Genomic DNA, 101,598 nt, shown 5'->3' on the forward strand with positions numbered 1-101,598 from the left:
GTAAACTCTCTGGGCAGGTAGAAGGGTCTACAGTTAACAGTCAAAAGCTCGATGTCCGAAGAGCAGAAGCTGGCGACAGATCTAGCATTTTTGCACCAGTTGTTGTTGATGTAGACACACAGCCCACCTCCTCGGGATTTACCGCTTAGCTCGCTGTTTCTGTCGGCGCGGAATGTAGCGAGCCCCTCCAGGCTAACGGCGTTGTCCGGCATTGATGAGTTCAGCCATGTCTCCGTCAGGATGAGAGCGCAGCAGTTCCTAACTTCCCTCTTTGAAGAGAGTTCCAGTTTTAGATGGTCCATTTTATTATCCAGTGAGCGGACGTTGGAGAGGAAGATGGATGGAAGCGGCGGTTTGTAGGGGTTAGCTCTCAGCTTAGCCGTTAGCCCACCTCGACAGCCGCGCTTTCGCCGCCGGTCACACCGCCTACGCTTACTCCTCCTCCGGCGTGTGCTGCCCGGCGAGCCCGCTGCGTCGTGAGCTCCTGGGGCTAGCGCCCTAAGCACTCCGAGGCTACGCAAACAGACCAGGGTAGTTGTGGCTACGAGTCCGAAAACACTCGATGACCGTACCTCCAGCAGGCGCTGGCGATCGTACACTACTCTACTGGATGGATGAACTAAACTTTGTGTTGTTTGTAGTGTCCTAGGCGACATATTTTGTGAATATCCCCGTAGATTGCTGAGACGCGTAGCGGCCGCGGCCGACTGGGGCGCCGCCATCTTGGATCTCTTCCGGGGGGGGGTAATCGGACGTCAAGCGTTTTGTGTGGCGGGCTCCATCTAGTGTGGAAACTGAGAAGTGCTCAAGCTGTTGTGCGGGCCACATTCAATTATGTTTTCAGAATTTGCTGCGGGCCAAAAAAAACTGGACCGCGGGCCGCAGTTGGCCCGCGGGCCGTAGTTTGGACACCCCTACTGTAGACTAATCAAACTATATATAAGTGCTGTCGTAATTATGTCTCTGCTGATCAGTTATTATTTTCATTTTCTTTTTTCAGAATGGAAAACCTCTGGACGCTCCATCAACTGCCAGCGGCGGTCACGGCCAAAGTGGTGGCCTTAAAAACCACAACAAAATATTCAAGATGGGCCCTAAAAGAGGATGGCACGGTGGAGGCTGGGGCCTCCCACTGTAATACAGTGGTGGCCCTCTGTGATGGCCACCATTTGTGCAAATATTCTTTTTGAATATTTTGCCTCCGATGTCTCTGTTGGAGGCACTTTTCCATTTATTAATTTTGGCCGGGGAAAAGAAAAAGGGGTCCTCCTCTCCCGGCACAACACTACCATTTATGTGGCTGGGGGATAGAGGTGATGCCAGATTTGGAGGTGAAGGGGACAGCTCTGCTTTACCCTTCAAGCATTGGCAGAGCCTTGAAGGACATCCGCCACGAGGAGGGTGTCCTTTTCACGACAGACGGCATTGTCTCTGCTGTAAGATCAATCTCTCTCTTTTCGCTCCCTCTCTTTCATGAAGTAGTGATGTTTAATCTGTCTTTCTTTTTTAGATCCGCCCCATCAGGATGGTGCTGTCACGTGGGTCGACGGTCCCATTAGGCATCTTTTATTTCAAAAAGTAAACTGACTGTTCTCTCTCTCTCTGTCACACTATGTGTGTGTGTGTGTGTGTGTACGTGTGTGTGTGTGTGTGTGCGTGCGTGCATGAGTGTGCGTGTGTGTGCATGTGCGTGTGTGGGCGTGTGTCTCTAAATATAGATATATCACACACACTCACATTTCACCTGAGTAAGGTGCCTTAGGGCATCAAGGCCTGATCCCTTCCAAGCTTTTGATAGCTCCCTTAATATCACCTGTGCAGAGTTTGCTGACGATCATGTATATTAGAGGAGGGAGATGTCTAAACATGCAAGACACTGGTTTTGTAGGACAGGAATTTGACACCAGTTTCTTGAGTATTTCTCTAGCTTTATTGCCTTAGTAATTGTAGCCTAGATCTATATTTCAACAGCTAGTACTAATTTGACATTTTCATTATAGGATCAAAGGGAAATTTAGGTGGTCAGGTGGCGAGAGACCAACATTTTTCATCTAACAGTTGGACAGCGGGTGTCCCTGACGCACCTGAAAACATCGTGTTCCGGTGGCCTGGAGCTCCACTCCACGGAAAATACTGTGATAAAGGTACCTAAAGCAAGCAGTTTTTTCCCATGTGTATAAACAAAGGTATTCTAAATTGAATCAATACTGTTATTTACTTGGGATGCACTGCTATCAGTGGCTCATCATCATTAAGGTTGAAGTCAGATTCATGCTTTAGGAGTTTTCTCAAAATCTGGATCACCAACTTTATAAGATTTTGTCTCAGATACAGCCCTATCAGGAAGACATACAATTTCACTTGCTTCCTTGACTGTATAAAATCATAGTGGTTGTGATTATGGTCATGAAATTAATCAAATTGTTTTAGGTTTTAAGTTTTCTATCTATCTATCTATCTATCTATCTATCTATCTATCTATCTATCTATCTATCTATCTATCTATCTATCTATCTATCTATCTATCTATCTATCTATCTATCTATCTATCTATCTATCTATCTATCTATCTATCTAGGTGGACTCTTGTGACAGACCCCAGCACAGTAATATCAGTGTGATAGAGGACAACTTACCAACAACGTTGACAGCCGGAGTGCCTGAGAGAGCGGAGGCTTCGTGGCCGTTTGTCTACCGTCGATCATCGGACACAAAGTATGGCTGCGGATCAAGAGGTTTGTACGGCTTCGTGCACCAACTGCACCCTTCTCTTAGAGAGGTTGTCCCTGCTAGAGGGACGTGTCCGCCAGTTAGAGCAGAATTGCGCGATAACAGTAGATGTGGCGGACACAGACGCGGACTGTAGTCAGCCCGCTAACCCAGTTAGCATTAGCCCCAAGCAGCTTGCTAATCACGATGAGCCAGGTAAGACGCATAGCCGCCCAAAGTCATCTCGGTCTACTGGCCCTCGCACTTTGGTCATAGGTGACTCCATTACCCGAAATATTACGCTTAAAAATCCAGCCACGGTAATGTGTATTCCTGGGGGCAGAGCACCCGACATAGAAGCTAATCTTAGGGAGCTGACTCGCAATAGGTCTAGTCAACAGCGTAGTTCCAACAACACTAGCTACTCGGATATAGTGATACACGTCGGCTCCAATGATGTTAGGATGAGACAATCAGAGATCACAAAGAAAAACATAGCGAGGACTTGTGATCTCGCCAGAAAGATGAGTCGGCATCGAGTATTTGTCTCTGGCCCCCTGCCTGGGAGAGGCACTGATGAGAGGTTTAGTAGATTAGTCTCCCTTAATCGATGGATGGCTGGGTTCTGTAAAAAGCAGGGACTGTATTTTATAGATAACTGGCCCTCCTTCTGCTGAGGAAGGACGGCCTTCACCCTAACCGTGAAGGCGCCTTCACTCTTTCTAGGAATATAGATTACTGTTTGAGCCACTCATGACAGGTCACTTTAGAGCAGGCCGGGGCACAGGTGATTAGACCACCTGTCAGGATGGGTTTGGAGTCTGTTAAGTTAAAGTTAACTAGCGCTAGGCTAGACTTCCAGCATGCACATAGCTCCTCGTGTAGACTAGAGTGTGACAGTTTGAATAGTGCGACAGTACACATAAACACACTTTCTACTGGGGTAGTAGACAAATCCAATCACTCCACCCCGACCGGTTTTGCTGATGAAACGGTGCCTGTTTCAGATAATTTTACATGTGTAACAAATATTTACTATCAAATTCCCACGGTCGTATCGTCCCACCGCGCTAACAAACATTTGAGAGGAGATGTCAGGCCTAGAGAACACAATCTTACTCGCATCTCGTTTAAAAATCCTTCGATAGATACGCACCCTGATCGACCGATTACACTTAAACTCGGTTTTATGAATATTAGATCGCTTCATACGAAAGCAGTTCTCGTTAATGACCTCATCACGGAACATAATCTAAACGTTTTTGGTCTCTGCAAGACCTGGTTAAAACCTAATGAACTGCTGCCGCTTAACGAGGCCTCGCCTCCAAATTTTGTGAGCTCGCATGTGGCGCGTCCTCGAAAAAAGGGTGGGGGTGTCGCCCTCATCTCAAATTCCGAGCTTAGATTTAGGCCTCGTTCGATCAACGTATTTAAAACATTTGAAGTTCTCACTGTCCGATCCACCGCTTTACCGTCATTTTATCTTGCTGTTATTTACCGTCCACCCGGGGCTTACTCTGGCTTCCTGGATGAATTTTCAGAATTCGTGGCTGATCTAATGACCAATGCGGATAATATAATTATCATGGGCGATTTCAACATCCACATGAATTTACCGTCAGAGCCACTTACTTCGGCGTTTCACTTTAACTGATACGTTTGGTTTTACGCAAGCCGTACAGGCAGCAACGCATAAGAATGGAAATACCTTAGATCTGGTATTATCCCGAGGACTTGCAACCTCAAATATAGCAGTACTGCCGTACACTACTGTTCTGTCTGATCATTACTTAATAAAATTTGAAATTTTAGTTCCTTGTCAAAGACAAGAGAGCAATCAGAATTATAGGAGCCGTAATGTTAACTCCATGACTGCAACTGCGCTATCTGAGTTACTGTCGCCGGCAACCGCCATATTTCCCGCATACATCGGCTCTATTGATAATCTTACAAATGAATTCAATGCGACTTTGTTAAATGCCATCGACTCTGTGGCGCCGCTACGTCTGAAAACCCGCCGTAGATTGCCTACTCCGTGGTTCACAGATGAAACACGTATGCTTAAGCAATTATGTAGAAAGCATGAGCGCAGATGGCGTTTAACCAAACTTGAGGTTTTCCATCAGGCATGGCAGGACAGCCTCCTGAAATATAAAGATGCGCTTATCTTAGCAAAAACTCATTATTTTTCACAAGTTATTAATCTCAATAAAAACAATCCTAAACACCTATTTGATACAGTGGCAAAGCTGACACTACGCCAGCCGACCCCCGATAGTTCCTTCCACTCAGCTGACGAGTTCATGAAATCTTTTGCTCAAAAGATTGAATCCATTAGGGACGACATCAAGAATACCATTCCAATCGCTCAGTCGAGACCGCCGTCTACCAGCGCTGATGATCATGTAATAACCCTCTCAAATTTTAAAAGCGTGTCCCTTGAAAGGCTTACACAATTGTTTAGTGCGGCTAAACAAACAACATGTTTACTCGACCCTCTTCCAGCCAAACTACTTAAAGAATTATTTCAAATTTTAGGACCGTCCGTCTTAAATATAATCAATCTGTCTGTCTCCTCTGGGATAGTGCCAACAGCCTTTAAAACCGCTATCATTAAACCGTTACTTAAGTGACCAAATCTTGACCCGGACTGTCTCAGTAATTATAGGCCAGTTTCAAACCTCCCATTCATAGTAAAACTTCTTGAAAAAGTAGTAGCGCAGCAGCTTATCGATTACATGGTTTCCTCCCCCACCGTCTGTTGTCTTCCGGGTTAGAGCACGCTGGCGTCAGATTTGTTGACTGCCGCTTCTGTCCCGGACCGTGTCCGTTACTTGTTTTTCGTTTTCCCGTTTTCAGTGCACCCGTCTCTTTTATTTTTCTCGTGTTGTCTTTCGTCCACCTCGCATCCCCGCAGCTCCGCTCTCACCTATCTGTTTCCTCTCCCTCGGACTACCAACTACGTTAGCCAGCTGGCTAACAGCCAACTGGCCAAAACCACCACCGGACCCTCCTGCCTCCCGACTCGGAGCCTGTGGCCGCCTGCTGTGGACTCGACGGCAGCTCTGGCCCGGCTCTCTGGCCTTCCGTCCGGCGTCCTTGGGGGACGGGCTCCACTCCCTGCGGGCTCGCCAACTGTGGCTCTGCTATGTGCCGCCGTGGTGCGTTGGGGCCTGCCGTTCGAGCGGGTGCAGTCGAGGTCGACCGGCATCACCACCTGGTCCACTGCTGCTTCCACACGAGGCTGGGATCCTTCGCCGTCGCCGCTACATCTGACCAGCATTTCCCCGATGGCTCACCCATCTCCTCTTTTTGGACTACCAACCCCCCGTCACCCCCACCTCCCGTACTGGCAACCTCAACAACCTCCGCTCCCGCCCCTCCTGCTCCTCCATCCATCTCCTTCGCACTGCTGACCGATGTCTTGTTAACTATAACCTACTGTCTCTCCCCCCCCCCACTCTTTTTTATTCCATGTAAAAGCGACTTTGGGTTATTGAAAAGCTCTATATAAATTGAATGAATTATTATTATTATTATTATGGTCGCCAATAATCGATATGACTCTTTTCAGTCTTGTTTTAGAGCTAATCATTCCACTGAGACAGCACTTGCTAAAGTGACTAACGATCTCCTCATAGCTATGGATTCAAACACTTCATCTGTATTGTTACTACTCGATCTTAGTGCTGCCTTCGACACTGTAGACTTCGATATTTTATTCGGGCGTCTTAAAAGTTGTGTTGGTATTTCAGGGTCAGCACTAGGCTGGTTCTATTCCTATCTATCAGACAGGACGCACCGAGTGGTCCATGGCAATACGTCCTCTGAGCTCTATAATGATACGTGTGGTGTCCCACAGGGATCGGTACTCGGACCAATTCTATTCAATATTTATATGATTCCGCTTGGGGACATAATACGTAAATATAATATTAGTTTTCAATGTTACGCGGATGACACCCAATTATATATGCCGTTATCGATGACAGGGCCGCGGGACTGTTGTAATCTTGAGGCGTGCCTTGCGGAGATCAAGCAATGGATGTCTCTCAACTTCCTTCGTCTTAACCCAGATAGACTTAGACTTAGACTTAGACAAACTTTATTGTCATTTTGTCAACACTAGGTGTGCACAAAACGAAATTTCGTTGCATACGGCTTTCAACAATGTGGTGATATTTCGGCTGGTTAAAAAGGGACATTCTATATAAAAATATGAAATAAGATAATTATAAAGTACAAAGTGCAGCAGTGATAAAGTATGTAAACAGTGCAGGAGACAAAAGCAGTATTTACAAGTGTGCAGAGGAATGCTACGTTTGAATGTTCAACAGTCTGACGACAGCAGGGAAAAAACTATTGCAGAACCTGGTGGACCTGCAGCGGATGCTGCGAAACCTCTTCCCAGAGGGCAGCAGGGAGAACAGTACATGGTGGGGGTGTGATGGGTCACTGATAATATTACGGGCTCGGGACACGCAGCGCTGGGATGACAAGTCCTGAATGGAGGGAAGAGGAGCCCCGATGATCCTCTCTGCTGTCCTCACCACTCTCCTCAGATTCTTCCAATCGGAGGCGCTGCAACCTCCACACCACACCGAGACAGCTTGTCAGAATGCTCTCTATGGTGCTTCGGTAGAACGTCCTCATGATGGGTGGGGGCAGGTGGGCTCTCCTCATCCTCCGCAGGAAGTACAAGCGCTTCTGTGCCCTCTTGACCAGTGTTGTGGTGTTCACAGTCCAGGTGAGGTCGTCTGTGATGTGGACTCCCAGGAATTTAGTGCTGCTGACCACCTCCACAGCTGAGCTGTTGATGATCAGTGGAGCGTGGTGAGGCTGGTTCTTCCTGAAGTCGACGATGATCTCCTTCGTCTTCTCCACATTCAGGATCAGGCTATTTTCTCTGCACCAGCCCACCAACTGCTCCACCTCCTCTCTGTAGTCCAGGTCGTTGTTGTCCCTGATGAGGCCCACCACCGTTGTGTCGTCTGCAAACTTCACGATGTGATTGGTGGTGAACCTGGGGGCGCAGTCGTGTGTCATCAGGGTGAACAGCAGGGGGCTCAGGACGCAGCCCTGAGGGGAGCCTGTGCTGAGGGTGATGACATCTGAGGTGTTCTGTCCGACCCGGACTGACTGAGGTCTGTTGGTGAGGAAGTCTAGCAGCCAGTTCCGAAGGGGGGTGCTGAAGCCCAGGTGTTCCAGTTTTTCCACCAGATGTTGTGGAATGATGGTGTTAAACGCTGAGCTGAAGTCCAGGAACAGCAACCGCACGTGGGTGTTCCTCTCCTCCAGGTGAGCCAGGCTCAGGTGAAGAACGGAGGAGATGGCATCCTCAGTAGAGCGGTTCTGCCGGTAGGCAAACTGGAACGGATCGAATGTTGGGGGGAGTCTGGAGACGATGTGATCTTTGAGCAGCCTTTCGAAGCACTTCATCATGATGGGAGTCAGTGCCACAGGTCTGTAGTCATTCAATGAGGTGATTTGAGGTTTCTTCGGCACCGGAATGATGGAGGCAGCCTTGAAGCATACTGGCACTTTGGCTTGGTCCAGCGAGATGTTAAAAATGTCTGTGATGACATCAGCCAGCTGGCCTGCACATTCCTTGAACACCCGCCCAGGTATGTTGTCGGGGCCTGGGGCCTTACGTGGGTTGACTCTTCTAAGAGTCTTCCACACGTCGGCTGAGTCAAGGCAGAGGGCCTCCTCTTCCTGGTGGGGAACAGTTTTAACTGCAGGAGTGCTGTTTAGTGCCTCAAAACGCCCAAAGAAGTTATTTAGACCATTTAGGAAGTCAGCATCAACCTCACCCACCGGGGGGGAGGGTAAGTTGTAGTCCGTGATCGCCCGTATGCCTTGCCACATACTCCTGGTGTTATTGGCGTCGTGGAAAAAATCCTGAATTTTTCGACTGTGGCTTCGCTTCGCTAGCCTGATGGCACGGTTCAAGTTGGCTCTCGCTGTCCTCAGTGCCTCCTTGTCGCCAGACTTGAAGGCTGAGTTCCGTGCTCGTAGCGTATGACGTACATCCTCAGTCATCCAGGGTCGTTGGTTGGCTCGGGTGATGATGTTCTTAGTGGTGCTGACGTCCTCGGAGCATTTGTTGATGTAGGCTGACACAGTCATGGCGTACTCATCAATGTCGATCTGATTGTCATATGTTGCTGCTGATTTGAACATGTCCCAGTCAGAGCACTCAAAGCAGTCCTGGAGTGCCTCCATGGCCCCCTCAGACCACACCCTCACCTGCTTCACTGTGGGTTTTGCTCTGATCAGCAGGGGCCTGTATGCAGGGATTAGCATAACAGATAGGTGGTCTGAAGAGCCGAGGTGGGGGCGGGGGGCTGCTCTGAATGCATCCTTTATATTGGTGTAAACCAAGTCCAGAGTGTTCTCTCCCCGAGTTGGAAAATCCACGTGTTGGTAAAAATGAGGGAGAATAGTCTTCATGCTAGCCTGGTTGAAGTCCCCAGCAATGATGAAAAACCCCTCTGTGTGCGTGGATTGCAGCTCACTGATTGTCCGATAGAGAACACTCATGGCCTCTTTAGTATTAGCGCTAGGAGGCACATACACAGCCGTGATGCTAACAACAGTAAACTCTCTGGGCAGGTAGAAGGGTCTGCAGTTAACAGTCAAAAGCTCGATGTCCGAAGAGCAGAAGCTGGCGACAGATCTAGCATTTTTGCACCAGTTGTTGTTGATGTAGACACACAGCCCACCTCCTCGGGATTTACCGCTTAGCTCGCTGTTTCTGTCGGCGCGGAATATAGCGAGCCCCTCCAGGCTAACGGCGTTGTCCGGTATTGATGAGTTCAGCCATGTCTCCGTCAGGATGAGAGCGCAGCAGTTTCTAACTTCCCTCTTTGAAGAGAGTTCCAGTTGTAGATGGTCCATTTTATTATCCAGTGAGCGGACGTTGGAGAGGAAGATGGATGGAAGCGGCGGTTTGTAGGGGTTAGCTTTAAGCTTAGCCGTTAGCCCACCTCGAAAGCCGCGCTTTCGCCCCCGGTCACACCGCCTACGCTTACTCCTCCTCCGGCGTGTGCTGCCCGGCGAGCCCGCTGCATCGTGAGCTTCTGGGGCTAATCTACTGGATGGATAAACTAAACTTTGTGTTGTTTGTAGTGTCCTAGGCGACATATTTTGTGAAAATACTCGTCGGTTGTTGAGACCCGTAGCGGCCGCGGCCAACTGGGGCGCCGCCATCTTGGATAAAACTGAGATGTTGATAATTGGTCCAACTCGTTATCAACACTTATTTAAGGAAACCACTATAACTATAGATAACCGTACTATCACTCAGGAGCGATACTGTAACTAATCTCGGGGTAATATTTGACCAAACGCTCTCCTTTCAAAAGCACATTAAGAATATAACCAGAATTGCGTTTTTTCACTTTCGTAATATTGCAAAGATTCGTCCGATCCTCTCGACCGGTGATGCGGAAACTATTATACATGCGTTCGTCACGTCGCGCCTGGACTACTGTAATGTATTATTCTCTGGTCTTCCTAAATCCCGCATCAAAAGTCTACAGTTAGTACAAAATACTGCTGCAAGGCTGCTCTCACGGTCAAGAAAATTTGATCACATTACCCCAATATTAGCCAACTTACATTGGCTCCCGGTCCATTTAAGATGTGACTTCAAGGTTCTTCTATTAACCGATAAATCACTGCATGGCTTAGCGCCTTCATATCTCGTCGACCTAGTTGTTCCTTATGTTCCGTCTCGTAACCTTCGTTCGCAAAACGCGAGTCTTTTAGCGACACCGAGGGCCAAGAAAATGTCTGCAGGGTCTAGAGCATTTTCTATTCGGGCTCCAGAGCTTTGGAATGCCCTACCAATGGATATTAGAACTGCTACCTCAGTAGAAACATTTAAGACACGTTTAAAGACACATTTCTATGATATGGCCTTTAATTAACCTGTAGTGGCCGATTCGGCTTGAGTTTGTTTTCTCTCCCTCTCCCCCCACCCCCCTCCCCCCACCCCTCCCCGGCCGGGGAGGTGGTTAGGTGGCACCCAAGCTGACAGCGGCTATCTGGATTCTCGTGGGCCAATTCAGGATGGGGGAACTGCAGCTCAACCTCCTCGAAGACACTGCCAGGACAATTGAGTGCTCCTCCGGCAGCCCTTCGCTCTGACTTGGACATCCACTTTTTTCATTGATTTTCATATTATGTATTATTTGTGCCCTCTCTGCATCCATTGCAGCCTGGTGATCCTGAAAGGGGGATCCTTCCATCTGTGGTCCCTGCTCAAGGTTTCTCATTTTCCCCAGGCAGGGATTTTTTGAGTTTTTCTTTGCCCTTTTGGGAGCTTAAGATCAGGGGATGCTTTGAGAATAATTGTCAATTTTTGTCTATGTGAAGCCCTTTGAGACTGCTTGTGATTTAGGGCTATACAAATAAACTTGACTTGACTTGACTAACTTCCCACTTACCAAAATTTCAAAATTTCCTAATTTGAAATTCAACCAAATTCTCCAAAATTTCGTTTTTCTACTCTAATTTCTACATTTTTCAGCCGATTCAACCCATTCCAACTTTATTCACTTTGTTCACCTTATGCTTACCATAATCACCCCCTTCACCCCCACTTCCACTATGCTTACCAAATTCACCCCCACTTCAACAGTGTGGCGGCCATGTTGGATTGACCCAGAAGTGCCCCCAAATTAACACAAAATGAACTGAAAGTGCCCCAAAACAAAAGATTAGGTTGTCAAAAAAATTGCGCTCAGAAAACCCTAATAATAATCGAAAATCTTCTTTACAGAAGACTCTTGTAAGTTCAGCCTTGAGTCGCCAGAATCAGAATCAGCTTTATTGGCCAAGTGTGTGCATGCCAAACAAGGACTTTGACTCCGGTTGATCAGGCAGCAATGATACAACTATGCCGATTTTCAAAAAGAAAATGTAAACATTCAATCTGAATCATATCAACTATGGAGGACCAAAAGATACAAATAAAAAAATACACCTTGAAATGTTTCATAAAAAAATAATTGTTTAATTAAATATGGAATTAAATCAAGTCAACAAATAAATAAACGTGCCACTAAATTATTAAACGCACCATTAAGTAATTAAATAGATTCTTATATTTGTACAGACTTCCAACTAGGAAAAGTGCACGAGAACACCCCTTTAAACTGGGAGGTCAGAGTTGCGAAGTCGGAAAAATAGGACCCCGAGTTCAGCGAAGAGGGTTTGTTGGAGGTCAAATTGTGTGATAAACGCAAACAAAAATCCCTTTGAATCAGGCGACTTTGTTTGTTGTTGACATTCGCCTCGAACACTTTGAGGTCGAAATTTGGAAAATCCCGACTTCCGACTTTCTTCCTCGAATGCGGCAATCGTCCTCCCTTCGAGAATGAAGAACCACACGTGTTTATGACCCAGCCAATCAGTGACGATAACCCTACGTCATGGCAACGTTGTAAAATTTGACCAATCCGTGGGGTTTTAAATACGTGCCGCACTTCCTTGTTTGTTCAACACCGAAAACACGACGTTACACTGGAATGTCTAAAATTTGCGTAATATTTTAATCAGCCATGGTAAGTGGACAACTCTCACATATTTTATGTCTGAATACTTAGATTAAGTTGTAATTGAAGTGTTGCTGGATTTCTTATACGTTTTTATTTCTTTTTCTGGGAGCAAGTTCCCTGCCTTTACATACAGTTTGTGTCTGTGTGCCAATACCAATACCCAGTGGAACCTCATGTTACAAATCTGTTTCAGTGACCCCGTTTATAATCTGAAACGAGGTAATGTTTCCATTTAAATGAATGGAAATGCAATTAAAACGTTCCAGACCCCAAATAAGGTTATACTTACAAAAAAACACTTAAACACGTGGTGAATAAATTCAGTATCAGTGTAATGCAAATTAGAAACGAAAGAAAACACACATGAAGAAAATTAAATACTTAAATTAACTGCTTATTGTTCCTTAACTTCAATCTCATTATTCTGGTCATTTCTACCCTAAAACGCCTAAAAGAAAGCACACCCTCAAAGTAAATTTGAACCTGCTCTTTTTTATATTTTATATTTTCTTTTATGTATATAGCTTTAATAATGCTCTAATAATTTCATGTAAAATATTTGAATTATACTTTTGTTTTTATTTAGCATAAAAATGGTAATATTGTCCACAGATGGTATAAAAAAATAATCAAATAATTCAAAAACTGTACGTATATGAATAGGTCTGATAGCACTGATCTCCAATTGTCATATGAAATATTCAAATTATTTACTTTTTAAATAAATGTAAATTTTAGTATGTAAATTAAAAGTAATTAAGTATAAATAAATAATATACATGTATGGATAGGTCTGATGCCACTGAATATTTTGAGTGGTTGAAAGTAAAAAGATATTGAGAAATTACAAAGTTATCACACTTCAAAGGCACTGCCCAACTCGGGACACGTTTTGCGCTTAAGTATTACTTTAATTGTATTTCACGAGATGAAGAAAATAGGGGTCCTTGACCAAACCGCATTAGGCAGAAAGTTGCATAGAATCGAAGCGTCTAAAATCGAGGCTTAGCTGTAGTTACTAATCCAAATGCTATTATTTTCCTTCTGCAACTTTTGATTATACTTATACTAATTTATTCAATTATTAATTTCATATGCATACTCCAGCAGGTTTGGCTACAGGAGTATGCTACCCCTTTGAGCCCAAATTAAATTTAATTCTCATTTAATTCTCATTTACTCTGATGATTATTTTCATGCCATTTGGTAATTTGGTTTCATTCTAAATGGAAAACAAGGCTCCATGTAAACCTAATATTCAATCCATATCGGACATTTGCAAAGACTTGCTTTTACTGGGGAAAAATAACAAGCCACATTTCCCTCTATTTTCTCACATACATGAATTGGGGTTGTCAGTCGCAACTACGGATTTCCGTCAATGAGAAAAATGAGAGAGGGGGGTTAATTTAAAAAAGGCAACACATGTATTTGTTATGGTCTCGTTGAGGTTATCCAATTAAATCATCAGGTATTAAACTCTCAACCAATAAAGCTAGCCAGAGTCATGGTGCTAGCCAATCAGAAGTAAATCAGGGTGGGTCAGAAATATTGCCGACAATGGTTCTGTCACCTGTATGACTGACGCCTGATCAAGTTTTTGCCTGGATGGTCTGACACAAAGGTCGGCAACCCAAAATGTTCAAAAAGCCATATTGGCCCAAAAAACCAAAAATCATACCCGTCTGGAGCCGCAAAAATCCAAAAGCCTTTTATAAGGCAACATAGACTGTCAATACATAAGCTGTATGCCTACTATTAAAATAACGAAGTAGGCTACAAATACGAAATGCAAATACATTCATGATTAAATGTTTATTTTCCCTGCAGCGCATCCTAGAGAGAATTACGCACCACGTGACTACTGATTTACGATAGGCCTGTTACGGCTTCAAGTTTAGCCGAACTTCCATTACAATATTAATGTGTTATGTTTTGTTGCGGCCCATTAGAGTTCACTAACCTGCATAACAGAGCTGTCTGTTCGATATCGGTCACGTCACACGACTCATTAGAGGCCATTGAGAAAGCTAGAGCTGAATTGATGTCCTCGATTTGCTGATCGGTGATATTGTTTGCCATTTTAATTACCCTTTCCTTCACTGTTTTTGCGGAGAGAGGCATGTCTTAAATTTTCTGAATGATCTCGGTTTTGGTTTTGAAGTCCGAAAATAGGCACTCTGATATTTTAATGAATTAATCCTTCATGTACTCACCATCGGTGAATGGTTTTCCGCGCTTTATCTCCCGGGCTGCAACAGAACTTGCAGTAGTAGAGTTTGGAGAGGCAATCCACTTCTTAAAACAGTTTTTTCGGTCCTCAAATTTCTCCACCAGCACTGCAATTGCACCTTTCCTCTCAGTTCCAACTGGGTGATCGGCAGCAAATTTAGCATGCTTTAGCTGAAAATGTCGCTCCAAATTGCTCTTCTTGTTATTTGACAATTTCTCATTGCAAATCAAACATGCAGGCAATCCTTCAGCATTGGCTATGAAAGCAAATAGTTCAGTCCATTCTTTCTTAAACCCTCTGTTCTCATCAGCAATCTTTCTCTTTTTGCCTTTTGAATCCATGGCCCATCACTCACACACCTGTTTGTTTACAACTCGCCTGTGCTGTGTCGCAGACAATGACGTAATTTTGCTATTTGGCGCCATTCTGAAATTCGGTATTTTTGATATATTTAAACCATATTTGAAATAACAAAAAAACATCTTTTTCCATTTACACGCATTATTGCAAAAACTCCAGGGAGGCGCTAGGGGGGTGCTAAAGATCCGCATGTGGCTCTGGACCCGCGGGTTGCCGACCCCTTGGCTAAGGGCATGTACCGTAATTTTCGGACTATAAGTCGCGTTTTTTTTCATAGTTTGGGTGGGGGGGCGACTTATACTCAGGAGCGACTTATATTGATTGATTGATTGATTGATTGAATATTTATTGATCCCCAGGGGTGGGGAAATTCAGGCCCCAGCAGTATCCATACCACAGAGTGGGTACACAAAAGACACACAGATGGCATGAGCGCAACTCAATAGGCTCTCATAAGGCTGCCACACAACGGCGCCACAAAGAAAGTCAGAAAGTGCACAAGATAAAAGCCATCAAAGCAAAAACAAAGCTAAAAGACAAAGGAAAAAAAGCAACAGCGGCCAACCAGCACCCTCAATACAAGAGAACACCCAAAACACACAAAATAGCCTCCACGGGGTCCATAGACAGGTGTAAGGGCAGTCCAGTTCAACGGCGCCCAATGGACCGTGGTCGTGAATCGGTGAAAAACATCACAAAGCAGGCAAGCGTGTGAGCAGCGTCCTGGGCACCCAGTCGGGTGCACGTGCAGATGGTCACCACGGGGCTAGCATGGCGAAAGTCGTTGGTTCCGACGAGCACGAGGGAGCGGACTCCCCACAGGGGTCGCGGCTGCAAGGCGAGGGACCCGGTCATCACTGACCGGATAAGCAGGAAGCCGTCGTAGAGTTACGCCGGCCTCGACCGATGATCCCGGTCCCACGAAGAAAAAAATAAATGAAAAACATCCGATCCGAAGAGATACCGAGGTGCGGTAGAAGGCACCAGCATCGCCAAATGGACAAAAAGACAGAAAGAAAAAGGAGAAAAGAAGGAAATAGAGAGGAAAAGAGAGAACACTGCTGGGAGGCAGCCACTTACGGCGCCATACCGGACGTACATATGTGTTTTTTTTCAAAAATTTAAAAAAAAACAAAAAAAAGAAAGAAAATGAAACCGCGATAAACGAATCGCAATGTAGCAAGGGATTACTGTAATTTGAATTTCAACTGACGTCAGCAGCGCGACGTCAGCAGCGCGACGTCAGCAGCGCGACGCGGCGTTGTTTACAAAAAGGACAAAGATTGACTCGACGGAGCTCTCTTTCACTTCCGTGGATTGAAGTCGGGGGCCGGCGCTCGGCCGGATGGCTGTCCAGGGACGGTGGATGGGGCTAGAGATGCACCGATCCGACTTTTTCAGTTTCGATACCGATACCGATGCCGTGTCTTTGCGTATCGGTCGATACCGATCCGATATTATGGTTGACTTAAAGATTAAAGATTAAAGTCCCAATGATCGTCACACACACACACCTGGGTGTGGTGAAATTTGTCCTCTGCATTTAACCCATCCCCGTGTGATTTTAATCCATCCCCTGGGGGAGAGGGGAGCAGTGAGCAGCAGCGGCGCCGCGCTTGGGAATCAGTTGGTGATCTAACCCCCCAATTCCAACCCTTAATGCTGAGTGCCAAGCAGGGAGGCAATGGGTCCCATTTTTATAGTCTTTGGTATGACCCGGCCGGGGTTTGAACCCACAACCTTCCAGTCTCAGGGCGGACACTCTACTACTAGGCCACTGAGCTGGTAACAAGCTACATACCTCTACATGTGGAACAGAAAAGACTAAAGGCAATGGCATCAGGCATGACTACACAGTTCTTTGCTCTAAATGCTCATTTAAGCAGCAATGAGAAGTGCTCCCTGAAAACAAGCTCTGCTTAGTCGAACACAAAAAAAAACATTCAAAATTATTTCTAAGTACTGAAAGTGCAGAGTGGAATTAAAAATAAAATATAGCATTGGGACAAGAGAATAAACAAGTGACTTGGTCAAATACAATAATCAAGCAATGTAAACATGTCTCTACATAGTTGTGAAGCTCATGGCATCTACATCTCTTAATTCTTGTGACAAGTGTTCGCACACTTTCTCATACATTTCTGACAGTGCAGTCTCAGAAAAATACTTGCGCGAATTGTACCGTGGCTCCAGGTGCTCAAGTAAACGTCGGAAGCCCTCGTTTTCAACAACACTCATCGGTTGTCCATCCAAAACCATGAATTCCAGCACTTTCTCAGTAATTCTCATAGCTTTTGCGCTATTGCCTGGGAATTTCTCCCGTCTTTGCAGTGCATCTGCTAACGTTAACTGCTGTGTTGGTCCACCTCCCGCTCCCTTTGATCTGCTCAACTGCTGGAACTCCTGGTGCTCCGTTGCGTGGTGTTTCTGGAGATGCTTAATTAAATTGGTAGTACTATAACTGGCAGTACTACCACCACCCCTGGCAACATTAGCTTTGCAGACATTACAAACTGCCGTCGAGCTAGTTGGCATGTTCAGTTTAAAGTACCTCCACACAGCTGACTCTTTCGTTCGCTCCATGTTTGCGTTTGTTTAGAAAACTCTCGTGGCATGCGGCACACGTGCTGCTGACGTATGACGTAGCCCGCGTCCCGCGGCACACGTGCTGCTGACGTATGACGTAGCCCGCGTCCCAATAGATTAAGGAAAGGATCGGCTCACAGATCGGCTGCATTTTCCGAAACCCGATCCATCTATTTGGTTGATATCGGGGCCGATATCCGATCCAGATATCGGATCGGTGCATCTCTAGATGGGGCTCGGACAATGCTTTTACGCACGCCCGGTCCTACTCTACCGAGCTGTCTTCCAGCTCCGTGGATGGAAGTCGAGGGCCGGCGCTCAGCCGGGTGGCTGTCCGGGGACGGTGGATGGGGCTCGGTCATGGCTTTCACGCACGCCCGGTCCTATGGAGCTCTCTTCCACTTCCGTGGCTGGAAGTCCACGCCACCACACGCCTGGAAGTTTGTTTTGTTAAATAAAGAGCCGTTTACCAAACCCACGTCTTTCCTTGAACTTTGTTAACGCTACAATATAGTTATATAGTAGATCTGTGGAATAACGACGAGGCTGACGTCAGGGCGCACGCACGCGCGGCGTTGTTGACAAAGGACGAGGAATTTGATCGATGGATTTAATGATTTAGAGTGCACAGATGGTTTGATAACATTATTGCTTATATAATAGTTATTTGATATATAATTTATATATCGTTATATGGGCCTGTGGAATATTTTTAAGTGCAAGAGCCGTCAGCGGCGCGCACGCATTGTTGACAAAGGACGATTGATGGATTTAATGAATTGGAGTGACACAGATGGTTTTATTAACGTGTTATTTATGTAATAGTTTTTTTAATAACTCTGAATTTTACGTCAGGGCCGTTCTCAGCTCTTAGTTTGTGTTTATGTCACGTTAGCATACCTATCGTCTAAGGAGCTCTCTTCCATTTCCGTGGCTGGAAGTCCACGCCGCCACACGCCTGTAAGTTTGTTTTGTTAAATAAAGAGCCGTTTACCAAACCCACGTCTTTCCTTGAACTTTGTTAACGCTACAATATACCGTTTCTTTCCGTGTATAATGCGCCCCCATGTATAATACGCACCCTAAAAATGGCATGTTGATGCTGGAAAAAAGCCTGTACCCATGTATAATACGCACCCAATTTTTTTTTTTTTTTCTTTTTTTTTTTTTTCTTTTTTTTTTTTTTTTAAGTCCCAATGATCGTCACACACGCAGGGAGGCAATGAGTCCCATTTTTATAGTCTTTGGTATGGTCTTAACTAGGCTGGATGTATTTTTTTTTGTTGGCGTTGATTTCTCCGACTGCCCGTAAAGGCACCACCGCGATCAGATGAAAAGAGAGGAAAGTGACGTGCGGACATGTGAAAAAGGCGGCTCTGTATGGGAGAGACGTTGAAGAGGAATAAAAACACCCTTGGAAACCAAAACTTGCCCCTCGTCGTGACTCGGAGCCGCAACAAATGTTTCGGATTTGTGTAGGGTACATTGTGACAGCAAACGAGCAGGTGATCGAGCAAGCGTCTGATACGAGAGCATTGCGTTCGTATGGAGCGTGTTTGAAGTGAACAGCAGAGACGAAAGGAACAAGGCAAAGTGTTGTGAAAGAAAATATTACCTGTAATACGCATTTTGTTATTTGCTGATTGTATTAAACTATCACATTCATTGTCAGTCAAGAAGAGAAGAGGACTATTATCCCTTCTTTGACGAAATGACCAGAGCACAGTACAAACACACTATTGTTCTTGTAACGTGTTTTGTATTTAAGTCCTGTCTGCCCCTCGCTCACCGTCGGATCATTGCATGTGTTACTGTCATGATGTCTGTTTGGTTTCTGTTCCTGTCTTTGGTAATGTCACCCTGTCTTTTTGTTCCACGTCTTTGTCGGTCAGTCCTGTTGTTGGTTTTGTTGTACCATGATTTGTTTAAAAAAAGAAAAAAAAATAAAATTAAAAAAAAAAAAATAAAATAAAATAATTGTGCCCATGTATAATGCGCACCCCAGATTTTAGGACAATAAATTAGTTAAATTTTGCGTATTATACACGGAAAAAAACGGTAGTTATATAGTAGATCTGTGGAGTAACGACGAGGCAGACGTCAGGGCGCACGCACGCGCGGCGTTGTTGACAAAGGACGAGGAATTTGATCGATGGATTTAATGATTTAGAGTGCACAGATGGTTTGATAACATTATTGCTTATATAATAGTTATTTGATATATAATTTATATATCGTTATATGGGCCTGTGGAATATTTTGAAGTGCAAGAGCCGTCAGAGGCGCGCACGCATTGTTGACAAAGGACGATTGATGGATTTAATGAATTGGAGTGACACAGATGGTTTTATTAACGTGTTATTTATGTAATAGTTTTTTTAATAACTCTGAATTTTACGTCAGGGCCGTTCTCAGCTCTTAGTTTGTGTTTATGTCACGTTAGCATACCTATCGTTTAGCCTGTTGTTGCTCGTTCATGACTGTTCTTGGTGTTGGATTTTGTCGAATAAATTGCCCCCCAAAATGCGACTTATACTCCGGAGCGACTTATATATGTTTTTTTTTCCACTTTTTTGGGCATTTTATGGCTGGTGCGACTTATACTCCGGTGCGACTTATAGTCCGAAAATTACGGTACACATTACAGCGATCCCTCGTTTTTCGCGGAAGATGTTCCAAAACCACCCGCGAAAAATGAAAATCCACAAAGTAGAAAAGATATGTATTATTTAGGAATTTAAACACCATTGTATTGAAATTTCCAACACGTGGTGTTTCTTGTTGGCCACTAGAGGGCCTGGATGTATTGCGAGTCAATTAGTAGAGTGTTTTTTTTTCCCTTGCCAAGCCATGCAACGTGTCCACCTTCAGAATTACCACACTTCACTGAACCAGCGGAATCATGCATAGCGAAACCAAAGTGAGTCACGGTGTCTTATGAATCTCCTCTTGCATTGTGGTCTAGTACACAATATTAAAGCTTTTTAAACCCTCCCCAATACTTTCATGCGACATAAACCTTTCCCATTCCCTTAATAACCATTTCCACACTGTTCTGTGCATGTATTGTACCTTTACAGTAAATAGAAAAACTAACACGTGTCTCGACTGCTTCTGGACCGGTTGGTGCATCTTCCCTCGTGTGTGGCCGGCTGCCGCCTCCTGCACTTGAACTCCGGCACGTCCACAGTGATGAACATTGCTCATAGGCACGCCCTGCGCTGTCCCAACTCTTGGACACGGCAGTGTTTTTTTTCCCATGTGCACGGCAGCCAGCCGCGCACCCTGTACTTGTCCTCAGTGAAACACATTGCTCAAAGGCATGCCCGCTCATTGTCGCTGTCCTGACTCTTTCTGCATGGAGGTGCATTTTTACTTTGTCACGTCTCCACTCTCGCCCTGCTGGCCGGCTGACGCACCCTCCGCCGTAGACCTCACGTAGAACTATGCGTGCTAATCGGCGCTGATCACCACCACCTGTCCCGTGTTACCCGCTAGTAGTGCGCGTATATAGACGCCGATCATCACCGGTCAGTCCTTGCTGTTTAGTCTGCTTTGACACACGCACGCCTGCCACTTGAATCTCGTTTGCCTGAGTCGCTACATAACGAGATGCCACCACGACGCACGACGCGAGCTTGCTGACCGACTCATCGATCGTCTGGTGCATCCGCTCTAGTGGCATTCTAGCCTCCCTTTTCATCTTTTCATTCTTCATTCCCTGAATAAACAGTCCATATTGCACGTTTGTCCTGCCTCATTCGTGACAGGCTGGCTGCCATGTTTCCCACGCTTGTCTTTGCTCAGAGGCACGCCCTGCACTATCAGTATGTATTTAAACCCCGTTTACCCGTCACTTTGCATTCGCGAAAGGTGAAGCATGAAGTGGTGAAGGATCACTGTCCCTCTAAAATTTAAAATTTTAGACTGAAGCCATGTTATTGGCATCGGCCGATCACACTCATGGACTATTGGCAGCGTAAAACCCTGCTTGGAACATCCCTAGTTATTATAGATTTATTAAGTGTATTTTATTGCTATTACCATAATTTTAATGCTACTTAGGGTTTGGCATTCTGGGCACACGATCGTGACATTTGGAGTCTTGTCATTGAACAATAACCACAACTAAGTCACGCATGTCGGTGGTCCCTAGGCAAGCTGACCCTCCCCCCCGGCCAAGGCATCCTGGCTAGCCTAGCCAACAGCTAACACTCAAGTTCAGTGTTCTCCAACCAGCACTATGTTAACTTACTCCATCCCCCGCTTGCTGGAGCTGAGTATTCACACCATTCCAGGGTGTGTCTCAGTCATCAAACAACTCGGACTTCTCTGCAGACCACCTTACATCCACAGAAGCACCTGTCGTAACTTTGTTTTCTCCCAACCTGTCCATAACACTGTACTATCCATCTGCTCCTCCTCCGCCCGACACCACGTCGCATGTCCAACACGTCATCAGAGACCTGGCGCACTTGGATCTTGTAGTAGCAACCAAGTGAGGCTGCAGTACTCCAGGTGGCCTGGAAAACATGGTGTGATCTTACCTCCAACACGGAGCGGACTCCGACACGAAACGTACACCGGGTTGCCGGGAAAACACGGAGTGGAAATTTTGTTCAACACGGGACGGACTCCAACACGGAGCGGACCCCGGGTGGCCAGGACAACACAAAGTGGATTTCACTCCAACACGGAGTGGACTGCACTTCATGTGGCACAGAAAACGCCCCCTACCTAAACACAGCCCCACAGCCACAATCAAAATGGATCTCCTCAACATCCAAGCACTCACCCGTAAATCATCATTTATTCACGACCTCACCCTGGACAAAGGCTTAGGCACAATGTGTTGTGCCTGACTGAGACCTGGCAACCACCGGATGTCTATCAATCCCTCAATGAAGCCTGTCCCTCTGGTTATAAATACATAACTGCATAACATACAGCTGCAGAGGGCGTGAGAGAGCGGAGGCTTCGTGGTCGTTTGTATACCGTCGATCATCGGACACATAAAGTATGGCTGCGGATCAAGAGGTTTGTACGGCTTCGTGCACCAACTACACCCTTCTCTTAGAGAGGTTATCCCTGCTAGAGGGATGTGTCCGCCAGCGAGAGCAGAATAGTGCGATAACAGTAGATGTGGCAGACGCGGACTGTAGTCAGCCCGCTAGCCCAGTTAGCATTAGCCCCAAGTGGCTTGCTAATCGCGATGAGCCAGGTAAGACGCATAGCCGTCCAAAGTCATCTCAGTCTACTGGCCCTCGCACTTTGGTCATAGGTGACTCCATTACCCGAAATATTACGCTTAAAAATCCAGCCACGGTAATGTGTATTCCTGGGGGCAGAGCACCCGACATAGAAGCTAATCTTAGGGAGCTGACTCGCAATAGGCCTAGTCAACAGCGTAGTTCCAACAACACTAGCTACTCGGACATAGTGATACACGTCGATGCCAATGATGTTAGGATGAGACAATCAGAGATCACAAAGAAAAACATAGCGAGGACTTGTGATCTCGCCAGAAAGATGAGTCGGCATCGAGTATTTGTCTCTGGCCCCCTGCCTGGGAGAGGCACTGATGAGAGGTTTAGTAGATTAGTCTCCCTTAATCGATGGATGGCTGGGTTCTGTAAAAAGCAGGGACTGTATTTTATAGATAACTGGTCCTCCTTCTGGGGCCGCCCCGACCTGCTGAGGAAGGACGGCCTTCATCCTAACCGTGAAGGCGCCTTCACTCTTTCTAGGAATATAGATTACTGTTTGAGCCACTCAAGACAGGTCACTTTAGGACAGGCCGGGGCACAGGTGATGAGACCACCTGTTAGGATGGGTTTGGAGTCTGTTAAGTTAAAGTTAACTAGCGCTAGGCTAGACTTCCAGCATGCACATAGCTCCTTGTGTAGAGCGTCACAGTTTGAATAGTGCTACAGTACACGTGAACACACTTTCTACTGGGGTAGTAGACAAATCCAATCACTCCAGCCCGACCGGTATCGCTGATGAAACGGTGCCTGTTTCAGATAATTTTACATGTGTAACAAATATTTACTATCAAATTCCCACGGTCGTATCGTCCCACCGTGCTAATAAACACTGCCATATTTCCTGCATATATCGGCTCTATTGATAATCTTACAAATGAATTCAATGTGACATTGTTAAATGCCATCGACTCTGGGGCGCCGCTACATCTGAAAACTCGCCGTAGATTGCCTACTCCGTGGTTCACAGATGAAATACGGACGCTTAAGCAATTATGTAGAAAGCATGAGCGCAGATGGGGTTTATCCAAACTTGAGGTTTTCCATCAGGCATGGCAGGACAGCCTCCTGAAATATAAAGATGCGCTTATCTTAGCAAAAACTCGTTATTTTTCGCAAGTCATTAATCTCAATAAAAACAATCCTAAATACCTATTTGATACAGTGGCAAAGCTAACACTACGCCAGCCGACCCCCGATAGCTCCTTCCACTCAGCTGACGAGTTCATGAAATTTTTTGCTCGAAAGATTGAATCCATTAGGGATGAGATCAAGAATACCATTCCAATCGCTCAGTCGAGACCGCCGATTACCGGCGCTGATGATCACCCTCTCAAATTTTAAAAGCGTGTCCCTTGAAAGGCTTACACAATTGGTTAGTGCGGCTAAACAAACAACAGGTTTACTCGACCCGCTTCCAGCCAAACTACTTAAAGAATTGTTTCAAATTTTAGGACCGTCCGTCTTAAATATAGTCAAGCTGTCTGTCTCCTCTCGGATAGTGCCAACAGCCTTTAAAACCGCTATCATTAAACCGTTACTTAAGCGACCAAAGCTTGACCCGGACTGTCTCAGTAATTATAGGCCAGTTTCAAACCTCCCATTCATAGCAAAACTTATTGAAAAAGTAGTAGCGCAGCAGCTTATTGATTACATAGTCGCCAATAATCGATATGAATCTTTTCAGTCTGGTTTTAGAGCTAATCATTCCACTGAGACAGCACTTGCTAAACTGACTAATGATCTCCTCATAGCTATGGATTCAAACACTTCATCGGTATTGTTACTACTTGATCTTAGTGCTGCCTTCGACACTGTAGACTTCTATATTTTATTAGAGCGTCTTAAAAGTTGTGTTGGTATTTCAGGGTCAGCACTAGGCTCGTTCTATTCCTATCTATCAGACAGGACGCACCGAGTGGTCCATGGCAATACATCCTCTGAGCTCTATAATGTTACGTGTGGTGTCCCACAGGGATCGGTACTTGGACCAATTCTATTTAATATTTATATGATTCCGCTTGGGGACATAATACGTAAATATAATATTAGTTTTCAATGTTACGCGGATGACACCCAATTATATATGCCGTTATCGATGACAGGGCCGCGGGACTGTTGTAATCTTGAGGCGTGCCTTGCGGAGATCAAGCAATGGATGTCTCTCAACTTCCTTCGTCTTAACCCAGATAAAACTGAGATGTTGATAATTGGTCCAACTCGTTATCAACACTTATTTAAGGAAACCACTATAACTATAGATAACCGTACTATCACTCAGAGCGATACTGTAACTAATCTCGGGGTAATATTTGACCGAACGCTCTCCTTTCAAAAGCACATTAAGAATATAACCAGAATTGCGTTTTTCACCTTCGTAATATTGCTAAGATTCGTCCGATCCTCTCGACCGGTGATTTTGAAACTATTATACATGCGTTCATCACGTCGCGCCTGGACTACTGTAATGCATTATTCTCTGGTCTTCCTAAGTCCAGCATCAAAAGTCTACAGTTAGTACAAAATGCTGCTGCAAGGCTGCTCTCACGGACAAGAACATTTTATCACATTACCCCAATATTAGCCAACTTACATTGGCTCCCGGTCCATTTAAGATGTGACTTCAAGGTTCTTCTATTAACCTATAAATCACTGCATGGCTTAGCGCCTTCATATCTCGTCGACCTAGTTGTTCCTTATGTTCCGTATTGTAACCTTCGTTCGCAAAATGCTAGTCTTTTAGTGACACCGAGGGTCAAGAAAATGTCTGCAGGGTCTCGAGCAGGGGTGCCCAAACTTTTTCAGCTCGCGAGCTACTTTTGAAATGACCAAGTCACAAAGATCTACCCACTAAAAAAATAATAATTTTATATATATATATATATATATATATATATATGTGTGTCATCGTGGAAAAAAAAGTCCTACTCCCATTCCCTATGAAAGTGATACTTCTTACTATGGCCAGCTGCCCCACTCATTTTTATACCCTTAAGTTTAAGAGAAAAAACAGGGTTTTGACAATTGGAGGGAACCCGCGAGCTAGCGTGTTTGTGCTGTGTTGTTAGCGCCGTTGTTTGTACACGCGTCAAGTGCGAAAAAAAACAAAAAAAAACATTTTAATATCACGCGATCGACCAATCGTGGCTTGTCGATCGCAATCGACGTATTGCGCACCCCTGGTCTAGAGCATTTTCTATTCAGGCTCCAAAGCTTTGGAATGCCCTACCAATGGATATTAGAACTGCTACCTCACTAGAAACATTTAAGACACGTTTAAAGACACATTTCTATGATGTGGCGTTTAATTAACCTGTAGTGGCTGATTCGGCTGGAGTTTGTTTTCGCTCCCTCTCCCCATCCCCCCTCCCCCCACCCCTCCCCGGCTGGGGAGGTGGTTAGGTGGCACCCAAGCTGACAGCGGCTATCTGGATTCTCGTGGACCAATTCAGGATGAGGGAACTGCAGCTTACCCTCCTCGAAGACACTGCCAGGACAATCGAGGGCACCTCCGGGCAGCTCTTCGCTTTGACTTGGACATCCACTTTTTCATTAATACATCATATTATACTAGCTCAGTGGCCTAGTGGTAGAGTGTCCGCCCTGAGACTGGAAGGTTGTGGGTTCAAACCCCGGCCGGGTCATACCAAAGACTATAAAAATGGGACCCATTGCCTCCCTGCTTGGCACTCAGCATTAAGGGTTGGAATTGGGGGGTTAGATCACCAAATGATTCCCGAGCGCGGCACCGCTGCTGCTCACTGCTCCCCTCTCCCCCAGGGGATGGATCAAAATCACATGGGGATGGGTTAAATGCAGAGGACAAATTTCACCACACCCAGATGTGTGTGTGACGATCATTGGGACTTTAACTTTAACTTTTTATTATGTATTATTTGTGCCCTCTCTGCAGCCATTGCAGCCTGGTGATCCTGAAAGGGGGATCCTTCCATCTGTGGTCCCTTCTCAAGGTTTCTCATTTTCCCCTGGTAGGGTTTTTTTGAGTTTTTCCTTGCCCTTTTGGGAGCTTAAGATCAGGGGATGCTTTGAGAATAATTGTCAATTTTTTGTCTATGTGAAGCCCTTTGAGACTGCTTGTGATTTAGGGCTATACAAATAAACTTGACTTGACTTGATAACTAAACCTTCCAGCACTGGCCGTGGCAGTGGCCTGGCTGTACTCCTTCGTCTTGATCTAGAGCTGTCCCCCTCCCTCTACCTGACCACTCCTCATTCAAATCCCTTGCATTCAAATGTAAACCTCCATATCCTATGACAGTTTTACTCATTTACCGCCTTCCTAAACCAAACTCTGCTTTCATTCCAGAACTACACGATCTACTCACTACCCTCTGTACCTCCACTTCCTCTAATCTAACCATACTAGGTGATGTTAACATTCATGTCGACACCCCCTGCCGCCCCCCTGCCTCTGACCTGCTGCAACTATTGGACTGCTTACACCTCACTCAACATGTAAATGTCCCCACTAAGGACAAAGGGCATACACTTGACCTTGTCATCTCCTCATCGGCCATAAGCAACCTACAAGTTCACGAGGTCGGTGTGTCTGACCACAAACTTATTCAAATTCAAGCGGCCTTTCCCACGCCCCCACTCCAAACCCAAGCGGCAAATCTCATTCAGAAATATCAAAAACATCAACCAAGACACTATAGCACAGGACCTCCAGCTTCTCTCCTCCTCCTCTGCAACCTTTCCATCAGTCAGCAAGGCAGTGGACTATTACAATAACTCTTTAGCCAAACTTCTAGGTATCCACGCCCCCATAAAAAATAAAACAGTCACTTTTTCACGCTCAGCCCCCTGGTACACCAGTGAGCTGCGTCTGATGAAGTCAATTGGACGCATCCTGGAGCGTTGTCTCAAAGCCTCAGGACTGACCGGGCACAAACAGGCCTACAAAGAACATCAGAAGGCCTACTCAAAAGCCCTTGGGACTGCACGTGCTCAGTTCTACTCCAATATCATAAACAATACCCCTGGAAATTCAAAACAGCTCTTTTCAACCATCAACCACTTTCTCAAACCCCAACCCACCACTCCAACAGAATCCTCAGAGGTAGTGTGCAATAACTTGATGACCTTCTTCACCGCTAAGGTTGACAACAGCCGCTCCCAGCTCCTCCCCTCTTCTGGCCCCTCCACTTCACCTCCACCCCCCTTCCTTCCACCCGGGACAGTCCGGTTTTCGCTCTGGCCACAGCACTGAAACAGCCCTTGTTAGGGTCACCAACGACCTTCTCATGGCTGCCGATGCAGGCTCCCCGTCACTCCTCATTCTGTTGGATCTGTCCGCTGCATTTGACACTGTCCACCACAATATCCTCCTTAATCAACTTCACTCCACTGGATTCTCTGGCACTGCTCTACCCTGGCTTCAGTCCTACCTCTCGAACCGAACCGAGTAAGTTTCCCTGGGAGGGAAAAAATCCAACACACACACTGTCACCTCCGGTGTCCCCCAGGGATCTCTACTCTGTCCTACCCTCTTCACTCGCTATATGCTACCCCTTGACAATATAATCAGAAAGTTCGGCATCTCATATCATTGTTATGCGGACGACACCCAGCTATACCTCAAACTCGACCCCCTGCCCTCCACAACCCAGCCTCCTCCATCTCCCTCATCCATCCTCTCCCTGTGTCTGGAGGAGATAAAGGCGTGGATGAATCTCAGCTTCCTGCAAGTCAACAGTGACAAAACCCAAGCCATGTTAATTGGCACTCCCCATCAGATCCTTACCTGCCCAATAACAAGCATCTCATTTGCCGGTCACACTATACCCCTCTCAGCCACTGTCACCAACCTGGGTGTGAAACTGGACCCTCAACTCAACCTAGAGTCACACATAAAACACATCTGCAAAACCTCCTTCTTACACCTCAGGAATATTTCTAAACTCCGCCCCACACTTACCCTGACGGATGCTGAGAAACTTGTCCACGCTTTTGTCTCCTCCAGGCTTGACTACTGTAACGCACTCCTCATTGGGATCCCCAGCAAGAGCCTCCAGAGGCTACAGTACATCCAAAACAGCGCTGCTAGGATCCTGATGAGGGTGCGGAAAAGCGACCACATCACACCCATCCCATGATTGAGATGTCACGTCAAGATGTTGTCACATTCCAAGCTTGTTGTCGGCAATGTTAATATTATTATGGTTATGTGATGGGCAAAACAATGAATACAAACAGAGCAATGCACCAATTGTGCTGTAGTAGATTTTTTGAAATAGTAAAATTGCTACTTGCCTAGAGGCATCAGCAGTTTGTCTACCATTCACGATAACCTGTAAAAATTTTGACGTCAAGAACTACAGAAATCGCTCTTAATGTTGTTAAAAATCACTAATCCACCTAAATTGGATTTTGTCCCCTTTAGGTAGTCACCCATTGTGCGATTAGCTTTAGGAATAACAAGATTTTTAAAGAGAAAAAAGTACAAAAACTTTGACCTATAACTCACTTATAAAATTATCCTTACAGTAGCCAATCACTGCTAATAAATTAATATGTAATGATGGGCTGACTGTGATTGGTTACCACCAGTGCAGTGCTGGTGAATTGTTGAGAAACTTCTGCATTTTTTAACAGAGGATGGCTGAAAAATAGTTATAATTTCAGCTTTGATTAAGCTTTTATTGCAATTTCATTTCCAGATCGTGCTGGCCCATCGCCAAAGAGATTACGTTCACCATCTTAAGTCCATGGTTCTTCGTCAATTCTGTGAGCTTTGACATGGATGATGCTACACTGAGCACATTGTAAAAAAAAATTGTAAATTAAACAGTTTAGACAGGACTTGGAATGTGTGACTGAAGCCAGGTAGTGTTTTGAATCAACAGAACTTCAGCAAAGCCAAGTTTGCTCGCGACTACAGATGCTCTTAAATTGCACACACTGAGGGCAAACTATCAAACTGCAATTCATCGTCGTGCTATGGAGCAAAAGAATATGTGCACCATCACTGGAAGGTCATATCCAAGAAAACCAACTTTCTTGCCATTGTGGGACTTATGGTCCTGCTCCAAGAGAGGTGTTGAAGCTCATTAGTTGTAAACGTAAAACAGGAGTATGTGCTTATAAGCCGCAGGTATCAAAGTCAAGGCCTGCGGCCAGATCATTTTATTTGGCCCGTAAAAGCAAATCATGTGACAGTTTCCATGTCATCACTAAAATCTGTACTAAAATGTTTGCCATGTGTGATAAATGATGTTGAGGTTTTGCAAGGTTTGTATTTTTACCATTTTTTCAGTAACAAACAATAATTGAACAAACTTCTATCCTTAACATCTGATTTCAAAGCTCGTAATCTATCATTTTTGAGTGTAGTATGTGATAATATGATGAGACAAACGTTTGGTTTCTTTGACAACGCTTACATGCAGTCAATAAAATAATCCTTTTAACCCTCATGGCATACCGTAATTTTCGGACTATAAATCGCGGGTTTTTTCATAGTTTGGGTGGGGGGGGCGACTTATACTCAGGAGCGACTTATATATGTTTTTTTTTCCCAAAAATGTAAAAAAAAAAAAAAAAAAAGTGAAACCGCGATAAACGAACCGCAATGTAGCAAGGGATTACTGTAATTTGAATTTCAAGTGACGACAGCAGCGCGACATCGCGTCAGCAGCAGCTCCGTCGAGTCAATCGTTGTCCTTTATGTAAACAACCGCCGCGCTGCTGACGCGGCGTCGCGCTGCTGACTCGGCGTCGCGCTGCTGACGCGGCGTCGCGCTGCTGACGCGGCGTCGCGCTGCTGACGCGGCGTCGCGCTGCTGACGCGGCGTCGCGCTGCCTCGTCGTTATTCCACAGATCTACTATATAACTATATTGTAGCGTTAACAAAGTTCAAGGAAAGACGTGGGTTTGGTAAACGGCTCTTTATTTAACAAAACAAACTTACAGGCGTGTGGCGGCGTGGACTTCCAGCCACAGAGGTGGAAGAGAGATCCATAGAATAGGACCGGGCGTGCGTAAAAGCCATGACCGAGCCCCATCCACCGTCCCCGGACAGCCACCCGGCCGAGCGCCGGCCCTCGACTTCCATCCACGGAGGTGAAAGACAGCTCGGTAGAGTAGGACCGGGCGTGCGTAAAAGCCTTGTCCGAGCCCCATCCACCGTCCCTGGACAGCCACCCGGCCGAGCGCCGGCCCCCGACATCAATCCACGGAAGTGAAAGAGAGCTCCGTCGAGTCAATCTTTGTCCTTTATGAAAACAACCGCCGCGCTGCTGACGCGGCGTCGCGCTGCTCACGCGGCGTCGCGCTGCTGACGCGGCGTCGCGGTCGCGCGTCAGCAGCGCGACGTCGCGGTCGCACGTCAGCAGCGCGACGCCGCGGTTGCGCGTCAGCAGCGCGACGTCGCGGTCGCGCGTCAGCAGCGCGACGCGGCGTTGTTTACATAAAGGACAAAGATTGACTCGACGGAGCTCTCTTTCACTTCCGTGGATTGAAGTCGGGGGCCGGCGCTCGGCCGGGTGGCTGTCCAGGGACGGTGGATGGGGCTCGGACATGGCTTTTACGCACGCCCGGTCTTATTCTATGGATTTTTTTTCCACCTCCGTGGCTGGAAGTCCACGCCGCCACACGCCTGTAAGTTTGTTTTGTTAAATAAAGAGCCGTTTACCAAACCCACGTCTTTCCTTGAACTTTGTTAACGCTACAATATAGTTATATAGTAGATCTGTGGAATAACGACGAGGCTGACGTCAGGGCGCACGCGCGGCGTTGTTGACAAAGGACGAGGAATTTGATCGATGGATTTAATGATTTAGAGTGCACAGATGGTTTGATAACATTATTGCTTATATAATAGTTATTTGATATATACCGTTTTTTTCCGTGTATAATACGCAAAATTTAACTAATTTATTGTCCTAAAATCTGGGGTGCGCATTATACATGGGTACAATTTTTTTTAAATTTTTTAAAAAAAAATGTTTTATTTTTATTTATTTTTTTTATTTTTTTTTAAGAAAATCATGGTACTGGTACGAGTATTGATTTATGTATTGTTCTCTTCTTGTCATGTTGTGAAAGAATGTGGGTTGAATAAATACCGAAAGAACAATAGTGTGTTTGTACTGTGCTCTGGTCATTTCGTCAAAGAAGGGATAATAGTCCTCTTCTCTTCTTGACTGACAATGAATGTGATAGCTTAATACAATCAGCAAATAACAAAATGCGTATTACAGGTAATATTTTATTTCACAACACTTTGCCTTGTTCCTTTCGTCTCTGCTGTTCACTTCAAACACGCTCCATACGAACGCAATGCTCTCGTATCAGACGCTTGCTCGATCACCTGCTCGTTTGCTGTCACAATGTACCCTACACAAATCCGAAACATTTGTTGCGGCTCCGAGTCACGACGAGGGGCAAGTTTTGGTTTCCAAGGGTGTTATTATTCCTCTTCAACGTCTCTCCCATACAGAGCCGCCTTTTTCACATGTCCGCACGTCACTTTCCTCTCTTTTCATCTGATCGCGGTGGTGCCTTTATGGGCAGTCGGAGAAATCAACGCCAACAAAAAAAATACATCCAGCCTAGTTAAGACCATACCAAAGACTATAAAAATGGGACCCATTGCCTCCCTGCGTGTGTGACGATCATTGGGACTTAAAAAAAAAAAAGAAAAAAAAAAAAAATTTAAAAAAAAAAAAAAAAATTGGGTGCGTATTATACATGGGTACAGGCTTTTTTCCAGCATCAACATGCCATTGTTAGGGTGCGTATTATACATGGGGGCGTATTATACACGGAAAAAAACGGTAATTTATATATTGTTATATGGGCCTGTGGAATATTTTGACCGCCATCAGCTGCGCGCACCCGGCCGGCATTGTTGACATAAAGGACGATCGATTGATTTAATGAATTGGAGTGACACAGATGGTTTTATAAACGTGTTATTTATGTAATAGTTTTTTGAATAACTCTGAATTTTACGTGAGGGCCGTTCTCAGCTCTTAGTTTGTGTTTATGTCACGTTAGCATACCTATTGTTTAGCCTGTTGTTGCTCGTTCATGACTGTTCTTGGTGTTGGATTTTGTCGAATAAATTGCCCCCCAAAATGCGACTTATACTCCGGAGCGACTTATGTATGTTTTTTTTCACTTTTTTGGGCATTTTATGGCTGGTGCGACTTCTACTCCGGTGCGACTTATAGTCCGAAAATTACGGTACATGGTTCCTTTCATAACTCTTTGAGGTTTTTCTGCTGTTCCATTATAGTTTGTCCCAGTTTTTTTTATCTTTAATGCTCGCTATGCTAATAGTAATTACCAGGAGGTTGACCTCTCACTTTAACCATTTAATGTATGCCAGAAAGATTCAGACACAACTGTGGAGCCTTCTCTGCAAGATTGCGGAAGGTCTAACAGCCACCTCCAGAATCCCTACTCTTACGTTGTTAGAAAACTGTAACGTATAGAATGCTAGGGCCTTCCGCCTTACATCAACCATTGATAATCACCTGTGTCGAACTTCTTTAACGCGTGTTTGTTTTTCTTCTAAGAACAAAGATATCCACACAAATCAGACTCACACCAGATTAGTTAAATTTCAACCGATCATATTAAGTCTGCGTTCAGGAGAATGCAGTACGGCACTGGGCGTTCTCCCCGAGACATGGAAGAACCGCACCCCTCCAAACAACCTCCAACAAATTTTTATACACATCACTTGGTTTCGTAACAAGAGGTGGAGACTATTAGTCTTGTCCTCTTGCGGATCTCAAAGTCAAGTTCTCCCCTCACCCAAATGGGCTGCTACATCTTGTCCAATCCTTGTTTGAATATTTTGAAAGTCCAGTTACGTCTGGTCCCATCCTTGGCAGCCCTTGGACCTTTGCTGACATCAATTCGTGTAGCCAATCTCATTTGTTCATCTCCTCGGTCCTGGTGAACTTTCTTGTGCGACGATGAACTATTGTTTTGTTGCTATGTTATCATTTTTCCATGCCAATGGCATCTGTCCCCATTTCCATTCTCCATGCTTCAGAATAACACATTATTCATTATCAAACCATCTTGCAAGTTTTTACTGCTGGTGTCTAATCTTTACACATGCGCCATGTGTGTATATGCATACTTCTGAATACTTAATAGTTACTTAGTTAAACTGATCACTGTTTGACCTATATGAATTTAAGATAAATTGGAAATTTTTTTTAATCCAGATCTTCAACGTCTAATTCACATCGGGTGCAAAACGGCTACAGTGTGTTTTTTTTCCGGAACGCCGCAAGGAAGAGAAAGTATTGGAGTCAACGAGTCAATTCACAGTGACTGCGGAACCTCGTTGGCTAGAATTTTATCTGGAGGACGCATGCATACTATTTTCATGAAGCTGAAGAAATTACACGGCTCAGACAGGAAATCGGGCGTCAAAGAACGAGGTTGATCGGGTATATTTCAAAATAAAACCATTTCTGTGAACTCTTTTTTTTTTCCACATATCTACAACCTACAGTCCTAACGTTTCAGCTAAGTGCATAGCTTGGCATGAATTGGACAATTAAAATACAAAAAAAACGAGCTCAAAATAAATTATACATGACAAAATAACACTATATAAACACAAAACATACTTGTAGAAGAGCCAAAGCCTTGGAAATAATGTTCCAAAAGTGTATCAATGAACAAAAGGATGGCTTTTGTTTACCAATTTTCACTGTTATTGCGTGAACTCAACTCAGTACAAAAAATATAACATGCACATGAAAAGTAAGTAAGGTCTTGATTTAACATCACTGGCATGTCAAGACGCCTCGCTCACCGGGTGGCCTGGTAGGGCGGGTGGCCTGGTTTTTGAATAATTTCACATAGAAGTCGCTCCTGAGTATAAGTCGCCCCCCACCCAAACAATGGAAAAAAACAGCGACTTATAGGCCGAAAAATACGGTAGATGTAATATGTACTTTGCGCGGGAAAGCATTTTTATTACTTTTCACACGTCCCGCAAATTGAGACATTGTCCCGCATTGTTTGTGACAGTCAGTTATAATCTGGCATTTATCAAATAGGGGGCGGTGCGGGCTGTTCGATCATAGAATAGAATAGAACGCCCTTAATTGTCATTTTACACCTTAGTTGTACAACGAAATTTAGATAGCTGCTCCCTTCCAAGTGCAAACATACAAAATTTAAAAAAGTATAAAAGGAAGTCTGAGAATAAAAGCGAAAGATCTTATTTACAGTATAGCTATTAGTGTAAGAAAGAAGGTTAAAAAATCTTATTTACAGTTTGTTCAATGTGGGTATATGTATTAACATGAATGAGGTTTGTACAGAAAGTAAATAATAAATAGTAAATGGTTATTGCACGTAGTTTTTAAAGCAGTGTCGGTGTTGTATTATAGCTGGTGTTGTTTTCTCTCAGAGTTCAGAGCGGTGATGGCTCTTGGGAATAAACTGTTTTTCAGTCTGGTAGTCCTTGTTCGAATGCCTCTGTAGCGCCATTGCCTCCCTGCTTGGCACTCAGCATTAAGGGTTGAAATTGGGGGTTAGATAACCAAATGATTCCCTAGCGCGGCACCGCTGCTCACTGCTCCCCTCTCCCCCAGGGGATGGATCAAAATCACATGGGGATGGGTTAAATGCAGAGGACAAATTTCACCACACCCAGATGTGTGTGTGACGATGATCATTGGGACTTTAACTTTAACTTTCTGGTTGGCAGCTGCCAAGGAGTTCCCCATGCTGGCCCACAAAGCTATTTTGACATTGCTCCCATTTTCCACAACATATCTGTGTGAGGTGAGCTTTTCAAGCCTGACTGCTGTAAAAACTAAAAACAGAGAAAGACTTAGAGCTGTGGAGGAAGAGCTAGGAAGTTCTTTATTTCTGTAGTGCAACTAAAAAAACAAAAATGTCATACATTCTGGATTTATTACAAATCAACTGAAATATTGCAAGCCTTTTATTATTTTAATATTGCTGATTATGGCATACAGCTTAAAAAAACTCAAATATCCTATCTCAAAATATTAGAATATCATGAAAAAGTATACTAGTAGGGTATTCAACTAATCACTTGAATCATCTAATTAACTCGAAACACCTGCAAGGGTTTCCTGAGCCTTGAAAAACACTCAGCTTCGTTCAGTAAACTAAATCACAAGTATGGGGAAGACCTGACTGCTGTCCAGAGGACCATCATTGACACCCTAAATCAGGAGGGTAAGACACAAAAATAAATTTCTCAAAGAGCAAGCTGTTCACAGAGTGCAGTTTCAAAGCACATCCACAAAAAGTCTGTTGGAAGGGGGAAATGTGGCAGGAAACGCTGCACACCCAAGAGAGATGACTGCAGCCTTAACAGCATTGTGAAGAAGAGTCGCTTCCAGAATTTGGGGGAGCTTCAAAGACAGTGGACTGAAGCTGGAGTCCAGGTATCAAAAGCCACTGTTCACAGACGTGTCCAGGAAATGGCCTACAATAGCCGTATTCCCATGGTCAAGCCACTTCTGAACTCAAGACAACGGAAGAAGCGTCTGACTTGAGCTAAGGAAAAGAAGCACTGGACAGTTGCAGAGTGGTCCAAAGTCCTCTTTTCAGACGAAAGCAAGTTTTGTATTTCATTTGGAAGTCAAGGCGCCAGAGTCTGGAGAAAAGCTGGAGAGGAGCAAAATCCAAGTTGCTTGAAATCCAGTGTGAAGTTCCCACAGTCAGCGATGGTTTGGGGAGCCATGTCAGCTGCTGGTGTTGGTCCGCTGTGTTTCATCAAGTCCAGAGTAAATGCAGATTTTAGAGGACTACATGCTTCCGTCTGCTGAAAAGCTCTATGGAGATGATGATTTCATTTTCCAGCATGATCTGGCACCTGCCCACAGTGCCAAAACCACCAGTAAATGGTGTACTGACCATGGCATTACTGTCCTCGATTGGCCTGCCAATTCCCCTGACCTGAACCCCATAAGAGAATTTGTGGGGTATTGTGAAGAAGAAGCTGAAAGACACCAGACCCAACAATGCAAATGAGCTCAAGGGAGCTATTGAAGCATCCTGGGCATCCATAACACCTCAGCAATGCCACAGGCTGATTGCCTCCATGCCACGCTGCATTGGTTGCAGTAATCCGTGCAAAGGGATTCCCAACCAAGTACTGAGTGCATTAATGGACATTTTCAAATGTTTGATCTTGTTTTGCTGTTTTAAATCTTTTTTTTTTTACTTGGTCTGAGGAAATATTCTAATATTTTGAGATAGGATGTTTGAGTTTTCTTAAGCTGTATGCCATAATCAGCAATATTAAAATAATAAAAAGCTTGCAATATTTCAGTTGATTTGTAATGAATCCAGAATGTATGACATTTTTGGTTTTTCAATTGCATTGCAGAAAATAAAGAACTTTATCACAATATTCAAATTTTCTGAGACAGTCCTGTATATGTAGCTAAAGTATAGATACTGTAAATATGTTTTTAGAACTCTTTTGATATAACAACCTTTTTATAACAAGGTACAAGTGTACATACTGTAAATATGTTTTTAGAACTCTTTTATTATTATAACATTTTTTTTATAACAAGGTACAATACTGCAAATATGTTTTTAGGACTCTTATTATAACAATTGTTTTATAAAAAGGTACAAATGTACGTACTGCAATTGTGTGGACACTCCTTGCCTTCTGCTGGCGTGTGGGCAACTTATGTGCCATAATTCCTCAATTTAGAAGGTTTATTTTGAATTTGTGAATTTTCTTTACAATTTTTTTTTTGAAAGAAATCCGCGATGTATTGAAGCCGCGATAATTGAACCGTGATGTAGCGAGGGATTATTGTATATTCATGTTCATAAACTTGAATACTTGCACGTTATATGAATTGTGTATATCACAGGTGTCAAACTCAAGGCCAGTGGGCAAGATATGGCCCGCCACATCATTTTATTTGGCCCGCGAAGACAAATTGTGCATCAAATTCGTGTATCATTACTAGAATTGCAAATTGTCTTCACTTTTAATATCTTTTTTTGTAAATATTTGACCAGTTTTTACTCGTCTGATTTGAAAACGAGTTATTTGTCAGTTTGTTTTGTAGCTTTTACTGTATATAATATGAGGTGCTCATGCATTTATTTGGGTTGACCGTCATAATGGCCCTCCGAAATCAGCTATGACTACAATGCGGCCCGCAAGAAAAATGAGTTTGACACCCCTGGTGTATATGAATATATGAACATATGAACTTTAATCAATGCAGTTTATGTGCATTTTTATTTTGGCTGACAGGGACATTTTGAGTCTATATCCAAAGTACTTTATGCAGGATTAGTATCAAAGTCAACATTTTGGTATTCTGACAAGACTATTTGATACTCTCTCACTGCCAAAATATTACTACCGTAATTTTCGGACTATAAGTCGCTCCGGAGTACAAGTCGCATCAGCCATAAAATGCCCATAAAAGTGAAAAAAAACATATATAAGTCGCTCCGGAGTATAAGTCGCATTTTGGAGGGCAATTTATTCGACAAAATCCAACACCAAGAACAGTCATGAACGAGCAACAACAGGCTAAACAATAGGTATGCTAACGTGGCATAAACACAAACGAAGAGCTGAGAACGGCCCTGATGTAAAATTCAGAGTTATTCAAAAAACTATTACATAAATAACACGTTAATAAAACCATCTGTGTCACTCCAATTCATTAAATCCATCGATCGACGTTTGTCAACAATGCGTGCGCGCCGCTGACGGCGCTTGCACTTCAAAATATTCCACAGGCCCATATAACGATATATAAATTATATATCAAATAACTATTATATAAGCAATAATGTTATCAAACCATCTGTGTCACTCCAAATCATTAAATCCATCGATCGTCCTTTGTCAACAATGGGTGCGCGCAGCTGACGGCGCTTGCACTTCAAAATATTCCACAGGCCCATATAACGATATATAAATTAGATATCAAATAACTATTATATAAGCAATAGTATTATCAAACCATCTGTGCACTCTAAATCATTAAATCCATCGATCAAATTCCTCGTCCTTTGTCAACAACGCCGCGCGTGAGCCCTGACGTCAGCCTCGTCGTTATTCCACAGATCTAGTATATACGTAACTATATTGTAGCGTTAACAAAGTACAAGGAAAGACGTGGGTTTGGTAAACGGCTCTTTATTTAACAGAACAAACTTCCAGGCGTGTGGCGGCGTGGACTTCCAGCCACAGAGGTGGAAGAGAGATCCATAGAATAGGACCGGGCGTGCGTAAAAGCCATGACCGAGCCCCATCCACCGTCCCCGGACAGCCACCCGGCCGAGTGCCGGCCCTCGACTTCCATCCACGGAGGTGAAAGAGAGCTCCCTAGAGTAGGACCGGGCGTGCGTGAAAGCCATGTCCTAGCCCCATCCACCGTCCCTGGACAGCCACCCGGGCGAGCGCCGGCCCCCGACTTCAATCCACGGAGGTGAAAGAGAGCTCCTTAGAGTAGGACCGGGCGTGGGTAAAAGCCATAATAGTTTTTCAAACCTTTTGTGTCACTCCAAATCCTTAACTGGTCATTGATTTTAGGAGGAAAAATAAAACGGACATTCCACCACTCATCATCGACGGGGTCTGTGTGAAGAGGGTGTCCTCCTTCCGCTACCTGGGAGGCCACATCGAGGAGGACTTCACCTGGGGCATGAACACCTCTGAGCTGCTTAAAAAGGCCCAACAGAGACTCTACTTTTTAAGGGTGCTGAGGAGGCACAGCATTACACGGAGACTGCTGGTGTCCTTCTATCGCTGCTCCATAGAAAGCACTTTAACGTACTGTATATGTGTTTGGTACTCCAGCTGCACTGCTGCTCAGAGGAAAAAGCTCCAAGGGGTCATCAACACAGCACAGAAGATCATTGGCTGCCCTCTCCCCACACTGGAAGACCTACACAGAACCCGCTGTCTCAAAAAAACACAGAACATTCTGAAGGACACTTCCCACCCTGGCCACTCCCTTTTCGAACTGTTGCCATCAGGCAGACGCTACAGATTAATTAGGTCGAGGACTAGCAGATTCGCCAACAGTTTTTACCCTACAGCGGTAGTCACATTGAATGCAGCTAAACGTAAATGATTATGTCTGTGTATGTTCTTCTGTGGGTTTTTATCTTGTTTTTTTTATCTTTTTATTCTTTTTATTCTATATATTTTTTTATCGCATGCGCGGATCGGTTGGCACTTTTTAAATTTCGTTGTACATGTGACAATGACAATAAAGATCTATTCTATTCTATTCTATTCTAAATCCTTCAAACTCTTCGTCCGCCGTGTCACTTAGAAACAAAGCCGCTAATGATGCCCGTAGTACATGGGGTCCTTCGTCATCTTCGTCATCCCGTGATCAATCTTTGTCCTTTATGTAAACAACCGCCGCGCTGCTGACGTCGCGCTGCTGACGTCGCACTGCTGACGTCGCGCTGCTGACGTCACTTGAAATTCAAATTACAGTAATCCCTTGCTACATCGCGGTTCGTTTATCGCGGTTTCACTTTTTTTTTTTTTTGGAACATTTTTGAAAAAAAACATATAAGTCGCTCCTTATTATAAGTCGCCCCCCCACCCAAACTATGAAAAAAAACGCGACTTATAGTCCGAAAATTACGGTATATCATATTGTTAGTAACTCTGTGATTACCACTTCAACTTTCACAATAGTGTAATCTTTGTTCTTATTGTATCCATCTGTTGTCCACAGTAACACGCAACAATGCCACAGCCCAGGATTTTGCTGGTGGTAACCGGGGATGATTTTGGTTATTGTCCCAAGAGGAATCAGGGGATTGTCGACTGCTTCAAGGCTGGAGGCATTTCCTCTGTGTCACTGCTGGTTAATGCATCTGCTGCCAAAGATGCAGCAGATTTGGCCAAAAGGTAATTTGACAGCTGCTGTAGCACCTTGGAGTTTTTTACTTAAATTATCATTAGACCTGTTTCACACCTAAAGCTCGATTTTACGCAGACTTTGGGGTCTAGAATTTGGGTATCGCGAAAGCACGTTGTATAGAAAGTGTTGTTTTTTTAGAGGCATGTTTTTAGGCAGCCTTTGTTACTATAATATAAGTCAGGCAGCCGAAGGGGTTTGTTTGCTGTCCATCACTGTGAGTTCTTCACACACATCAAAGCCTGTTAACATTTTATGAAAAGATAAGCAATATGCAGATGACAATATCAGGTGGATTGAGTAAGTCATTTTGATGCTATGTGAATTGGATAGAAGAGAGAATAAAGCAGCCACTACTGTGTCTGGTCATGCTCTCTGACTTGTGAGTGACTATGTGGATGAGGTGCTTCCACGAACTTCCCACTTTCCGGATCAAAAACAATCCTAGCTATCGCTCACTGTAATAAAGCAGTCATAAAGCTCAAACAGCCGAACTACTTCTTATCAAACGCCTTTCAATTGGTCACAGAAATCCATCAATCACTAACGCTAAGGTTTGCACTCATGTAGCTTCGTACGGTCCTGACGTCATTCATTTAAAAATCCTTGAAACTGTATTTACTAGGGGTGTAACGATTCATCGATACACATCGATTCATCGATATAATGCTCTACGATTTATTGGCATCGATGCTAAACGTAAACATCGATTTATATCGCCGTTTTTGACCTCGGACATTAGACGCGACTTTATTTTGAAATCCAGTTCATTGTTGCTTGCTTCCTCTTTCCCGGAGCAGTACGCGGCGTGTTGTGTTGTGAGCAGAGCAGGCACGTGAAAGGGGAGCCGACAACTACGCGGCTCCTGGGCTGGTGCTATGGCTAGTGTCCAAGAAGACGAGGAAATTCGCTCCCCTTTGGGCTTCAAGTCATTCGTTTGGAAGCACTTTGGATTCCAAAGAAAAGATGGCTCAACGGACAATTAAAATTATTGTAAATAAATAGTTCAGTAATGCACTTTAAAGTTAATGGTATTACAAAAAAAGAAAGAATATTCATTTTTCTTTACTTATATGAGAAAAAATATAGGAATTTGATAAAGTTCAGTGTTAAAATAAGCACTTTGTATACTACAATACTCTTGTAATTTCCTAAATAAAGAGTTTGCAGTACCTTGTTGATTTTGCGTATGAATTGTTATAAATCAGGATATTGTTCTATATTTTTTATTTAAAAAATAAAAATAAAAATATCGATCGTGGAGCACTATATCGTGATGTATCGTGAATGAATCACAGCAGGCTTTAAGATATCGGCAAATATCGTATCGTGATTCTTTGTATCGATATGATATTGTATCGTGACAAAACCCGCGATTTACACCCCTAGTATTTACGATTACCATGACCACACCGTGTCAGACAGAAAGTCAGGTGGAATTGAATCATGTCAAATCGAGGTTCAGGTGTTGTATCAAAGGTTGATGAACATTAAAATGCTATATGAATAAAAATACATTTTAAATGTTATAAATTGATCATGGGATTTGAACCAATAGGTCAATCTTTAAAGGCTTCGTCCAACTTATTATGGATTCCACAAATAAAAGATTTGAGACTGTTATTAAAGTTATCCAAGAGGTCAAGATGAGTCTGTAATTCACCCAAAAAGAGGTGGATGACCTGAAATCTTGCAACGACAAACAAACTGGAAAAGCCAACACAATGCAGGCTGACATATTTAAAGTATGTGAAAGTTTGCTGTCTATGACTGACAAACTGGAATACCTGGCAAGCTGTTACAGATTATATTATGGTGCAGCAAAGTACCAAAAATAGTAATCCAAAATTGTGTGTTGCTATGTGTAATTCAGAACAGATGGTGTTTCTCTAGTCACTAACAATTTAGCTATTGATCTCTAGTTCCCATCAGGTCACCCCTATTTCAAGCTTTAACACTATCTCCTGGTGAAATTTGGAATTGCTACATGTTTTAGCATAGCCAATTTGCCTGGGCCAAATCCAATACCCGATTACGCACCATTAGAACTATCATGCCACTTGAGACCGTGTACTGACCGACCAAGCCTGAACGCCACCAGCCCTGACCAAGCGCCCATACAACGACCGAGCCTGAATGTCGCCAGCCCTGACCAAGTGCCTGTCCAACGACCAAGCCTGAACACAGCCAGCCCTGACCGAACGACCAATCACTGACCACGATTCCGTCTTGCTCTTGGAACTCCACGCCCGAGCCCCCCATTTCCTCAATAAACAGTGTGTCGCATTTGGTTGTCTAGCTCGTTTTTTTTCTGTCACAGAATGAACTGACCAAATCACGACCACCGCGCCCGGAACCTCGGGTGGGAAATCCAGAGCAATTTGACGGCGACCCACAGCCAAGGTGGGATTTACCATCATGCACCCCTCCTATGGTGGACGTCCGAGTTCGACCAGCAAACACCCACCTGCGCTTCCTTTGAGGCATTCGCACAGAAAATGATCAAAGTCTTTGATGTCAGCTCCTCCGTCGCAGAGGCATCGCGGGAGCTGCTCGATCGGAGTTTGTGTAGTACCCTCGATAGTCGATATTTTTTTATGAGAGTCTGGATGACTATCTAAAACAGGGGTGTCAAACTCGATTGGACAGGGGGCCGAAATTCAAAACACACTTCAGGTCGCGGGCCGAACAGAACAAACATTTATTGAACACACTAAAACTAACTTTTAACATAAATATAAATACAAACGGACAGGAATGTTATTCTGGAATATATAAACTTAAACTTTAAATAACTTAAAATATCTTGATCTCCATAAAAATATATCCAGTTAAAATTATACAAGTTAGAAAAATATCTCCTGTCAAAATTATACAAGATAGAAATATGAACATGCTGCAAAACAAAACAAAACCTGGAAATATAAAAACAATTTGTGCTTTTCAGCAATAACAAATAATGAATCAAAACATTCAGTTTTCTTTGCTCTTATGCCATTTTATCAGAGCCGGATGATTGGCATCTTTTTTTGGCAACAAGTTGGTTTATGTTTGGTGTGAGGTCCCGTGTTGTGGAGACTCTCAGGATGGACTGAAGGTGCTCATCAGTGAGACGACTCCTGTGTGCTGTTTTGTTTGTCTTCATCACTGAGAACAGCTTCTCACACAGATATGTGCTACCAAACATGCACAAGGTTCGAGCCACATGTGGACGGAGTTGGGACATTGCTGCGGGAATGGAGTGAATAAACTCTGTGGGCCCTGCAGTGTCATACTTTGACTTTAGCGTCCCATTACACTGCAGCTCAATCAGCTCCATATGAATCTGAACAGGTGCAGATTCCACGTCGACGGCAAATGGGTTGCGAAACAACTCGAAATTCTTCTTTTGTTCCTCAAAATCACCAAAGTGCCGTGCGAACTCCGTGCGCAGTGCGCTCAGTTTAACAGCAAAGTGCGTATTTGGGAACACCGTTGTGCCGACTTGGTTCAGCATTACTTGGCAACAGGGAAAGTGGGACAAGTTGCAATGAAGCATTTGTGTCTCCCATAAAATCAGCTTCACTTGAAATGCCTTCACTGCGTCATACATGTCAGTGATCATGCGGTCACGTCCCTGGAGCTGGAGTTTTAAGGCATTGAGATGTGCGGTTATGTCAGCTAGAAACGCCAACTCACATTTCCACTTTTCATCCCGTAAAACGGTGGAGTCTTTGCCTTTACTGTCCATGAACTGACAAATTTCGTTGCTGAGCTCAAAAACTCTGTTGAGAACTTACCCCCGACTTAGCCAACGCACCTCTGTATGATAAGGAATGTCGGCAAACTCTGAATCTATAGTCCGCATAAAGGACTGAAATTGCCGGTGATTTAAACCTCTACTTCGGATAAAGTTTACGGTTTGCGTTAGTGCTCATTACATGGTCCATCTTCAGGACTTTGCCACACAGTGCTTCCTGGTGTATGATGCAGTGGTATGTTGTTAACTCACCAGTACAGTTCTCCTCCTGCATCTTTTCTCGCATCCTTCCTACTAGTCCACTTTTCTCACCGCACATAGTTGTAAGACCAATAAGTTTGTCCCAGGGCAGTTTCATGTCGGTTACACTTTGACATACGTTTTCAAAAATGTCCTTTCCGGTCGTTGTCCCGTGCATCGGTTTAATGTCCAATATTTCCTCAGTAACACGCAAATCGGAGTCCACCCCACGGATGAAGATGGCTAGCTCTGCAGTGTCAGTCATGTCAGTACTTTCATCCACAGCAAGAGAGTATGCAATAAAGTCTTTGCTTCTTTTACTCAACTGTGTTCTTAAATCAGTGGCCATCTCACAAACTCGATCAGCAACCGTATTTCTACTCAGGCTTACATTTGCCAGCATCTGCTTTTTGTCTGGACATATGATGTCGCACACCTTGACCATGCAGCTCTTCAGAAATTCTCCCTCTGTTAATGGCCGGCCTGCTTTGGCGATCTCCTCTGCCACGATAAAACTCGCTTTCACAGCAGTTCACTTTGTGATTTTGCACGGGTGAAAAACGTCTGCTGGAATGTCAGCTTCTTCTTTAACTCTTCTACCTTCTGTATCTTCTGCTCTGCATTCAGGTCTTTCAGGTTATCCAGATGTTTTGTTTCATAGTGCCGTCTTAGATTAAACTCTTTCAATACAGCCACATTAGCGCCACAAATGAGACAAACGGGCTTACCGGCAATGTCAGTAAACATATACTCAACCTCCCATCGGTTTTTAAAGGCTCTGTTTTCAGAATCAACTTTTCTCTTCGGCATCATGAGGGGCTAGCTTCGCAATAACTTGCAGCAACAAGCACTTGACCTGATTGCCGCGGAAAAACGCTCGGCAAGGGAGCGAAAGCACTGCATTATGGGATCTGTAGTGTTTTTTCGTGTTTTTTTTTTTTTTTTTTTTTTCGTTTTTTTCATATCGTCGGGCCATTAGTAACAATAATATAAAATGATCTCGCGGGCCGGATATAACTGCATGCCGGGCCGGATGTGGCCCGCGGGCCTTGAGTTTGACACATATGATCTAAAAGATGAGCTCATGTCATACGAGTTTCCCGCGTCGCTAGATGAAGCCACGGCGCTGACGACGCGCATTGATCGCCGCATCCAGAGGTGGCGAAAGGAGCGGGGTCCACGTCACTCAACGTGGGTTCAGGACAGAACCCGGAGGCTGGGTGACCGCACCGTTCAGGGTCCTCCCCGAGCAGATTGGCCGGACCGAGCAGAGCCGATGGAGCTTTGTAAGGCTTCCCTCCCTCCTGAGGAGCACCAGCAGCGACTGCACGCCAGCTTCTGCCTCTATTGTGGAGACGAGGGGCACCAAGAAAAGGAAGGAGCTCACGCGAGGTCAGGGAGATAGATCCGCGTGAGTTCGACCACGGCCTCCGTTCCCGCAAGACATTATTGCCAACTCGTCTGCTGATCAGTGACGAAGCACACAATCTGTCCGCATTGGTGGACTCCTGAGCAGAGGCCAATATTATGGACATCAATCTCGCTCGGAAGCTGCGGATCGGCGAACTGTCCCTGCCTGAACCCATTCCTGCGGCGCACTCGACAGATGCATCATAGTCAGCCACATCACCTTTCCAGTGATGATGTTCTTTTCCGGTAATCATCAAGAAACCATCCAGTTTTACCTGTTATCTGTCCTGGCCTAACCCGTCATGCTCGGTCATCCCTGGCTGAGGCAACATAATCTCCACATCGACTGGGAGACTGGGGTTGTGCGGGAGTGGAGCTCAAAGTGCCATTTAAGCTGCCTGAAAGGAGCCATCGTCGCAATGGACTCTCGCTCTACCTGTTCGCCTCCCGACCTCTCTGGTGTTCCCTCTTGCTACCAAGACCTCAGCAAGGTGTTCAGTAAAGCCTAGGCCACCTCTCTGCCACCTCATCGGCCTTACGATTGCGCAATTTACCTCCTGCCAGGCCCGACCCCCCCCAAGGTGTCGCCTGTACTCTCTGTCGGTCCCCGAGAGGCAAGCAATGGATGCCTACATCAAGGACTCCTTGGCGGGCGGTATCATCCGACACTCCTCGCCAGCGGGAGCCAGGTTTTTCTTCGTGGAAAAGACCTGGGAAGGAATCATTGGGAAGCATGGCATCGGAAAATGCAACAGCATTGGTTCACTGCTGCTCAAAATGTGCGCTGCGCATGACCTTGTCTTCACCAACACCATGGTTCGCCTACCCACCCGTAACAAGACGTCATGGATGCACCCTCACTCTAAGCATTGGCATCTCATCGATTAAATCATCACCAGGAAGAGGGATAGGCAGGAAGTCAGAGTGACCGAGGCTATGTGTGGTGCTGACTGCTAGACTGATCACACTCATCGTGTCCAGGCTCAAACTCTGCATCCTGCCCATGAGAAGACCCCAATGCCAAAAGACTATGATAAAACTGAACATCCCCAAGTTGAAGAGCTGCAAAATTGCAGATGACTTCTCTAAGGACCTTGAGAATAAACTAACTGATACAATGCACAATGATGGGGCCAGCATAGAGGAAAATCTTCAGAGACGTCGTATACTCGACTGCCTCTGACCACATTGGACCTGCTGCCCGGCATAACCAAAACTGGTTTGATGAAAACGAGGAAGGGATACAGGTGCTGCTTGCAGAGAAACAACTCCTTCAAACGCATCAGAACGACCCATCCTCGCGACCCAAGAAGGATGCCTTCACCAATGCAAAAACGAAAATCCAGAAGCTACACAAGATGCAGAACAACTGGTTCAGCAACAAAGCAGATAAAATCCAGGGCTATGCTGACAGCCACAATTCCAAGCGTTTTTGAAGCAGATACTGGAGAGATGGGCTGAAAATTTCAACAGCGTCCTCAACAGCCCAGCCTCAGTCAACGACAAAGCCATAGACCGCCTGCCTCAAGTAGAACCCAACCTTGACCTGGACAACCTACCCACTGAAGAAGTCAGGAAGACTGTCAAGCAACTCTCCTTTGGCAAAGCAACTGGATCCGACGCTATCCCTGCTGAAATGTAAAAGGCAGGAGGCCCTGCTATGATACAGAAACTGACTCTACTATTCCGGTCCATGTGGCATGAGGAAAAGGTCCCACAGCAGTTCAGGGAATGCCAGTGTCGTCCACAACTTAGTGTATTGTGCGCGTTTTGCAATAATGACTAGCAAATGCGCTACTTTGCAGGTTTATAAGTGACGGGAGAATGGCGTTTAAATACATACTGATAGCGCGGCGCGTGCCTCTGAGCAATGTGCGTCACTGCGGACAAGCGTGGGAAGCGTGGCAGCCAGTCTGTCATGCACGAGGCAGGACACCCAGGTGGAATACGGAGTGTTTATTTTAGGAATGTGAAAAGGGGTAAAGGGAGGCTGGAACGCAGCAGAGCAGGTGCACGAGGCGACTGACAGCGAGCTCGCGTCATGCGTTGTGGTGGCATCTCGTTACAGGAATCAGGTGTCAAGCCAAGACAACCAACCAGGTGTAATGCTAACCAGCAGATCAGGCAAATGTGAATCAGGTGGCAAGTGTACGTGTGTCAAACCGAAACGGCGAGGATGGACCAGCGAATGGCATCTATTTCCACGCCCAAATCAGCGGATACCACGGGACAAGTGGTGGCAATCAGCGTCATTAGCACACGTGTTCTGTATTGGCGGTGCGCGCTCCTGAGGTTTAGCACAGAGGGCGTATTAGCTGGCCAGCAGGGCGAGAGCGAAGACGTGACACAACCTTCCTGTGTACACTGTCAAACCCAAAAACCACAACAAGCTGGAAATAAAAAAATAAAGAAATAAATTACAAATAAATAATAAAAAGGGGTTTTTGTTTTATTTTTTTATTTTCATTTTCACTGTACCTTAGAGATTCATGCTTTCTGTAACTTAAAATAACTTACAGTATGGGAACTTCAAATTAACTTAGTCTATTTTTTTTAGTTTTTTTATTCAACTTATGTAACCTTAACTTAAAACTAACTTAAGTTATTTATTTTTTATATATTTTTTACGTTATTCTTTTTAACTTTTGTCTTCACCCTCTTTACTTCCACTCAATTCAGGCTTTCTTTTCTTTGCTTCACTTTCCTCCTCACATCACTCAACCGCTTTGCAGATTTTTAAAACATATATGCAATATAACATAAATGCCCTCATACCGCCTCTTCCACTGGATAAAACGAAAGTTAACTTTTTATGCGCTATTCTGCGGGGCTGCCACTCGGCTTTGGGAATGTACAGGGTCACACACACGACAGACTGTGTGGAGAAGGAGCGAACCAAATGCAGGAAGACTTCAAAAAATGCAGGAAAAGATAATTTGTGACACATCAGCCTGACTACGTCACGGAAAGAAGTGATCACAATTTCCCCATATCTCCTCCTAAACTTTAACCAGGCCCACTCCATCATTAGCTTGATAATTAGCGTTAGCCTCAGCATCCCGCGTCAGATCGCTGTTCTTTGCATTTACGTTGGTTGCAGGGTCTTCTGCAGTGCCTTTCTTTGGAGTACCCTTTCTCCCCTAATCACCCTTCTATCTCAACTATGTTTGTTTTTTCATTTTATCCATGCATCCATCCATCTTCTTCCGCTTATCCAGCGTCGAGTCGCGGGGGCAGCAGCTTTCGGAGGGACTCCCAGACTTCCCTCTCCCCAGCTACTTCGTCCAGCTCATCCCGGGGGATCCCAAGACGTTCCCAGGCCAGCTGAGAGACATAGTCTCTCCAGCGCGTCCTGGGTCGTCCACGGGGTCTCCTGCCAGTGGTACATGCCCGGAACACCTCAGGGAAGCGTCCAGGAGGCATCCTGGTGAGATGCCCGAGCCACCTCATCTGGCTCCTCTCAACGTGGGGGAGCAGCGGCTCTACTCCGAGTCTCTCCCGGATGACCGAGCTTCTCACTCTCTCTCTAAGGGAGAGCCTGGACACCCTGCGGAGGAAACTCATTTCGGCCGCTTGTATCCGGTATCTCATTCTTTCGGTCACGACCCATAGCTCGTGACCATAGGTGAGGGTAGGAGCATAGATCGACTGGTAAATTGAGAGCTTTGGCTTTTGGCTCAGCTCTCTCTTCACCATGACGGACCGGTACAGGGTCCGGATTACAGCCGACGCTGCACTGATCCCCCTGTCAATCTCATGCTCCATCCTGCCCTCACTCGTGAACAAGACCCCAAGATACTTGAACTCCTCCACTTGGGGCAGAATCTCATCCCCAATCCGGAGCGGGCATTCCACCCTTTTCCGAATGAGGACCATGGACTCAGATTTGGAGGTGCTGATCCTCATCCCGCCCGCTTCACACTCTGCTGCGAACCGCTCCCGTGAGAGCTGGAGATGATGGCTAGAAGAAGCCAACAGCACCACGTCGCCTGCAAAAAGCAGAGATGCAATGCTGAGGTCCCCAAACCGGACATCCTCAACACTTCAGCTGCGCCTAGAAATTCTGTCCATAAAAGTTATGAACAGAATCGGTGACAAAGGGCAGCCGTGGCGGAGTCCAACCCTCACTGGGAACGAATCCGACTTACTGCTGGAAATGCGGACCAAACTTTGGCATCGATGATACAGGGACCGAACCGCCCTTATCAGTTGGTTCGGCACCCCGTACTCCCAAAGCACCCTCCACAGAACTTCCCGAGGGACACGGTCAAACGCGTTCTCCAAGTCCACAAAACACGTGGACTGGTTGGGCGAACTCTCATGAACCCTCGAGGATCCTGCCAAGGTTATAGAGCTGGTCCACTGTTCCATTGCCAGGACCAAAACTACACTGCTCCTCCTGAATCCGAGACTCGACCTCCCGACGGACCCTCCTCTCCAGCACCCCTGAATAGACCTTACCAGGGAGGCTGAGGAGTGTGCCAATCCAGAGGCACCATCCCCTATGTCCACGCAATGCTGTAGAGGCGTGTCAGCCAAGACAGACCCACAACATCCAGAGCCTTTAAAAACTCTGGGCGGATCTCATCCACCCCTGGGGCCTTGCCCTTGATGAGTACCTCAGTGACTTAGACCCCAGAGATTGGAGAGTCCACCAAAGAGTCTCCAGGCCCTGCTTCCACAATGGATGTCGTGTCGGTGGAATTGAGGAGGTCTTTGAAGTATTCTCCCCACCGACTCACGGCGTCCCGAGTTGAGGTCAGCAGCACGCCATCTCCACTGTAAACAGTGTTGACGGTGCACTGCTTCCCCCTCCTGAGACGCCGGATGGTGGACCAGAATTTCCTCGAAGGCGTCCGGATGTTTTTCTCCATGGCCTCGCCAAACTCCTCCCACGCCCAGTTTTTGCCTCAGCAACCGCCGAAGCCGTGTTCCGCTTGGGCATCCGGTACCTGTCGGCTGCCTCCGGAGTCCCACAGGCCAAAACGGCCCAATAGGACTCCTTCTTCAGCTTGACGGCATCCCTTACCGCAGGTGTCCACCAGCGGGTTCGGGGATTGCCGCCACGACAGGCACCGACCACCTTACGGCCACAGCTCCGGTCGGCTGCTTCAACAATGGAAGCACGGAACATGGTCCACTCGGACTCAATGTCCCCCGCCTCCTCCGGGACGTGGGAAAAGGTCTGCTGGACGTGGGAGTTGAAGCTCTTCCTGACAGGGGATTCTGCCAGACGTTCCCAGCCTACCCTCACAGTACGTTTGTGTCTGGCAGGTTGGACTGGCATCTTCCCCCACCATCGGAGCAAACCCACCACCAGGTAGTGATCAGTTGACTGCTCTGCCCCTCTTTTCACCCGAGTGTCCAAAACATGCAGCTGCAAATCCGGTGACACGACTACAAAGTCGATCATCGAATTGCGGTCTAGGACAGATATGGGCAAACTACGGCCCCGCGGGCCACATCCGGCCCACGGGGCCGTTTAATCCGGCCCACCAAACCTGAATAAATTGTATTATTAAACTTTTTTTTTTGGTCATTTTCCCTGCAATTACTATGTTTCCCCAATAGATGGGGAAGCGCCCGCCCGCGCATTTACTCCCGGAAGCCGTGTCAGAAAGCTCGGTGCACAGTCATAAATGCGTGTACGTACTAAGTAGTACGGACCCGGCGCACTCCGCGCTCTATTTCCATCAGTGCCGAATTTCGAGTGTGGGCTGTGACGTCAGCATTCTTGTAATTCGCGCGCTGAGCTTTCAGATACAGTTTTACGCTAATGCCACCCACAAATCTTCCCGTGGAATCCTTCCATTAAAATGAGTGGCCCGAGGAAAAGAAAGGTGGACACTGAGTGCCGAGTGTTTAAAAAAAGAGTGGACAATTTGGCTCGACCTACGTGTGTGAGCAGACGTTCAGCCACATGAACGTCAACAAAGCCCGTCACAGATCTAGGTTAACGGAGTGACGCCTCGGCTCTATCCTAAGAATTACCGCAACAAATTTTACTCCAGACCATGATGCACTTGCAAAAAAGGGAGACCAACAATAATATTGATTTCTTTATTACTTTATTTAGATGTATTCTTTCACTGATTCTTCAAGATTATGTATTTGATCAGAATGTTTGCCGTTTGATGTGATTTCGCCTCATTAGATAAACATATTTCATAAATCTGACCTGCAGGCGCTGAAGTGATGGAAACTATTATTCATAATAACAGTGTCGTATATAATGAGAATCACTGATAATAGTTTTTTGGTGAAATATTTTTTAATGCTGTTAATAAATGCATTTGTTTTCTAAAAGCTTTTTTGGAATGTCCATGCTTTACTACCTACTAAAAGTACAAACCTTTTATGCAATGACCTTTACATGTCATTTCAAGATTCAAGATTCAAGAGTTTTTATTCGCCATGTTTGAGCGTGCCAAACAAGGAATTTGACTTCGGTAAATCACACCCTCTGTTCAACAGTTAGGTGACTAACACTCAGGACATGTGAAAAATGGCAAATATTCTCAAACATCCCCTGATCTTAAACTCCCAAAAGGGCAAGGAAAAACTCAAAACTCCAGCTAGGGGAAATGAGAAACCTTGAGAAGAGACCACAGATGGGAAGGTCCCTCTTCCAGGATGACCAGGCTGCAATGGATGCAGAGAGGACACATAGTACAAACATCCATCCATCCATCCATCTTCTTCCGCTTATCCGGGGTCGGGTCGCGGGGGCAGCAGCTTCAGGAGGGACTCCCAGACTTCCCTCTCCCCAGCTACTTCATCTAGCTCATCCCGGGGGATCCCAAGGCGTTCCCAGGCCAGCCGAGAGACATAGTCTCTCCAGCGCGTCCTGGGTCGTCCCCGGGGTCTCCTACCGGTGGGACATGCCCGGAACACCTCCCCAGGGAGGCGTCCAGGAGGCATCCTGATGAGATGCCCGAGCCACCTCATCTGGCTCCTCTCAACGTGGAGGAGTAGCGACTCTACTCCGAGTCTCTCCCGGATGACCGAACTTCTCACCCTATCTCTAAGGGAGAGCCCGGACATCCTGCGGAGAAAACTCATTTCGGCCGCTTGTATCCGGGATCTCGTTCTTTCGGTCACGACCCATAGCTCGTGACCATAGGTGAGGGTAGGAGCGTAAATCGACCGGTAAATTGAGAGCTTTGCCTTTTGGCTCAGCTCTCTCTTTACCACGACGGACCGGTACAGAGTCCGCATTACTGCCGACGCTGCACCGATCCGCCTGTCGATCACACGCTCCATCCTCCCCTCACTCGTGAACAAGACCCCAAGATACTTAAACTCCTCCACTTGGGGCAGGATCTCATCCCCGATCCGGAGAGGGCATTCCACCCTTTTCCGATCAAGGACCATGGACTCGGATTTGGAGGTGCTGACCCTCATCCCGACCGCTTCACACTCGGCTGCGAACCGCTCCAGTGAGAGCTGGAGATCACGGCCTGAAGAAGCCAACAGCACAACGTCGTCTGCAAAAAGCAGAGACGCGATGCTGAAGTCCCCAAACCGGACACCCTCAACGCCTCGGCTGCACCTAGAAATTCTGTCCATAAAAATTATGAACAGAATCGGTGACAAAGGGCAGCCTTGGCGGAGTCCAACCCTCACTGGGAACGAATCCGACTTACTGCCGGAAATGCGGACCACACTCTGGCATCGGTGATACAGGGACCGAACCGCCCTTATCAGTTGGCTCGGTACCCCGTACTCCCGAAGCACCCCCCACAGAACCTCCCGAGGGACACGGTCGAACGCCTTCTCCAAGTCCACAAAACACATGTGGACTGGTTGGGCGAACTCCCATGCACCCTCGAGGATCCTGTTGAGGGTGAAGAGCTGGTCCACTGTTCCACGGCCAGGACGAAAGCCACACTGTTCCTCCTGAATCCGAGGTTCGACCTCCCGACGGACCCTCCTCTCCAGCACCCCTAAATAGACCTTACCAGGGAGGCTGAGGAGTGTAATTCCCCTGTAATTGGAACACACCCTCCGGTCCCCCTTCTTAAAGAGGGGAAACCACCACCCCAGTCTGCCAATCCAGAGGCACTGTCCCCGATGTCCACGCGATGCTGTAGAGACGTGTCAGCCATGACAGCCCCACAACATCCAGAGCCCTTAAGAAATCCGGGCGGATCTCATCCACCCCCGGGGCCTTGCCACCGAGGAGTTTTTTAACTACCTCAGTGACTTCAACCCCAGAGATTGGAGAGTCCGCCTCAGAGTCCCCAGGCCCTGCTTCCACAATGGAAGGCGTGTCGGTGGAATTGAGGAGGTCTTCGAAGTATTCTCCCCACCGACACACGACGTCCCGAGTCGAGGTCAGCAGCACGCCATCTCCACTGTAAACAGTGTTGACGTTGCACTGCTTCCCCCTCCTGAGACGCCGGATGGTGGACCAGAATTTCCTCGAAGCCGTCCGGAAGTCATTCTCCATGGCCTCGCCGAACTCCTCCCACGCCCGGGTTTTTGCCTCAGCAACCGCCGAAGCCGCGTTCCGCTTGGCCACCCGGTACCTGTCAGCTGCCTCCGGAGTCCCGCAGGCCAAAACGGCCCGATAGGACTCCTTCTTCAGCTTGACGGCATCCCTTACCGCCGGTGTCCACCAGCGGGTTCGGGGATTGCCGCCACGACAGGCACCAATGACCTTACGGCCACAGCTCCGGTCGGCCGCCTCAACAATGGAGGCGCGGAACAAGGTCCACTCGGACTCAATGTCCCCCGCCTCCCCCGGGACGTGGGAAAAGCTCTGCCGGAGGTGGGAGTTGAAGCTCTTCCTGACAGGGGATTCCGCCAGACGTTCCCAGCAGACCCTCACAGAACGTTTGGGTCTGCCAGGTCGGACCGGCATCTTCCCCCACCATCGGAGCCAACCCACCACCAGGTGGTGATCAGTTGACAGCTCCGCCCCTCTCTTCGCCCGAGTGTCCAAAACATGCGGCCGCAAATCCGATGACACGACTACAAAGTCGATCATCGAACTGCGGCCTAGGGTGTCCTGGTGCCAAGTGCACACATGGACACCCTTATGTTTGAACATGGTGTTCATTATTGAAAATCCGTGTCGAGCACAGAAGTCCAACAATAGAACACCGCTCGGGTTCAGATCGGGGGGGCCGTTCCTCCCAATCACGCCCTTCCAGGTCTCACTGTCATTGCCCACGTGAGCATTGAAGTCACCCAGTAGAACGACGGAGTCCCCAGAAGGAGCGCTCTCCAGCACTTCCTCCAGGGACTCCAAGAAGGGTGGGTACTCTGAGCTGCCGTTTGGTGCATAGACACAAACAACAGTCAGGACCCGTCCCCCCACCCGAAGGCGGAGGGAGGCTACCCTCTCGTTCACCGGGGTGAACCCCAATGTGCAGGCGCCCAGCCGGGGGGCAATAAGTATACCCACACCTGCTCGACGCCTCTCACCGTGGGCAACTCCAGAGTGGAAGAGAGTCCAGCCCCTCTCGAGAGGGCTTGTACCGGAACCCAAACTGTGCGTGGAGGCAAGTCCGACTATATCTAGTCGGAACTTTTCTGCCTCGCACACCAGCTCGGGCTCCTTTCCAGCCAGAGAGGTGACATTCCATGTCCCAAGAGCCAGCTTCTGCAGCCGGGGATCAGACCGCCAAGGTCCCTGCCTTTGGCCGCCGCCCAGCTTGCAATGCACCCGACCCCTTTGGCCCCTCCCACAGGTGGTGAGCCCATGGGAAGGGGGACCCACGTTTCCTTTTCGGGCTGAGCCCGGCCGGGCCCCATGGGCGAAGGCCCGGCCACCAGACGCTCGCCTTCGAGCCCCGCCTCCAGGCCTGGCTCCAGAGGGGGGCCCCGGTGACCCGCGTCCGGGCGAGGGAAAACGTGATCCATTAATTTTTGTCATCATAAGGGGCTGATGAGCCGTGCTTTGTCTGGCCCCTCACCTAGGACCCGTTTGCCATGGGTGACCCTACCAGGGGCATGAAGCCCCAGACAACATGGCTCCTAGGATCATAGGGGCACGCAAACCCCTCCACCACGATAAGGTGACGACTCACGGAGGGGATAGTACAAACAGTATAGACAAATTCAAAAAGGTGTGGAGAGCAGGATGTTATTGCACAGTAATGACTCTGAGACTCTAAGAATGGTGGGAGTTCATCAGAGCAACAGCCTGGGGGAAGAAGCTGTCTCTGTGTCTGCTGGTTTTGGCGTACCGAGCTCTATAACGCCGTCCGGAGGGGAGTAGTTCAAACAGACTGCAACCTGGGTGAGAAGGGTCTGTAGAGATGTTCCTTGCACGTTTGCTGGTCCTGGACAGGTACAAGTCTTGGATAGATGGGAGGTTGATTCCAATGATCTTTTCTGCAGTCCTGATTGTCCGTTGCAGTCTGTGCTTGTCTTGTTTGGAGGCCGATCCAAACCAGACAGTGATGGAGGTGCAGAGGACAGACTGGATGATGGCAGTGTAGAAGGTCTTCAGAAGCTCTCGCGGCAGGTTGAACTTCTTGAGCTGTCTCAGGAAGTACAGCCTCTGCTGGGCCTTCTTCCGGACAGAGTCTATGTGGCCGGTCCATTTCAGGTCCCGAGAGATTGTGGTTCCCAGGAACTTGAAGGTGTCTGTGGAGAGAATAGTATTACTGCGGATAGTGAGGGGTAAAAGTGGTGAAGGGTCCTTTGGTGAAGGGTGGTGAAAAATTTCTATTACTTCACACAAACACTACATCCATCTGTTCCTGGTTCGGCCCCCCGGTCTAAATTTAGAACCAAATTTGGCCCGCCAGTCAAAAGGTTTGCCCACCCCTGGTCTAGGGTGTCCTGGTGCCAAGTGCACATATGGACACCTTTATGCTTGAACATGGTGTTCATTACGGACAATCCGTGTCAAGCACAGATGTCCAATAATAGAGCACCGCTCGGGTTCAGATCGGGAGGGGGGGCGTTCCTCCCGATCACGCCCTTCCAGGTCTCACTGTCATTGCCCATGTGAGCATTGAAGTCACCCAGCAGAACGATGGAGTCCCCAGAAGGAGCGCTCTCCAGCACTTCTACCAAGGACTCCGAAAAGTGTGCGTACTCTGAGCTGCTGTTTGGTGTGCATAGACACAAACAACAGTCAGGACCCGTCCCCCCACCCAAAGGCGGAGGGAGGATACCCTCTCGTTTACCGGAGTGAACCCCAATGTGCAGGCGCCCAGCCGGGGAGCAACAAGTATGCCCACACCTGCTCGACGCCCCTCACCGTGGGCAACTCCAGAGTGGAAGAGAGTCCAGCCCCTCTCAAGAGGTGTTGTACCAGAGCCCAAACTGTGTGTGGAGGCAAGTCCGACTATGTCTAGTCTGAACTTTTCTGCCTCGCACACCAGCTCGGGCTCCTTTCCAGCCAGAGAGCTGACATTCCATGTCCCAAGAGCCAGCTTCTGTGGCCGGGATCGGACCGCCAAGGACCCCTCCTTTGGCCGCCGCCCAGCTCACTTTGCAGCCGACCCCTTTAGCCCCTCCCAGAGGTGGTGAGTTCATGGGAAGGGGGACCCATGTCTTCTTTTCGGGCTGTGCCCGACCGGGCCCCATGGGCAAAGGCCCGGCCACCAGACACTCGCCTTCGAGCCCCAGCTCCATTCCATTTTTATTTTCATTTTTACGGGGGAGAAATGTGTTACTTGTTGAGGGAGCTATCGCTCTAGGGTAGCATTTGTCGCAATGATGTCACCGGAATGCAACAGCATATTTTTAATGTTTAATTTGATGGTAAAAGATGATGCCTAAGAATTTACTGTCCAAATTAAGTTTTTAATTGAAATTATTTTAATTTTATAGCCAGTTGTGTCATCAAAATGTAAGCGTGAAGGGATTCTCAGTTTGACAAAAACGTTCAGCGGGTACACGAGACAAAAAATGTTTTTGAACTGCTGACCACTGAAATGATGACTCAGTAATTTTCTTTGATTGGGCAGACCTGTTGCTTAGAGAGGAGGAATGAGCAGGAATGCTATTTGTAAACACATGATAAAGACCAAAAACAAAAGTAATTAGAGAATGGAATTTCTGGAGAGAGCGCATGTGAAAACTAATAGTCAGAATTAAAACTTGTGGAATATTGTGGAAGATTAGGAGGCATGAGCTGAATAGTTTAAATTTGGAACAGCATGAATCAGCCACGAAATGTAGAAATTAGATGGGAAAACCTGAATAAGTCCAAATATTTGTCGGTCTTGTAATGGGGACAATGTATAATTTTTGGTGAGGGTGAATTCTTGGAATCAGTAGGGATAAGCTGTATAGTTTGAGAGAATGAGAAGTGAAATTTTGGCTAAAACTTTGTAAATTTTGGGACATTTTTGGAATGAAAAAAATGCAAGCGCCCGTGGCATGAATTTTTGGAATACGTTGAAGGTGGAACGGTAAGAATCAGTTGAAAAATGTTGAAGAAATTGTACGGCAAATGTCAAACGGGCACTTTTTATTAAAGTGCCTCCGGCTCCCCAGTAACGGGTTCAATAAGCCGGGGCGAAGGGACTCGTCCGTAGCTGACCACCCGAGTTAAATTAATTCTACTAGAATCAATCTAATTTCTATATGACGCCAACCCCTCTCAAGTCATCCGACGCGCGAGCCGAGTAACTCTATTCGAGGCGAGTCGTCGAAATGACCGCGCCATAATGGTGACTCCCTTCGGTTGTCTGATGCTGGTATTACGTTACGGATATTTTTAGATGCCTTTGTTAAGACCTCAAGGATTCGTTAATTTACTAGAGCGCCCTCGCCCTAGCTGAGCTCAAGATAACTACTTCGAACCAGATCTGACAATTCCTGATATTAAGGATTAAAGCTGTCTTCACTTTAAAAATAATTGAACAGATTTAAAGAATGACTATGATAGGGAAATAAAGACATTTTAAAGTTGTAATTACGGCATATAAAACCATGCTCGACATAGTTAATACGAAATAATCGATACCGAATTAAGGTTTAAGAGATTTAATGAATAAGCAAGAAAAAGAATTACAAGTCGAAAAAACAAAATAACAAGACTCACCCACACAGAACAAGAGAGGAGACTTAAGGTCTAAAATCCTATTTGGTTGAACAAGTCGAGTGATCGGCTCTCCTTTGTTCCAAAATCCGAATTCTGTTTAAAAAAGAGGAAAGGTCTGGCCGTGAGGAGCCTAGCCAAAAAAGTAAAATTGGCGACTTCTCCTTTCTGCCCGGGGCGGCTGTCTCCTCTGCCTTCCTCGAAGCTTAAAATTTGACAAAGTCCAATTCGAAGACTCTGGAAATTCATCTTAGTAGATTTTGGTTCAATCTCAAAAAGAATGCAAAATCCATCTTCGTTCTTTTACTCCGGGCAGCGTCACGGCCATCGCCCTGACTAGGAAGAAGCGCGCCCGCTCTGTGTCCGGGCAACATATTTATAGGCTTCTGGCATTACCTCATCGTAATACGTAGGTGCACCATGGTTGTCTTGGCAACCTTGCTTCAAGCAGCAATCACCGGATGCAGATGTTTCCTGTTTTGCTCGTTCTTTCTTTTAGTATTAGCCCTTAATGTCTCCTCTTCAACTTAATACATTCAGGTATGGATGGAACACCAATGTTAAATACAGGTTGGACAAAACATTGCAACATGAATCACATATATCTTGTCTAATAAAAATCAATCTCAACACATAATAGTACTTAACACAATAATGGGTTCCTCCAACTTAAACACATATATTGATATTGCTCAAGCTGTTACATCTTAAAATTATGGCATAGCAAACTCATATTCCAAAATTGTGGGTTGCTACGTGTTTGAGCAGGTCGTGTCCTCCCAATTGCTAACTATTTAATTTATTAGATTTGTTAATTTCCATCAGGTCACCCCTATGTCAAGCTTTAACACCATCTCCTGGTGAAATTTTGAACTACTACATGTTTTGGGATAGCCAATGTGCCTGGGCCAAATTCAATACCTAATTTTACACCATCTCGTACCACCATGTCACTTGACACAATAAAGTGCAAGAAATGAAATAGATGGATAAAGTCAATGGCTTAGAATAACGTGTGTGAAGGCAGAAAGTTAGGGAAAAAACCCAGAAAGTTTAGTCTGAATTGACACTGAGGTTGAAAAAGAATTAATGGACTTTTTCTATCAGACACAGCATCCCAATTGGGCTCCATGCCAACCTATCAGAAGGTATACCTGTGTGTCAGAGCCTCCGAGCAGCCTCTACACTCGTCGACGAGCGTGGTTTCTTCCATGGAAAGATGGGCTTCCGTCAGGCACTGGAACGACATCAGCTAAGCATGGAACAGGTACTAGGAGAAGCCTCACAATTTTTTTTTCTTATTCATTCAGCTAATTGTTTAACTAATGGTTGTTTAAATTCCAGCCATTCGTGGCAGAGCCAGTACCACTACCAGCCATTTTGAGGATTTTTATCCATTTTCGAAGGCCTGCAAAATATTGTGTTCTATGGCCACATAAAATAAACTTACACAGGAATCCAATTTTACTAGGTGTGGTAGGATAGAAGCACACACAGAATAAGTAACATATTATTCAACAATCAAATACATGGTAAGATATTTTTTTATGTTTTTTTTTGTTTATGTAGTTGATCGGCCAGTCAGTTTGTCACACACAAATGTCTGTGGGGGATCGGCGGAACCCCCATTTTGCCCACAAAGCGGCATAGTGTGTGTGTGTGTTGTGTGGGTCTTGAAAACGGCATGATGCTCCAAATATATTTGGAAATTCACACACAGGATTGAATGTTTACTAAAAATAAATCCACACAAGAAAAAAAACGTGATAATCACAAATGTAATTTGTGGATCGGAAAAACATGTGAAACTCAATTATATTTGTTGATCCAAACATAAAAATTGCGATTGTATTTGTGTGAATAATTTTGACACAAATCTCTTCTCATAGTTTTAGTTATGATAGAAATTAACAAGCAGATACGACGTCTATTTGCACCATGACATCGATGTGCTTCACCGTTTCAGTCGGGCCATTTAAATGAGCAAGCACCTCTGTCCATTAAGGCATGTTTCATTAATTCCAATTGTTTCAGAGACACGAATTCTGGCATTAACTCGAATATTGACTGCATATAAACGTATTGTCTTTAAAAAAGTGAAGAATGCATAAAAATTTGGTCCTGGTTCTTCAACAGGCAATCACTTCTTGCTCCTCTACCATCTATGTCAGGGATTGTCAACCGGTGGTCCAGGACCACCGGTAGACAATCCCTGTAGGTTGACCACGAGTGGTCTGTGGAGGTATTGAAGGTGGTCCGTGAAATTGGAAATGGAAAATCCATCTATTTTCTGTACCGCTTGTCACCAAGGGGGTCGCAGGCATGCTGGAGCCTGTCCCAGCAGTAATCCGGCAGTAGGCGGGGGACAACCGGAAGTGGTTGCCAGCCAATCGCAGGGCACACAGAGACGAACAACCGTCCGCACTCGCGCCTATGGGCAAATTGGAGTGCTCAATCGGCCTACCAAGCATGTTTTTCGGATGTGGGAGGAAACCGGAGTACCCAGAGAAAACCCATGCAGGCACGGGAAGAACATGCAAACTCCACAAAGGGAGGGCCAGAGGTGAAATCGAACCCACACCCTCTGACCTGTGCGGCAGAGGTGCTAACCAGCGCGTCACCGTGCCGCTACAAATGGAAAATAATTGTGACAGTTTTAAAAATAAAATAGATTCATTATTTAGACTTGATTTATTTTCCAGCATTTTTTTTTTAATCGTTTACCCATCCAAATTATGTCAAATGTTGCTGAGATTCCCAAAGTAGATGCAAATAAAAAGCCTGTATACCGTGTTTTTCCATGCATAATGCGCCCCCGTGCATAACACGCACCCTAAAAATGGCATGTCGATGCTGGAAAAAAGCCTGTACCCATGTATAATACGCACCCAAATTTTGACTCTTACTTAAGTCCGTAAACGTAAAATTATTTCAGAAAAAAGATCATCTTTGGGAACAACCGGATGTTATTCTGCCGGTCAGTATCACTGCGCATGCGCTAGCAAACTCGATAGCGAAGAAATGTTTCGGATTTGTGTAAGGTACATTGTGGCAGCAAACGAGCAGGTGATCGAGCAAGCGTCTGATACGAGAGCATTGTGTTCGTATGGAGCGTGTTTGAAGTGAACAGCAGAGAAGAAAGGAACAAGGCAAAGTGTTGTGAAATAAAATATTACCTGTAATACGCATTTTGTTATTTGCTGATTGAAACTGCTAATTAAACTGTGAATTGAAACTAATAGGTAGAGAACTGAACTCTCGCTCTTTATATAGCTGACGTGTCTTGCGCATCCGTTCTGCGCATACTGTAATGGCGGCCTCCATATGATATCCGGTCTGCGATGGAGATTAAAAAACAAACAATATTTGACAATAACACACCATCAAGGATTGCATCATCGCATCAAACGATGTGTCGTCAATTATGAATTTTACTGACTGTGTTGGGCAGGATGGCTGAATGCGATGCGCGATTGACAACAAACAAGAAGAAAGGTGTGATTTCAAGTTTTATTTCGAGGGAGATTTTCTTCAAAAATTGTTGTATCCATGCATAATGCGCACCCCAGATTTTAGGGCAATAAATTAGTTAAATTTTGCGCATTATGCATGGGAAAACACGGTAGGTCTATCCACCTTCGGTGCAAAATAAAATAATATTCCGCCAAAGCAGTGATCCCCAAGTTGCTTCTTGGTTATAAGGGTGGTCCCTTGGACAAAACCAGTTGAAAACCCCTGATCTATGTGATTAACTGGGGTGTATTATGTTTCCCACTTAAGTTTTCTTTTTTGTGTTAAGGTGGAGCTAGAGCTGAAGGACCAGATCAGGCTTTTCAGAGAACTGACAGGTCACCTGCCTTATCATATGGATGGACATCAACATGTTCATATATTGCAAGGTAAGTCAAGTATTGACTTTGTTCTCGTCTGTCTCTAGATCCCTTTTTGGATTTCAAATTTAAAGTTGCATGCTCTGCGACTAGCTGCGACCAGTTCAGGGTGGTCTGCCTTCCAACCGAAGTCAGCTGGAGTAGGTTCCAGCAACCCCCTGACCCTGAGCTGGATAAGCACTGTTGAAAATGGATGAAATTAAAAGTTGCCTGTCACTTAAGTTTTAGGAGAGGATTAATACTATTGTATAGCTGTTGCCGTCTCGCTCCCTTCATGGGGTCCTGTTGCAGACACACAAACGTACAGACTGTACGGTTATTCTAGCATCTGCTCTACAACAAAATAAATATACCAAATAACATAATGACTTAACATGAAGCTGAGATACATTGATCTCAGTATATAGTACAAGTACTATGTAAGTAAGATGGTAATGTTGCGTCTTTTTTTCTTCCAAACAGCTCTTCAGATTTTTTGTTGCTTAAATCAAAATACAATTGCCTAATTTATTGATTGTAAAAGGTAAGATCATGTGTGTACCAATGCAAAAACAACTAGAGCTGTGTGCACCAATAGACACTTTTGTACCCACTCATTTGCACCCACCCACGTGTTAAATGCTACCATATAATATATTGACTCAGCGGATGGGTTAACTCGAATACTGCGTTTTTTTAATGCATTGGATAGTAGATGTTTTATGCAATTGCTCACAAAATATCAAGCTTGGGAATGATTTTATTGAGTCATAATTGCCAGCAGATGTCAACAGTGCCTTGTATCAGAGCCAACAGTTAGGTTAAGCCCACATTGCAGGATGTGGTCTAGTTATGGGAAGTTATAAAAGAAATTATACAGTGCGATTACAAAATTGCGCATAAGAGGCAGAGACATTCTTCTGACTTAAAGCTTCCATATCACGTTTATAAATTCTTCCGTTTTACATTTTACTCATTCAGTTGTGGTCTATATAAAGTGGAACAGCGATGCATTTGTCTGAATTTCTCGTTTTGATAACATCACAGGTCCCTCTGAGGTGTGGCTGAGAGCAAGCCATTTTGGTGCGGTCTCTTTAAATCTAAATGAGATACTTCACACCCCACTCCCTCCAGGCCGCGAGATATACGCCCCCCTTTCCGGTTGGACGTATTTGTAGTTTTTTAGCCGAGGTAGCGTTTACTTGCTCCACAAACTTTTTGATTGATTAAAAGATGTCAACGGCAGAAGACTTGTCCATGCATACATAACGCGTGACAAAATAAATCCCCTCACAATATTTATCAACACATCATGTAAACAAGCACTGCAGTCAAGTTAACCAGTAAGCTAATGCTAGCATTTATTTATTTTATCTATTTATTGTTATTCTATATGTGGTATAACTGGATCTACTACATATTTGCTCAGAAGAGTGTTTATGCCATCATGTTGCAAAAGCATGACTTCCATGAGTTCTGAATACAATATTTTGAAAATCAGTCATTAACAAATATTGATATTTTGACGTTTATACTGTATTACATATTACGGAAAGAAAAGGAAGGAAAAAGTCATTCATGACTCTTCTGGGGTTAAAAAAAAGTTTATTTCGGAACCCTGATTTGAAAATTAATAAATATTTATCTTTTCACATACCCGTAACATATTTTGGTAGAACAGTCGGCATTTGTGGCTATTTTCTCTGGTGGTTTTAGGAACAATCTTCCAACTTTTTCGGTGCCCTCTGTTGATATACTAGCACAATCAAACTTGTCACCTAGCAGGTGCAATGCCATTCATATAACAGTTGTCATGATGACAGAGGTTTTAGAAATAAAGGCAACCCAAAATTAGGTGACCGCTTTTTTTGAGTTGAGTTGAGTTGAGTTTGAGTTTATTCACGCAATATCCAAGACATACAACATGATACAACAAACAGTATTACACAGTCGGATGCGTGAAAGGTCACCCCAAGCAAGCTATTTAAAGCTTTTAATAGGGGGCCCGGTTTCCCATAAGTATCAGATATTGGCCAGATATCCTTACATTATGGACAACATACAGATATATAATAGACAATAACAATAAACACACAATAAGGTACAACACACAATAAACATACGACAAGTAATAGATAGTCTCAGTATTCTGGTTACACTGGATTTGATGTGAAGTACATTAGCAATTAATAAATTAACAACAGGACACAGGTGTTCATGCGATTAATAATCAGCACATTAAACATACATTGATAGGAGTTGATTTTTTAGATTTGCCTTGAAGATGGATATGGATTGCAACATTTTTAGTGTTTCGTCAAGCTCATTCCAAATTTGTGGCCCTCTGCACACAATGCTAAAGCTTGTAGATTTTAGTTTCCGTTTTTTCCCAATGATTAGATTGCTATTCCTGGTGGTGTGGGTGTGGCTGGGAGTACAGATTGGGATGAGTTGACAGAGTTTATGGTTCTGTTTATGGACAGTCTGATAGATGACGCAAGCATTCTGGAAATAGTTGTGTTCAACAAGCCTCAGAAGATTGTGTCGGTGGAAGATTGTTTTAGTGGGGGCGTTAAACTCAGACCATGTTATGGCACGTACGACCTTTTTCTGAAGTATCTCAAGCTTTTTTAAATGGGTTGGAAATGTGTTACACCATATAATATTGCAATATTTTAGATGAGGTTCAAATAAGGATTTCTACAGAATAAGAAGTGCAGTGAGTGGGAGATAATGTCTCAATTTGAAGAACAAAGCAGCATATTTAGACAGTTTGATTGTGAGATTATCAATATGTCTTTTAAAGTTCAAGAACTCGTCAATGTGGATCCCCAAGAATTTAGTAGAGCTGACTCTTTCAATGTTTTGTCCGTTGATTTTTATGCAAATTTGGTCAATGTCCTTTTTTTTATGGGAGCGGAATACGATGTGGTTTGTTTTATTGACATTTAGGGAGAGTTTGTTGCATTTAAACCATATGTTTATTTTTGCTAACTCACTATTTATAATTTGTTCAAGTGTATTTGGATTTTTGTGGGAAAAAACAAGTTTGTATCGTCAGCAAATAATACTTTACGTAGTATGGATGAAGTATTAACAATGTCATTTATGTACAAGATGAAGAGGAGCGGCCCTAAGATGGACCCTTGGGGAACTCCATGATTGATGGGTTTGTATGAAGATTTATGGTTGTTAATAGAAACATATTGATGTCTTCCAAACAGGTAGCTGCGGAACCAGTCTAACGCCAGGCCTCTAATACCATAGTGTTGTAATTTATTTACAAGAATGTCAATCATAATGGTATCAAAAGCTTTAGACAAGTCCAGAAAAATCCCAATGCCATATTCGCCTTTATCAATTGCCTCGTAGATTTCATCAGTCAAGTCAAGTACTGCCATATATGTAGTGTTTTCCTTTCTGAATCCATACTGGGATGGGGCAATGATGTTTAGTTTGTTTAGATAGCTGTTAAGTTTATTGTAAACTACTCTTTCCAAAACCTTGGAAAGAGTAGGCAAAATTGATATTGGTCTGTAAGATTGTTTTTGTTGATACGTGCTATTTTTGCCATTTGTGGCACTACTCCAGAGAGTAGAGACAGATTGATGCAATGTGTAAGAGGTGCAGTTATTATATTGGAGATGCTTTTCAGAATTTTACTTGAGATACCATCTGCTCCAGCTGAGTTTGAATTCTTCATATTCATGATTATTTTATACACTTCATCGCAGTTAGTTGGATTCAGGAAGAAAGAGCCCAGGTAATTACCTGATAGGTAGTCTTTAAACGAGGCATCCTGAGGCTGACTGATTTTACTGGATATGTTGCTGCCAATGGAGACAAAGTAGTTATTGAATTCGTCGGCAAGACTGTTGTTTCTGGTGATGTTGCTTGTATTATTATCACGGTCAGGGAATACAGGAGTTTTTTGGCTTCTGTTCAAGACCTTGTTCAGTACTCTCCAAGATTTCTTGGAATCACCCTGTGATTCGTTTATCAAGTCGGCAAAATGATTACTCTTCCGCTTTCTGATAATATGTGTAAGTTTATTTCTATAATGAATATATGCATTTTTATTAGGGGTGTAAATCGCGGGTTTTGTCACGATACGATATCATATCGATACAAAGAAGCACGATACGATATTTGCCGATATCTTAAAGCCTGCTGTAATTCATTCACGATACATCACGATATAGTGCTCTATGATCGATATTTTTATTTTTTTAAATAAAAAATATAGAACAATATCCTGATTTATAACAATTCATACGCAAAATCAACAAGGTACTGCAAACTCTGTATTTAGGAAATTACAAGAGTATTGTAGTATACAAAGTGCTTATTTTAACACTGAACTTTGATGTCGTGTTTTTTCTTTAAATGTGCGGCGAGATTTGTGGTCCCTGAATATTTGATCACCGCATGGCATTTACAAACTGCACGTGTCTTGTCCGTTGAGCCATCTTTTCTTTGGAATCCAAAGTGCTTCCAAACGAATGACTTGAAGCCTAAAGGGGAGCAAATTTCCTCGTCTTTTTGGACACTAGCCATAGCACCAGCCCAGGAGCCGCGTACTAGTTGTCGACTCCCCTTTCACGTGCCTGCTCTGCTCACAACACAACACGCCGCGCACTGCTCCCGGAAAGAGGAAGCAAGCAACAATGAACTGGATTTCAAAATAAAGTCGCGTCTAATGTCCGAGGTCAAACACGGCGATATAAATCGATGTTTACGTTTAGCATCGATGCCAATAAATCGTAGAGCATTATATCGATTCATCGATGTGTATCGATGAATCGTTACACCCCTAATTTTTATTATTATGGTTAGGTTTATTTATGTATCTTTTACATAATTTATTTTTATGCTTAATAGACTTTAATATGCCCTTAGTGATCCATGGATTTTGAGTACCGTATTTTCCGCCCTAAAAGGCGCACCTAAAAACCTAAAATTTTCTCAAAAGCCGACAGTGCGCCTTATAGGCCAGTGCGCCTTATATATGGATCAACTGATGAATTTGTTGATCCATACTGGTTGTACACAGTGCTCTGCCAAAATGTTTCAGTACGTTTTAGTACGACTAATAAATTACAAGGTCGCATCGCTTCCCAGCATTACGGCAACTGTAGTCAGGGGGCGTCACCGAATAGCTGTTGTACCCGCGAGGCTATTTCCTGTCAAAATAGGCTGCTCTGTTAATGTTTCGAGTAAATCTACGGATCGATATGGAAGGGAAACATAGGTAAGTAGTACCAATGCGTTAGATCGAACTTTAGTCAGTTCCGATCATTTTAGAGGAGATCGTTTGAGAAACGCGATTGTTTACACTTTGCTGAGGCTCATGGGAGATTGCGAGGTGAGGCTCGTGAGACTTTGCGGATGGCTAATGCTATTGCGATAGCTGCTATACGTACCAGGCTATTTCATGTCAAAATAGGCTGCTCTGTTAATGTTTCGAGTAAATCTACGGATCGATATGGAAGGGAAACATAGGTAAGTAGTACAAATGCGTTGGATCGAACTTTAGTCAGTTCCGATCATTTTATAGGAGATCGTTTGAGAAACGCGATTGTTTACACTTTGCTGAGGCTCATGGGAGATTGCGAGGTGAGGCTCGTGAGACTTTGCGGATGGCTAATGCTATTGCGATAGCTGCTATACGTACCAGGCTATTTCATGTCAAAATAGGCTGCTCTGTTAATGTTTCGAGTAAATCTACGGATCGATATGGAAGGGAAACATAGGTAAGTAGTACAAATGCGTTGGATCGAACTTTAGTCAGTTCCGATCATTTTATAGGAGATCGTTTGAGAAACGCGATTGTTTACACTTTGCTGAGGCTCATGGGAGATTGCGAGGTGAGGCTCGTGAGACTTTGCGGATGGCTAATGCTATTGCGATAGCTGCTATACGTACCAGGCTATTTCATGTCAAAATAGGCTGCTCTGTTAATGTTTCGAGTAAATCTACGGATCGATATGGAAGGGAAACATAGGTAAGTAGTACCAATGCGTTGGATCGAACTTTAGTCAGTTCCGATCATTTTATAGGAGATCGTTTGAGAAACGCGATTGTTTACACTTTGCTGAGGCTCATGGGAGATTGCGAGGTGAGGCTCGTGAGACTTTGCGGATGGCTAATGCTATTGCGATAGCTGCTATACGTACCAGGCTATTTCATGTCAAAATAGGCTGCTCTGTTAATGTTTCGAGTAAATCTACGGATCGATATGGAAGGGAAACATAGGTAAGTAGTACCAATGCGTTGGATCGAACTTTAGTCAGTTCCGATCATTTTATAGGAGATCGTTTGAGAAACGCGATTGTTTACACTTCGCTGAGGCTCGTGAGACTTTGCGGATGGCTAATGCTATTGCGATAGCTGCTATACGTACCAGGCTATTTCATGTCAAAATAGGCTGCTCTGTTAATGTTTCGAGTAAATCTACGGATCGATATGGAAGGGAAACATAGGTAAGTAGTACCAATGCGTTAGATCGAACTTTAGTCAGTTCTGATCATTTTATAGGAGATCGTTTGAGAAACGCGATTGTTTATAGAGGGCTCGTTGGTTATTGGCTAGTGGATGCATACCGCAACCCTAGTCAACCTCAGTTTGATGCAGTATAGCTTCTATTTTATGCGCCTTATAAGCCGGTGCGCCTTATATATGGACAAAGTTTTAAAATGGGCCGTTCATTGAAGGTGCGCCTTATAACCCGGTGCGCCTTTTAGGGCGGAAAATACGGTAGTTGTATTGCATATGATAGCTTTCTCAGGAATGGTCCTTTGAATAGAGTCGGATATTTCTTTGGTTAGAGTTTCGAATGCAGCATCAACATCACTACAATTATATATTCCATACCATGTCTTGGTCTGCAGGTCCTCACCTAGACGTCGTATGGTTTCTTCATTGAGTAGTTTTGATTTTATTGTATGACGAGTAGGTGGGGGCCTAGCAGGGAGGTCAATGAATAATACAATAGGGAAATGATCAGAAATCTCAGAGAGTACAGTTCCAGAAGTAAGTGTGGCGTTTTGAAGATTTGTGATGAAATTATCAATAATTGACTTAGTTGAGTGAGAGACTCTGGTATAAGTATTTATCGTGGGAAAGAAGGATGAAGAGTGTAATGTGTTTATAAAGTCATTTTTGGCTGTATCATCCTTGGAAAGATCAACATTGAAGTTGCCAAGGAGGACACAGCTTTTGTTATTATCATTTATAGAAAATAATGCTTCCTCCAGTTTGGTCCTAAAGATTTCAAGATCAGCGTCTGGGGGACGATAGATTATACCAATAATGAGGTTTTTCCTGCTTTTTCCGCTTATTTCAACAAAAAGGGAGTCACTGTGGTTGTCTGCTATGACAATGTCATCACAAATCCTCACGTTGTATGCAGAGGAAATATATAGGCACACGCCACCGCCAGATCTGCCACATCTGTTCTTAGTCAACAACTTATAGCCATTAAGTTTTAAGATGTCAGTGTATGACCTGTCATTCAGCCAAGTTTCACTGCAGCCAATTACGTCAAAGCTGCAGCCTGTGTTTGTTAGTAGAGTAACTAGATCATCATGATGTTTATTCAAGCTCCTGATGTTTAAATGCAAAAAAGAGCAGTTATTTATATTTGTTAAATGTTTTAATTGCTCAGGAATATACTGATTACAACTTATATTTCTATGATAGTAGATGCAATTTATCACCTCGTCTCCTTCACTGTCCATTTCATTAAATGCCATCCACAGGGTAACGAGTGAGATTTACTGAGATCCAGCAACAAAGACACATTTAAGACCATGGACATATACATACACTCACCCATACCAAAGCGGGCCTGACAGACGTACACACATACACCCACACACTCAAACACACAAGAACACTCTGTAGTAGGGGTGTAAATCGCGGGTTTTGTCACGATACGATATCATATCGATACAAAGAATCACGATACGATATTTGCCGATATCTTAAAGCCTGCTGTGATTCATTCACGATACATCACGATATAGTGCTCCACGATCGATATTTTTATTTTTATTTTTTAAATAAAAAATATAGAACAATATCCTGATTTATAACAATTCATACGCAAAATCAACAAGGTACTGCAAACTCTTTATTTAGGAAATTACAAGAGTATTGTAGTATACAAAGTGCTTATTTTAACACTGAACTTTATCAAATTCCTATATTTTTTTCTCATATAAGTAAAGAAAAATGAATATTCTTTCTTTTTTTGTAATACCATTAACTTTAAAGTGCATTACTGAACTATTTATTTACAATAATTTTAATTGTCCGTTGAGCCATCTTTTCTTTGGAATCCAAAGTGCTTCCAAACGAATGACTTGAAGCCCAAAGGGGAGCGAATTTCCTCGTCTTCTTGGACACTAGCCATAGCACCAGCCCAGGAGCCGCGTAGTTGTCGGCTCCCCTTTCACGTGCCTGCTCTGCTCACAACACAACGCGCCTCGTACTGCTCCCGGAAAGAGGAAGCAAGCAACAATGAACTGGATTTCAAAATAAAGTCGCGTCTAATGTCCGAGGTCAAATACGGCGATATAAATCGATGTTTACGTTTAGCATCGATGCCAATAAATCGTAGAGCATTATATCGATTAATCGATGTGTATCGATGAATCGTTACACCCCTACTCTGTAGACATTACCCGCTGTATTATCACAGAGCAGACAAACAGACAATTGCCTCGTCCTACCTAGTCAGTAGTATTTGTAGTGTTGTGATAATTAGACGCTACCCCTTTAAGAGACTGAGGAAGTGAGAGGGTGTTGAACAGTGGGAGAGAGAAATGTTGCTGTACAGGCCAAGTGAGGAGGAGTCAATATTATATTACCTGTAACTGTGAATGAAAGTTATTAAAGCTTCAACTTAAAAGATCTAAACTGAGAGGACATTCAGTTCCTATTAGGGGTGTAACGATTCATCGATACACATCGATGAATCGATATAATGCTCTACGATTTATTGGCATCGATGCTAAACGTAAACATCGATTTATATCGCCGTGTTTGACCTCGGACATTAGACGCGACTTTATTTTGAAATCCAGTTCATTGTTGCTTGCTTCCTCTTTCCGGGAGCAGTGCGCGGCGTGCTGTGTTGTGAGCAGAGCAGGCACGTGAAAGACTGAGCCGACAACTACGCGGCTCCTGGGCTGGTGCTATGGCTAGTGTCCAAGAAGACGAGGAAATTCGCTCCCCTTTGGGCTTCAAGTCATTCGTTTGGAAGCACTTTGGATTCCAAAGAAAAGATGGCTCAACGGACAATTAAAATTATTGTAAATAAATAGTTCAGTAATGCACTTTAAAGTTAATGGTATTACAAAAAAAAGAAAGAATATTCATTTTTCTTTACTTATATGAGAACAAATATAGGAATTCGATAAAGTTCAGTGTTAAAATAAGCACTTTGTATACTACAATACTCTTGTAATTTCCTAAATAAAGAGTTTGCAGTACCTTGTTGATTTTGCGTATGAATTGTTATAAATCAGGATATTGTTCTATATTTTTTATTTTAAAAAAATACATAAAAATATCGATCGTGGAGCACTGTATCGTGAATGAATCACAGCAGGCTTTAAGATATCGGCAATAATCGTATCGCGGTCCTTTGTATCGATATGATATCGTATCGTGACAAAACCCGCGATTTACACCCCTAGTTCCTACAGTATTCAGGCCAGTTCCCAAGCCAAAAATGAGAAAATAAATGTAAGAGAGAGGAAAAGAGGAAAAAGAGGGGGGCGAGTGGTGAGATGGGGAGAGAAAGAGCGAAATAAGCCATTCACCGTCTCCAGGTTCAGTGGTTGTCATGACAACATGGACGCTGTTTTTGATGACGTCATCATCACGCGCCTGTGTTTACAGTTGGGGGGAGGCGGCATGTTGCAAGTTGGCAGACAGTTCTTCTTGGAGTTCAGAATTAATGTCTCCATCTCCTCCACTCAGCCAATAAGTTGTTCGGGGGTTCCTGTACAGTTTGCCCTCGATGTAAAGCTAGTCAATGAACAGTCGAGCGGTCTTTTTGGCTTTCCTTGCCTCGGCCATGATCGGGTGAAGCAGCCTCCATCTGTTCATGATCTCCGGAGGGAACTGATCGCTGATGGAGTAGTTAGAGCCTTTTAGCTCTCTGCCCCTCGACATGACGGCAGACTTCATCTTTGAGTCAACGACTTTAGCCACAATGGGACGGAGCCTCCTCTGTTGGTCGGTTCTGGTCCTCCCGAGGCGATGTACTCTCATCATCATCATCGTTTTAAAGTCCGCTTTCCAGGCGCCGCTGGGATGTACTCTGGAGAAGCGAACAGCTCCGACGTCCTCAGGCTTCATTTTCAATTCGTTGACAAGAAATGTTTTGACAAGTTCTTCTGATCTCCGGTGAGTTTCATCTTTTGTTTCTGTAAGTCCGTGTATAATGATGTTATCCCTCATACTTCGGCACTGCAGATCAAGAATGGAGTTTGCCTTGTTGACTTTGTCTCTTTGTAGTTCGGCTGTCAAATGTTTGAGGTGGTTTACTTCAGTCCGAAGTGACGAATTGTCAGCCTTTAGCACCTCGATGAGTGAGTTGTTAAACTCCACAGAGTGCTTCAGTTCTTTTACATCAGTAGTCAGTTGCTCGAGTAGATCAAGCTTCTTGAGTTGTAGTTTTATAGATGTTATAGACTCACTGATGTCAGAGATTTCCTTTTCGCTTGGGTTCGACTTGGCTCGGGTATTCATGGCCTCGGGTTGTTGTTAGGCGCATTTACAATAAAATGCGTCGCTGTAGGCTTCCAAGTCCTCTAACGACTCATCAACAGGCAAATCCAGTTTGATTAAATTCTGATCACTGGTCAAATTAGATGCGATGGCATAATTGGGAAATTTTCTGGCATAGCGTACCAGGTCTTCTAGGTCTTAATTGAGGGAAACCCCTGAATACTGTACAGAACCTTTAGATCAGCACAACCAGAAGTACTTTAATGCCTGTTTAGTTAATTGTAGATGCTTGCCTGTGAAACGATATTGTCTATTGATATCAATTTATGATCTTGTGTTGCAGAGGTACGCGAGGTGTTTGCACAGGTCCTGTCAGATCACAGAATTCCATATACTCGTGTTCCAGTGGAGCCAGGTTTACACAGCTGCCAATGGCTGCCAGCACATCTTAAAAGTTTCTACGCACAGGTGGAGAAAGACGCTCTTGACTCCATCCCTGTTTTCAAGCGTTATGGAATAAGGTGTGTGTGAGGGTTTTATTTGGGTGGTGCATGACTCCAGGGGTCACCAACACGGTGCCCGCGGGCACCAGGTCGCCCGTGAGGACCGCATGAGTCGCCCGCAGGACTGTTCTAAAATTAGCTCAAATAGCGGCACTTGTCAGTGAGCTGCATCTATTTATTTTACAGTCAAACCTCGGTTTTCGAACGTCCCGGTTCTCGAAATAATCGGAATTCGAACAAAAAATTCAAGATTTTTTTGCTTCGGTTGTCGAACAAAATTCGGAGGTCGAACCTCGCGAGATGAGCCGGGAGGACTCGAGAAAACCCGACCGCGCGGCCCGGATTAGATTAGATTAGATAATCCTTTATTATTCCCTCAATGGGGAAACTCCTGTGTTAGCAGCAATACACTTAACATATACACACACACACACACGCGCATGCGGGGAAGGGGGTAAAAGATTTTAAAAAGTAAAAGATATATATAATTAAATTATTGCATGTTATTATTGTCCGTTAGCTACAATGATCGGCCTGGTTGTACAGTCTGATGGCAGCAGGGAGGAAGGACCTGCGATGCCTCTCGGTGGTGCATCGTGGGTGACGAAGCCGGTCACTGATGGAGCTCTCCAGGGCTCTGACAGTCTCATGAAGGGGGTGGGAGACATTGTCCATGATGGAGGACAGCTTAGCCACCATCCTCCTCTCCCCCACCACCTCCACCCGGTCCAGACTGCAGCCCAGGACAGCTTTCTTCACCACCTTGTCCAGTCTCTTCTTCTCCGCTGCAGTGATGCCGCTGCTCCAGCAGACCACCCCATAAAAAATGGCGGACGCCACCACAGAGTCGTAGAAGGTCCTCAGGAGGCCGTCCCTCACTCCGAAGGACCTCAGTCTGCGCAGCAGGTGGAGTCTGCTTTGGCCCTTCTTGTATAGGGCCTGAGTGTTAACAGTCCAGTCCAGTTTATTGTTCAGGTGAACACCCAGGTACTTGTAAGAGCCGACTGACTCCGTTGTTATTCTATTTTCGTTACTTTGAGGATTGTATTAACCCCTAATCATGCCTCCAAAGAAAGCAAGTGGGAGCAGTAAAGCGATCCTAAAACACAAAGACGCTCTTAAAGCAATGCGACAGTGAGCGCCCGGCGCGCTGCGGTCGCGCGATCGGACCAAATTAAGCTCCCTGCGCACTGAGGTCCACTTAAATTTTGGAAAGTACATCAGGACTTTAAAAATATTTTCTAAATTTTAGCGACGGCTCTGTCACAATAATGCGACCAGCGCGGTGCAGTTGCGCGGTCGGCGACGCGCTGCTGTTGCGCGTTCGGCGGTGCGCTGCAGTTGCGCGATTGGACAAAATTAAGCTCCCTGCGCACTTAGGTCCACTTAAATTTTGGAAAGTACAGCAGGACTTTAAAAATATTTTCTAAATTTCAGCGACGGCTCAGTCACAATAATGCGACCTGCACGGTGGGCGACACGCTACGGTTGCGCGTTCGGCGGTGCGCTGCAGTTGCGCGATCGGACAAATTTGCGCAAATAAAAAAATGCTTAAAAAAGGCACAGTTTTTTTTTGTCGCGGGCTTAAAAAAAGGCAAAGCCACTCGACGATGGTTTAGCATTCGTCGAAGTGGTCAACGGCCTATTTTTTTGTCTTGAAACGGATTTTAAAAATTTCCATAATTTGTAATGGGAAAAATAGATTCGGAATTCGACCGATTCGCTTCTCGAACCGCCTTCTGGAACGGATTGTGGTCAAAAACCAAGGTTTGACTGTATTTTTGCTATTCTTGTTAAGATCACACATGTGAACTGGAAATGACAATAATAACACATAGTGAAAGCCAAATTGAGCAAATTTGCTATTTCAGAAATGTGTGTCAAACTGGTAGCCCTTTGCCTTAATCAGTACCCAGGAAGTAGCCTTCCGTTTAAGAAAGGTTGGTGACCCCTGCCCTAGACCAACCTTAAATAAATATTTATTCATGTCTATGTTCTTTGTTCACCAAAAACTTTCATCTTACATAAACCCCACTACCCGATACCCATAGCTTTCCTAAAAAAATAATTAATCCAGCCTTTTTCTGGATTGCTCTTGTTAGTATTTTCTAACAGGGATGGTACCATTTCACATTTGGACAGGTACACTATTGATACCAGGTACCTGAGTATCGATACTAGTACATTAGTTTTTGCGCGCGTGCAGTTGTGTGTGCGAGTGTGTGTGCGTGTGTGTATGTGTGCGTGTGTACGTGCGTGCGTGCGAGCGTGCCTGCCTTTCTGGCTGCCTGTGTACGCACACAACCCAAACTGGCATTGGTGAAGTGACAATCTTTGCTTGATTTATTTCATATTCAAAATCTACGAACTTGTCCATTTCCATAGGGGTGGGTGATATTACAAAAACAGAATATCATGGTTTTTTTTTAATTATAAAGAAACCTTTTTGATTTTATCATGTTTTTTCTTAAGCAATAGAAATGAAATTACACATGAAATAATAGAACTATTAAACAAATACATGTACTGATCATTATCCATCCACTTTCTTAACTGCTTTTTTCTCACGAGGGTCGCGGGCTTGCTGGAGCCTATCCCAGCTGACTTCGAACAGTAGGCGGGGGACACCCTGAACTTGTTACCAGCCAATCGCAGGGCACACAGAGACAACAACCATCTGCTTTCACTCTCACACCTACGGGCAATTTGAAGTGATCAATTAGCCTACCATCCATCCATCCATCCATCCATCCATCCATCCATCCATCCATCCAGTTTTAGGAGGGACTCCCAGACTTCCCTCTCCCCAGCCACTTCATCCAGCTCATCCCGGGGGATCCCAAGGCGTTCCCAGGCCAGCTGAGAAACATAGTCTCTCCAGCGCGTCCTGGGTTGTCCACAGGGTCTCCTGCCGGTGGGACATGCCCGGAACACCTCCCCAGGGAGGCGTCCAGGAGGCATTCTGATGAGATGCCCGAGCCACCTCATCTGGCTCCTTTCAACGTGGAGGAGCAGCGGCTTTACGCCGAGTCGCTCCCAGATGCTTCTCACCCTATCTCGAAGGGAGAGCCCGGACACCCTGCGGAGGAAACTCATTTCGGCCGCTTGTATCCGGTATCTCATTCTTTCGGTCACGACCCATAGCTCGTGACCATAGGTGAGGGTAGGAGCGTAGATCGACCGGTAAATTGAGAGCTTTGCCTTTTGGCTGACGGACCGGTACAGAGTCCGCATTACTGCCGACGCTGCACTGATCCGCCTGCTACCATGTATGTTTTTGGAATGTGGAAGGAAACTGGAACACTGTGAATTGCATATTTACATGCAAACTCAACGCAGGGAGGCCAGAGTCGGAATCGAACCCGCAACCTCTGCACTATGAGGCAGATGTGCTAAACCAGGGGTGGGCAAACTTTTTGACTTGCGGGCCGAATTGGGTTCTAAATTTTGACCGGGGGGCCGAACCAGGAGCAGATGGATGTAGTGTTTGTGTGAAGTAATATAAATTGCATAAAAGGTTTTTACTTTTAGTAGATACTAAAGCATGGATATTAAAAAAAAGCTTTTTGAAAACAAATGCATTTATTAACAGCATTAAAAAAATATTTCACCAAAAAACTACTATCAGTGATTCTTATTAAATACGACACTGTTATGATGAATAACATTTTCCATCACTTCAGCGCCTGCAGGTCAGATTTATGAAATATGTTTATCTAATGAGGCGAAATCACATCCAACGGCAAACATTCTGACCAAATACATCATCTTGAAGAATCAGTGAAAGAATACATCTAAATAAAGTAATAAAGAAATCAATAGTATTGTTGGTTTCCCTTTTTGGCTAGTGCATCATAGTCTGGAGCAGGGGTGGGCAAACTACGGCCCGCGGGCCACATCCGGCCCACGGGGCCGTTTAATCCGCCCCGCCAAACCTGAATAAATTGTATTAAAATTTGTAAAATTTGTTGTGGTAATTTTTAGGATAGAGCCGAAGTGTCGGTCCGTTAACCTAGATCTGTGACGGGCTTTGTTGACGTTCATGTGGCTGAACGTCTTCTCACACACGTAGGTCGAGCCAAATTGTCCACTCTTTTTTAACATTCGGCACTCACTGTCCACCTTTCTTTTCTTCGGGCCACTCATTTTAATGGAAGGATTCCAGGGGAAGGTTTGTGGGTGGCATTAGCGTAAAACTGTATCTGAAAACTCAGCGCGCGAATTACGAGAATATTGACGTCACAGCCTACACTCGAAATTCGGCACTGATAGATGAAATTACTACGTACTACTGAGTACGCACGCACACGCACTTGTGAGTGTGCACCGAGCTTTCTGACGCGGCTCCCGGGAGTAAATGCGCGGGCGGGCGCTTCCCCATCTACTGGGGAAACATAGTAATTGCAGGGAAAATGACCCCAAAAAAAATTAATACAATTTATTCAGGTTTGGCGGGCCGGATTAAACGGCCCCGTGGGCCGGATGTGGCCCGCGGGCCGTAGTTTGCCCACCCCTGTGCTAAACAGTGCTTCTCTGTGCCGCCGCATTCATTGTTAATTTGTGATAATGAATACAGTAATAAATACCTTTTGTGTAGAAAAATACAAATTATAAAGCAGCTAGATATCTGAGAAAGTTTTGTTTTCAAGAAGTCTAATACAATCAAAATAGCAAATATCATGTGTACATACCTTGGCTGATATAAACAGCTCCTGGGAGCCATAAAAGCACTTTTATAAATAAAGATCACAATATATATTGTAGAAAATTAAAACTTATTAGTGGAAGAATTACAAAGGTCACCGGTCTGTCTTAAAGATGTCTAATACAATCAAAATAGCATCTGTCCTAAAATGCACACAGCTTTTAAAGTCGTGATTAAAAAAAGCAGCCTATAAACACATTGTGTAAAAGTTAAAGGAACTGCTGCTGCTGGTAGTTACAGTGAGCTATATTGAAATATGCAGTGCCTTGCAAACGTATACTCCCCCCTTGAACTTTTTGACCTATTCTTACAATTCAGGTTTCAAACAAAGATATGTTTTTTGTGAAGAATCCACATCAAGTGGGACACAATCATGAAGTGGAATGAAATTTATTGGCTATTTTAAACTTTACCAAATAAAATAACTGAAAAATCTTGCGTTCAAAATTATTTAGCCCCATTGAGTAAATTAATTCTTGGTAGCGCCACCTTTTGCTGTGATTACAGCTGCAAGTCACTTAGGGTGTATCTCTATCAGTGATGCACATCAAGAGACTGAATTTTTTCCCATTCTGCAAAACAGCTCGAGCTCAGTGAGGTTGAATGGAGAGTGTTTGTGAACCTCAGTTTTCAGTTTTTTCTAGAGATTCTTAATTGGATTCAGGTCTAGACTTTGACCCAAACACACAGAATTCACTCTTGAATTCTGTATGCTGTCATGCCCGTGCCAGAGCACGCTCGGCCGGACACTTCCCTCAGTCACACTCCGTCGAATTCTTCCTCTTCCGTGTCTGAATTTAAGTTTTTTTGAACAGTTGAACGATATACAAAACAAACCTTGCACAATAACACGACGTTTACATATCCTGTCCACGAATACATCGAATTCTTCCTCTTCCGTGTCCAAATCGAAGTTTTTTTGAACAGTTGAACAATATACAACACAGACATTGCACAATAACACAACGTTGTTCAAACGTTAATGTGCATATTTACATATCCCTGTCCACGAATCTGTTGAATTCTTCCTCTTCTCCAAATTGAAGTTTTTTTGAACAGTGGAACGATATACAGTACAAACATTGCACAATAACATGACGTTGTTCAAACATTAATGTGCATATTTACATATCCCCGTCCACGAATCCATCGAATTCTTCCTCTTCCGTGTCCGAATTGAAGATTATTTTTAACAGTTGAACGATACACAATACAAACATTGCACAATAACACGACGTTGTTCAAATGTTAATGTACATTTACATAACCCCGTCCACAAATCCGTCAAATTCTTCCTCTTCCGTGTCTGAATTGAACAGTTGGGCGAGTGCGGCATTCATTATGCCCGGGCTCCCTCTCATCTTTATCCGTGTCAGTGTCTCTGCTATTCCCTGGCAGTTCAGTCAGTTATTATTCCTGTACCACTGTTGAGACTGATATATCAGCCCAGGCGTCCACAAGCCATTGGCAGATAGTGGCATGCGTGTCATTTTGGCGTCTTTATACACACAAGTGGTGTTGTTGGATTAGGAGTAAGCACAGCATGAGACTCATACTATGAGTGTTTACCGCTATTACTTCAGTGACGCCCCTGACTACGGTTGTCATAATGCTGAAAGCGATGCGACCTTGTAATTTACTAGTCGTACTGAAACATTTTGGTAGAGCGCTGTGTACAACCAGTATGGATCAACAAATTCACCAATTGATCCATATATAAGGTGGCCCGGATTATAAGGCGTACTGTGTTTTTTTGAGTAAATTAAAGGCTTTTAAGTGCGCCTTATAGTGCAGAAAATACGGTACTTTGCAATTTGTTGTTCATGTGCTTTGAATTTTTCGTTGTTTTCTCATGGCTCATGCTTTCCAGGTGATCTCAGCGTTGACTTTTGTCAGGTGTTCGTTCATATACACGTTAGTTCCTTTTAACATTCTACCTTGTTTTTATACGGTGGTCTTGTGTTTTCTGTTGGCAAAACTCATAATTACAGCTTGTTTTCTATTTGTATTCCTTTTGGGCAACAAGTGGCAGACCTCGATGCTGTCGTAGTCCACAGAAATGCCTTTGGAGTTAAGAAAGGCAACTACTTGATGCTCGGTAGCATTAGCTTCCTGTTCCATGTCCTCACCTCCGTTTTTATCGGCCGGCACGGGCATAGAACTGGGGTTTGATGTAAATCCTCGTAACGATCGTTCATCCTCGTGTACTGCTCGAGGTCCGCCACCCTGCACTCCTGGTGAGAAGTGCACTTATCCTTCTTCTCGCTCAGTAAGCACAGCGACGAGAATACTCGCCGACGGTATCCTGCGTCATTAATGTCAGTGACAAGTATTCTCGTCGCTGACATACAAAGAGATAATAAATTAAATTAAAATTAAATATACAATAAAAATTGTTTAAATTTTTCAAATATACTGTGATTACAGAAATTCTAAATATGATTTACACATAATTATTTTCATAATGTTTCTGTTTTTTCTGTCCGTTTCTCCATTGTTGTCCGCTCGTGCAATAGCTCATTAGGCTTTAACCAGGTCTCATAAAAACCAATCATGTTAAGATTATGGTCTCTGAGGTAATTAACTAGTCGTGTTTTCGCAGAAAGTGATCTAATATTTATAAAACCAAGTTTCACTCTAGTAAGCGGATCTAGGTTATTTCCCATCAGAGGATTTCTAAATGAAATATATTGTCGTCTAAGTCCCAATTTGCATTTGAAGTGACTATTTATGCGGCAACAGATGATGACAGTAGGAATCTGACAGCTGTTTGTCGGCAACTATAAGTACTCTTATTGGGAGCTAGCACTGTGTCATAAGACTGGCCAGGGAAGAAGGCCTCAACTCGTGTCGCATTATTCAAGATTCAAGATTTTGTATTTTTATTGGCCATGTTTGAGCATGCCAAACAAGGAATTTGACTTCGGTACATCTCAGCCTCTGTTCAACATTTAGGTGACTAACAACACTCAGGACATGTGCGAAAATTGACAAATATTCTCAAACATCCCCTGATCTTAAACTCCCAGGAGGGCAAGGAAACACTTAAAACTCCTACTAGGGGAAATGAGAAACCTCGAGAAGAGACCACAGATGGGAAGATCCCTCTCCCAGGATGACCAGGCTGCAATGCATGCAGAGTGGACACATAGGACACATAATATAGACAATTCAAAGATAAAGCGTCGAGAGCAGGATGTTATTGCACAGCAATGTCTCTGAGACTCTAAGAGTAGTGTGAGTTCATCGGAGCGACAGCCTGGGGGAAGAAGCTGCCTCTGTGTCTGCTGGTTTTGGCATACAGTACTCTGTAACGCTGTCCTCGCAGTCCTCACTACAGGCTTAAATTTTTTTTATTTCTCACAGTCCTCACTACAGGCTTAATTTTTTTTTATTTCTGCCTGTAGGCTGGGATCAGATGAACTAGACAGTGATCCGAGAGTCCTAAAGCTGCACGAGGCACAGAGCAGTATGCATCCTTTATTACGGTGAAGCAGTGGTCCAGTGTCTGTGCCCCTCTGGTGGGACATGTTATGTGCTGTCTGTATTTGGGGAGTTCGTGTGCGAGGTTCGCCCTGTTAAAATCACCCAGAACAATGATTAGTGAGTTTGGTAGTATTTTCTCCATGTCTGTTACCTGATCAGCCAGCAGCTGCGTGGCTTTGATTGCACGTGCGTGTGGTGGAATGTAAACAGCCGCCATGACGATCGAGGAGAACTCCCGTGGTGAATAAAATGGCCGGTAATTTATGAAAAGTGTTTCTAGGAGAGGGCTGCAAGACTCTTTCAACACCGTGACATCAGTACACCAACGTTCATTAAGATAGAAACACAGACCACCTCCCTTTGCTTTTCCCGAGAGCCCCGTGCTGCGATCGGCGCGGATTAGCCTAGATCCAGGTAGCTGCACGGCATGGTCGGGGACGAGTTCGGAGAGCCACGATTCAGTGAAGCACAGGGCAGCAGAACCGCTAACGTCCGGGTTCCGTGGGATGAGAAGCAGCAGTTCGTTCATCTTGTTCGCCAGGGAGCGGACATTCGCCAGATGAATTGATGGTAGGGGAGAACGGAACCCTCTCTGCCTCAGCTTCACGAGGGCTCCGGCGCGCTAGCTACTCCGCCGTCTTCGGCATGCTAGCTTGTATAGCGCCGCCGCTCCGGCTAAAATCTCCGTCAAACAGTCTGGGTCAGAGAAAACTGGAGAAAAAGTACCAGGAGAAGACTGTCCGATGTTTAACAGTTCTTCTCTGGTAAAAGTGATCCGGGATGGGCAGCAGAAGACGCAGAAAACACACAAAGTAAGACAAAGTAGCAGAGAGCGAGTCACCGATGCGGCCATCCGCGGTGCCATCTCCATAGAAAACATATCAGTATATAGTGTTGCACTATGTATGTGTACTAAGTTTATCGGTCTTATCTACACACAGCATTGTAAGCATCCAGCATAGCGCTAGTTACCGCAAGCTTTCACACTCCATACCCATTCTAGTAGTAAGTGAGCTAGCCACCTGTAACTCAGCCTGCTCTCATGTCCTGGAAGGCTCTAACAGTAATGTTTCTGGAAAGAGTGAGACCTGGTTAGGGTGAAAGCTGTCCATCCTCAAACAGATCGAGGCAGCCCCAAAAAGGCAGATTATTTACAAACTAGTCCTTTCTCTCTTCAGAAGCTTGCCAGCCTTTGGTTAAACGATAATAATCTGCTCAAGATTTGCTAAACTGTCAATTACAGTAATAAAAATGACAGTCAATCCCTTTCCGTATTCACAGATGGCCAGACGTGTACCTGGGACTGACCACAGTAGGCCGGAACATGTCTGTCTTCAACCTTCGGCTGGCCCTCCGCCATGCCTTCAGTATGTCCTCCTGTGTTGCGTCAAGTCCTGAAGAACGGGTGGTCACAGCAGAACTCATGGTACACCCAGGTTACCCCAGTCATTCACAAAAAGGTGGCTGTGGAGAAGGACCAGATGAGTTCTCCCAGTCAGATGATAGGCAACATGAGCTCAGTGTGCTTACTGACTTGTCACTGCTTGATATGTACCGCAAGGAAAGAGTGCAACTCTGTGGTTTTAAAGATTTTTGAGAATATGCCTTCAGTATGCATTTGTGAATTTGTGATCCACACCAGTTGAATTTGCTGGCAAAGTTAACCTTTAACTTTTTCGTTTCAAATTACATTGACAGTTGTTACTCTTAATAGTATATTAAACATTTCTTACAACCTTAAAACTACAATGTCAATTTTTGGAAAAATCTCTAAATTGGTATTACCAATATTAGAGATACAATATGGCAATGTTTTTGAAGTCAACATGGCTTACCACCACTGGACTACGAATTGAGTGTGTGTATGTAATAATGCATCTACTGTGAGCGTTTTGAGTATAGGCTCCTATAGAATAGCGCAATATAAATCCATCCATCCATTTTCTGCACCGCTTTGTCCCCACGGGGGTCGCGGGTGTGCTGGAGCCTATCCCAGCCGTCATCGGGCAGTAGGCAGGGGACACCCTGAACCGGTTGCCAGCCAATCGCAATATAAATACAATATATTATTATTGTTATTATTATTATTATCATTATTATTATTATTATTAATAATTGTAGGCAAAGGGGCAATTACAGAACAAACAACTTACCAACGAAATAAAACATCAAAGACCAGGATTTGTAGTTTTTCTTCATTGAAGGTGCCTCAGCAGAGCTCAGGATAGTGTCCTACTGCCTTCTATGTATGGGCGAGCCGCCACTGCACACCTATTTCTGTTCTGGGCGCAAGTCTAGCATAAACACAATCTAACTGTGCTCATTGGTGGAGTATTTTGCCAGATGGTAGAATTGGCCGCAACAGGTGGGTTTGCACCTTTGTGCACAGTTGTGAGATGTAGGAGTAGACATTTCCTAGCCAATCCGTGATATGGTTCTCAATTGCAAATCTGACATTGTGGACACAAAACAACACCATAGCCATACCATGCCCAAAAGTCAGATCAAAGGAAGTTTGATCAAGGTCAGAGAGGATACATCTGATTCCGTAAAGGTCACAGGTTATCATCAGAGATCACAGTGTCCCCACCAGAGATTACATCTGTTTTACTACAAACCGGATTCGGTTGAAGTTGGGAAATTGTGTAAAATGTAAATAATAACAAGATACAATGATTTTAAAATCCTTTTCAACCTATATTCAATTGAATACACTACAAAGACAACATATTTAATGCTCAAACTCATAAACTTTATTTTATTTTTCAAATAATAATTAACTTAGAATTTCATGGCTGCAACACGTGCAGTAGAAGTTGGGAAAGGGCTTGTTTACCACTTCGTTACACCACCTTTCCATTTAATAACACTCAATAAACGTTTTGGAAGAGAGGAGACTAATTCTCTTAGCTTCTCATGTGGAATTCTTTCCCATTCTTGCTTGATGAACCGCTTCAGTTGTTCAACAGTCCGGGGTCTTCCCTGTCGTATTTTACGCTTCATAATGCGCCACACATTTTCAATGGGAGACAGGTCTGGACTGCAAGCGGGCCTGGGGAGAACCTGGACTCTTTTACTTCGAAGCCACGGTGTTGTAACACGTGCAGAATGTGGCTTGGCATTATCTTGCTGAAATAAGCAGCGGCGTCCATGAAAAAGACGTCGCTTGGATGGCAGCATATGTTACTCCAAAATCTGTATGTACTTTTCAGCATTTAGTCAAAGTCAAAGTCTGCTTTATTGTCAATTTCTTCACATGCCAAGACACACAAAGAGATTGAAATTACGTTCCCACTATCCCACGGTGACAAGACATAGTACACAATATACATACAAGTAAACAACATGATAATTATCTTTTGCCAAATAATAATTAACTTCGAATTTATGTTGCCTTCACAGAAATGTAGGTCACCCATGCCATGGGAACTAATGCACCCCCATACCATCACAGATGCTGGCTTTTGAACTTTGCGTTGATAACAGTCCGGATGGTCCGCTTCCTCTTTGGTCCGGAGGACACGGCGTCCAGTGTTTCCAAAAACAATTTGAAAAGTGGACTCATCAGACCACAAAGCACTTTTCCATTGTGCATCAGTCCATTCTACATGAGCTCGGGCCCAGAGAACCCGGCGGCGTTTCTGGATGTTGTTCATAAACGGCTTTTGCTTTGCATGGTAGAGTTTTAACCCGCACTTACTGATGTAGTGACAAACTGTATTTACTGACAGTGGTTTTCTGAAGTTTTCCTGAGCCCATTTAGAATAGAATAGAATAGAATAGATCTTTATTTGTCATTGTCACATGTACAACAAAATTTAAAAAGTGCCAACCGATCCGCGCATGCGATAAAAAATAAATAGAATAAATAGAATAAAAAGATAAAAAAAACAAGCTAAAAACCCACGGAAGAACATACACAGACATAATCATTTACGTTTAGCTGCATTCAATGTGACTACCGCTGTAGGGTAAAAACTGTTGGCGAATCTGCTCGTCCTCGACCTAATTAATCTGTAGCGTCTGCCTGATGGCAACAGTTCGAAAAGGGAGTGGCCAGGGTGGGAAGTGTCCTTCAGAATGTTCTGTGTTTTTTTAAGACAGCGGGTTCTGTGTAGGTCTTCCAGTGTGGGGAGAGGGCAGCCAATGATCTTCTGTGCTGTGTTGATGACCCCTTGGAGCTTTTTCCTCTGAGCAGCAGTGCAGCTGGAGTACCAAACACATATACAGTACGTTAAAGTGCTTTCTATGGAGCAGCGATAGAAGGACACCAGCAGTCTCTGTGTAATGCTGTGCCTCCTCAGCACCCTTAAAAAGTAGAGTCTCTGCTGGGCCTTTTTAAGCAGCTCAGAGGTGTTCACGCCCCAGGTGAAGTCCTCCTCGATGTGGACTCCCAGGTAGCGGAAGGAGGACACCCTCTTCACACAGACCCCGTCGATGATAAGTGGTGGAATGTCCGTTTTATTTTTCCTCCTAAAATCAATGACCAGTTCTTGGGTTTTAGCCGTGTTTAGGAGCAGATTGTTCTCTCCGCACAACTCCGATAGCTGGACCACTTCGTCCCTGTAGGCAGACTCATCCCCCTTTGAGATGAGCCCCACCACGGTTGTGTCATCCGCAAATTTCACGATGGTGTTGCTGCGGTGGGCGGGGGTGCATGCATGTGTGTAGAGCGTGTAAAGCAGTGGGCTCAGTACGCAGCCCTGTGGGGAGCCGGTACCAAGACTGAGAGGTGTGGATGTATGACGGCCCACTTTCACCCTCTGGCTGCGACCCGTCAGGAAGCTCTTCATCCACCTGCAAGTATTATGTGGAAGTCCCAGGCCCTCCAGTATGTCCACCAGTCTGTGGGGGAGGATGGTGTTAAAAGCAGAGCTAAAGTCCACGAAGAGCATCCGCACATAGCTCCCCGGCTGCTCCAGGTGGGACAGTGCAGCGTGGAGGGCTGTAGCTACTGCGTCCTCTGTGGATCTATTTGCCCTGTAGGCAAACTGGTGGGGGTCAAAACCTCTGAACAGGAGTGCTGTGATGTGACCCCGTACCAGCTTTTCAAAGCACTTCATGACCACCGGGGTGAGTGCGACTGGCCGGTAGTCATTGAGGCTGGTGATGTGGCGTTTCTTGGGCAGGGGGACTATAGTGGAGGATTTTAAACAGGATGGGACGGTGGACTCGGTAAGGGACTGGTTGAAAATCTTTGTGAAGACTCCAGCCAGCTGATCTGCGCAGTCCTTCAGGACACGCCCAGTGACGCCGTCAGGACCCGCAGCCTTCCTCGAGTTGATGGTCCGCAGCGTGCGCCTCACCTCGTGCTCCTTCACTGTGAGGGTGAAGCTGCTGCGGTCTGTGGGATGTGATGTGGCCGCTTCAGGTGGCTCGGACTCGAACCGGGCAAAGAAGGTATTGAGGACCTCCGCCAGTGAGGCGTCCCCTTCAGCAGCTCCGATGGTGGTTCTGTAGTTGGTGAGATGCTGGACTCCCTGCCACACCTGCTTGCTGTTGTTGCTGTCCAGGTGATCCTCAATCTTCTTCTTGTAGGCAAGCTGGGCCTCTCTGATGCCTCTCCTCAGGTTGGCTCTGGCTGTGCTGACCTTGTCCAGAGTGTTAACTCCTCTAGTGGCACATTTAACATGCTGATGGAAACTAGGGAGTGCTGCTTTCAAATCTACATGATTAAGGTCCCCTGCCATGATGTGGACTGCGTCAGGATATCTGCTCAGCTGGCTGCTAATACTGCCATGTAATAGTCCAATAGCTAGCTTAGCATTAGCCTCCGGAGGTATGTAAACAACAGTCGTCATGACTACGGTAAATTCACGAGGGAGGTAAAAGGGCCTGCATTTAATAGTCACGTACTCCAGGTCTGGGCAGCAGTGACTGTCTACAGTCACCATATTAGTACACCAGTTGTTATTGACGTACATACAGAGCCCCCCCCCCCCTTGCTCTTGCCGGAGTTCTCAGTCCTGTCATGACGCTGTGTGGTGTATCCTGCTAGCTCGATAGCAGAGTCCGGTATGAGTGGATGAAGCCAGGTTTCGGTGATCAGTACCATGCAGCAGTCCTTCACGGTCTGGTTCGCAGACATCTGTAGCCTTAGTTCATCCATTTTGTTAGCAAGAGACCTGGCGTTGGTAAGAAACAGGCTAGGGAGCGGTGGTTTGAACGGCTGCTTCCGTAGCCTGGTTAGCGCGCCGGCCCTGCAGCCTCGTTTTTGCCTCCTCTCTCTGCGCTGCCTTCGCTTCCTCCCAGCGGGGATGGTGATCCAAGGGGAGCCGGGGCGCCTGATGATATCCTCCGGAATGTTTTTCGAGCGGTGAAACTCCGCTGCGACACTCAATTCGCAGCAAACACCTATCCTGAGGAGCTCCTGCCGGTTGTAAGTGGTGTATGATCGACATACAATCGGTACAAACACTAACAAAAAACAAACAATGCGTAGATCGGGAGAGCACTGAGCCGCTGCAACTGCGTGCGCCGCCATCTTCATCATTTGGTGATATCCTTTACACACTCATGTCGGTTTTTAAGGCAGAGCTGTCTGAGGGATCGAAGGTCACGGTCATTCAGTCTTGGCTTCCGGCCGTGGCGCTTACGTGCAGTGATTTCACCAGATTCTTTGAATCTTTTGATGATGATATGATGTTGAAATCCCTAAATTCCTTGCAGTTTTGCTTTGAGAAATGTTGTTCTTAAACTGTTCAACTACTTTTTCACACAGTTATGGATAAAGTGGTGAACCTCGCCCCATCCTGGCTTGTGAATGGCATGTTTAGGGAGGCTCCTTTGATACCCAATCATGGTAGCCACCTGTTCCCAATTAGCCTGATCACATGTGGGATGTTCCAAATAGATGTTTGAGCTTTTCTCAGCTTTCTCAGTATTTTTTGCCACCTTTCCCAACTTCTACTGGACGTGTTGCAGCCATGAAATTCGAAGTTAATTATTATTTGGCTAAAAACAATTAAGTTTATCAGTTTGAACATTAAATATGTTGTCTTTGTAGTGTATTCAATTGAATATGGGTTGAGAAGGATTTTCAAATCGTTGTATTTTGTTTTTAATTACATTTTACACAATTTCCCAACTTCAACCGAATCTGGTTTGTATATTTTAAAATGTGTTTAAAATTATGTAATAGCATAAAGGTGAATGTAAATGAGGTAAACGTTCTCTTCAATACATTTAACCTGTGATCTTTACCTTTGTGATATGCCAGGGTGTGAAAATTTACATTGTTTTTTTTATATAAATAGGTTTTATTAACAGTCATACATACAAACAGTGTTTGCAGATATAAATACACCTTTTGATGTTAAAATTAACCAAAACGATAATTGAACCTAAATAAAAATATTTATACATTATCCAACCATCACAAATGGTGCAATGTTTTTAATCATATGTTTAAAAAATGTAAAAATATACATACAATATTAAAAAATGGGAGCTATTTTAATAGAACAAAACTACTAAGTTACAATATAAATATATACATATATACATATACAACCAGCTCGGCAAAACACAAGGGGAAACAATATAAACATCACTCTCTTGTGGGGTTTTGATAGCCCCCTTTACTACTCAGCGCTGGAGCCTGTTTTAATTTTAAAGCCATTGCGGTCCTTGTTTCATCATCCGTGGCCTCTGTGCGTGTCGCCAACAGCTTCTACAAAGATGAACTCGATGGATACCAGGCACCACCCATTGTAGACCTTTGGATTACTCTGTAAAAGAAAAATGAATATGGAAAAAAAAACTACCTTTAAAATAGTTTTTCCTTGATGTATGTCATGTCAGTCGCACATTTCGAACATAAAGCAATCGCACAGAAACGAGCAGACAAGTTTTTTTTATTTACCAGCGCGATCAGAGCAGTCTTCTTGTGCGCCCTCTTTGCACGAGTTTCACCACCACGCATATTGTCATTTGTGTAAAATCTACAACAGAAAAAAAATGTCAACGTTGCGAGCAGCCACCACATCGTAAGCCTTCACTGTTGGCTTTTCTAATTTACAATACAGATGTCAAACTAATCATACCTGTCCATGGTCTTTCTGGAAAAAAAAGACCATGGACAGGTATGATTAGTCGGTCTTCAAATCAGCCCCTCCCAACACAAGACTGCTTTGCAATCAGTATACAAGGAATTATGAACAGTGTCGCAGAAGAGTGGAATTAAGAGTGGACAAAATTGAATTGAGGACTTTTTTTCTTGTAAATCAAGCAAAAAATAACTGAAAAGTCAGTGACTTTGATAGTACAGCAATTAAATCAAATGGAACCCTACAGGTTCCATTTGTAAGCTATCAAGAGTGAAGCACACACGAAACAAACCGTGATCAGACAAACGGCACAACAGTAGACTGTAGTAACGATGAAATGTATACTTTGTTGCCACAGACGGTCCATTCCTGTGCAGTTTTTGTTGTTACTTTGTTGCCGCAGGCGGTCCATTCCTGTGCAGTTTTTGTTGTTACTTTGTAGCCACAGACGGTCCATTCCTGTGCAGTTTATGTTGTTACATTGTTGCAACTTGCCACAGACGAGCCATTCCTGTGCTGTTTATTTCTCAACTTTGTTCCGCTGCGCTGCAGCGAGGATTTGTGTTGTGGTATTTTTGCCAGTGATTATTAAACCTTGGTTCCAACTTTTCCAACTCCACCAAGGCTTTCAAGAGTGAAAGAAACGAATGTGGAGAGGAATTTACAAAACCAAGGATCTCAAGAGTGAAAGGAAATACAAGAAAACTTTACCAATCTAAGCAGATCATGAACCGGCGAGTGTTAGCAAACAGCATTTCCCGGACACGTCTGTGAACAGTTGCTTTTGATACCTGGACTCCAGCTTCAGTCCACTGTCTTTGAAGCTCCCCCAAATTCTGGAAGCGACTCTTCTTCACAATGCTGTTAAGGCTGCGGTCATCTCTCTTGGTTGTGCAGCGTTTCCTGCCACATTCCCCCCTTCCAACAGACTTTTTGTGGATGTGCTTTGAAACTGCACTCTGTGAACAGCTTGCTCTTTGAGAAATTTCTTTTTGTGTCTTACTCTCCTGATTTAGGGTGTCAATGATTGTCCTCTGGACAGCAGTCAGATCAGCAGTCTTCCCCATACTTGTGATTTAGTTTACTGAACCAAGCTGTTTTTCAAGGCTCAGGAAACCCTTGCAGGTGTTTCGAGTTAATTAGACCATTCAAGTGATTAGTTGAATACCCTACTAGTATACTTTTTCATGATATTCTAATATTTTGAGATAGGATATTTGAATTTTCTTAAGCTGTATGCCATAATCAGCAATATTAAAATAATAAAAGGCTTGCAATATTTCAGTTGATTTGTAATGAATCCAGAATGTATGACATTTTTGGTTTTATAATTGCATTACAGAAAATAAAGAACTTTATCACAATATTCTAATTTTCTGAGACAGTCCTGTACAAGAATAAATGAAATTGTCATCACTGGAATAGCGATTAAACCTATACCTTATGCAAGGGCAGTGACGGCAGGCAGCAATGGCTGTGAGCAAGATGCAAGCTCAGCCGAGCAACAGGTAGCTGCATTTCTGCAAACAAAAGGAATAACTACGGACACCAACCAGGTTGAAGCCCGCCATCCGCTGCCCAGACGAAACAGTAACGACAAGCCAGCAGTCATTCTGGAATTTGTCAACAGGAAGCACAAAATTGCACTTCTAAAACAGGAGAAGTTGCTCAAAGGCACAGACATCTACATAAATGAACATTTGACAAAGACCAACGCGGACATTGCAAAGAAAGCACGTCACCTGAGAAGAATGAAAAAAATACAGTACATGGACCAGAAATTGCAAGATATACATTAAGCTTAATGGATCACCAGAAGAGGCCAAGATACTGATGGTGAGGAATATTGAGGAACTGGAAAAGCTTGAATAAGTATCATCAATAGAAAATCAACTGGATTGGACTTGGACTGAATGGAGGTAACAACACAAAACGCAAACATAATGCTCAGGGACACTACTCAACCTACATCAAGCAACAATGGACAAGTAATACAGTGTATACAGGAACATGAACAACTCCAACTAACGTTTGATTACAGTGAAAGCAGCACTCTGGACATAGATCAGGGCATCGACCCAGACAATAACTTCTCCTCCACCATAAACAACACATGCTATTACTACAGCAATGATCAGTATAATAGGGACATCTTAACAAAGGATAAGATATCTCTTATCCATTTCAATAGCAGAAGTCTGTATAAAAAATTTAGTAGCATTGGGGATTATTTAAACACATTCAAAAAACCATTTAATATATTACTATTTCTGAGACCTGGATTACGACTGAGAAGGGAATGCATTTCGAGATGGAAGGCTTTGAATTCATACATAACAGACAGAGTAAAGGTGGGGGTGGTGTTGCAATCTATGTTGATTTGAATATGAAATTCAAGATTGTAGAGGCTGACACAGGTGGTGAACAACCTTCTTGAATGTCTCACAATACAGATTTGTGTTGAAAAGAAAAAATATATTATTATGAGCTGTGTCTATAGAGCTCTTTCCCCTTGGGTTGGCGTCAGGAAGGGCATCCGGCTGTAAAAGGTTTTGCTCCAAAAATGTTCTCAGTATAGGACTCTCAACCACGAGATGGCCATGGACCGTCCTCGGTGGAAGAAAGCCATATTGAGAATCCAGTCCAACCCAGCGGCGCCTGGAAAACGGACTTTAAACCGATGATGATGATGATGATGGTCTATAGAGCTCCTGGTTCTAGCATTGACACGTTCACAGAATGGATAGAAAATGTGATAATACAAAACGGCAACAAAAATATCTTTATTTGCAGGGATTATAACATTGATATATTAAATCCAAATAAGCAACGAAATATTGATGATTTTTTTTAAATTTAATGCATAGCCTGAGTCTCTTTCCTACAATCACTAGACCCACTAGAGCAGTGGTGTCCAAACTACGGCCCGCGGGCCAACTGCGAAATGATCTGAAAACATAATTGAATATGGCCCGCACAAGAAGCTTGAGCTCAACTCTGTTGCACCTCTCAGTTTCAACACTAGATGGAGCCCGCCACACAAATGAAATCAAGCGAAGAAAAACTTTTACCGCGAGTCCCCAGAAATGGCTGCACCGAAGAAACGCAAAATAGCAAGTGAGTGTAGAATATTTCAAACACGTTGGGAAAATGAGTATTTCTTCAAAGAAATCAACAGAAAGTGTGTCTGTTTGATTTGTAATGAAGACGTTGCTATGATGAAAGAGTATAATGTCCGCGCATTTACTCCCGGGAGCCGTGTCAGAAAGCTCGGTGCACACTCACAAGTGCGTGTGCGTACTCAGTAGTACGTAGTAATTTCATCTATCAGTGCCGAATTTCGAGTGTCAGCTGTGACGTCAATATTCTCGTAATTCGCGCGCCGAGTTTTCAGATACAGTTTGACGCTAATGCCACCCACAAACCTTCCCCTGGAATCCTTCCATTAAAATGAGTGGCCCGAAGAAAAGAAAGGTGGACACTGAGTGGCGAATGTTAAAAAAGAGTTGACAATTTGGCTCGACCTACGTGTGTGAGAAGACGTTCAGCCACATGAACGTCAACAAAGCCCGTCACAGATCTAGGTTAACGGACCGACACCTCGGCTCTATCCTAAGAATTACCACAACAAATTTTACTCCAGACTATGATGCACTAGCAAAAAAGGGAAACCAACAATACTATTGATTTCTTTATTACTTTATTTAGATGTATTCTTTCACTGATTCTTCAAGATGATGTATTTGGTCAGAATGTTTGCCGTTGGATGTGATTTCGCCTCATTGGATAAACATATTTCATAAATCTGACCTGCAGGCGCTGAAGTGATGGAAAATGTTATTCATCATAACAGTGTCGTATTTAATAAGAATCACTGATAGTAGTTTTTGGGTGAAATATTTTTTTAATGCTGTTAATAAATGCATTTGTTTTCAAAAAGCTTTTTTTAATATCCATGCTTTAGTATCTACTAAAAGTAAAAACCTTTTATGCAATGACCTTTACATGTCATTTATATTACTTCACACAAACACTACATCCATCTGCTCCTGGTTCGGCCCCCGGTCAAAATTTAGAACCCAATTCGGCCCGCAAGTCAAAACGTTTGCCCACCCCTGCACTAGAGTAACATCACAGAGTGCTACTCTGATAGATAACATATTCACCAATGTAATAGAAAACAGAACAACAAGCGGGTTATTAATTACTGATATTACTGACCGCCTTCCAGTATTCACAGTATATGACAATAATTTTAAAATTGAAATAGGGGAGTATAAACAACAAAGAATTAGGACAGATGAGACAATTGCTACTCTAAAACATGAATTAATGGAGCAGAACTGGGATACAATATATAAAGAAAAAGATGTAAACAATGCATACAATAAATTAATGACTATATTCACTTCATTATATAATAAGCATTGTCCGATCAAGCAATATAATTAAAAAAAAAGCTAAATATAAGAACAGTTTGAATCAGTTCTTTGTAAATGTTGGGCCTGAAATAGCAAAAATCATAACAAATCCAGCACCGAATGTAGAAAACAGAGATAAATGAATAGAAAGGAATCCCCACTCAATGTTTTTGAAGGCAGTTGAAGAAAATGAAATTATTAACATTGTAAAACAATGCAAAAACAAAACATCTACCGACTGCAATGGGATTGCTATAATGTTAGTTAAGCAAATCATTAAGGGGATTTCAAAGCCACTTGTGTACATCTGTAATTTGTCATTTCTAAGTGGTACATTCCCAAAGGAGATGAAAATTGCTAAGGTAGTTCCGCTTCATAAAACTGGGAACAAACACAACTTTACAAACTACAGACCTATCTCAATATTGCCACAACTCTCAAAAATATTGGAAAAGCTTTTTAACAGTAGAATGGATGGATTTTTGGAAAAACAAATTATTTGCAGAGAACCAATATGGCTTTAGGGTTAACAGCACAGGCATTAATGGAATCAATCGAGGAAATCACAGATGCAATAAACAACAAAAGACATGCAATAGGAGTATACATTGACCTCAAAAAAGCTTTTGACCCAATTAATCATAACATACTATTCAATAAACTAGAAAAATGTGGGATAAGGGGATTAGTATTAGACTGGATAAAGGATTATCTGAGAGAACGGCAACAGTTTGTAAAGTTGGGTAATCAGTGCTCTGCATATTTGGACATACCTTGTGGTGTCCCACAAGGGTCAGTATTAGGCCCTAAATTGTTTATTTTGTATAGAAATGATATGTGCAAAGTCTCTAAAGAACTAAAACTCGTCAATTTTGCAGATGACACCAATATCTTTTGTTCAGGTAATAAGATCCAACAAGTCGAATCAGTGTTAAATGAGGAAATGAAAGAAAAAAAAAAATGGTTTGACTGGAGCAAATTATCATTAAATGTATGTAAGACCACGTTTATGTTATTTGGCAAAGGCACAGCGAACATAAAGGTACGAATAGAAATAGATGGGACTGAAATTGAAAGGGTGCAGGAAAACAAATTTCTCGGGGTTATAATAGATGACAGGCTGAGTTGGAAGCCACATATCAAACATGTACAGTCCAAAATTTCCAGAAGCATTGCAATCATATACAAAGCAAAAGAATTACTGGATTATCATTCACTTCGGACACTTTATTGTTCACTTGTCTTGCCCTATTTGCATTATTGTGCTGAGGTTTGGGGGAATACTTACAAAACTTCACTACAGCCACTTATCATCATGCAGAAAAGAGCGATAAGGACTATTCATAAAGTCAACTACTTGGAACACACCAATCCACTTTTCATACAATCCAAACTATTGAAATTTACTGACATAGTATCTTATCAAACAGCAATCATCATGTATAGGGCAAAAGCAAAACAACTACCAGAAAATATCCAGAACTTATTCAGGAATCGGGAGGGAGGTTATAAGTTAAGGGGGAATCACAACTTCAAAATCTTAAACATAAGAACAACCTTTAAAGGTTTCTGTATAACTATAACCGGGGTCAAACTATGGAACAGTCTAAGTGAGGAACTCAAGCAAAGACTAAAAATGCCAAATGGCTACACAAAAGCAAAAATGAAACAGAAAAATAAGTTGAAAGTGTGTCTATTTGTGTTCTGTGTATGTTGAATCATTAGTTAATGGATAAAGTGAGAAAGGGGTAGGAATCTAAAAAGCTATGCTTCTTCCTACTCCTTTTCGAGCCTTCTTTGTTTTGTTTTTTTCAGTTTGTTGGTTTATTGATTGTTTGTTTGTTGTACGGACTTACATATGACACTTTGGAGTGTTATTTGTTTTATTTTTTATCTTTTTATGTTTTAAATATGTTCAAAATAAAGATATCAATCAATCAATCAATCAATCAACCAACCAATCAATCAATCAATCAATCAATCAATCAATCAATCGGGCACTACAACATCCAAATTTTTGACTAGCCAATTCCAAGCTTAATCATTATGTCATTCAGTATTGCATCCTGTTTGTCTTTTATTTCCTTAGACATCATGTCAAAGGTCTCCAGATCAGTCATGCGCAACCGTCCACTCTCCCCGTCACATTATGAACGAGAGTTGAGGCTCCTCAGCCCAGGGATTGCCAGATGGGGCTCCACGATGATCTTCAGAAACTCTGAGAATAAAGAGAAATAGAAATAAAATACTCACTTAAATTACTGCAGCTATGACCTCTTTTTAGATGATTAATGCCTACAAGAAAAAACTTTCTTACTTTTCCCTGTCATGGCCATTTCACACTCAATTCCTAGCTGTTGAAGAATGAAGCAAATGTTAGCTGCAAGATTCAAATGAACCGTTTTTCAATTATTAACTTTGCCCTGTTTGAAAAAAATGATGGCATTCTGTCTGTGCCTTCGAATGTGCTGCAATTTAATTTGGCTGTTGTACATATCCAATAACGTTATTTTAAAATAGTACTGTGTAGAAATAAAATTGCTTGTTCTACAAGTTGTTATCCGAATGATGAAAATGTACAGGGTAAACCTGGGTTTTATTTCGCACCTTGACATCCGCCCCGGTTTCTGGAGTGTGAAAGTCAAGGCAATGACATGTCATAAATGCAAGTTCGATATTGGCGATTGCAATCACAACATACGCTTTTTGCATATGCTCGACAGTAGCTAAGCATACACCAGTATATTCAAACCATCAATGACATATCAATTTCCAAAGATAACGCAAGGCTGTTGTGATTACTTCTACAATCAAGAATAAGTCAAAAATCAATCTGTACCTTGTGGAGTCCGGTCAGTTTTTTTTACAAATGCTCCTCCTTTCTCCAGGCTTGGAGTCTGGGTTGTTAAAGGGGGAAAAAACATGTCTGATTTGACAATTTACCTAATAACCGCTGTCAAGTGGCATGGTGGTACAAGATGGTGTATAATTGGGTCTCGAATTTGGCCCAGGCACATTGGCTATCCTAAAACATGTAGTAGTTCCAAAATTTCACCAGGAGATGGTGTCAAAGCTTGACATAGGGGTGACCTGATGGAAACCAGGGCTGTGGACTCGGTCGGATTTTTGCACCGAGTCCGAGTCCGGCCTCTTGACCACGAGTCCGAGTCCGGCTGTCCATTTTTTCTGTTAACTCATGTGACTGCTTAGTCTTTATTCAAGGCTAATTTAGATCAAAATCTAAATAATTACAACAGTTTTGTGATGGCTTTGTCTTTATTAAACATATAAACTAGGGGTGTAACGATTCATCGATACACATCGATTAATCGATATAATGCTCTACGATTTATTGGCATCGATGCTAAACGTAAACATCGATTTATATCGCCGTGTTTGACCTCGGACATTAGACGCGACTTTATTTTGAAATCCAGTTCATTGTTGCTTGCTTCCTCTTTCCGGGAGCAGTATGCGGCGTGCTGTGTTGTGAGCAGAGCAGGCACGTGAAAGGGGAGCCGAAAACTACGCGGCTCCTGGGCTGGTGCTATGGCTAGTGTCCAAGAAGACGAGAAAATTCGCTCTCCTTTGGGCTTCAAGTCATTCGTTTGGAAGCACTTTGGATTCCAAAGAAAAGATGGCTCAACGGACAATTAAAATTATTGTAAATAAATAGTTCAGTAATGCACTTTAAAGTTAATGGTATTACAAAAAAAGAAAGAATATTCATTTTTCTTTACTTATATGAGAAAAAATATAGGAATTCGATAAAGTTCAGTGTTAAAATAAGCACTTTGTATACTACAATACTCTTGTAATTTCCTAAATAAAGAGTTTGCAGTACCTTGTTGATTTTGCGTATGAATTGTTATAAATCAGGATATTGTTCTATATTTTTTATTTAAAAAAAAAATAAATAAATAAAAATATCGATCGTGGAGCACTATATCGTGATGTATCGTGAATGAATCACAGCAGGTTTTAAGATATCGGCAATAATCGTATCGTGGTCCTTTGTATCGATATGATATCGTATCGTGACAAAACCCGCGATTTACACCCCTAATATAAACGAATACAATAAACAGATACTTTCAAGTTTTAATCATTAATTACACCATTAATCTGACATTTATCTAAACACAAATAATTAGTGACGACCCCACAACTATCGAAACACATCAATGATATAAGCTGGGTGACATAATCGTCCTTGACATTGGTACATAATGTAAACATTAGCCTAAGTGCAACTCAACGTGGCCGCATTGATCGTAACTTACGGTCCGTTTCCCCCCCAAATCTAGAGGCAAAACATTGTTCTCTCGCTACTCCCGGGTTCTTCCATCTTGGCTGCGCGCGGGGCATTGTGGGTCTTGTACGTGCACGCACGCAGGCAGGCAGGCGCGGGCGCGCACGCAACAACTAAATTTGTCTTCATAACAAGCAAGCAGGGCTGTGGACAGTATTCCTACGCGCATTCTCAGCAGTATGATGAAAATAAAATTCAATAACGTCACTGAGGCATATTTTAACGAACTCCACTTCATTGTATGGCTTTTTAGCCCGCGCAATGTTCCAAGCCAGTTGAAACAATGCAAGTGTGACAGTCTCTGAGTGCTTCGTAATTTTTTTGAAAATCTGTACCGATTTTTCTGCCTGACTTTTCAAAGTCTCCAAACTTGTGCTTGCGAAATTCAGTCCCTTTTGCAAAGTCCTTATCGATATTGGCATGAAGTGAGCTGAAGTGGCGCTGACTATTTGAAGCTTTTAAATGCGCCAATGACGTCCGACATATCAGGCAGAATGGCTTGCCATAGCGTTCAACAAAAAACAACTTTAACTCTGTTAAAAACGTCCTGTGTTCATCGTCATATATTCGTTTAGCTGTGCATTTTTTCCTTGCCATTTTGGCAAGCGTCTTGTCAGCTTTTCTGGACCTAATGGGCCCCGTAGTCACAGTCGCCATTCATTAAAAAGCCAGCAAAACCAATCGCTCTGTTTGTCCCTCCTCCTTTGCGGGATTTCCCCTCATGCGCATGCGCGTTTGACCAAAACGCCGGCGGCGCTCAATGCTGTCAAGTTCTTTTTCAAACTTGATCGTGAGCAGGGCTGTGGACAGTATTCCTACGCGCATTCTCAGCAGCATGATGAAAATAAAATTGAACGTATTTTTTTTATTGTCGGACTCGGTGGACTCGGTCAAAATCAGCACCGAGGCCGAGTCCGAGTCCGGCAAAAAAGACCGAGTCCGACCGAGTCCGAGTCCCCGAGTCCGAGTCCACAGCCCTGATGGAAACTAACAAATCTAATAAATTAAATTGTTAAAAATTGGGAGGACACGACCTGTTCAAACAAGTAGCAACACACAGTTTTGGAATATGATTTTGCTATGCCATAATTTTAATCTGTAACAGCTTGAGCAATATCAATATATATGTTAACGTTAGAAGAACCCATTATTATGGCTAAGTATGATTATGTGTTAAGTTGATCATTACTAGACAAGATATGTGTTATTAATGTTGCAATGTTTTATCCAACCTGTATTTAACATCGTTGTTCCATCTATACATGAATGTATTGAGTTGAGAGGAGACATCAAGGGTTAATAGTGATATTAAGTGGTGGAAGCCTGCGATCCCATGCATGAGCCTGACCCAGAGGTCACCTCATCCGGTCGAGGATGCAGTTGCAGTCTATTTTTAGTAAAAAATATAGGTGTAGGACCTTTGGGGACCTATAGAGGCCTATAGGAAAATCCCCGTCACGTGCAGGGAGACGTATAGGGGAAGTCACGTGCAAGGGAAGCCTATAAATATGTCGTCCTGACACAGAGCGAGGCTGTTCTTCCTGGTCAGGGCGATGGCCCTGTTGCTGCCCGGAGTAAAGAACGCTGGTTAGACGAAGATGGATTTTTCGTGCTTTTTGAGATTCTACCAAAATCTACTCAGATGAATTTTCAGTCTTTGAATTGGACTTTATCAAATTTTAAGCTTCGAGGAAGGCAGAGGAAACAGCCGCTTCTGGCAGAAAGGGGAAGACGCCAATGTAACGGCGTTGGCTAATCTCCTCATTGGCAGACCTTTCCTCTTTTTAAACTGAATTTGGATTTTGGAACAAAGGAGAGCTGATCACTCGACTTGTTCAACCAAATAGCATTTTAGACCTTTTAACTCCTCTTTTGTTCTGAGATTGGTGAGTGGAATTATTGTTGTTTGTTCGACTTGTAATTCTTTTTCTTGCTTATTCATTAAATGTTTTCTTAATCCTTAGTTTGGTTATCGATTATTTCGTATTAACTATGTTGAGCATGGTTTTATATGCAGTAATTAGAACTTTGAATTTTCTTTATTTCCTGTTAGGTCTAAATACCATCAAACCACACGCTGGAAGGAAGAGGAGAAGACAACCAGAACAGGTTTACTCGCGAGGAGAACGATAGAGAGGAAACTCAGTTACAATCTCCATCAATTCTGAGTCCTTACTTCACGTGCTCCTCTTTTTAATATTTTGGTTGCCCTGGTTACAGAGGCGTTGCTACACTAAAGGGAGGGGAGATTGTGTCTGTAGCAACGCTGATTAGCTAAGGAATGTAGTGTGGTGTGAATTAGCACTTCATTGTCGGCCCGTGACCCCCGCAGAATTTGTCCTCTTTCCTCAACCAGCTGTTCTTCTCCCATGGTTGGCTGACTCGTCCTCGAGTGTGATCAGATAACTTGAATTGCCGCTTTCCTGTGGAACAATGCAACTAAACCTTTGCTAACTTTATCTACTTGGTAAATTAA

General features: G+C 44.1%; 2 protein-coding genes and 2 long non-coding RNA genes across 6 annotated transcripts in view; 3 read left to right on the top strand and 1 right to left on the bottom strand.

The window, feature by feature from the left end:
* The first annotated feature begins 1,902 nt into the window (after positions 1 to 1,902).
* Positions 1,903 to 2,848, top strand: LOC119127603. The gene is made up of 2 exons (XR_005098887.1): positions 1,903 to 2,144; positions 2,579 to 2,848. It is a non-coding gene; the product is annotated as an uncharacterized LOC119127603 (long non-coding RNA).
* A 9,319-nt stretch (positions 2,849 to 12,167) lies between these two features.
* On the top strand, positions 12,168 to 84,522 carry ydjc (YdjC chitooligosaccharide deacetylase homolog). 3 transcript variants are annotated; one of them, XM_037259546.1, is made up of 6 exons: positions 12,168 to 12,281; positions 40,449 to 40,624; positions 60,143 to 60,302; positions 62,835 to 62,934; positions 73,991 to 74,168; positions 83,623 to 84,522. In XM_037259546.1, exons 2-6 carry the CDS (start codon positions 40,461 to 40,463, stop codon positions 83,936 to 83,938), a joined length of 918 nt encoding a protein of 305 aa, XP_037115441.1. In that variant the 5' UTR covers positions 12,168 to 12,281; positions 40,449 to 40,460; the 3' UTR covers positions 83,939 to 84,522. The 3 variants fall into 3 exon arrangements, with proteins under 3 accessions (XP_037115441.1, XP_037115442.1, XP_037115443.1); XM_037259547.1 differs by having other exon boundaries at positions 73,991 to 74,115; XM_037259548.1 differs by lacking the exon at positions 73,991 to 74,168 and having other exon boundaries at positions 83,623 to 83,781.
* On the bottom strand, positions 72,629 to 73,682 carry LOC119127540. The gene is made up of 2 exons (XM_037259558.1): positions 73,233 to 73,682; positions 72,629 to 73,178 (listed from the first exon to the last, which is right to left on the bottom strand). Exons 1-2 carry the CDS (start codon positions 73,666 to 73,668, stop codon positions 72,943 to 72,945), a joined length of 672 nt encoding a protein of 223 aa, XP_037115453.1. The 5' UTR covers positions 73,669 to 73,682; the 3' UTR covers positions 72,629 to 72,942.
* A 6,522-nt stretch (positions 84,523 to 91,044) lies between the features above and the next one.
* The window catches only part of LOC119127602, a 14,540-nt gene continuing 3,986 nt past the window's right edge, over positions 91,045 to 101,598 (top strand). Inside the window, exons 1-2 of the long non-coding RNA XR_005098886.1 lie at positions 91,045 to 91,129; positions 97,365 to 97,366. This is a non-coding gene — a long non-coding RNA (uncharacterized LOC119127602). The remainder of the gene's footprint in view (positions 91,130 to 97,364; positions 97,367 to 101,598) is intronic.

This window comes from Syngnathus acus, chromosome 9, assembly GCF_901709675.1.
Source record: "Syngnathus acus chromosome 9, fSynAcu1.2, whole genome shotgun sequence".
Classification (NCBI taxonomy): Eukaryota; Metazoa; Chordata; class Actinopteri; order Syngnathiformes; family Syngnathidae; genus Syngnathus; species Syngnathus acus.

What these genes read in the sequence shown, in the direction of transcription:
- ydjc (XM_037259546.1), top strand. Translation starts at nt 40,461, where the DNA reads ATGCCACAGCCCAGGATTTTGCTGGTGGTAACCGGGGATGATTTTGGT. An exon ending in GCAGCAGATTTGGCCAAAAG is followed by an intron (nt 40,625 to 60,142) that starts GTAATTTGACAG and finishes TTTTTCTATCAG; the next exon opens with ACACAGCATCCCAATTGGGC. An exon ending in ATCAGCTAAGCATGGAACAG is followed by an intron (nt 60,303 to 62,834) that starts GTACTAGGAGAA and finishes TTTTGTGTTAAG; the next exon opens with GTGGAGCTAGAGCTGAAGGA.
- LOC119127540 (XM_037259558.1), bottom strand. Translation starts at nt 73,668, where the DNA reads ATGAATACCCGAGCCAAGTCGAACCCAAGCGAAAAGGAAATCTCTGAC. An exon ending in TGTTCGCTTCTCCAGAGTAC is followed by an intron (nt 73,179 to 73,232) that starts ATCCCAGCGGCG and finishes TGATGAGAGTAC; the next exon opens with ATCGCCTCGGGAGGACCAGA.